This window comes from Salvelinus namaycush, chromosome 8, assembly GCF_016432855.1.
Source record: "Salvelinus namaycush isolate Seneca chromosome 8, SaNama_1.0, whole genome shotgun sequence".
Classification (NCBI taxonomy): Eukaryota; Metazoa; Chordata; class Actinopteri; order Salmoniformes; family Salmonidae; genus Salvelinus; species Salvelinus namaycush.
The window spans coordinates 7,362,914-7,500,429 of NC_052314.1; the positions used below are offsets into that span (position 1 = coordinate 7,362,914).

General features: G+C 43.9%; 2 protein-coding genes across 2 annotated transcripts; both read left to right on the forward strand.

The window, feature by feature from the left end:
- The first annotated feature begins 5,293 nt into the window (after positions 1-5,293).
- Positions 5,294-8,816, forward strand: LOC120051746 (calcitonin-1-like). The gene is made up of 4 exons (XM_038998631.1): positions 5,294-5,378; positions 6,306-6,397; positions 7,338-7,472; positions 8,208-8,816. Exons 2-4 carry the CDS (start codon positions 6,312-6,314, stop codon positions 8,395-8,397), a joined length of 411 nt encoding a protein of 136 aa, XP_038854559.1. The 5' UTR covers positions 5,294-5,378; positions 6,306-6,311; the 3' UTR covers positions 8,398-8,816.
- Positions 8,817-79,465: 70,649 nt separating this feature from the next.
- Positions 79,466-120,294, forward strand: LOC120051747 (protein inscuteable homolog). Its single transcript, XM_038998632.1, has 11 exons — positions 79,466-79,810; positions 81,411-81,463; positions 81,579-81,702; positions 83,617-83,730; positions 105,064-105,189; positions 111,404-111,575; positions 111,801-111,979; positions 112,294-112,360; positions 114,347-114,502; positions 115,337-115,413; positions 119,486-120,294. The coding sequence occupies exons 1-11, from the start codon at positions 79,466-79,468 to the stop codon at positions 119,612-119,614; spliced, it is 1,542 nt and encodes a 513-aa protein (XP_038854560.1). The 3' UTR covers positions 119,615-120,294.
- Positions 120,295-137,516: the final 17,222 nt, after the last annotated feature.

Here is a 137,516-nt window from a genome sequence, read left to right on the forward strand (position 1 = left end):
CTGACGTTTAAGGATTAGGGAGCCGGTACTCATGGTACTGTACTGTATACTCACCGAGATCCGGTACTCCAGTACTCAGATCTGGTAACCCAGCACCGGTCCACATCAACCATTGGTCTAGACATTGATTGCTGAAGGGGCTCTTTTTCTCTCTGGCCTCTTTTACTTGAATGAGAGTGGAGGAAGCAGCCTACTACAGTAGCAGAGCGGTGCACGCAGACAGCACTGGATGATGTCAGGGCTAGCCAAAGCTTCACCCCACCAGGGGCGGACTTAGAGAATTGGAGGCCCCAGACAGAGGCCAAAGTGTTAGCTAAATTGAGTTGAGTGCTCATCATCTGTATTCTAATTTGCTCATTATATTAAGGATTTTTTGTATGTTATGTAGCTTAACAAGTGTATTTTGCTCTTCACTCGTGTAGTACACTCTTAGAAAAAGGGTTCCAAAAGGGTTATTTGTGGAGGGATAGGGTTCTACCAAGAACTGTTATGATCAGAATAACCTTTTTTGGAAGACAAGGGTTCTTTGTAAGTGAAAGGGTTCTACCTACAACCTTTAACATCCTAAGAACCATTTTTGGAAGAAAGGGTTCTTTGATGATTATTTGAAAGGCAAGAAGTATTCTTTGGAAGGCAAGAAGGATTCTACATATAATCATATATAATATTTCCTAGCAACCTTTCATAGACCGTTCTAGGAAGACTGTTTAGATGATGCAACTTTGAAGCTTCCCGCAGATTTTGCTGCTGGACCAACCTGCTGAAGCAAGACAGAACGAGAGCAGTGAACTGAGCAGCCCGCAACAGCGGATCGTGCGGAGGATGGGGGGGGGGGAGGAGGTTGGGGGGGGGGCTCGAGAGGAGAATTTTTATTTTTTATTTGTATTACTATTATTATTTTAATTTTTTATTATGCCCAGTTCACGGGGCCTCTGATGATGTGAGGCCTGAGGCAATTGTCTCTTCTGCCTAATGATAAGTCCGACACTGCCTCCCACGCGCTATATGGCGTGACCAACTAATTGATGCCCTAACGTTTCAACGATTAAATGTAATTTCTCTAATGCTCCCAGGATGAACAACAGAAACTCCAGCAAGTGCTCGGCTGCTCTTACAAGTCAAGTGGCACTTCCCATTTGCCTTTAAGTAATGACCTGTCCCCAAATCTGAATGTGGCATTTGTTTGCGCCCCCATCCCACTCGCATAATGAATGAATTGATGTATGTTGGGTGTGTGTGTGTTTGTGTGTGTGTGGGTGTGCGTGTGTGTGCCTGCCTGCACTCTAGGGCCTTGTGGGTAATCCCAGTGTGATGGAAGTCGGCAGGTGTTCAAATCTTCCCTTACCGCCCCAGTGGGAGAGCCCCCAAAGACAAGAGCTTGGTCACACACTTGAACTTGAATTTAATCAAGGGAGAGCATCCTTTGTGGTGATGGTGTGCAGCACTGATTAGATTTGGAGATTGAGAGCCATTAAAGAAGGTTGGAGTCTGCTAATGACTTAAGTGCTGTTGCTTTTTCCTTGAGGAAGTGATTTATATGGACAGGGCACTGCCCCCGAACCTCGGAGCACCCAACAGTGAATGGAGACACTGATAGATCCATAGATCAATGATTCACTGATAGATCCATAGATCAATGATTCATATCACTCCACTTTGGCCCCATCACGATGTATATCTCTGATATAAGGATTTACGGTCTCTGTACGTTGGGGGTGCTTTGTAACGTTCAAAGGTGTCTATATCCTCATCAATCTTTGTTCGTGATTAAAAGGTTAAATGTTTTGGTGGCGACATTGTTATTAGTGCATGTTGCATGTTAGATTACTGGATGATGTAATACTTACTTTTCTTAATCCCATGGCATAGAAAGACAATACAAAGTTTGAAGTAAATAACTAGAAAATGTCAATTTCCTGATGAAAATATGTGTCCTTGCTTCAGCAGTCTAAAAGAACGGTCGTGTCCGGATACCTGTATTTGCATCTTCTATAGCAGGCAGTTTGGTTATTTGAAAATATGTTTTATACTGATATTTATATTTGTTGCTTCCTGCATACATTTTTTTATAAACATTATGTTCTAAAAAAGTATGTAGTACGATTAATACACACAGTAATACTGTAAAAAAATGTAACTTAAATATCCAAGTTGTCTGGACTTCAAATTGGGAAATTGTTGAGCTGACATGAATTACTACTCCACTAAAACCCAATGATATTTACTCAATGTGAGTTGAAAAAGAATTAACTGAAATATTGTCATTTGCAACACAAATAGCTGAGTTGATCACACGAGAGTTATGTTTGCTGACACTTACAACATAAAATACTGTTCTGGCTTAAACACGTGTTTAACATATTACCCAGTATACCTTTCTGCAAGTTGTATTATACATATTATTTATTTAACCTTTATTTAACTAGGCAAGCCAGTTAAGAACAAATTACTATTTACAATGATGATTGTGCGCTGCCCTATGGGACTCCCAATCACGGCCGGATGTGATGGAGGCTTGATTCAAACCAGGGACTGCAGTGACGCCTCTTGCACGAAGATACAGTGCCTTAGACCGCTGCGCCAGTCGGTCAGGGATCAGTTACAACTGAAACATGTATTGCAGAGGCTGATGCATTTAACCAGATATAGTAAGTTGATTTGTTCTAACCCTTATGTGATCTGTGGTTACTCAGATTTGATAGACCTACCTGTCTGGTCCATTATATGGATCATGACTGAAACTGGTTAGGAGTCAAAGGAGACACTAGTCTGTCACAAACATACTTGGCTCAATCAAAATCAAAATATAACAGCCATCCGTCAATAATACAATCATTTCCATAGTTGAGCAGACATCTCCAGTATATTATAGCTCATCCAACTTCAGCTCTCTTGGCGTCATGGACCAACGTATAAGGTGTTGGGTTGACACTTGACAGTCAGTGAACCCGGGTTTGAGTCCCTGCCTGGGGCTATCCCCCAACTTCGCTACGTTGGTCCATGAAGCTTAAATAGTTCAGCTGATGATATCCTTACATCGTTAAGTTGAAAGGAATTGAAATCGAAAGTTAAGTCAATTTAAAAAATCAAGGCAACCAGATTTCTAGTTAACTCAACTTCGGCAAATGTGATGAGACAACTCAGGAATGTATGTTAACAGAACTTTTCTGTCCCAAAGTTAAAAACCGTAAAGCAATAAGTCTGATTACTCCATTTGGATGGATGTATGAAAAATAGCCCCAGACCATTATTCCTCCTCCACCAAACTTTAAAGTTGGCACTATGCATTTGGGCAGGTAGCGTTCTCCTGGCATCCACCAAACATAGATTAGTCTGCCGTACTGCAAGATGGTGAAGCGTGATTCATCACTCCAGAGAACGCGTTTCCACTGCTCCAGAGTCCAATGGTGGCGAGCCTTACACCACTCCAGTCGATGCTTGGCATTGCGCATGGTGATCTTGCGGCTGCTCGGCCATGGAAACCCATTTCATGAAGCTCCCGATGAACAGTTCTTGTACTGACGTTGCTTCCAGAGGCAGTTTGGAACTCTGTAGTGAGTGTTGCAACCGAGGACGGTTGATTGTTACACGCTACGTGCTTCAGCACTCGGCGGTCCTGTTCTATGAGCTTGTGTGGCCTACCACTTCGCGGCTGAGCCGTTGTTTCTCCTAAACGTTTCCACTTCACAATAACAGCACCTACAGTTGTCCGGGGCAGCTCTAGTGTTACAGTACAACTTTAAACCGTCCCCTCGCCCCGACACGGGCGCGAACCAGGGACCTTCTGCACACATCAACAACGGTCGCCCACGAAGCATCGTTACCCATCGCTCCACAAAGGCCACGGCCCTTGCAGAGCAAGGAGCAACACTACTTCTAGGTTTCAGAGCAAGTGACGTAACTGATTGAAACGCTACTAGCGCGTACCCGCTAACTAGCTAGCCATTTCACATCCGTTACACTAGCAGGGCAGAAATTTTACAAACTGACTAGTTGGAAAGGTGGCATCCTATGACGGTGCCACGTTGAAAGTCACTGAGCTCTTCAGTATGGGCCATTCTACTGCCAATGTTTGTCTATGGAGATTGCATGGAGGTGTGCTCAACTCTATAAACCTGTCAGCAACGGGTGTGGCTGAAATAGACAAATCACTAATTTGAAGGGGTGTCCACATACTTCTGGCCATGTAGTGTGGGGCTGGGACCTCTGCGCAGTCCATTTTACTGTGATTTAGCGCCTGGGACTTCGGCGCCGCTCACTGTTCAATAACACTAAAAGGCTCATCCTGTCTAATGTGGTACCTCTGTGACGCATGCAGGGAAAGGCCCCCCCTACTCTCCTTCTCTTACACACACACACACACACACACACACACACACACACACACACACACACACACACACACACACACACACACACACACACACACACACACACACACACACACACACACACACACACACACACACACACACACACACTTTATGATGCTTTGCCCGCTATTGAAAAGGAAGGGAAATTAGATGATGCCACCTGACAAACAGTTCTGTAATTGCTTTTGAAAACAACTGTCTTTGTCATCAGGGATTCTGCAATGATTCCCTGTTGAAGTCCACTTAATGTATCCATTGAAGAAGGACATGGACTGGGGCAGGGATAATCATTATAACGCATTAGCCATGTTTTCATAATTCATACCAATGTTGTCTTTTGGTATGTGGACTAGGTAACTTGTAGATGAATAACGTAATGGTGAACCCTTTATAAACCCTGTGTTACTGTGGATCATTGAGACACAGTCATACTCATTAACTCAGATTACATTAGAGGAGTTCAAAACCATGATCAAATTCCACATTTTTAAAATCTTAATTGTATAAAATAAGGACATGTAAAATCATATTCTTAAAAAAAAATAAAAAAAAAAATAGCATGCGTGTAACATTTTTGGAAGCCTATAAAATATTTATTGCGAGGGATGGTTGCCGTGGCCATTCATTAGATTTGCTCCTCGTTAATTAATGACCTCAATGGAAATTTGGATATCAAATTGTCCAAATGACTGGTGGATTTTGTGAATGGAGCACTTAGTGACTAAAGAATGACGTCATTGCAAAGCCATATCCCTTCTTAGTGTGCCAAAAGTAAGGGGTGTCATCCGATTGGCTCGCAGGAGCATCTCAGCGACGGGATTGGCCGATGGGAGATAATTAAACACCTACACAGTCAATACACAAATGCAAGCAGTGGATATATAGGCTTGTGCATTGGCACTGCATGCTACAGATCCAAGAGTTGGTCTTCAAAGTGAGAGAAGTCAACTTAGGCGTTTCCTACAAAGCTATATATTTTTGGGGGCCCGGTGATTAACACAAAAGGTAAGTGGAGAACTTTAACCAGATCCACATGGTGGAGACTGTGTATTTGGATGGTAGGTTGACTTAATGGCTTGTGTCTGAGGACTCTGTAACTCGGTTGGATATGGAGAGTGTGGACCTGCATTTTGGCGCAGTGTGATGTGATGGTGACGGTAATGGGATTGGGATTGAAGTGTGGCCGTAGGGGTCACAACTCTCCTTCAGCTCTGTGGTGGAGGCAGAACAGAAAAGATGGAAAGAAAGATGAGAGAGAGAGAGAAAAAGTGAGCAATGGTGAGTGAGAGACCAAAGAGTAAGTAAGAGACGGAGAGAAATAAACAGTGAGTAGAATGGAGAGAGAGATGGAGTGCTTGTGTGTGAGAAAGTGGTGGCAGCTCATTACACTAATGTACTGGTCCTCCTCTGGGAGTTGGCACACTGGCTGGAACCACTATCCCCTCCTCACAGCGGCTAGCTAACGCTACGTCCCCTCAGTTAGCACCAACCGACAGGCTTGGACCCCCGTCATTCCTGGACACGACAAGGGCTCCTCCTCAGAGAACTACCTCTCCTGTGCTGTGCTGTACCCAATATTGTGAGACTGGAGGAATAGTTTGCTCTGTGGAGAAGAGTAGAGACTGTTTGGATGGAAGGTGTCATGGGGAGACAGAAGGATGGATATGCAGCTTGAGAGATCAGTGCTACTGAACTGAACTAGTGCGGTAAAGCTGAGTCTGCCGTCAATACATCATCTAGCAGCTCATTTCACACTTAACGAAGGAATCCTTTAACCAACAGTTTTATTGTGTTACATTTAGCCGTACAATGCTTAATCTCATTCTGGTAAAAGTATGCTGAATGTTTTTGTGTTGGCGACCTGCTTCTCTCATTGTCACATGTAAATGTTAATGTAATTGCTTCACTGATGGGACTGTCTCTTTGCTGTAGGGGACCATGGTTATGTTGAAGATCTCTGCTTTCCTTGTTGCCTATGCCCTGGTCATTTGCCAGATGTACAGCTCACAAGCAGCCCCTGTCAGGTGAGCCCGACGGACATACAGAATGTAAAAAATGACACTCATACACATACATACATCACACGAGCTCACACACACTTGTGTAATCTTTCATGAAAAGATGGATAAGACGTGCTGCCATATATAACTGTATTATTTTAGAATGAAAATTATGAGTTACATTTTTTGGGGGAAATAATTTTTATGTGATAAAAGTTACATAGTACACATGTTTTGGTCTGTAAATTGTTGCTTTAGAAACTGTAACAAATACATAAAAGTTCATATGTTCCTTAATCCAATATCCCAGAAGTGCACTGCAGTTAAAGGGACAGCAATCCATGCTTAGGTTTAGTGTCCCTGGCACTGTTTCCACATGCTAACATTGTTGAGCTTCACAATCAATTTGAAATAGTTTTTGATGATTTAGTCATGATAGACGAAAAATGCTAATATCGGTACCATGACTTGAATGGGATTTGTGCCACAAATGCTAAAATGTTAGCATGTGGAAACCGTGCCAGGGAAACTAAACTAAAGCATGGATTGCTGTCATACCTTGTCGATAGACTGCTTAAAGGGTAAGGAAACCAATGTGTAATTTTGTAATTTGGGTGAACTATCCCTTAAGGTGTAAAGGGGACTGTAATGACATTTGCAGAAAGAAAAAACACCACAAAACAAGAGTAATTTAATTTAGGAGAGATAAATGAGACATAGAAAAACATCCAAGCCACTCCCCGTTATAAATCTGAACTAGGTCACACGTCGGCCCTTTTAGACGGAGTACTCTTAGCAGATGACTATTTTCCATGTTGGCTGGGGTCCATTCCAGTCCCACGTCATATCTTTAGACTCAGTGATGCTCTGAGGATCTTTTTATTTTATTTTCCCAGGTGATAACTCCATTTGAGTTTTTACGTTGATCCCTGTGCATCACCCACCCCCTTTCTTCCTCCTCTAGAACGGGCATAGAGTCCATGACAGACCAAGTCACGCTCACGGACTACGAGGCACGGAGGTTACTCAACGCCATAGTCAAGGAGTTTGTGCAGATGACAACTGAAGAGCTGCAGCAGCAAGTGAATGAAGGCAATAGGTACAGACAACTGCTTTTTCTTCCTGCATTTCGAACAGCCTGAGTTTGCCTCTTAGCTACCAATTAATGGACTGATGATGAATTAAACGTGATGATCAGTATTGATGGTCAGAGCTACTATTATATTACCTGTGTGGAGAGACGTCTTCTAGCCACCTGCCGTTTGATTTAATCCATTTGGAGGTATGTGCTCAGAGGAATGGTTACTAACTCCATCTCAAGGAGAGAGATCCAGATCCTAATCCCTCCCAACTGATTCTCTGTCGTAACCCTCCCACATGGATAAGTTTGACATTCAGTTATTTGAATGGATGAATGTTAACAGTGTGTTTGCCTGCTGCAGATATTATATTAGCGGGGAATGCCCAACTGGATGGATAAGTGCATGGTCTCAATTAGTGGAGGCGGAAAGAGTTGCATGACAACAGGAAGCTACCCGTTCTGTTCTGTTTGGGGTGATATGAGGGTGGGTGTGAAGATACAATGAAGTTGGAGCATGGGGGTTGATGTAACGTTTTTGGAAGGGAAGCATGATATTTTGGAAATGTTAATTTATTGCCTATGACAGCACGTCTGACAATGCATTGTGTATGAGACATGCATGAATTAAAGGGGGATGACACAGTACTAACGTGAGAGAGATAAAGTGTGTGTGTGTGTGTTGGAGAGAGAACCCTGCATGGGTCCAGCTACTATGAGCCTGTTTTCTGCATGTTTGTCTCTCCCCTCTGACAGCATTGAAAGACCCCTAACCAAGCGCTGCTCCAACCTCAGCACCTGCATGCTGGGCAAACTGTCCCAGGACCTGCACAAATTACAAACGTTCCCCCGCACAGACGTGGGCGCGGGCACACCTGGCAAGAAACGCAGCGCGCCCGAGAGCGAACGCTATGCAAGCTACGGAGAGACACTTGAAAGCATCTAACCCTTCGCCCTCCTCCTGTTCCCACTCTTTTTCACTTTTAATTTGAATGTCCTCCTGGTTTTAAATCTCTGTGCATGTAGATTTTGCCTGCTTGATTGACGTTAGAGCGGATCTCCCATCGCAACGCCCCCGTGATTCTTTTCCTTCTTCTTTTGATAATTCCTTTCCCCTTTCGGCAGAGAATGACGTTGTATCTGTTTAGACAATCGAAATGAGAACTTATCTAAATTACAATTATTCAAAAGAATGACTCGAAATGTATAGATGTTTTTTTTCTGAGTGTATATTCATATAATTTGACTGCGTTACAAATTCCTCAAATCTCCAAATTCATGAGAGATAACCTACGTATTATTCGACCATAATAAATGGTTTCTTTATGCGGTACCATGTTTCTTTTTCAATAAACCTATTTTTATACCAGGAAGACTTTTACTTTTTATTCTTAAGAAATGTAATGTTAGTACTTATTTATTTTATGGAACTTTGACTCTTCCAACAACTGCATTCAATATTGTTTGAATTGCAGCATAGAATAAATCATAGTTATAATAGCAGTTCCAATATCCTTGAACTGTCTCTAAAACCCTCACCAAGTCTCAAGGTAAGAATTATGACCAACTGAACCATTCTAATGATCGATCATTTCCAGAGACTATATTAATCCTCTGTCTACTTTTATGTGTGTGTGTGTGTGCGTGTGTGTAATAGTGCACTTGTGTAGGCCATCTGTGTGTGTGCTTGAATATGTGTATGTTTGTGAGTGTCTGGCATGAGTGTGAACACAAATGTGTATTGTATGTGTACGAGGTGCGGAGCAGGGCTCACCATTAACCCTGTCTCCATTCCTGAAGCAGCATTACAGCACAGAAGCGAGCCTGCAACACGGCCACCTGCGTGACTCACCGCCTAGCAGATTTTCTGAGCCGGTCGGGGGGCATGGGCAACAGTAACTTTGTCCCCACTAACGTAGGCTCTAAGGCTTTTGGCCGGCGGAGGAGAAACACACAGATGTGAACAGTCCAACAACCTTCAGGGTGAATATTCCTCCTCCTCGCTGTCCTTTCCGTCTATGTTCTTTTGGTTAGGCCTTATTTCTATTCTCTAGCTTTTAGTTAAATGCCTGACATGACGACTGTATATATGAATGAACAAAACCATCGATCACGTGTGAAGACTCAATAGATATTTGAAGACAAGAAAGCCGGTTAAGATGGCGTCTCATGGAGACATAACATGTGCAGTTTGAGCTACTCCAGGAAGTGACGTTGCAGGCTAGTTCAGTGTTGCCCCCTCTCATTGAGTATCTCAAGTTCAAGGCCGACCGGGGTACTGCAGGCTGCCATTAGCTACTATAGTACATTATCCTTATAGCTTCTTCTGTATGTCCAAGGACATACATCTGGTGTAATAGAAGCAATTATTGGTTCCATGATTGTCTTCAAAATGTGTATTTATTGACACAAAGATTGACTACAAAGATTGCCATTTTCCCCTTCACTAGAATGGGGGACCCTGTTTTCTGGAAACAATGCCTGCAATACCGTGGTCGGCCTTGAACTTCGTGGCTTCAATGAGAGGGAGCATTAGAAAATATATCTATATATTTTTTAATTAAGATTTTACATATAGATAATTGATTTCCTGTGTTGATAACAAATAATTGCTTGGTCTTCTTGTTTGCTCAGAGGACTTAAGTTTTGTGACTGACAGAAGGCGCTGGGCACTGAAGTTGTTGACTTGTCTGTTCTCTCCCTTCCTCTCTCTCTTCCCTTTCAGATGTTGACCCTCCTTAACGCGATGACATCAGAACATATCTGGGAGAAAACAACAAAACAAACAGAAAAAAACACTGGCTTTATTATCCACTCTCTCACAGTCTACACAAAGAAACCCCTTCAGATTGTAGGACTCCTCTCATTCCCATAATGTTATGAACCTTTAATTTTGCTTTTTGCAAACCAGAGGGGGGAAAAATGAAAAAATTAGAGCAACCTCCGTTATGTACATTGACAGCTGAATCCGATTCCTTTTTTTATACATTAAATTCATTTGAAATGAATGGAGAAAGCATCAGTGCTTATTTATTATTTACTATCTATTGTCTTAGAGCACATTTGTACCATGTGACCCATTTGCCCTGTCACTCATACCCCCTGTCCCCATGGCAACTGTGACCCGCAGGGATAGACATTAAAGATCAGCTTTCCCTTGGCTCTCTCACAACTGCTGTCTTGTGCCTTGATGTAAAACACTTTACATGACATGATTGTACAGTATGTTTCAAGATTATAAGAAGATTATGAAGAAGAGAATGAAGATGAAAAATATTCAAGAGATTAATATTGTAACAATTGTGAATTTCAGCAAGATTAAAATGTATTTTAGATACATTTGGGTTTGGGGTACTTGTGTTGTTCTTCAAAAGTTTCATGAAATGTTTAGGTGAAGAGAGAACCGTTGTGTTGATAGTATATTACCTTTACATGGGACGAGTGGCTTCAGTTACAGACCATGCAGATTTCTCCGTAACTCTGGAACACTTTGGTCTAACACTGAAACACGTTGGGAATTCTGCAGCAAAGAAATCTGTTCTAACTTCACTGTAAAATCCCAATGTGCTGTCATTACTCAAAACTTTTGAAGAAATCCGGGTACTGTTACTAAAAGTGATTTTGTAGTCATTACTCAAACCGGTAGAGTCACTGTGACCCTGTAGGGGTCCACATTTGTGTTGCATGAGCTTGACTTTTTTTAAATAATGCCCTCACTAAGCCACGCCTCCAATATAATTTCCCAGTGTACCTTGCTTGCCTTTGAGTGAATTGTGTGACTGAGATCTGGTTGTTGAATTCATTTGTCCTGTGGCCTAATTATAGTCTTTATGACAATGCCTATCTCATAAGGCCTTATTTTGAAGCCTACCTTTACCAAGATAAAGCAACCAGAAACACATGGTTTGCAGACCACATCAGGCCTGCAAGTAGGGTTACAAAATTCCCAGATTTCCTAACATTCCTGGTTGGAGGAATTCCTGGAACCGTCCATCCAGGCTATCTGGAAAACCAACCAGAATTATGCAACCCTACTTGCAAGTCACATTATGCAGACTTGTGAAGTGCTGTGCAATTCCTATTGGAATCCAACCAATGTTAGGATATCCAATGGCTGGAATTTTTATTTACCATCAACCTGCATAGATAATGAGTTAATGAACATTGGCTTAGGAAGAGTGTGAGGAGACTACCTAAACCATTTCAGTAACTGGTGCAATTTTTTTTAAACTAAATGATTGGATTAGTTTAGAAAAATGTATGTTATTCATATTTTTGTAGCATAAGATTAATCAGTCACCTTATATACATGCAAAAACACAGATATTAAAAGCAATTCCCCCAAAAATCTACCTGCAGTAGAGCATGCTTGGTAAAAAGTTAATTTGTTATTATGACTTTAAAAAATTGAGTTGATGTGACTTCCCGTTTAGTTTTGAGTCAGTACCACATAAATATTTGAAGTAATATTGACTTTGAGTTGACTTTGAGTTGAACTTACTAAAAGCATTTGAGTAAAAAAATGCCACACTGTTCTAAACACACACAATTTATTAATCTGGTTCGGTGACACAAAAATGTCAGATTGTGACATCCAATTCAATTCCATACAAAAGACAAACCTTTCATAGTAAATCACAAAAATGGAAACAGATATTGTCCTATTGTCCTCAAACTAGCCTATTCCAGCTCAACATGAATTCTCTTAGGAGGAGAGAATTCAGGCGTACTTTGTCCCAGTCACTGGCCTACCAAAATAAAGGAAACGCCAAGATAAAGTGTCTCAATAGGGCATTGGGCCACTATGAGCCAGAACAGCTTCAATGCACCTTGGGATAGATTATACTGTCAAGAACTCTATTGGAGGAATGAAATGCCATTCTTCCATGAGACAATACATCATTTGGTGTTTTGTTGATGGCATCGCTCCAGAATCTCCCATAAGTGTTTAATCGAGTTGAACTCTGTTGACTACCACAGCGTATAGTTTAAGCTCTTCAAACCATTTAGTGACCACACTTGCCTTGTGGATGGGGGCATTTCCATCCTATGGGGGCATAGCTATTGTAGCCAAAATAACGGACTGCCCAGGATTTTTGTACATGACCCTAAGCATGATGGGACGTTAATTGCTTAATTAACTCAGTAACCACACTTGTGTGAAAGCACCTGCTTTCAATATACTTTGTATCCCTCATTTACTCAAGTGGTTCCATTATTTTGGCCAGTTACCTGTATGTTAATAACTAGGTTGAAGAAAACAAACACATTAATATGAGTTTGAATAGGGCTTCCCGGGTGGCGCAGTGGTCTAAGGCACTGCATCGCAGTGTAGCTGTGCCACCAGAGATTCTGGGTTTGAGCCCAGGCTCTGTCGCAGCCGGCCGCGACCGGGAGGCCCATGGGGCGGCGCACAATTGGCCCAGCGTCGTTAGGGAAGGTTTGGCCGGCAGGGATATCCTTGTCTCATTGCGCACTAGCGACTCCTGTGGCGGGCCGGGCGCAGTGCACGCTGACCAGGTCGCCAGGTGTACGGTTTCCTCTGACACATTGGTGTGGCTGGCTTCCGGGTTGGATGTGCATTGTGTCAAGAAGCAGTGCGGCTTGGTTGGGTTGTGTTTTGGAGGATGCATGGCTCTCGACCTTCGCCTCTCCTGAGTCCGTACGGGAGTTGCAGCGATGAGACAAGACTGTAACTACTACCAATTGGGGAGAAAAAAGGGGTAATAATAAATAAAAAAATGAGTTTGAATAACATTAAACAATGAAATAGAAATAGACAATATGAATACATTTCTCAATATAACAGCAAAACCTAGCAAGTGTTCACTTGTTCTTGCTCAGGCTTTGAAAGCTTTGTCATTCATCATCTCAATCAGACAATTTAAGTGTAAATATTATGATAAGATTGTTTTAGCTTGAGAGGCACAAGCCTTCTCCAACCAACAAATGTGTGACCAGTTGTTTCTCCAAGCCAATGAAGGCTTGTTGGGATTTGTATTTTATTTCCATATTATGGTATCTATTTTTGCATACACCCACCTCATTATTGTGGAAAACTCAATTATTATTTTCCTATAAAAAATACAATTACGACAGTCGTGATGGAAACAGGTAGTTTTGATACAATTTTATAAATGCTGACAGATAATTTGACATGGTCGGGTCTTTTTGTGTCGCTAAACTTAATCATGCGAGAAATGGTGGTGGAAACGCCTTTATGGGAAAATATTGAGAGAATAAGCATCATATTTATGTAAACTTGGATTCACTCGATGATATGGTGTGTGGTCCTCCCACTACGACTCGGGAAACCATGCAGTTTATTAGGCTACAGATGAAATACGTTATAATGAACTTCACAGGGTGGGGAAAGTGCACGGTGATGAACTTCACAGGGTGGGGAAAGTGCACGGTGATGAATTTCACAGGGTGGGGAAAGTGCACGGTGATGAACTTCACAGGGTGGGGAAAGTACACGGTGATGAACTTCACAGGGTGGGGAAAGTGCACGGTGATGAACTTCACAGGGTGGGGAAAGTGCACGGTGATGAACTTCACAGGGTGGGGAAAGTGCACGGTGATGAATTTCACAGGGTGGGGAAAGTGCACGGTGATGAACTTCACAGGGTGGGGAAAGTGCACGGTGATGAACTTCACAGGGTGGGGAAAGTGCACGGTGATGAACTTCACAGGGTGGGGAAAGTGCACGGTGATCTTGATGCTCCTTTCCAATAAATATTGAGGGTCTTATTTCGGAAAGTATTCAGACCCCTTGACTTTTTCCACATTTTGTTACGTTACAGCATTATTCTAAAATTGATTCAATTGTTTTTTCCCCTAATCAATCTACACACTATATCCCATAATGACAAAGCAAAAACAGATTTTTAGACAGTTTTGCTAATTTATTAAAAATAAAAAAACTGTAATATCACATTTACTTAAGTATTCAGACCCTTTACTCAGAACTTTGTTGAAGCACCTTTGGCAGCGATGACAGCCTCGAGTCTGCTTGGGTACGATGCTACAATCTTAGAACACCTGTATTTGTGGATTTTCTACCATTCTTCTCCGCAGATCATCTCAAGTTCTGTCGGGTTGGATGGGGAGGATCATTGCAGAGCTATTTTCAGGTCTCTCCAGAGATGTTAGATTGGGTTTAAGTTCGGGCTCTAGCTGGGCCACTCAAGGACATTCAGAGACTTATCCCGAAGCCACTCCTGCGTTGTCTTGGCTGTGTGCTTAGGGTAGTTGTCCTGTTGGAAGGTGAACCTTCGCCCCAGTCTGAGGTCCTTAGCACTGTGGAGCAGGTTTTCATCAAGGATCTCTCTGTACTGTGCTCCGTTCATCTTTCCCTCGATCCTGACTAGTCTCCCAGGCTCTGAAAAACATCCCCACTGCATGATGCTGCCACCACCATGCTTTGCCATATGGATGGAGCCAGGCTTCCTCCAGACGTGATGCTTGGCATTCAGGTCAAAGAGTTCAATCTTGGTTTCATCAGACCAGAGAATCTTGTTTCTCATGGTCTGAGAGTCCTTTAGGTGCTTTTTGGCAAACTCTAAGCGGGCTGTCATGTGCCTTTTCCTGAAGAGTGGCTTCCGTCTGGCCACTCTACCATAAAGGCCTGATTGGTGGAGTGCTGCAGAGATGGTTGTCCTTCTGGAAGGTTCTCCCATCTCCACAGAGGAACTCTGGAGCTTTGCCAGAGTGACCATCGGGTTCTTGGTCACCTCCTGACCAAGTCCCTTCTACTCAGATTGCTCAGTTTGGCCATGCGTCCAGCTCTATGAAGAGTCTTGGTGGTTCCAAACATCTTAAATTTAAAAATGGTGGAGACCACTGTGTTCTTGGGGACCTTCAATGCTGCAGAAATTGTTTGGTACCCTTCCCCAGATCTGCGCCTTAACACAATCCTGTCTCGGAGCACTTCGGACAATTCCTTCGACCTCATTGCCTGTTTTTTTTCCCTCGGACATGCACTGTCATTTGTGGGACCTTATATAGACAGGTGTATGCCTTTTCAAATCATGTACAATCAATTGAATTTACCATAAGTGGACTCCAATCAAGTTGTAGAAACAACAAAAAAATTATCAATGGAAACAGGATGAACCTGAGCTCAATTGAGTCTCATAGCAAAGGGTCTGAACACTTATGTGGAAAAGGGAAAGGGGTCTAAGTACTTTCCAAATGCACTGTAGAAGGGAGAGTTTGAGGGAAGCTGAAGGATGGGACTAAAAACAAACACAAAAAAAACAAGATAACTAATGTAAAATATACTTTGTCCGTAAAATGTATATAGTATGTATAAGCTGGAAGTAGAAACTTAAGTGTTGTTGTCCATTAGTTTACTCCAACTAGGAGAGGGGTGGTAGGGTTAGGGGGAAATAATGAAGGAAAATATATATTTTTAAAGTATATATACAATACCGTTCAAAAGTTTGGAATCACTGAGAAATGTCCTTGTTTTTGAAAGAAAAGCATATTTTTGGTCCATTCAAATAATATCAAATTGATCAGAAATACAGTGTAGGCATTGTTAATGTTGTAAATGACTATTGTAGCTGGAAACGGCAGATTTTTTATGGAATATCTACATAGGCGTACAGAGGCCCATTATCAGCAACCGTCACTCCTGTGTTCCAATGGCACGTTGTGTTAGCTAATCCAAGTTTATAATTTTAAAAGGCTAATTGATCATTAGAAAACCCTTTTGCAATTATGTTAGCACAGCTTAAAACTGTTGTCCTTATTAAAGAAGCAATACAACTGGCCTTCTTTAGACTAGTTGAGTATCTGGAGCATCAGCATTTGTGGTTTCAATTTACTGGCTCAAAATGGCCAGAAACAAAGACCTTTCTTCTGAAACTCATCAGTCTGTTCTTGTTCTGAGAAATGAAGGCTATTCCATGCGAGAAATTGCCAAGAAACTGAAGATCTCGTACAACGCTGTGTGCTACTCCCTTCACAGAACAGACTAGCTCTAACCAGAATAGAAAGAGGAGTGGGAGGCCCCGGTGTACAACTGAGCAAGAGGACAAGTACATTAGAGTGTTTAGTTTGAGAAACAGACGCCTCACAAGTCCTCAACTGGCAGCTTCATTAAATAGTACCGCAAAACACCAGTCTCAATGTCAACAGTGAAGAGGTGACTCCGGGATGCTGGCCTTCTAGGCAGAGTTGCAAAGAAAAAGCCACATCTCTGTCCATTGTCTGTGTTCTTTTGCCCATCTTAATCGTTTCTTTTTATTGGCCAGTCTTAGATTTGCCTTTTTCTTTGCAACTCTTATTCCCCAAATCCAGATATCCAAAGCTGATACAGACATACCCAAGACCACTCAAAGCTGTAATCGATGCCAAAGGTGTTTCTACAAATCAAATCAAATAACATTTTATTGGTCACATACACATGGTTAGCAGATGTTATTGGGAGTGTAGCGAAATGCTTGTGCTTCTAGTTCCGACAGTGCAGTAATATCTAACATGTAATCTAACAATTCCACAACTACCTAATACACACAAATCTAAGTAAAGGAATGGAATAAGAATATATACATATAAATATATGGATGAGCAATGACAGAGCGGCATAGGCAAGATGCAATAGATGGTATAAAATGCAGTATATACATGAGGTGAGTAATGCAAGATATGTAAACATTATTAAAGTGGCATTATTAAAGTGACTAGTGATCCATTTATTAAAGTGGCCAATGATTTCAAGTCTGTATGTAGGCAGCAGCCTCTCTGTGTTAGTGATGTCTGTTTAACAGTCTGATGGCCTTGAGATAGAAGCTGTTTTTCAGTCTCTCAGTCCCAGCTTTGATACAACTGTACTGACCTTGCCTTCTGGATAGTAGTGGGGTGAACAGGCAGTGGCTCGGGTGGTTGTTGTCCTTAATGATCTTTTTGGCCTTTCTGTGACATCGAGTGCTGTAGGTGTCCTGGAGGGCAGGTAGTTTGCCCCCGGTGATGCATTGTGCAGACCGCACCACCCTCTGGAGAGCCTTGCGGTTGTGGGCGGAGCAGTTTCCATACTAGGTGGTGATACAGCCCGACAGGATGCTCTCAATTGTGCATCTGTAAAAGTTTGTGAGGGTTTTAGGTGCCAAGCCGAATTTCTTCAGCCTCCTGAGGTTGAAGAGACACTGTTGTGCCTTCTTCACCACACTATCTGTGTGGTTGGACCATTTCAGATCGCTGGTGATGTGTACGCTGAGGAACTTGAAGCTTTTCACCTTCTCCACTGTGGTCCTGTCGATGTAGATAGGGGCGTGCTCTCTCTGCTGTTTACTGAAGTCACCTCCTTCGTTAAAAAGTATTGACTCAGGGGTGTGAATACTTATGTAAATTAGATATTTCTGCATTTCATTTTCAATTAATTTGCTAACTAGAAATCTAAATACAATGACAAAGGGAAAAGTGTTTAGAAGGTGTTTAGAAATAACACCTTCTAAACACTTTTCCCTTTGTCATTGTATTTAGATGGGTGAGAATTGTTTTCAATTTAATCCATTTTGAATTCAGGCTGTAATAACAAAATGTGGAATAAGTCAACGGGTATGAATACTTTCTGAAGGCACTTAGGTTCCAGGCAAAGGTGCTTTGGCAGTGAAAACTACATATGTTTTAGAAGTCTAATGTTACTGAAACGTGTGCGATCGATGCTACAAACAATATGTGCCCTTGGGCCCGTATTCATAATGCATCTACAGAGTAGGAGTACTGATCTAGGATCAGGTCCACCCCAGTCCATTCATTATAATCTAAAAGGCTAAACTGATCCTAGATCAGAACTCCAACTCTGAGAGGCTTTATAATGAATATGTGCCTTTGTGTTTTTAAGTTCCTCTATGCTTTTTATCAGCACAGAGACTAGACAGAACTGTGGATCTGTACTCCATTCCCCTCCGGCAGTATAGAGGCCTCATCTGTCATTTGGTTCTTTTTACAGCCTTTCCGCTGTCCTCGTGCTTTCTCAGTCTCTCTGTCTGGGCTGGAAGCAGCTCCGGAGTCGTCGGGACGTGCTGGAATCAGCATGGAAATGACAAAAATATTCCATATTTTGATAACTGAAGTTGAGGGCTGGATTGGGGAGAGTTGTGCATCTTTCTCGATAATCGATCCTCTTCGCCAATGAGAAAGAACAGACCTAATAGTGAACATCTGTATTTCGTTGGGTCATTTCAGTTGGAAATTAGATGGTTCATAAGACCTAGCAGCAAACTCCAATTTCCAGATAGAAGGATTTACCCTCGCTCCAGTTCCCAAAAATTTACACCACAGCCCAACTCTTGTTTAAAAAACGATGACATCAGTCAGTTAAACAGGCAGTATAAGTGAGGATTATCTTCACACCTTGCAATGTTAGTCTCTCTGCCACATACAGCGACTACAAACACTTTCCTGTTTGTAGTCGCTGTAATAAGCGACTACAAACGCTGTAATAAGGTCAAATTTAAGAGGAAATTAGCATGTTTGCCGTCAGATTATCTGAAACTCAATACTTATTAATCCTACTCTCATGCATGCCATAAAATAGATACCTTGTGTGTGTTTGTATGTATGTTTGTATGCGTGCGCTCGTGCATACCTTTCAAATATTAAAGACCAATCATTCACTCAAACATATAATAACCATGGCTAGAAGTTTTTTCTGGACCTCGTGACCAGAGCAGGAAAAACTCTGGTCCTTGCAATAACATTAGAGGCAATGCAGACTGACCAAAGCCTCCATCTGTTCCCTCGTAACACGAACCACCAGAACTCCCGTTTATATTTCGATTCCCCCCTTCTTTTTTAAAGCTCCCACTTTTTCTAGCAGGTAGTCATTTCCAAGCTGACATGCAACCAGACACACTGAACGGCTCATGGTAAAAGTCCAGAAACAACACACTCACAGCCTCCTCTTACTTTCCCAAAACCCCTTTTTCTCCTGTGACTTCTCAGAGGAAGGTAAACACCATTTTGCCGTGGCAGAAATGTGATTTCATTCTGCTGCGATAGCAAGTTCTGCCGTCTAGCTCTTTTCTTCTCCCGCTCCTTCTTTTCCAACATCTGGATCCTAGTTCCTCATTTATTTATGTAGTATGCCTTTTTTTGTGGGACTTTAAAAGTCCTTTACCTTTTTCCCTTGGCAGTTTCGCCACCAATATGACAATTAGATTTTCGCCATAACTGGTGAACTCGGCAATTACATGCTCGACCACAGAGTCTCTCCAAAATAGAGCGGTGCGGCTCATATGGCACACAGAAATAGAATAGTTTTCATGTCTGTTTGGATGGCCGCCCAGCTAAAACTATGCTCAGCCGCTTGACTGACAGAGGGATGTGGGCTTTTTTCTCCCCAAGAAAAATCTTAGGGTCACGAATCCTGACCAAAGACTGAGGCAGTTGAGCTCCCAGTTCCTCGGTTGGGCTGCGAGGAGAGAGGAGGTTGCAGGGCAGGGACAGAGGCTTGTGCCTCGACAATGAAAACTCCAGGGGACACTTAACATTTAAGATGCTGACCTGAGGCTGGGGTAAGTCTGGCAAACACTCTCTCCTATTTGCTGACTGGGAGATCACATAAGACGGAATGGGGGTCTTGTGAGGTTGTCTGTACTTCTTTAAGAGACTAACTTCAATATAACTTAGTGATGGGATAAACTTGAGAGTTGTCTATTACTGCCTGGTATCTGACTAAGTCTTAGAATCATTCGCCTCATACACACACCACTAAGCTCATCAGTAGAAAGCGGAGCTCATGGCATCTTTGAGTCTGTTTCTCACTGTTACTGCTGTTACTGTGTCGGTTGATACAGAACCTCTGCACTCTAAAACATTGTGGATTAAAAACAACCCAGTGTTGGGTAAATAGTGGACAGAACACATGTTGAGTTATTTTGACCTACTTAGTTGGGTTGTTTTCTTTGAAGACAGGAGGTGTGGCTTATAGTGGGGGTGTGGCTTTCAGGTAGTTATTTTTGGCCACGTGTAAATTGCATTCCTGATCATCATGTTAAGTTCATACACTGCATATTTCACTTTCCTTAAATATTTTTGCACAATACATGATCTAACATAAAATTAATAAAACATTATTTAAGTATTATAACAAAGTGGTAACTTTCCCAACATTGGGACATGCATAGGTACTTGATGAACTCATACTCTTGGGTACGGCTCACAAACGTTTCAGTGCTCAACTTAAAGATAACAATACAACAAAACATAAGAACTGGAATGACATTTACTCTCACGGGTGGCCAAAAAGATCTATCTTAAAGCCACTCCCTTACTAAGCCATGCCTCCAGTCTTTTGATCTGATCCAGTGGCTCATAGCTCAATAACCCAGCATCAATAACCCAACAACCCAACTGAGTGACCCAACTGGCTTGGTCAAAATAGCCCAATTTATGTTCAATATTTACCCAAATTGGGATGTTTATAACCCCACTTTTTTGTGTGTGTGTGAGACACATTACAATGGCATCTCCCATGGCAATGCTATCATCATCTGCAGGTCCGGATATTTAAGCCCTAGTTTAAACAGCGCTCTATCGCTGCACTGAACTAAAAAATATGTCACTTTCTATTTGGAAGAGCAGAGACAGAGTGCCAGCCAAAACAATAGAGTGCGCCTCGGAATTTGATGAAAGTTTGGCAGCGTCTTCCGCTCTTTCGGTGAGGTACGGGTGAAGCACACCTCTGTTTCATACCGTGCGCCAGAGCAGTTCTTCCACTGTCGGGAGAAATGGTAATGATTGTTAATATATTTTAATTGCATGCAAATAAAGGTTTCTTCTCTACCACAACGGAATCATGGCATCAGATTCTGTAAGAGGTCGCTGTCATGCCTGTATTCGACCGAAAACCAACGAGGAAGTCTGCTGCAGTTTTGAGAGCGGTTGAATGAAAACAATCAGTATCTCGATCAAAGCTCTTAACCATGCCAGTCCGTTCTTATTTCTATTCAGTTAGACTCGCCAGAAATTCGGCGTCTGAACAGTGCGTAACTGGAGGACTTTGTGTCTGTCTGGGGCACTGTGGAAGCGCTGATACCGATATCACCACGTCCTCTTTCTCGTACGTTTTAATGGAGTGGTGAACTTTTTGATAATTCCAATGAGTCTATTGACCAAATCACCGACTGGTATCACAGTTGTAAATACGATGTAATAACATTGTAACATAGTGTACCTACATTGTAATTACTCTGCGTTTCTCAGCTGTTCATATTAAGCACATGCTCCGCTACCCAGGCATGGGAAAGCAGCCTCCATTCAATATTCGGGTGCATACAGATGGTCTTTTTCCCCCATTTAGAATGGGCCATTCTAAATCGAAACTGATTTTACATATTAGTAAAGACAAGAATTGAGAATAGTCTGATGGGTGAAAATATGATCATTTGAGAACAGCGGGTGCAGCCTTGAGACAAGGAAAAGAGTGAACTGTTTTTTACTTTCTCAAATCATCAATAACTATAAGTCCCATCATGCAGCCCATATTAGTTTTGATTTCTAAGATATTCTAAGGTTTGTATCAACCACAACTAAAGTTGGCAAATAACTCTAAATCTAGCATATAGGACCTGTTTCAAATAACTCTAAATCTAGCATATAGGACCTGTTTCAAATAACTCTAAATCTAGCATATAGGACCTGTTTCAAATAACTCTAAATCTAGCATATAGGACCTGTTTCAAATAACTTTTATGCTCAACATAGCCACTTCATATGCACACTCACTCAGTAATGGGAAAAATATCCTTTCTATTTTAGTTCAATTATATTCTTCTCACTATAAAATCATATGATATATACTGAACAAAAATATTAACGCAACATATAAAGTGTTGGTCCCATGTTTCATGCGCTGAAATAAAAGATCCCAGAAATGTTCCTAAGTTTATTCCTCTAAAATTGGTTTGCGTCCTATTAGTGAGTATTTCTCCTTTACCAAGATAATACATCCACCTGACAGGTGTGGCATATCAAGAAGCTGATTAAACAGCATGATCATCACACACCTTGTGCTGGTGACAATAAAATGTGCAGTTTTGTCACACAACACAGCTGATGAAACTGATGAGTATTTCTGTCTGTAATAAAGCCCTTTGTGGGGAAAAACTCATTTTGATTGGTTGGGCCTGGCTCCCCAGTGGGAGGGCCTCTGCCCTCCCAGGCCCACCCATGGCTGCGCCCTTGCCCAGGGCCTCATTAATTTATTTAAATTGACTGATTTCCTTATATGAACTGTAACTCAGTAAAATACTTGAAATTGTTTCATGTTGCGTTTATATATTTGCTTAGTATAAAATAATGACACGGGACTGATAAGCATAGCTTGTCTGCTAAATGAAATAGCCAGATAACATACAGTAGGCCTCATATTCTGTTCTTCTGAAATACATTTTCTTCATATCTTGTTTCTTTAGACCTGCCTATAATGGATGTATTGTGATGGTACATATTAAATGGATTTATTAGACTTTTAAAAATGTAGATGTTCCAAAGGCGCGGATCAGTGGCTTGTAGGCGCCTTGTAAGCTTGGAGGCCTGAAGATGCTAGACATGTTTATGTTAATTAACGGTAAATTACTGTGAGACCGGGCCGGATTAATTCATGTGCTTAATTTTAAGAAGTTATTTGGCCACTTTAGTTGTAATATACCTTATCAAAACATGTAGGCATATGGGCTAGGCAACATAAGGTGTGCAGCTGTTTCTTACCTTACTGCATACAAGCTTGGCATCATTCACAAGTGATAATATATCATTCACAAGTGATAGGCTAATGTTGTCACCCATCAGACTATTCTTGATTTAATCTTGTCTTTACATATAGTATACTAAATACTAATCGTGTGAAATTTGTTTTGATTTTGAATAGACCATTATCATGCACCTGTCTTGAAACAGGGGCATAGGAAAAAAATACATGTCATCTAGGCACATAAATAACGAATGGAGGACGGTTTTCCAGTGGTTAATATTCATACCAGCCAGGTAGTCTATACTCCTGTTGTAAAGCGAAGCAATGTGCTTAATATTAGGAAAGCTAAGAAATAAATATAGTAGGCCTAGCCTATTGAAAGCTGATGGGATCCTCCTCTTTTTAATAGAGGCCATAAGAACTCTGTTTTCTCACACAATTGCATAGCCTATAGAAATGTTGAGCAACATGAGCTCATGGGATCTCAATAAGTTTGATTAGATTTTCGATTACATTTGCATTGTTGTCAGAGTGATTAGAGGCACAGTAGAGTGCTGAGTACCAGGAAGTGAGCAAGTTTGGTAGGCTACTAATAACCATCAGCAGCATCCAAGCTTGGAGAAGCCTAGTTACCATGACTAAACAGTCACATGGAATTTGACTGCGGTCATGACTCGTGACCGCCGGTGTGGCGGTAAAACAGTCACCGAAACAGCCCTAAGACCGGCAGTCGTTTGCATGACAATAACCGTCTGACGAAATTTCATGACTGCCACAGCCCTAGTGACACCACTCATAACTGTACAGGGAATCATGTGCTCTAACAGAGAAACTGCTAACTCATTGCCCCCCACATCACCCATCTTGCCAATTGCTGCCCTCAAGGCTTCATCAAGGCCTACCATGTCTCTCATAGACCAATATGTGCCAGGCCAAACCACTCAGTGGATCATAGACCAATATGTGCCAGACCAGACCATTCAGTGGATTATTGACCAATATGTGCCAGGCCAGACCATTCAGTGGATCCGATTCCCTCTTTGTGTCCCACTGAAAATATGCATTGTGCGGGGTTTTATTCAGAGTTAGGCCTGGGCTGCAAACCACTGAGGCCATTGCTGGTTGGAGTCTGTAAATCTGTGTGTTGGGTGTGGGTGGGTGCTGTGTAAGATGACAATGATTATAGTTGATTATTGGCCGGGGTAGGCCGTCATAGTAAATAAGAATTTGTTCTTAACTGACTTGCCTAGTTAAATAAAGGTTAAATACAATTTTAAAAAGTAGGCAACAATGATTGATTGGTCTCTGTGTGTGTCTGTGTGTCTGTCTCTGTGTATGTGTGTGTGTGTGTGTGCGCTTGTGCATGCACATGTTCATGGTCGTATGTTATGTGTGTATGACTGGCTGCTTGCCTGAGGCCACATTAGCAGAGGTCCTCACTCTCATTCTTCTCTGGCCTGTTGAACAGCTGGGAAGGGGAGTGGCCCGCCTGACTGACTAACATGAACCACACATGTAGATGTGGCCCCTAGCTCTGGCCCAGTGGCAGCTGCTGAGGGGAGGACAGCTCATAATAATGGCTGGAACAGAGCGAACGGAATGGCTCAAACCATGGAAACCACATGTTTGATGTTGTTGATACCTTTCCACATATTCCGCTCCAGCCATTACCATGTGCCCGTCCTCCCCAATTAAGGTGTCACCAAACTCCTGTGCTCTGGCCCCTGACTGTACTCCCATACTGTTTAATTAGCTTCTCTCTACAAGAGTGGTAATTGGTGGATTCCACTTTAAAAACCTCCTCTCTCCTTCACAACCCTCCACCCATAGTCACCACCCATCATCATAAGAGGGCCATGATGGGGTAATGTGTTGTCGTGACCACTGTCTGATCATGGGTATAGATAGCATGGTGGGTGTGGCTCAGTCCATTGACCACTGCTATACCGTGCATTTGAAAAGTATTCAGACCCCTTGACGTTTTCCATGTTATGTTACAGCCTTATTCTAAAATGTATTAAATACATTTTCCTCTCATAAATCTACACACAATACACCATAATGACAAAGCAAATCGATTTAGATTTTTTGTGTGCAAATAAAAAATAAAAAAATGAAATATCACATTTACATAAGTATACATGTGGGACCTTATATATATATATATATATATATAAAAAAAACTATTTAATCAATTTTAGAATAAAGCTGTAATTTAACAAAATGTGTAAAAAGTCTAGGGGTCTGACAAGGGCTCTGAATGCTCTGTAGTAGGAACCCGTTATGCTTCAGCTGATGCATACAGTATATGCGTTTGATTGTAATTGTCTAGCTTGGCTGGAAGCACTGTGCTTGATGTAGCTAAACTAGCAGAGGTTCCTCCAGGAAATAAATGGAGAATGGACCTGTACAGAGACATAACATACACACATATCCTTGTAAATAGAATATAACTAAATATACTGAACCATTTAAGGCTGGCTTCCCAAGACACATATTCTCACATATTTGGCTTAATCCCAAGACACTAAGCTTAATCGGTGTCTGGGAAAGCGGCCCATAGAGTTAACCTGTTATGATTAACGACTGTTGTTTTCTTAACCCATCACCATGAATTTGAATGATAACATATTGGCCTACAGTTAGCATTTTGCCATGCGTTGTTCCACCAGTGGCTTACTCCGTTGTTATTGTTTGTCTCTCCTCTTCTGTCTGCATCTGTGTGGCCAAAGCGTGTGACCTCAAGGCGAGGTCAGTTCGTGTTTCGTTCCCTACCCTCTGGAGTCCCTTGGTTTAATCCATCACTCACACGGTGTCGGCCTGCTCTCCTCCTCACATTTACAACCCAAGGTTATACTGTGTTATTCTCAATGGAAGTCCAGGGCCTGTATTCACAAAGCGTCCGAGTAACAGTGCAGGATGTAGTATCAGTCTTGCCTTTTAGATCATAATAAACAAGACAGGGAGGGACCTGGGAGACCTGATCCTAGATCAGCACTCCTACTTTGAGATGCTTTGTGAATACGTTGTCAGGTTGATGAAGCTAGCACCGCTATGGCTTTTATAGACTATAAATGAGGTCTCACAGATTTCTCCCTCAACCCGAGCCCAAAGGCAGAATACACTATGAAACTTCAAGGCAAGATCGCTTTTATTTTCTCAAGTTGTTTTTAAGGAAATGTCCACTGCCAAAAGAGTAAATTCGTGGATTCCCTGATGAATTACAAATGTTTCAGAAGTCAGCTAAAACTGAAGTGGTTGGTATGTTTAAAGACACAGTCATGCTGTCTTTAGTAACTTTAGTCAGGACAATACTTTGCCAGGTTAGCAGGACGTTCCTACGTGAAACTCCAGGCACAAAAACAAAATGTTGTTTTCTGTTCACTTTCATCAACCTTCTCCGTGGGGCAGAGATGATGGCCAGGCCCATTCCATGACAATTTTAGAAATATTCCATGCAGACATTAGCTTGACACCAAACACCATCAGTAGCTGATGCTGGGCCGACCCCCAGAGAGGACGTTTTTTTTTTATGAAGGTCAACAAGAGAGCTTTGAATTTGGTTAAAACAAAAAATGTAATGGCTTATTTGATCAAATATAAGTTTTGTAATGCTTAGGCTGTTATGAGTGTACTGATATAAGTTGGACACGTGGCATCCCAGCAACTTTGACAAAAAAAACTATATATGGGAGTTGTGCCTGTTGTTCACACATTCATCTGCCCTCTCATTGCCTAGAATGGTCCTGATCTTACCTCCTCCCACTTTCTTCCATTTTTGAAGACATTTATTTTGAATTGTTACAGCAGTCACTTGATCAATCAGTAGTATCAGATCAATATAATGGATAATCAGTGCCGACTTCCAGCTGTTGACCTTTTAACCTGGGGAGTTTAATGTACTGCCCTCAATAATGTCTGTTTCTGTCACTAATAATAAACAAGTGGGTTAGCATGACATGAGATAGCCTTACCCTTCTGTCTCTACCTCATTTGCTTCCCTCTTTCACGGTCTACCTCCACTGCCTCTCTCTATACCCCCTTCTCTCTCCCTAAGTTCTAATTGGAAAGCTGGAAGAGGTCTACGGGCTGGAAGGTCTTTAATGTTAAACTACTGGGAGATGGAGTATGGGAGTTGTGTTAGGGGGTGAAGATAGAAATCCATTGTGTGTGCAGTACAAATGAGGGTAATATCTATCTCCTCCTCCTTACAGTCAGTGTTGATGCAGTGGAGGGTTCCTCAGGAAACCTTGTGAGAGAACTCTTAACTGCACCACAAATTGCACCCTATATCAAGGATCATCAACTAGATTCATCCGCGGGGACCATTTTTTCATGAGCAGTTGGTCAGGGGGCCAGAACATAAAACCTTTCAAGCATACATTTGTATATGATCACATATACAGGTAACTGCCAAAATAATGGAACCACTTGTGTAAATGAGAGATACATAGTATAATGAAAGCAGGTGCTTCCACACAGGTGGAATTAATTAAGCAATTAACATCCCATCATGCTTAGGGTGATGTATAAAAATGCTATGCAGGCCATTATTTTGGTTACAATAGCTATGCGCCCATAGGATGACAGGGCATGAGTGGTCACTGAATGGTTTGATGAGCATGAAAATAATGTAAACCATATACCATGGCTTCTCAGTCACCAGATCTCAACCCAATTGAACACTTATGGGAGATTCTGGAATGGCACCTGAGACAATGTTTTCCACCATCAACAAAACACAAAATGGTGTTAAATCTCTCCGATACAGTTCTAGACACTTGTAGAATCTGTTCCAAGGTGCATTGAAGCTGTTCTGGCTTGTGGTGCCCCGATGCCCTATTACGATCCTATTTTCATGTTTATTTTATTTTGGCACTTACCTGTCTCTCTATTATGCTATTATCTCTATTATAATTTGGAACAGACTTCCAAAAATAAAATCACTTGGAGCTGATATGCTGGTGTTTTTACAGTCTTTTATGTCCCCTCCCACATAACGTACTACTTTAGACCAGGCCCCTGCCCCCATATAGCGTACTACTTTAGACCAGGCCCCCGCCCCCATATAGCGTACTACTTTAGACCAGGCCCCCGCCCCCATATAGTGTACTACTTTAGACCAGGCCCCCCATATAGTGTACTACTTTAGACCAGGCCCCTGCCCCCATATAGCGTACTACTTTAGACCAGGCCCCCGCCCCCATATAGCGTACTACTTTAGACCAGGCCCCCGCCCCCATATAGCGTACTACTTTAGACCAGGCCCCCGCCCCCATATAGTGTACTACTTTAGACCAGGCCCCTGCCCCCATATAGTGTACTACTTTAGACCAGGCCCCTGCCCCCATATAGCGTACTACTTTAGACCAGGCCCCTGCCCCCATATAGCGTACTACTTTAGACCAGGCCCCTGCCCCCATATAGTGTACTACTTTAGACCAGCCCCCCCATAGTGTACTACTTTAGACCAGGCCCCTGCCCCCATAGAGCGTACTACTTTAGACTAGGCCCCTGCCCCCATATAGCGTACTACTTTAGACCAGGCCCCTGCCCCCATATAGTGTACTACTTTAGACCAGGCCCCTGCCCCCATATAGTGTACTACTTTAGACCAGGCCCCTGCCCCCATATAGTGTACTACTTTAGACCAGCCCCCCCATATATTGTACTACTTTAGACCAGGGCCCCCCCATATAGTGTACTACTTTAGACCAGCCCTCCCATATAGCGTACTACTTTAGACCAGGCCCCTGCCCCCATATAGCGTACTACTTTAGACCAGGCCCCCGCCCCCATATAGTGTACTACTTTAGACCAGCCCCCCCATATAGTGTACTACTTTAGACCAGCCCTCCCATATAGCGTACTACTTTAGACCAGGCCCCTGCCCCCATATAGTGTACTACTTTAGACCAGCCCCCCCAGACAGTGTACTACTTTAGACCAGGCCCCCGCCCCCATATAGGGTACTACTTTAGACCAGCCCCCCCGTGTAGTGTACTACTTTAGACCAGCCCCCCCATATAGCGTACTACTTTAGACCAGCCCCCCCATATAGTGTACTACTTTAGACCAGCCCCCCCATATAGTGTACTACTTTAGACCAGCCCCCCCAGACAATGTACTACTTTAGACCAGGGCTCCCCCCATATAATGTACTACTTTAGACCAGGGCCCCCCCAGACAGTGTACTACTTTAGACCAGGGCTCCCCCCATATAGTGTACTACTTTAGACCAGGGCCCCCCCAGACAGTGTACTACTTTAGACCAGGGCTCCCCCCATATAGTGTATGGGCTAGTATTTAACGTTAGTATTAGGTTTAAAATCATATTTTAAGAAGATAAATTGTAGAAATAGGCTGGGTTCATGACTTTGTGGCTGTGGTAACTAATGACGAACTGGAAGAACTCAGATATAAAGTGTTTCTTCTCAAAGTTGCCGGGATGTCACGTGTCCTAATTATATCAGTACACTCGTAACAACCTAATCATTACAAAACTTCCATTCTATCAAATAAGCCCCACGTAGCAAATAAGCCATTCAATGTTTTGTTAACTAAATTCGACACTCTCATTGACCTCCATACCAACACTCGCTTGGTTAGCGAAAAAGAAAAAAAACGCCACCTGCTGGACAAGACAGATTTTGGGCTCAGTTACCTCTCTCGCTTTGCCTGTTCTTCTCTGACCAAAATGGTGTTGTCGGCGATGGCTGAGAATTTACTTCAAAGGACCTTTTGGTCTGATAGTTGTTTCTTGCCAAAGGAGCGGAACACATCAATCTCATAAAACCTTTCCAGCAATAGTAAGCTGTGGTGTATTAGTGACAGATGTTTTTAAGGTCAACTGCCCCTTAGAAAACAATTTCTCTGATTTAAACAGCCTACGTCGGTTAGAAACATTAATTCTAGTCTCAAAAGTGACTAAAAAATAGGATAATTTTGGTCATAAAGTCTGTCTCGTCCAAAACAGAGTTTTGTAAGTGAGTTCGTCACAACTTACTGGAGGGTTGGGTATGGATTACAATCATGCACACTTGCCCACTAACATGAGAGAAGCAGATGTACGGATTGCTCTCTATCCAATCATATAGCAGCCAGAACCTCCAGACAGTGAGACAGACCTGCCCGTTGCGCACAAAAAAATGCTAGGTAAATAGTGGACAGAACACAGGTTGGGTTATTTTTTTCATCACATTCCCAGTGGGTCAGAAGTTTACATACACTAAATTAGTATTTGGTAGCATTGCCTTTCAATTGTTTAACTTGGGTCAAACATTTCGGGTAGCCTTCCACAAGCTTCCCACAATAAGTTGGGTGAATTTTGGGCCATTCCTCCTGACAGAGCTGGTGTAACTGAGTCAGGTTTTTACGCCTCCTTGCTCGCACACGCTTTTTCAGTTCTGCCCACAAATTTTCTATAGGATTGAGGTCAGGACTTTGTGATGGCCACTCCAATACCTTGACTTTGTTGTCCTTAAGCCATTTTTCCACAACTTTGTGAGTATGCTTGGGGTCATTGTCCATTTGGAAGACCCATTTGAAACCAAGCTTTAACTTCCTGACTGATGTCTTGAGATGTTGCTTCAATATATCCACATAATTTTCCATCCTCATGATGCCATCTATTTTGTGAAGTGCACCAGTCCCTCCTGCAGCAAAGCACCCCCACAACATGATGCTGCCACCCCAGTGCTTCACCGTTGGGATGGTGTTCTTCTGCTTGCAAGCCTCCCCCTTTTTCCTCCAAACATAATGATCGTCATTATGGCCAAACAGTTCTATTTTTGTTTCATCAGACCAGAGGACATTTCTCCAAAAAGTACGATCTTTGTCCCCATGTGCAGTTGCAAACCGTAGTCTGGCTTTTTTATGGCGGTTTTTGAGCAGTTGCTTCTTCCATGCTGAGCGGCCATTCAGGTTATGTCGATATAGGACTCGTTTTACTGTGGATATAAAATCTTTTGTACCGGTTTCCTCCAGCATCTTCACAAGGTCCTTTGCTGTTGTTCTGAGATTGATTTGCACTTTTCGCACCAAAGTACATTAATCTCTAGGAGACAGAACGCGTCTCCTTCCTGAGCGGTATGATGGCTGCGTGGTTCCATGGTGTTTATACTTGCGTACTAATGTTTGTACAGATGAACGTGGTACCTTCAGGCGTTTGGAAATTGCTCCCAAGGATGAACCAGACTTGTGGAGGTCTACAATTTTTTTTCTGAGGTCTTGGTTGATTTTTTTTGATTTTCCCATGATGTCAAGCAAAGAGGCACTGAGTTTGAAGGTAGGCCTTGAAATACATCCACAGGTGCACCTACAAAATTGACTCAAATGATGTCAATTAGCCTATCAGAAGCTTCTAAAGCCATGACATCATTTTCTGGAATTTTCCAAGCTGTTTAAAGGCACAGTCAACTTAGTGTATGTAAACTTCTGACCCACTGGAATTGTGATACAGTGAATTATAAGTGAAATAATCTGTTTGTAAACAATTGTTGGAAAAATTACTGCAAAAATCTCTGAAGCTGGAGACTCTTACCTCCCTCACTAGCTTCAAGCACCAGCTGTCAGAGCAGCTCACAGATCACTGCACCTGTACATAGCTCATCTGTAAATAGCCCATCCAATCTACCTCATCCCCATACTGTATTTATTTATTTTGCTCTTTTGCACCCCAGTATCTCAACTTGCACATTCATCTTCTGCACATCCTACCATTCCAGTGTTTAATTGCTATATTGTAATTACTTTGCCACCGTGGCCTATTTATTGTATACCTCTCTTATCCTACCTCATTTGCACATGCTGTATATAGATTTTCCTACTGTATTATTGATTGTATGTTTGTTAATCCCATGTGTAACTGTGTTGTTGTATGCGTCGAACTGCTTTGCTTTATCTTGGCCAGGTCACAGTTGCAAATGAGAACTTGTTCTCAACTAGCCTACCTGGTTAAATAAAGGTGGGGGAAAAAAAAAAAAAATTGTGTCATGCACAAAGTAGACTTGCCAAAGCTATAGCTTGTTAACAAGAAATTTGTGGACTGGTTGAAAAACAAGTTTTAATGACTCCATCCTAAGTGTATGTAAACTTCCGACTTCAACTGTACATAGGCACGAAAGTAACACACTCTTGCCTTTTTAAAGCCTTTTTAAAGTGTCATATTAACATGTGTTGACCATACAACAGGACAAATTAAGCTGAATGACATTTACTCTCACAAGTGGCCAAAAATAATTATATGAAAGCCATGCCCGTACTTAGACAAACCTCCAGTCTTCTGATCTGACCCGGTGGATCATAGGTCAACTTAAAGAAAACAATGGTTTGTTTGTGACCAAAATGGCTGGGTCAAAATAACCCAACATGTGTTCAGTCCAATATTTACACAAATTTGGTTGTTTTTAATCCAGCATACTCGACAGTCAATCTCTTTTGTGTTCACACAGCAAAGACCTTGAAGTCGTCAGCCACTCAGCCTTGTTCAAACACTCCTAACCAGAAGGTTGCAGTACCGTTGTTTGGCAATATATGTCTATCTGTGTTCCTTAGTTTATGGTCTAGATTACAATGTTAGTGAACTAGCTAGCTGCACTAATGTTGCTATTTTGTAGAAAGCCCTTGTTGATACTAGCCGGATGGCCACAGCTAGATAACTACCTAGCAAGATGAAGAAACTATTTAATTCACTCTCCATAATCCTATAATGCCAGTCCTGAGCCAAATGTTTAGCGTGCCAAACATTAGCATGTTCGCTAGCTAGCACAACATAACTAGACCTACAGAATGGCACCGGAGTGGACTGCTGCTGTTTTACATGCTCCTAACCAACTGTGCTATTTTGTTTGTTTTTTCACGTTGATTGTAACTTATTTTTGTACTTATTTTGTACATAATGTTGCTGCTACCGTCACTTATGACCGAAAATAACATCTGGACATCCGAACAGCGATTACTCACCTCGAACTGGACAAAGAAGATTTTTTCTTTAATGAGTCCGACGCGAATGGATATACTGCCTTCTTGGGAACGGGCCCAAATCGCCGTCATTTGGGTGAAGAAAAGATGTCGGGCTGCCTTCGGAGCTTTCGTAGGCGAGTGAGTAAACCCTCTCTACCATCAGTCCTATTAGCCAACGTGCAATCATTGGATAACAAAATGGATGAGCTCCGATCAAGGATATGTTATTTTTTTTAACCTTTATTTAACTAGGCAACTCAGTTAAGAACAAATTCTTATTTACAATGACGGCCTATCCCGGCCAAACCCGGACGACATTGGGCCAATTGTGCACCGCCCTATGGGACTCCCAATCACAGCCGGATGTGATACAGCTTGGAACCGAACCAGGGACTGTAGTGCCACCTTTTGCACTGAGATGCAGTGCCTCAGACCACTGCGCCACTCGAGAGCCCTGTCCTACCAACGGGACATTAAAACTTCTTAGAGATAGCCGTCTCGTTAACGGGACAGTTGTAAATCATGCAGCTCCTTGTGTCACGATCGCAGATTTTAGAGGAACAACAGATGTCGGTACATATAAGTGTCTTATATCGGTTAAAAGCTTAAAGTCTTGTTAATATAACTGCACTGTCCAATTTACAGTAGCTATTACTGCGAAAAATGACATGCTATTGTTTGAGGAGAGCTCCTAAAAAAACACTTTTTTCATAGGTTTGATCATTTCACCTGTGTACATACATTATGAAATCTTGCTCTGATTTATCATCCAAAGGGTCCCAGAGATAACATGAAGTGTCGTTATGTTAGATAAAATCATATCCTAAAAAGGTCCATATAGCATGCACGATCGATTTTGTATTTCCACTTGTTCGATTTGCAAAGAAAGGAATCTGTGAAAATCTAACCCTAAACGTTGGTTCAACCACTCAAATCACGTTCGTATGTATTCCTCAGAGATCCTAGAACGTAACCAGACTTCACAATATCATTAGGGGTGTAGTATAACTTCTTGACGCTAGGGGTCAGTTTTTTATTTTTATTTTTTTAAATAACGTTCCCAAGGTAAACGGACTATTTCTCAGGTCCAGATCGTAGAATATGCATGTAATTTACAGATTAGGATAGAAAACACTCCAAAGTTTCCAAAACTGTCAAGATATTGTCTGTGTGAGAAAACTGATTTTGCAGGCGAAAACCTGAGGAAATCTAACCCGGAAGTGATTTCTTTTTCTTTTTAAATCTGTGTTTCATTGCCCGTCTTTCTTCCATTTAAAGGGGTATCAACCAGATTCCTTTTCCAATGGCTTCCTCAGGCTGTGACCAGTCTTTAGACATAGTTTCAGGCTTTTATTTTGAAAAATGAGCGAGATTCTTCAAAACTAGTCAGGTGTCCTTTGATTAGTTCCTGCGCGCGAGAGGCGTAGCTCTCCATTTTCTTTCTCTCTTTTATTGAATAGGTTACGGTCCGGTTGAAATATTATCGATTATGTATGTTAAAAACAACCTGAGGATTGATTATAAAAAACATTTGACATGTTTCTACGAACATTACGGATACTTTTTGGAATTTTCGTCGAACGGAACGAGGCTGTGGTTTTCTGAACATAACGCGCAGCCCAAATGTAGTTTTTTTGTTATAAAAGTAATATTTATCTTACAAAAACAACATTTATTGTGTAACTGGGAGTCTCGTGAGTGCAAACATCCGAAGATTATCAAAGGTAAGCGATTCATTTTATTGCTTTTCTGACTTTCGTGACCATGCTAATTTGGGGCTAGCTGTTCTAGCATTGATTGATACACTCACAAAAGCTTGGATTGCTTTCGCTGTAAAGCATATTTTCAAAATCTGACACGATAGGTGGATTAACAACAAGCTAAGCTGTGTTTTGGTATATTTCACTTGTGATTGCATGATTATAAATATTTTTAGTAATATTTGGCGCCCTGCAATTCAGCGGTTGTTTAGGAAAATGATCCCGCTAAAGGGATCCGTAGCACCAAGAAGATATCCTATAGGACACCAAATTTGATCAGAGAGCGACGCCTTCATGGCACGTCGATGACGTGGCCGGTCTTCATTTGATCGACTTTATCTTTGTCAAATAAGCACCAATCGGGGTCAAACAAAGCTAGCTAGATAGCCAATGAGTTGGGCTTTACGGCAGTGTCGGGACCCTGTATCTGTCGCAAAATGTAGCTGCTAATCTTGTGCGACAGCAAGCCTTTTCCTTTTGGACAAAAATTATAAGAATATGGAGAGTTATGAAGTTATGAAAACTGGGTGTTTTGCAAATGTTGAACTTATAATATGGCTACTAATACTGGAAAAACTAAATCAAATTCCAAGTATACAGATTTGACAATATTCTTGCAGAAAAATGTAATGTGAATGTGAATGTCTCCTTCACGATTTTCCCAAATGTACCTGGGTGACTTCACACTAAAAGTCATGTAGTTTGCTAATACTTCAAGTTATCCATCTGCACATACTCTGCTGCCATCTTGTAGACACCATCGGAATTAAAACCAAAGTGATGGCTAGATTTGGGGCCTTTGTTGCATTTCAAAGATGGTGGTAGGAAAAAAAGTAGTTTTTTTCTTTGTATTTTCTTCTACCAGATCTATTGTGTTATATTCTCCTACATTCAATTCACATTTCCACAAACATCAAAGTGTTTCCTTTCAAATGGTACCAAGAATATGCATATCCTTGCTTCAGGCCCTGAGCTACAGTCAGTTAGATTTGGCCAGGTATTTTCAGTACAAAAGGTATTGTTACCTGGCCACATTTCATCTTATCTCCCCATTCGTCAGGTGATGTCTTCATGACCATAGGCCTTAATACCAGAATGTTCCAAGTTGACAATAGTGCCCCACTACCTGACCATGTGTTAACTTGCCTCCAATAAGGACAGTATGACAATAAGGGCTATAGCCATGTGTTGTGTGGTCTCTGCCCCTTTCATTATTAATAAGAAGTTCTTGCTAGCCTCTGTTGTTTGGGTGTCGGGTATAGCAGCGATCTCCATTTGTTGAAAGAGACTCAGGATCCAGTTGCAGCCTAAGAGTGTGTCCAAAATGCCACTATTGCTGAGATAGAGCTCTGGTAAAAAGAAAAGTGCACTATGGGCCCTGGTCAAAAGTAGTGCGCTATATGCAGAATAGGGTGCCATTTGGGAGGCAGACAGACTTTCTTAGTGTACCTGCGACTGGCGCTTAGAACCATCCGGGGCCTCTTTTAGCTGTTTAGCTGTGTGTCTCAACCGAGGCTTCTCTCACTCGTCATATTTATGTATTTAGCCCACTATTGTTGATGGACAAGGATCTTAGAATGCATTTGGATATTTCTCTTGGCTTGCCGGTCATCTTTCAGGAGGTATGGCAATTCTGTCATTCACTATTTATAAAGTCAAGGGAAAAAAGTTATTGCTATTTTTTATTACAGTATTAACATGACAGTGTGTTCGTTTTAGCAGGCTTGTGGTAAAGCTATTGGGATATTATGGAGCCGGTTTGATTTGGAAAAAAGGGGGAATAGTTGGCTCTTGGTGTCTAAGCAGTTGAGCTGGTTGGGAAACACTTTGAGATTATGCTCACTTTGAAGCAGAGTTTCAATCATTCTAAGCTTATCTGTCCACACTTGTTACCATGACATTTAACAGAGCAGCTGACCTCAGAGCACACTTGTGTTTATGTGCCTTATTTTACTAGGCAAGTCAGTTTAGAACAAAATCTTATTTTCAATGACAGCCTAGGAACAGCGGGTTAACTGCCTTGTTCAGGATGACAGATTTGTACCTTGTCAGCTCAGGGATTTGAACTTGCAACCTTTCGGTTACTAGTCCAACGCTCTAACCGCTAGGCTACCCTGCCACCCCTGTGTGTTGAGGGTGTGTGTGTGTGTGTACAAGCGTGTGCGTGTATGAATGTTTGTATGTGTATGTACAGTACCAGTCAAAAGTTTGGACACACCTACTCATTCAAGGCTTTTTCTTTATTTTTACTATCATCTACATTGTAGAATAATAGTGAAGACATCAAAACTATGAAATAACACATATGGAATCACGTAGTAACCAAAAAAAGTGTTAAACAAAATCAAAATATACTTTATATTCTTCGAAAGTAGCCATCCTTTGCCTTGATGACAGCATTGCACACTCTTGGCATTGTCTCAACTAGTTTCATGAGGAATACTTTTCCAACAGTCTTGAAGGAGTTCCCACATACACTGAGCACTTGTTGGCTGCTTTTCCTTCACTCTGCGGTCCAAATCATCCCAAATCATCTCAATTGGGTTGAGGTCGGGTGATTGTGGAGGCCAGGTCATCTGATGCAGCCCTCCATCACTATCCTTCGTCAAATAGCCCTTAAACAACCTGGAGGTGTGTTTTGGGTCATTGTCCTGTTGAAAAACAAATGCTTCTCGGTGGGAACCACACATGCAAAGATCATCCGTTCACCTACTCTGTGTCTCACAAAGACACGGCAGTTGGAACCAAAACTCTCACATTTGAACTCATCAGACCATAGGACAGATTTCCGCCGGTCTAATGTCCATTGCTGATGTTTCTTGGCCCAAGCAAGTCTCTTCTTCTTGGTGTCCTTTAGTATTGTTTTCTTCGCAGCAATTCGACCATAAAGGCCTGATTCATGCAGTCTTCTCTGAAAAGTTGATGTTGAGATGTGTCTGTTACTTGAAATCTGTGAAGCATTTATTTGGGCTGCAATCTGAGGTGCAGTTAACTCTAATGAACTTATCCTCTGCAGCAGAGGTAACTCTGAGTCTTCCCTTCCTGTGGCAGTCGTCATGAGAGCAGTTTCATCATAGCCCTTGATGGTTTTTGCGACTGCACTTGAAGAAACATTCAAAGTTCTTGACATTTTCTGGATTGACTGACCTTCATGTCTTAAGTAATGATGGACTGTCGTTTCTCTTCGCTTATTTGAGCTGTTCTTGTCATAAATGGACTTGGTCTTTTACCAAATAGGGTTGTCTTCTGTATACCACCCCTACCTTGTCACAACACAACTGATTGGCTCAAACGCATTAGGAAGGAATGAAATTCCACAAACTAATTTTTAACAAGACACACCTGTTAATTGAAATGCATTCCAGGTGACTACCTCATGACGCTGGTTGAGAGAATGCCAAGAGTGTGCAAAGCTGTCATCAAGGCAAAGGGTGGCTACTTTGAAGTATCTAAAATCTATTTTGATTTGTTTAACACTTTTTTAGTTACAACATGATTCCATATGTGTTAATTCATAATTTTGATGTCTTCACTATTATTATACAATGCAGAAAATAGTAAAAATTAAGAAAAACCATGGAATGAGTAGGTGTGTAATTTTGACTAGTACTGTGTGTGTGTGTGTGTGTGTGTGTGTGTGTGTGTGTGTGTGTGTGTGTGTGTGTGTGTGTGTGTGTGTGTGTGTGTGTGTGTGTGTGTGTGTGTGTGTGTGTGTGTGTGTGTGTGTGTGTCTATGTAACCTGACCCAGCCTGATCTAATTTTCCGGGGGTTAATATGAGACCACTGGTCCTCTGAGGGAGAGAACAGAGCCCTGTAGGCAGCAGACCACTAGTCCTCTGAGGGAGAGAACAGAGCCCTCTAGACAGCAGACCGCTGGTCCTCTGATATGACGCCTTAGGAAAGAATGCTCCCAGGCCCAAATGCTTGACATGGTTTTTGGTAGACTACCGTCGGCCTGACTTGGCCTTACAAGGAAGCCCTCTTATTTAGTCAAATCAATCTCTGACTGGAGAGTCAAGTCATCATCTCCCAAACTGGTGACTGACAAGGCTCCAGAGGGCAATTAGGGATTATTGTGGCATACAAGAGAAAACCAAACTGAGGGTCTCTCTCCAAAGCCGTATTACTGTGTTTTTACATGGTCTCTCTCCAAAGCTGCATTACTGTGTGCTTTTACATGGTCTCTCTCCAAAGCCACATTACTGTGTGTTTTTACATGGTCTCTCTCCAAAGCCTCATTACTGTGTGTTTTTACATGGTCTCTCTCCAAAGCCACATTACTGTGTGTTTTTACATGGTCTCTCTCCAAAGCCACATTACTGTGTGTTTTTACATGGTCTCTCTCCAAAGCTGCATTACTGTGTGTTTTTTCATGGTCTCTCTCCAAAGCCACATTACTGTGTGTTTTTTCATGGTCTCTCTCCAAAGCCGCATTACTGTGTGTTTTTACATTAGGGGCCTCTCAGACCCTGTGTGTGCGTGTTAGGATTGGGTGATGTTTGGGGAGACCTCTTCTATGACATTCTACTCCAAATATCGCCATATCCGATATAATTATTCTGCGGTGTTAATGACAAAATCATTACAGACCGTAGAATAGTTTGTGCTTATTAAGAACATTATAGTACATTCTCATGAAATAATCTTTGTGTCGAAAAAAATAAGGCTTAGTTAATTAATTTAGACTTAATTTTCAACATATTGATATAGCCAGCTGATAAACTGCACAGTTTTTATTTGTAAAGTTCAAATAGAGTACAGTCTTGCACATCACAATGTATCGTCTTGTATTTCACCATATTTCGTCAATGTCAAATATCACAATATTTGATTTAATCATATATCGGCCCAACCCTAGTACGTGCGTTTCACGTTTTATTAGTCGTATGTACAGAGTACACATGGTATACACTGCCCAAACGAAATGCTTAGTTGCAGGTTCCTTCTGGACAATGCAACAACAATAAGAAATAATAAAAGATAAGACTAGGAACATAAAGTAAGTGGCTCAGTAGAATAGAATAAACATTTTAGCATAAGTATAATACAGGAAGACACAATCTATAGTCCAATATTTACACGTGTATCAGGGAAGGGGGGATTAGGGGGCAAGTCAATTGTTTAATATTAGCAATAGTAAATAAGAGTCTGGTAGCAGCAGTTGTGATGTGTGTGTAGCATGAATGTATATGTGTGTATGTCTGTGTGTGTGTGTGTGGTATGACTTTGCCACACTCGAACAGCTAGGAAGAAAAAGTTTTCCCATATTTCAAAAGAGAAAGCCATTCAGGGCAGTGGAGTCCCAGAAAATTGCAGAGAAAGCAATGTTAAATAGATTTCAGAACTGAAGGAGAGTGGTCTGGCTGGTCTAGCAGTAATGCTGCTCTCGGTACACATGTCTACAGTGTCGGCATACTAGCCTTTGATGCAACCTCTGTCTATCTTTCCCCACTGTCACCCTCTCTCTCACTCTGTCCAATAAAATCTGAAAATGCCTTAAAAATATACAGTGCCTTCAGAAAGTATTCAACCCCCTTGACTTTTTCCACATTTTGTTGTAGTTACAGCCTGATTTTAAAATGGATTAAATTGAGATTGTGTCACTAATCTAAACATAATACCCATAATGTCAAAGCAGAATTTAGTTTTTAGAAAAGTGTACAAATTAATTTAAAATTAAAAGCTTAAATGGATTGAGTCAATAAGTATTCAAGCCCTTTGTTATAGAAAGCCTAAATAAGTTCAGTAGTAACAATTAACAAATCACAGATGGGTAAAAAAAAGCAGACATTGAATATCCCTTTGAGCATGGTGAAGTTATTAATTTGGCTTTGGGTGGTGTATCGCCCAGTCACTTCAAAAGATACAGGCGTCCTTCCTAAATCAGTTGCCGGAGATGAAGGAAACCGCTCAGGGATTTCATCATGAGGCCAATGGTAATTTTAAAACAGTTACAGTTTAATGGCTGTGATATGAGAAAACTGAGGATGGATCACTGTAGCTACTCCACAATACTAACCTAAATGATAGTGAGTAAAGAAGGAAGCCTGTCCAGAATATGAATCCTGGTTGCAACAAGGCACTAAAGTAATACGGCAAAGAATGTGGCAAAGAAATTTACTTTTTGTCCTGAAGGCAAAGCATTGTGTTTTGGGCCAAAACACAGTACCACTCTTGTTATGGGTATGCTTGTCATCGGCATGGACTGGGGAATTTATCAGGATTTTTTTTAAACGAATGGAGTTAAGCACAGAAAAAATCTTAGAGGTTAATTTCACTTTACACCAGACACTGGGAGATGAATTCACCTTTCAGCAGGACAATTACCTAAAACAAGGTTTCCCAAACTTGGTTAACTTTCACTATGTGTATTGTGTGTAGATGGGTGATGGAAAATAATTGATTTAATTCCATTTTGAATTCAGGCTGTAACACAACACAATGTGAAATATGTCAAGGGGTGTGAATACTTTCTGAAGGCACTGTAGTGTACTACTTTTTACCAGGGCCCCTAGGGAAGAGGGTGCCATTTGGTACACGGGCCATGTGTTTTTAGACCCACTTGCAGATGAAAGGCTGAGGTTATTTCTTAGCAGGAGCAGTATTATAAGTAGCATCGGTGTACACAACATTATTGTGCCCTTGTGCAGCCTGTTTGTTTGTGTATGCATGTGTTTGTGTATGCATGTTTTAGGATGAAAAGAAATGGAATAGAGATATGCACAGGTAAAATCCCAGAGGAAAACCTGGTTCAGTCTGCTTTCCAACAGACACTGGAAGACAAATTCATGTTTCAGCAGGACAATGATCTAAAACACTAGGTCAAATCTACACTGGAGTTGCTAACCAATATGACATTGAATGTTCCTGAGTGGCTTAGTTACAGTTTTTACTTTATTGTCTTGAAAATCTATGACAAGACTTGAAAATGGCTGTCTAGCAATCATCAACAACTAACTTGAAGAATTAAAAAAATTATGATTGGCAAATATTATATAATCCAAGGGCCTCATTTATCAATATGTAGAAACTATTCTAAAATACTACTTACGAACAGAATTTAGAATGGTTGTAAGGATAAAAAAAAGTGTGATTTATCAAACAATCCTACATATCTCATACACCGGTATGAGATAACCATTGATAAATACCGATCGTTCTCAGCCTGAGTGCTCGTGCCGACCTTGGCTGTTGGCATTTCGAAACGCCCCTAATGAACTATATTTGGTCCAAATCATCCCTTTAAAGCCCGTGGGGAATATATACAACAGTGCTAGAGGTGCTAGTGTCAGAGATTGAGTACAACCAAAAGGTTTTTATTTGGCTCACTCTGTTGTGGCTTGACCAGTGAAATAGCTACAAAGAGAGGACCATTGGGACAATTCAAGTTGCTTCAGCAATGGCAAATGTACTTCAAATGTGTAGGCAACACTCACCAATAAGCCATCCATTTGGGCTGCAATCTGAGGTGCAGTTAACTCTAATGAATTTATCCTCTGCAGTAGAGATCACTCTTTCCTGTGGCGGTCCTCATGAGAGCCAGTTTCATCATAGCGCTTGATGGTTTTTGCGACTGCACTTGAAGAAATTTTTTACGTTTTTGAAATTTCATGTCTTAAAGCAGTGGTCACCAACCTTTTCTGAGTCAAGATCACGTTCGGAGTCAAAATGCATCCCGAGATCTACCGCTCAGATTTTTTATTAACATGACTTAAAAAACGTAAGCCTATGCAACATTCACCAATTAAAAACAGCACTGTAGCAATGAGGTTTGTGCAGTAAGCTATAGGCCCAATACATTATTACCGCATACTGGCTTTGCTTGAATTTACCTGCCAATGCATTGTTGTTCGGATTTTTTTTTAAATTATATTTAAAAATTTGAGGTAGGCTATATGATCACACCGGTAATAGATCCATTGTTGTATTACTTGTGAGGCACAGATGAGTGAGCATACATTTAAATAATTAGCTTTTTATTTTACTGGGCTGATGGTGCCTGCATCTGATGGTCAGTTCCGGGGGAGGGAGAGAGCAGCAGACTGAAGGTCTGTCTCTCAACATCCCTCGGCTCTCCCTTTCCTCCACTGACACTGACCAAAAAGGGACACCGTCTGCCAGCTGATGGCGAAACTCGAGTCGCACCGCATTACTTCTACCTCATGCACAAATTCATGTTGTTACTCCTATGAACAGAGAAAGTGAAATATTCCTTGATATTAAAAAAGACCCAAGCCAGTAATAATAACAACAACACAAGACTATAGATACACTTTCCTACTCATTCATTACTGCTGCACTGCTTGTTGTAGCGCTGAATGGAAATAGGAAGAACGCGCATTTTATGGCTTATAAAAGTGTTGAATACAAAGTGTAGACAGTGCTGAGTAAGAACTTAAACATGAACTCACTCATAAAAACAGCAGCTCTTTGCTGTATTCGTTGACAGTCTCTCTAGTCATGGTTTAGAAATCTCACAGTATCAATTTTGCCGTAGCTTTCTTTTATGCCTGCTACGTTACTGCAGACTCGGTCATCTGAGCAATCTGATTGGCCAGCGGTGGGCATAGTGCAGTTGATTACCTCTCCCGGCCCACAGGGAAGGCAGAGGTTGTACCTTCAAAAACATGAAATGGCAACAGTTTGCCTACCTTGCCCGCATGGCAGCTGAATTGGCTGCACCTACCACCAACAGCCCGAGACTAATATTTTTTTTGGGGAAACAAGGCTTTATCGTTGGGTTTTTTACATAAATGTTTGGCGATCGACTAGAAATGCATTGGAGATCGACAGGTGGATCGCGATCTTAAAGTAATGACGGACTGTCGTTTTCCTTTGCTTATTTGAGCTGTTCATGCCATAATATGGACTTGGTTTTAGGGATATCTTCTATATACCACCCCTACCTTGTCGCAACATAACTGACTGTCTCAAACGCATTAAGGAGGAAATAAATGAACGTTCATATTGATACATCTCCCGTTTGCATGGAAATGATTGCAATAAATGGTTAATGCACAGATTTGAGACTATGCATGATTGATAAATGAGGCCCCAGGTGTGCAAAGATTTAGAGACTTACCCAAAAAGACTCAGCTGTAATTGCTGCCAAAGGTGTTTCTAACATGTATTGACTGAATACATATCTAATCAATATATATTAGTGTTTTATTTTTCATACATTTAGAATAAAATAAAAAGTTTATTCCCCTTTGACATTGGAGTATTTTGTGTAGATCATTGACCCCCCAAAAAAGACAATTCAGTACATTTTAATCCCACTTTGTAACGCAACAAAACGTGGAAAAAGTCAAGGGGGTTGAATACTTTCCAAAGGCACTGTATATTTACAATTTGCAAATGCAGCCGTTTTTATCTCAATTTCAAATACTTTCTGGCTAACAATTATGTACCTGTAATTGTTTTCAATTAAAATGGTCAAAAATAAACAAAAATAGCTTTTTCCCAAGCAATACTTTTGTGAGGACTGTGTGAGTAGTCTGAGTGGGGAGGGGAAAACTGAAAATGAGCTGTTATTGGCAGAGAGATTTGGATTTCTTTCTTATTGGTCAATTAACTAATTTACTGCTTGGTGATGTCACCAGGCAGGCCAAAACTCAATCCCACCAAAACAGGCTGAGACTGGGCCTTTAAACAAATGACATGGAGAAACAGGATTATGCAGGTAAAGAGAGACTGCTTCAGAGTGAGACGAATATGAGATATCAGATGCAGCCATGTAAGGTCATGAGACCAAGTTGATGAGACAATGGAGATTCACACAATATGAAGAGATGAGGAAAGAGGGAAATGAAAGGAGCGACAGGAGGAAAGTTCATGCTGTCAGCTACAGATAGACAGGCACACTTAACGTGTCAGACATCCATATTTTTCTTTGTCTGATGGCAGGCTCAGACTCTTCCTCTGTTTCATTCCATAATGGACCACTTAAGTGAGGCAGAGAGGGGCTCATATACCTTACCTCATCGATGTCCCAATACGCTCCCCCTATAAGCTCTAGTTTTCTTATGATGTCACCAATGAAACTTGGTTCACTATATACTACCTAAACTTTTCCATTCTGCGTCGTCCTGACATTCACTCTCTTCCTTTTCATACGCTCTCCCTCTCTACAGTCTTTCTTTCTCAGTACCCCTCCTGATTTTCCCTCTGCTGTGTCCTCCCTTTCTCTTCTGCTCTGTGTATTTCCATCCTTCCACCATCTCTTCTCCCCTCTCTCTCTCTTTCCCTCATCCCAAATTCTGTAAGTCTCCCTCGGAGAGAGAGAGCGCACTAAGAGTTGGCCTCTACCTGGCTCTGGGTGACCCCCTCCCCTCCGTGCTGCGGAGATGGAGCTCTCATAGTAGGGGGCCCTAATTAGCCCTGACACTGTATACAGTGACTCACTTGGCACGGGTCCTTCCTCCCTCCCCTCCTCCCTCGTCTGTCCCCATAGCTCCACAGGAATCAGCGACTTTTGATAACAGCAACTTCACCCCCCAAAAACAGGCCACCCCTCCCCCCTCCAATGCATTCTCCCACCCACTCATTTCCAGCATTGCTCCGCAAGTGCCTCTGCCTGTCACATCAGCATCCCGTTTGACACCTTTTTGTGTCATTAGCTGCCCAGTGCGACTTTCTGTGGTTAGTGCTGTAGGACCTGAACTATAATAGCTATTGTATCAAGTTATTGTTTGATAGTGGATAATGGAATTTTAAAGGGTGCACTTCCAGGACTATAAGGTACTTCGTGAAAATACAGTGAACATGAGATTATATCAGGCTGTAACCCTTACCCTTTACATTCACTTCAAATACTTTTCAATTCGACCATATTTGAATACCATCAAAGATTTCATAAACCTCTTAGGCGTCAGGTAAAATTATGAATTGAATGGTGTGCATCTCCTACAGAAATGTTTGTGTTTTACCCAAAAGGCTCAGACTTTTCTTTTTCCATCTACGCGGGCTGGCATCGGTGTCTCACATGGGTCCGGAGGACCTGCTCTCACCTGGGGCCAAAGCCAGGCCACTGGTACTTTTCAGCTGTCATTTACATAGAAATGACAAACTGTGGACTTTAACACCTTCTCACAAAGAAAATGTTTTGATTATGCAGAGGTTGTTGATTCTGCTCTTCACAAGTCCTCACTGTCATCAATTATAGCTATGGAAAAACTATTTCTCTAGTGTAACACTGGTGTAAGAGTAAAAAAGTAGCTTTTCACCTGAAAAGCTGATTACGTGAAGCTAGGCTGACTGGGAGCTGTCGCTGCTTCCCGTGGTCCCTTACTCTGTTTGACTGCTCTGTCTGAAATGATTGAGCTGAATTTTGAAGGCTATATTATTTTGACAGACCAATTTAAAGGCCTCATGTGGGAGGTGTGAGAATTAATAAAACATGGCAGTGTTGCTATTTCAAGCCCCATTTAGACACACTAATACAAAATAGGGAGACACGTTGAATGTCCACAACTGATTCTCATTGCACACCTTTTTAATAACAAGTGTTGGAGAACTTTTCTCGAAATTCAACTTTATTTACTTTACTGTACTTTATTAGGCTTAGTTGACAGGGACAATGCACATTTACGTAAATGTGCCAGAGTTACTCAGCCGTCTAATTTTCAACAGTAGTCCCAGGGCTGGAAGATAAAAAGTATTTCCTGTATTTGGAAAGAGTGCTGCTTAAATATTATACCCAATCTTTTCTGCTGGTGCGAATGTGGTGCAATCCTAAATACCAGAGTTGAGCTCCAAAAACATCATAGCTTTCCACTTCTAAATGCGAAGCTTCTTAGTTCACCCTTACATTATGAATCGGGAGGTATTTCAACTAAACAAGGGAAGCTTAAGTGGACAGGCTAGCTCCGTTCCCATGTGTCCATCTCATACAACAACACAGTTTAAGCACAAACAGAATATAGAGATTGTCCTTAGCTGAAATATTGTGGTACTTTCTCTTTAACGTTTCATTCACATACTTGTTCTCACTCTCTTACTCCTATGGTGATATGTAAACTAGCTAGCTATGCTAGTTATCCCTATGGCTCCTCCTGGACACAAAAGCTGTGGAAAGTTCGACTGCTATGTAATATCTGTAATATCATCATGTGACACGGTAGGAATCTTAGTTTTGGTCAGTGTTTCCCCTAGGACCCTTATTAAGGCGGATTTTCAAAAAGTATAAAATCACCCCTTAGACCTGTGTAGAGGAGAACTCTTATACCTGACGTTTGTGTTTGTGTGTGTGTGTGTGTGTCTGTGGTGTTGCTGCAGTGTTTGAAAACCATGCTGTTTTAAAGTACTGTTTGAGGTGTGGTCAATTGTACTAAGGTATGTGTTTACTTTGATTATCAGTGTCTGATTATTCAAATGTGACAGACTATTTCTATAATTGGGCCCAAAACCTTTAGTTGGCGATGGGGAAATTAAGAGTCCTGAAGCACTGAGGCTTTCCAGCCAATTGTGTCAAAAATAAGTTAATTACACAAGGCTTTGACCAACACAGTGTACAGCAGTGGCACCTTGTGGTCAAAAGAATTTAGAGCAGCCAAATTATTATAGATGACGTCCCACACGCTGCAGCGTGTGCGCAGAGTAGCCTTTTTGTCTTATACCGAAATCAATACCAAACCAATCAGGTGGTTGTTCGATGAATCAAAGCTTCGGATATCATTGATCACATGCTTCTGATAAAGTGATACAGGCATCGGCACATCGCTTCGAATTAAACTGCTTAGCAATTTTGGTGCATGCCTTCCGGAGCTCCGGTATCAAACGTAAAATCACTACCTGTAGTTTGAAGATACAGTTATGTTACAGATAGCATAATATTTATGCTACGTGATTTCATACACATCATTTGCTCAAAACTAGCCAGCAGTTAACGAAGTCCATGGGCCTAATAGAAGCAATTTCCCCCCTCTGTTAGCATTGGCAAGCCATAAGATAACTCAAACCTAAAATACCACTGCTACTGTTATCTGGGTAATGCACCACTTTTAGACTTACTTGATATCTGCTGGAGGGGATTTGTATATCCTGGAAAGAACCTGTAGATCTTTGCAACATTCTTAAACCTAGGGCAGGTTCTTTAGCCAACTAGCTAGCCCACTGATTATTTGGTTGTTTACTATTTGGTGTTAATCTGCTTAGCCACCTCTAGCATAGCTATTTTTTTGATATGCTGTCTTGGTTCTTTTCACGCAGTTTCCACCGGTGGAGTTATTGCAAGGTTCTGTCAGTATAATGTCATTGTAGACTCAGAATTATGACGGTTGCCACGGGTCGCACCGCAGATATTGAGATGAGTGCGATGCAATACTTTGCTCTCACACAGTATCTGTACATGGTCGAGCTTCATGCTTTAACAACGTGGTAGCTACGGGACCAGAACAGCAACATTTAGTCTCTGGCTTCTAGGCTCGTAGCTGTTGTTGAAATCGGTCCAAAATTCTGTTGACTTAGTGCATCGCTGAGTCTACCTTTAATTATGTTAGCATTTGCCTAATCTTTCGTAGACAGACTACGTAAACATAAATAGTACCATAGAGCTGTCATGACACAACAGGGGATGCGTGAGATCAGCAGAATTAATTCCGGTGCTTTGGTTTTTCGTCACTGGTTATTTGGACCAATCACGATTTTGCAGGTGTTAGCATCTTTCAAACTTGGAAGGGGAAGGAACATTTGGCCCATAAACTTGCCCGTGAATTGCAAAGAGAAAAGGTGGAGTTCTTCGTTCCAGCTTAATTCCTTGTTCTCTTAAAACGTATGGACCCAGAACTTATTAGAACATCTGACCTATTACACAAGACTTTAGTTCTGGGTTAACCGAGATTAGCATTGACCAAATACAGTACCTTTGTCATTATGGCTAAATTCACCTTTAGCATTGAGACACAAACACCACCATGGTGGGCAGTGGCTATCACTAAACCTCCCATAGCACTTCAGTAGTCTGTTCCAGCATTGCTAGCTTTTGTTGATAGCATGCCTCTAGCATGCCTAGTTTTTGATAGCTGCCTCTGGCACTGTGACCAGGCTCTGTTAGCGCTGCCTGTGGGTCTCAGAGGACAGAGCCCACATTGAGACAGCCCACTGTGTCTAGACTAGAGCAGAGCAAGGTTCCGTCATGTTCCCACCACCCACCCAGCAATCCTTCCCAGGCCTTCCCCTCCCCATGACAGGCCTGTGGCTGAGGTTGTGACTACGGTCTCCTCCTGTGAACCTCCTCTCACAGCTGAGAGGACTGGCAAGACAGTATGCTGACCGGTAAACCCATACTGTGCATATCAGGTCTATTTAAAGTCCAGGGAGGGCAGATAGCTGCTTTAGTTAGATACTGGGAACCCACTCTCCCAAGGGAAAACAGGACTGTGAGGGACCGGTTTGAGAACTTTGTCTTGCACCACTCTGAACTTCGACAGTCACAACAAAAACGTTTAATCAGGGTTATTTTATTAGATGGTAAGTAGGTTTGTTTATTTCTTCTTAAACTGCAATTTTTAAGGCATTGCGATTTTATTTCCTTCGGCAACCTAATAAGGAGGCTATAAGGCTGTATTTTGCTTTGTGTTTTTGGCTTGTTTTTTACGACCCGATTGCTGAATCCAGTCAGTGGTTTCATGCAGAGACTGAAAAGGGCTGAATGTTCCCCCACAATGCCTTAAAAAGTCCTGAACATGTATTTTTAACTGACTCTGCAACTACTAATACCACAGACAATGTTTACACTATCTTTCACAAAAGAAAGGAAAATAGCAATGACTGTGTGTGTGTCAATTGTAAGGTAGCTCAGTTTTTAAATGGCCGACATTCAGAATTTCTTTAGTAATCAGAATAAACTTACAGTTAGGTTGTAACCTTTTGTGCAGTGTATGTCACATGGTTTGCAACCCCATACTGTTAAGGTACTTGAATATGTTGTGAATTAGCTAGATGGATCTCGTGTACGAGGGATGGATACTACATAAGACATCACACATGCATACACACAAAGTGCCGCAATATATTAAAGTGCACACCAGAGTGATTTCCCTCTGCAGTCCTTAGACACAAAATCCACTTGCCGGTTATTTTACCCCACGTGACATGGCGAAAACAGAAGTGTCTTTTGTTTCTGCACCTAAGACAACCACCTTCTCCATTGCAGAAAGACATTGGGGCGTTCAGATTTCCTTCTAGACTTGAAAATAACTGACCATCCCAGGGAGCAAGATTTGTCACTTTCATTTGCAATCAGTAAAATGCCTATATGTCAGAACAATGACATGTTCTAATAGTAGCATGTTGTGCAAGTATCAACCTGGCGCCGGTGGTAACACGTTAAAGGTATACTACCATCTTCAGGGTCATCGCTCAATACGTCTTTATGTTTATACAATCACTTATGTTGTTTACAAGTATATTAACTGAAAGTCATTTTTGAAGTTGGATTTCATTAAAATAAAGAGTCACGCTTAGAAGGATTATTCAACAAGAACTTGAATTTAGGTACTTTTGAATGTTACTGTGTTATAACATAGTTATTACATAGTTACTAATAGTTACATAGTTACTAAGTCCTTTTAAGGAGTGCAAAAAATGTATAATACAAGGCCATGAAATTAAAATCAAATCACATTTTATTGGTCATATACACATATTTAGCAGATGTTATTGCGGGTGTAGTGAAATGCTTGTGGTGTAATGAAATGCTTGTGGTGTAATGAAATGCTTGTGGTGTAGTGAAATGCTTGTAGTGTAATGAAATGCTTGTAGTGTAGTGAAATGCTTGTAGTGTAATGAAATGCTTGTGGTGTAATGAAATGCTTGTAGTGTAGTGAAATGCTTGTGGTGTAGTGAAATGCTTGTGGTGTAGTGAAATGCTTGTGGTGTAGTGAAATGCTTGTAGTGTAATGAAATGCTTGTGGTGTAGTGAAATGCTTGTAGTGTAGTGAAATGCTTGTGGTGTAGTGAAATGCTTGTGGTGTAGTGAAATGCTTGTGGTGTAGTGAAATGCTTGTGGTGTAGTGAAATGCTTGTGGTGTAGTGAAATGCTTGTGGTGTAATGAAATGCTTGTGGTGTAGTGAAATGCTTGTAGTGTAGTGAAATGCTTGTGGTGTAGTGAAATGCTTGTGGTGTAGTGAAATGCTTGTGGTGTAGTGAAATGCTTGTGGTGTAGTGAAATGCTTGTGGTGTAGTGAAATGCTTGTGGTGTAGTGAAATGCTTGTGGTGTAGTGAAATGCTTGTGGTGTAATGAAATGCTTGTGGTGTAATGAAATGCTTGTAGTGTAGTGAAATGCTTGTGGTGTAGTGAAATGCTTGTGGTGTAATGAAATGCTTGTGGTGTAGTGAAATGCTTGTGGTGTAGTGAAATGCTTGTGGTGTAGTGAAATGCTTGTGGTGTAGTGAAATGCTTGTGGTGTAGTGAAATGCTTGTGGTGTAGTGAAATGCTTGTAGTGTAGTGAAATGCTTGTGGTGTAGTGAAATGCTTGTGGTGTAGTGAAATGCTTGTAGTGTAGTGAAATGCTTGTGGTGTAGTGAAATGCTTGTAGTGTAGTGAAATGCTTGTGGTGTAGTGAAATGCTTGTGGTGTAGTGAAATGCTTGTAGTGTAATGAAATGCTTGTGGTGTAGTGAAATGCTTGTGGTGTAGTGAAATGCTTGTGGTGTAGTGAAATGCTTGTTGTGTAGTGAAATGCTTGTGGTGTAGTGAAATGCTTGTGGTGTAATGAAATGCTTGTGGTGTAGTGAAATGCTTGTAGTGTAATGAAATGCTTGTAGTGTAATGAAATGCTTGTGGTGTAGTGAAATGCTTGTGGTGTAATGAAATGCTTGTGGTGTGGTGAAATGCTTGTGGTGTAATGAAATGCTTGTGGTGTAGTGAAATGCTTGTGGTGTAATGAAATGCTTGTGGTGTAGTGAAATGCTTGTGGTGTAGTGAAATGCTTGTAGTGTAATGAAATGCTTGTGGTGTAATGAAATGCTTGTGGTGTAATGAAATGCTTGTGGTGTAGTGAAATGCTTGTGGTGTAGTGAAATGCTTGTGGTGTAGTGAAATGCTTGTGGTGTAGTGAAATGCTTGTGGTGTAGTGAAATGCTTGTGGTGTAATGAAATGCTTGTGGTGTATTGAAATGCTTGTGGTGTAATGAAATGCTTGTGGTGTAATGAAATGCTTGTGGTGTAGTGAAATGCTTGTGGTGTAGTGAAATGCTTGTAGTGTAGTGAAATGCTTGTAGTGTAATGAAATGCTTGTGGTGTAATGAAATGCTTGTGGTGTAGTGAAATGCTTGTAGTGTAGTGAAATGCTTGTAGTGTAATGAAATGCTTGTGGTGTAATGAAATGCTTGTAGTGTAGTGAAATGCTTGTAGTGTAGTGAAATGCTTGTAGTGTAGTGAAATGCTTGTGGTGTAGTGAAATGCTTGTGGTGTAGTGAAATTCTTGTAGTGTAGTGAAATGCTTGTGGTGTAGTGAAATGCTTGTGGTGTAGTGAAATGCTTGTAGTGTAGTGAAATGCTTGTAGTGTAGTGAAATGCTTGTGGTGTAGTGAAATGCTTGTGGGAAATTGACTACAGGCTCAGCCATAAACGTTCGACACTTCCTCACGCATCATTGGAGATCATGGACACCAAAGAGATCACTTTCAGTATGCCAGCGCTTGACTTGTCACTTACATATGCACCATGGGAGCTGTGACTGGATTGATTAAATCGGACACATTAGACACCTCTCCTCAATTTGTATGATAATTCAGATTAGTGTTTTTAAGGAGGCGACTTGTCTATTTAAATGGAATGTCTTTCTTTTTTGATTTTCATGGCCACCTGTAGCAATAGTACAATGGTTCCGGTCCTTTTTCGATTGGATAACAGATGTTGCTTAAATATTGCCAAAGGGAAATTGTCTATATGTAATATCAACATTGTGTGAGTTTAATTTATTTAATATGTCCAATATATTGTGAATTCCATTGTATTATTTTCTGTTACTATGTAAAATGACTTGTGCAATATTCATATTAGCGATTAAACAACTAGAGCAAGATCTTTGTCTTGTCATCATGGGGTTGTGGTATTGACTGCATATTCATTTGGCACCGTGACACTATCAGATTTGCTCTCTCTAAGGTGCTTAGACTGCAACGAAACAGCTCTCACTTTTTCCACCCTCTTACTCATCCATCCCCCCCATGCCTCTTACCTCCACATAGTCCCCCCTTTCTCATCCATCCCCCATGCCTCTTACCTCCACATAGTCCCCCCTTTCTCATCCATCCCCCCCATGCCTCTTTCCTCCACATAGTCCCCCCTTTCTCATCCATCCCCCCATGCCTCTTACCTCCACATAGTCCCCCCTTACTCATCCATCCCCCCCATGCCTCTTTCCTCCACATAGTCCCCCGCTTACTCATCCATCCCCCCCATGCCTCTTACCTCCACATAGTCCCCCCTTTCTCATCCATCCCCCCATGCCTCTTACCTCCACATAGTCTCCCGCTTTCTCATCCATCCCCCCATGCCTCTTACCTCCACATAGTCCCCCCTTTCTCATCCATCCCCCCATGCCTCTTACCTCCACATAGTCCCCCCTTACTCATCCATCCCCCCCATGCCTCTTTCCTCCACATAGTCCCCCGCTTACTCATCCATCCCCCCATGTCTCTTTCCTCCACATAGTCCCCCCTTTCTCATCCCCTCCCCATGCCTCTTACCTCCACATAGTCCCCCCCTTTCTCATCCATCCCCCCCATGCCTCTTACCTCCACATAGTCCCCCGCTTTCTCATCCATCCCCCCCATGCCTCTTACCTCCACATAGTCCCCCCTTACTCATCCATCCCCCATGCCTCTTACCTCCACATAGTCCCCCGCTTTCTCATCCATCCCCCCATGCCTCTTACCTCCACATAGTCCCCCGCTTTCTCATCCATCCCCCCATGCCTCTTACCTCCACATAGTCCCCCCCTTTCTCATCCATCCCCCCCATGCCTCTTACCTCCACATAGTCCCCCGCTTTCTCATCCATCCCCCCCATGCCTCTTACCTCCACATAGTCCCCCCTTTCTCATCCATCCCCCCCATGCCTCTTTCCTCCACATAGTCCCCCCTTTGTCATCCATCCCCCATGCCTCTTACCTCCACATAGTCCCCCCTTTCTCATCCATCCCCCCATGCCTCTTACCTCCACATAGTCCCCCCTTACTCATCCATCCCCCATGCCTCTTACCTCCACATAGTCCCCCGCTTTCTCATCCATCCCCCCCATGCCTCTTTCCTCCACATAGTCCCCCCTTTGTCATCCATCCCCCATGCCTCTTACCTCCACATAGTCCCCCCTTTCTCATCCATCCCCCCATGCCTCTTACCTCCACATAGTCCCCCCTTACTCATCCATCCCCCCCATGCCTCTTACCTCCACATAGTCCCCCCTTTCTCATCCATCCCCCATGCCTCTTTCCTCCACATAGTCCCCCCTTTCTCATCCATCACCCCCATGCCTCTTTCCTCCACATAGTCCCCCCTTTGTCATCCATCCCCCATGCCTCTTACCTCCTCATAGTCCCCCGCTTTCTCATCCATCCCCCCATGCCTCTTACCTCCACATAGTCCCCCGCTTTCTCATCCATCCCCCCCATGCCTCTTACCTCCACATAGTCCCCCGCTTTCTCATCCATCCCCCCCATGCCTCTTTCCTCCACATAGTCCCCCCTTTCTCATCCATCACCCCCATGCCTCTTTCCTCCACATAGTCCCCCCTTTGTCATCCATCCCCCATGCCTCTTACCTCCACATAGTCCCCCGCTTTCTCATCCATCCCCCCCATGCCTCTTTCCTCCACATAGTCCCCCCTTTCTCATCCATCCCCCCCATGCCTTTTTCCTCCACATAGTCCCCCCTTTGTCATCCATCCCCCATGCCTCTTACCTCCACATAGTCCCCCCTTTCTCATCCATCCCCCCCATGCCTCTTACCTCCACATAGTCCCCCCTTACTCATCCATCCCCCATGCCTCTTACCTCCACATAGTCCCCCGCTTTCTCATCCATCCCCCCCATGTCTCTTACCTCCACATAGTCCCCCCTTTCTCATCCATCCCCCCATGCCTCTTACCTCCACATAGTCCCCCGCTTTCTCATCCATCCCCCCCATGCCTCTTACCTCCACATAGTCCCCCCCTTTCTCATCCCCTCCCCATGCCTCTTACCTCCACATAGTCCCCCCTTTCTCATCCATCCCCCCATGCCTCTTTCCTCCACATAGTCCCCCGCTTTCTCATCCATCCCCCCATGTCTCTTACCTCCACATAGTCCCCCCTTTCTCATCCATCCCCGGATGCCTCTTTCCTCCACATAGTCACCCTTCTTTTAGTAAATGTCCCTAATTCTCTTGTGAATAACACAATTTGTCATAATTTTCTCGACACCAATATCAGCACAATGGCAACAATAACATTGTTCAATAGCCACCCCCCCCCCAATTCAATCTGGACACACTAATTTGCCTATTTGCCATTTCACACATGCTAAAGGAATACCAGGTGAGCTGTGTGTTTTGTACAGTGTATGCTCATGTGATGGGACCAGATGGGATTATTATTTTTTTTTTAAAGGGGTGGATCAGCTTAATATTGCGGAAAGAATGTTGCTTCCAATGTAATTGTCTGCATCATTTCCAATCCCCCATATTTTTGGGGGTAAATATATATATCCATACACGCATGCATACATATACACATATATACATACACATACCTATATAGACATACTTTTTTAAAGAATATACCTTTATTATTATTCCCCGCAACCCTACCACCGATCCCCCAATTGGAGTAAACTGATGAACACTTCTGCTTTTACCTTCAATTTATACATCTTATACCCATTTTATACCCATTTTACAGATAGACAATAGTTCTCTCTTGTTTGTTCTTAGTCCTTCCTCTATTTCTGTTGTCCATCCAGTTTTATTTCCACTTGTAACTGCTATTTCACAAAAGTTCTGCACCTATACACATTTCACAGATCCCGTATGCCCTACATTGTTTATCTTGTTATTAGTCCCACCCTTCAGTTCCACTCAACCCTTCCCATCTATCTTCCAACATCATCCATTTCGGATTTTTATTTGCCATATATTTTTCAACTGTGCTGTGATGCTTCACAAAAGATTTGAACCTTCCTATTCTCATAGCTTCTACAGATTGTAAATTAAAAATAAACATTTTTGCTAAAATAATTATTATATTATTGATTGATTGACTATGGCTTTTCAAATCCCCCAGTATTGCTATCTGTAGCGTTAGTTCTAGGCAAATGTTGCAATTCTTCAGCCATTCCTGGACCTGTGACCAAAAATGAGCTACATATAAATATACCAAAATAAATGATCTAATGATTCTGCCTCCTCACAGCAGAATCTGCAGAGCTGGGAAGATTGTATCCCCCATATATATAACATTCTATTAGTTGCAAGAATTTTGTACAGTAATTTAAATTGAAAAATGTGAAGTTTTGAATCCGGCATTGTTTTACGTATCATTTCATAAACCATGTGCCATGGAATGGGTACATCGGAAATCTCTTCCCAACTATTTTGCAATTTATATGGCACAGCTGTCAGTTTTTTGGTCCTTAAATGAAATTGGTATATGTTTTTATTTATCACACTTTTCTTTAACCATTTATGTTCTTTAATATAGGGCCGACATACAAGTTCCTTACTTTTTTCCCCTTCTACTTGCCTCTTCCATTTTTGTGGTAAAGCTGCAATTAATTGGTTGTAATTTTGGGTCGAGCAGACATTTCCATATGCCTGTGTTAGCTGCATGTGTGACATAACTCCACCAGTCCTATTTATGATATCATTCACAAAAATTATACCTTTTTTAAACATTTCTTCGATAAATACAGTTTTTTTAATCAATTACTATATTTGAATTTAACCACAATATTTGTTGTACTATTTGTTCCGTCCTTTCTGGTGGATTAAACTGACATTGCAACCAACTTTCTAAGGCTTGTTTAAAAAATAAGGATATTTTGGAGATTATTTCCTTTTCAAACAACCGAAAGTGAGCAGGTGTAATCTGAATAAAGGGAAAAAGGTCCTTCTTGAACATAGGATGAGACATTCGTACCAATTTACTCGAGAACCAGTTTGGATTTAAGTATAACTTTTGTATGACTGATGCCTTTAGTGAGAGGTCTAATGCTTTAATATTTAATAATTTCTGCCCTCCAAATTCATATTCGTTATATAAATAGGCCCTTTTAATTTTATCTGGCTTGCCGTTCCAAATAAAATGGAATATTTTTTGTTCATATAATTTAAAAAGCAGGTCACTAGGTATAGGCAAAACCATAAGCAAATAGGTAAACTGTGATATGACTAAAGAGTTAATCAGGGTGATTTTTCCACAAATAGACAGGTATTTTCCTTTCCATGGTAGCAAGATCTTATCTATTTTTGCTAACTTTCTATAAAAATTTATTGGAGTGAGATCATTTCTTTCTTTTGGGATTTTTATACCGAGTATGTCCACATCTCCGTCAGACCATTTAATTGGTAAACTACATGGCAATATAAAATGTGTATTTTTTAGTGATCCAATACGTAATATGGTACATTTATCATAATTTGGTTTTAATCCAGAGAGGATAGCAAAGGTATCTAGATCCTCTAAGAGGCCGTGGAGAGACTCTAGTTGTGGTTTTAAAAGAAAACATGAATCATCAGCGTACAATGACACCTTAGTTTTTAAGCCACGGATTTCTAATCCCTTAATATTAATGTTTGATCTAATTTTAACAGCTAACATTTCGATGGCAATAATAAATAGATATGCCGATAGTGGACAACCTTGTTTTACTCCTCTAGATAGTTTAAAACTTTCTGAGATGTAGCCATTATTTACTATTTTACACCTAGGGTTACTATACATAATTTTAACCCATTTTATAAGAGATTCCCCAAAATTGAAATATTCTAGGCATTTATATATAAACTCCAGTCGTACTTTATCAAAAGCCTTTTCAAAATCAGCTATGAAAACCAGGCCTGATGTCCCCGATATTTCATAGTGTTCTATTGTTTCCAGTACTTGCCTTATATTATCTCCAATGTATCGTCCATGTAAAAAACCTGTCTGATTAGGATGAATAATATCTGACAATTTTTTTTTATTCTATGCGCCAAGCATTTTGCTAGGATTTTTGCATCACAACACTGAAGTGTAAGAGGTCTCCAATTTTTTTAATGGACTGGATCTTTATATATACCACTTGGGTCCTGTTTCAGTAATAATGATATCAGACCTTCTTGTTGCGTGTCTGATAATCTACCATTTATATAGGAGTGGTTAAAACAAGCTAATAATGGTCCTTTGAGTATATCAAAAAAAGTTTTCTATACTTCCACTGGTATGCCATCCAGCCCTGGAGTTTTCCCATCCTTAAAGGCCCCAATTGCATCAAGCAGTTCCTCCTCTGTAATTTGGCCTTCACATGAGTCTTTCTGTACAGATGTTAATTTTACATTATTAATAGGAAAAAAATCCATACAATTAGTTTCAGTTAGTGGAGATGGAGGAGCCTGAAACGAAAACATATTCTTAAAGTACTTTACTTCCTCTTTCAAAATATCATTTGGTGAATCATGCGTGACTCCATCATTTGTAACAAGTTTTAATACATTTTTTTTGGTAGCATTTCTATATTGAAGATTGAAAAAGAATTTGGTGCATTTTTCCCCATATTCCATCCAGTTCGCTTTATTTTTATAATATATTACACTGGATCTTTCTTGAATAAGTTCCTCCATTTCTTTTTGTTTTTCCTCTAACTTATTCTGTGCCTCTATGGTACCGTTTTTATTGCTATCTAACTGTACTGTTAGTCCTTCAATTTCCTTTGTTAATATGGACTCTTTTGATCTAAATTGCTTTTGTTTTATAGATGAGTACTGAATTGCATGGCCTCTAAAGGCACACTTAAAAGTGTCCCATACAATAAGGGGATCTGCTGTACCTATATTATGTCTGAAAAAGTCAGTTATAAAATCTTCTGTCCTAGTTCTAAACAATTTATCATCTAGTAGACTTTGATTCAATTTCCAATATCCTCGCCCACGTGGAAATTCTGTAAGAGTAATATATATGCCAATTATGTGATGATCCGACCGCATTCTGTCCCCTATCAACACTTTTTAAACTTTTGGTGCCAGAGAGAATGGTATAAGAAAGTACTCAAGACGACTAGCTTGATTAAGCCTCCGCCATGTATATCTCACTAGGTCAGGGTATTTAAGTCTCCAGAAAACCACTAATTCCAATATATCCATGACATTCATGATTTCCTTAAGTGCCTGAGGGTGATAGTTTGTAGTGTGATTTCCTTTCCGGTCCATAGAGGTATTTAATACCGTATTAAAATCTCCCACTATAATAATAGAGTCTAGTGTTGCTTGTAGAGTTGATAAATTCTTATATATATTTTCAAAGAAGCTTGGATCATCATTATTCGGACCGTATAGGTTAATAAGCCATATCTGTTTATTGTCCAATAACATATTTAAAATAATCCATCTACCTTGAGGATCTGTTTGGACAATTTGCACATTTGGATCAAAATTATTGTTAATTAAAACCATCACCCCTTTTGAATTTCTTTGCCCATGGGAGAAATATATTTTGCCCCCCCAGTTCTTTTTCCACAAAACTTCATCTAAAACTGTTGAATGGGTTTCCTGTAAACAATAGATATTATAATCCTTCTCTTTTAGCCAGGTAAATACTGATCGTCTTTTCTTATTATCTGCTAAGCCATTACAATTGTAACTGGCTATACTTATTTCACCACTTACCATAATGAGACACAACTTTCAATTCTTTTTATCAAAATATATTTTTGTAAACGTACTATTAAAAAGTAACATAATGATTGAGTGTCTATATAGTTGTACCATGATATTTGCATTTCTACTAAGTAAACCTCCAATTGGTCCCTACTATTCCACCCGCTAAAAGCCCTCATCTCGAGTTGGGTTGTCATCCCAATGCCCGGCAGACCACCCTCGACCCCCTGTATCCCATAACCCTGAACCGACTGGGATCCATTCTTTGAAAAGAGCACACAGTGCCATTTACCGAATTGAAGTAGATCAATTGCCATATGCATTTCCATCGCTCTCACCTCGATTTTTATTATATATAGCTGTGGATCATCCTCTATTGTCCCTAACATCTTTTACTTCTTCCTTCGCAACAGTTGTGGGATACACACATACACCCACACACACTCAGCCCTTACCCCCACACAACCATAAGCTCACTTTCTCAACAATTGCACCATCCCAGAGCCCAACTCAAGATAGGTCATGATTTACAGATGGGATGACCAGATGGGAATTAAATAAAGGGTTTACAGCCATGCTCTTTTATACTTTATGTTAGTAACATCTATTCATTCAACAACACTCTCTCACCATTTAATAAGGCAAACCACTGCAGCTAAGCCTGTTCCATGTCACTGGGCCAGAGAAGTTGTGGCTACGGGTATCATATGTAGCTACTATATGTGCTAATCATAGTCTCACAGTAAACATGACATCTGTCATCATTCCACAGCAGGATGTCATTAACTAAATGGATTACAATATGAGACCTGCCCCCCCCCCCCCCCCCCCACCTCATGCCTTGACAGGGTTTAAAAATGGACTAATCTAAATGGGATACATCAATAAAAAGGGAGAATAAAGTTGCAGGCACTTAAGCGCTCCCTTGCTTTGGCTCAAAGTGGAGAGTCACTGGCTGGCAGCCAGCCAATAAATTAGAAGATAAGAAATATTACTCCACTGGCACAATGGGGCCTGTAGCAATTCAAAACCGGGGCTTTATTGATAATTGAATTACTCTGAGAGAAAAAAGACAAGACAAGAATAGAAGGCTTTGGGTGTAGATCAATAAGGAGCGATTGTAGTGGATGCGGTGCCATGGCAAGCTACACAGCCAGAGAGGCAGTGTGTGTGCGTCAGCTCGTGCGCATCTGTCTGTGTATGATCATGTTAAGTGTTCAGGTCTTTCCATTAAAAAGTTTGATTTAGGGTTCTAATAAAGTATAAAATTGTCAAGCGGATAAATGTTGCGATAAATTGGGTTTTACTCACTCTACATTACTATATGGTGGAATAGAGAGAAAACAATGTGTGCTTATGGTTTGTATAATAATGATCATATCTAATGTTTTTTATTGCAGGTGCTGTGCTGAAGTGGTATGGACACAGATAGAATGGCTAGTCGGCAGAACTCCAGAATGGCTTGTTCTCAGAGCTCCAAGATGGCTAGTCCTCAGAGCTCCAGGATGGCCAGTCCTCAGAGCTCCAGGATGGCCAGTCCTCAGAGCTCCAGGATGGCTAGTCCTCAGAGCTCCAGGATGGCTAGTCCCCAGAGCTCCAGGATGGCTAGACCTCAGAGCTCCAGGATGGCTAGTCCTCAGAGCTCCAGGATGGCTAGTCCTCAGAGCTCCAGGATGGCTAGTCCTCAGAGCTCCAGGATGGCTAGTCCCCAGAGCTCCAGGATGGCTAGTCCTCAGAGCTCCAGGATGGCTAGTCCTCAGAGCTCCAGGATGGCTAGTCCTCAGAGCTCCAGGATGGCTAGTCCTCAGAGCTCCAGACACAGTAGCTCTGTTTCATCATCTCCAATGAGGTAAGTGCACCCAACTTGCACTATGCCGATATGACATAAAAATATTATTCTGTAGCTATGGGAGTGTCATCCTCCCATCACGGTCCCATGAGACAGACACACATATTCAAGCACACACGGATCTACACATGCATACACAAACACATGCATACACAAACAAACAGGCTGCACAAGGGCACAATAATGTTGTGTACACCGATGCTACTAATAATACTGCTCCTGCTAAGAAATAACCTCAGCCTTTCATCTGCAAGTGGGTCTAAAAACACATGGCCCGTGTACCAAATGGCACCCTCTTCCATATGGGCCCTGGTAAAAAGTAGTACACTACAGTGCCTTTAGGAAGTACTCACGCCCCTTGACATATTCCACATTTTGTTGTGTTACAGCCTGAATTCAAAATGGATTAAATAAATGTTTTCCCATCACCCATCTACACACAATACCCCATAGTGAAAGGGAACCAAGTTTGGGATACCCTGTTTTAGGTAATTGTCCTGCTGAAGCTGAATTCATCTCCCAGTGTAACGGCAGCCTTCCCTCTCTTCACGAGAAGAGAGGGTGTAACAGGGATCGGACCAAGACGCAGCGTAGTTGGTGCTCAACATATTTAATAATGATAAACAGTGAACACTTAACAATTACAAAATAACAAAATGTGGCAAACCGATACAGTCCTAGCTGGTGCAGAGAAAACACAGAGACAGGAAACAACCACCCACAAACCCCAACACAAAACAAGCCACCTATATATGATTCCCAATCAGAGACAACACAAAACACCTGCCTCTGATTGAGAACCATTAGGCCAAACATAGAAACAGACAAACTAGACACACAACATAGAATGCCCACCCAGCTCACGTCCTGACCAACACTAAAACAAGCAAAACACACAAGAACTATGGTCAGAACGTGACACCCAGTGTCTGGTGTTAAGCAGACTGAACCTCTAAGATTTTTCCTGTGCTTAACTCCATTCGGTTTCTTTTTTATTCTGATAAACTCCCCAGTCCTTAATGATTACAAGCATACCTATAACATGATGCAGCCACCACTATGCTTGAAAATATGGAGAGTCGTACTCAGTAATGGGTTGTATTGGATTTGCCCCAAACATAACACTTTATATTCAGGACAAAATTGCTATGCCACATTGTACAAAATTCGAAAAACATAATTCCACTTTGACATTATGGGGTATTGTGTGTACACCAGTGACAATTGTTTTTAAATACAGGCTGCAACACAACAAAATGCGTAAAAAGTCAAGGGGTGTGAATACTTTCTGAAAGCACTGTATGTAGGGAATAAGTTGCCATTTGGAACACAGCCATTGTATTTTTCCTTTTCTCCTGTTGATAATGTGCTTTAATGGTGACAATATAGAGATTTTGATGTGAGGGCACTTCTCTTCGAGTGAGGAAAAAGGTACACAGTGGTAGTAGTGGCATTCGTGGACTACAGGAAAAGGCGGGCCGAACAGGCCCTCATTAACGGGGCTGTAGTGGAGCGAGAGTTTCAAGTTCCTTGGTGTCCACGTCACCAACGATTTATCATGGTCCAAACACACCAAGACAGTCGTGAAGAGAGCACGACAAAACCTTTTCCCCCTCAGGGGACTGAAAAGATTTGGCATGGGTTCCCAGATCGTCAAAAAGTTCTACAGCTGCACCATCGAAAGCATCCTAACCGGTTGCATCACCAGCTGGTATGGTAACTGCTCGGCATCTGACCGTAAGGCGCTACAGAGGGTAGGGCGTACGGCCCAGTACATCACTGGGGCCAAGCTTCCTGCCATCCAGGACCTATATAATAGGCGGTGTCAGAGGAAAGCCCATAAAATTGTCAGAGTGACAATTGTGTGACCCAGTGACCCAAGTCATAGACTGTTTTCTCTGCTATCGCACGGCAAGCAGTACCGGAGCGCCAAGTCTAGGACCGAAAGGCTCCTTAACAGCCCCCCCCCCCAAGCCATGAGACTGCTGAACAATTAATCAAATGGCCACCGGACTATTACATTGACCCCCCCCCCCCCCCCTGCTGTTTATTATCTATGCATAGTCACTTCACCCCTACCTACATGTACAAATGACCTCTAACCTGTACCCCCGCACACTTACTCGGTACCGGTACCCCCTGTACATAGCCTCGTTATTGTTATGTTCTTGTGCTACTATTTTTTTTACTTTAGTTTATTTGGTGTTTGTAAGTAAGCATTTCACGGTAAGGTCTACACTTGTTGTGTTCGGTGCATGTGACAAATACAGTTTGATTTGATATGGTGTCATTTTGCAGTCTCTGCCTGGGTTTGAGAGGTAATGCACCACGGCCCTGCCACTGTTAGTAATGTGGCTCTGGCTGCAATCAGGGTGGGATGTGTTTCAGTTGCCCAGACACACACAGTGTAGAAACAGACTCAATCCGCCCATGCACACAAACGCACTGCGAGGGCTGTTTGTGTACTGAAGATTCCAACATATGGCACTTGTGTACGACTAGGCAGGAACGAGACATGCTCTCACACAATCCCTTTTCATACAAAGAACAAGCACATGGCACATCATGAAAAAATAACATACACATAGGCGGATATCACAAACATCTGCATCTAGACATTAGAGCTGGACTCCTTAATGGTGAAACTGCCACGTCTGTTTGGGATATTACAACAAAGTTACTGCAAACAACAAACCCATTTTTTCCCCCACTGGCATCATTGCACGCGTGATAGAACAGAAGAATATGTACCGCAAAAAAAATATATATAATAATTACCACGCTGCTCGACACACCTCCGTTTATTCCACAAAACAAAAACAGTAACAAAAGGTTCTGTGGCGGACAGTGGTGCCATTTCCCATAATCCAGATTCCATCTTTAACCTATAAATTAACACAGGATATTATTCCTGCATGCAAACAATTTGGTTGGTCACCCTCTGCCTCAGGTTCCAGCCAGATGTGTGGGTGTACTTGTGTGTGTGTGTGTGTATGCGCTTTAGAGATTTAATTTGATTTAACTAGGCAAGTCAGTTAAGAACAAATTCTTATTTACAATGACAGCCTACCAAAAGGCAAAAGGCCTCTTGTGGGGATGGGGGTTGGGATTAAAAATAAAAATGTAGGACATAACACACATCCCGACAAGAGAGACGCCACAACACTACATAAAGAGATAGCTAAGACAACAACACAGCATGGCAGCAACACATGACAACACAGCATGGCAGCAACACATGACAACACAGCATGGCAGAGTAAGAGTGTCAATGATTGAGTCTTTGAATGAAGAGATGGAGATTAAATTGTTCAGTTTGAGTGTTTCTTCAAGCTCATTCCAGTCGCTAGCTGCAGCAAACTGAAAAGAGGAGCAACCCAGAGATGTGTGTGCATTGGGGACCAGAATGTTACTGGCAGAACGGGTGTTATATGTGGAGGATGAGGGCTGCAGTAGGTATCTAGGGGGTCTTGGCCTAAGAGGGTTTTAGGGGGAGTGAGGCCTAAGAGGGTTTTATAAATAAGCATCAACCAGTGGGTCTTGCGTTGGGTATACGGAGATGACCAGTTTACAGAGGGGTATAGAGTGCAGTGATGTGTTCTGTAAGGAGCATTGGTTGCAAATCTGATGGCCGAATGGTAAAGAACATCTAGCCGATTGAGAGCACCCTTACCTGCCGATCTATAAATTACGTCTCCGTAATCTAGCTTGGGTAGGATGGTCATCTGAATCAGGATTCGTTTGGCAACTGGGGTGAGAGAGGAACGATTACAATAGAGGAAATCAAGTCTAGATTTAACCTGAGCCTGCAACTTTGATATGTGCTGAGAGAAGGACAGTGTACCGTCTAGCCATACTCCCAAGTACTTGTATGAGGTGACTACCTCAAGCTCTAAACCCTCAGAGGAAGTAATCACACCTGTGGGGAGAGGGGCGTTCTACTTACCAAACCACATGACCTTTGTTCTGGAGGTGTTCAGAACAAGGTTAAGGGTGGAGAAAGCTTGTTGGACACAAAGAAAGCTTTATTGTAGAGCGTTTAACACAAAATCCGGAGAGGGGCAAACTGAGTATAAGACTGTATCATCTGCATATAAATGGATGAGAGAGCTTCCTACTGCCTGAGCTATGTTGTTGATGTAAATTGAGAAGAGCCTGGGGCCTAGGATCGAGTCTTGGGCTATTCCCTTGGTGACAGGCAGCAAAGACCCCTTAGAGACACCAATACTTCTTAGCCGGCCCACAAGAATGGAATGGCCAACCAAATCAAACGCTTTGGCAAAGTCAATAAAAATAGCAGTACAACATTGCTTAGAATCAAGAGGAATGGTGACATCATTTAGCACCTTTAAGGTTGCAGTGACACATCCATAAGCAGATTGCATACCAGAGAAAATACTATAGACATCAAGAAAGCCAGTATATTATTGACAAGTCTTTTGAACACTTTTGATAAACAGGGCAAAATAGAAATGTACCTATAACAGTTAGGATCAGCTTGATCTCCCACTTTAAATAAAGGACGCACCGTGGCTGCCTTCCAAGCAATGGGAACCTCCCCAGAGAGGACAGACAGATCAGAGATAGACTTGGTGATGATAAGGGCAGCAACCTTAAAGAAGAAAGGATCTAAACCATCTGACCAAGATGTTTTTTTGGGGTCAAGTTTAAGGGGCTCCTTTAGCACCTCAGACTCAGTAACCGGCTACAGGGAGAAACTTTGTAGCGGGACAGGGGAAAAAGACCGAGGAGCATTGGGGCTGGTCACATTCGAAGTGCTGAGAGTTGACGTTATGTGTGCTAGCGTGCATAGGATTACTGTGTGCGAAGTGAGTATATAGAGCCCATTACAGCTGTCAGTCTGCTCTGTGCTAAAGGAAACATCTGGAAGTCTGATGTCTGCCCTGAGGCAGGGCATTTTTACCTCCCCATGTGCTCCTTCAGGAGGAGAGCATGCAGCAAATCTCACTTATTAAAGCACAGCAGGCTGTAAGTCACATTCAAAAGTACTTGACGTACTTCAGGATTCCTTTTGAAGCTCCTAGTGGAGAAAACAGCCTCACTTAGAAGTCTGGAATGGTCAAGATTTGGGACTCGTCACTGTGCACTTAAAGGCTTTAAAAACACACTCCATTGAAAACCTTCTGTATCCCCAAAAATGTAATTTAAAGGAGTTAAACTTCATACATATGCTTCATCTTATTTATATAAGTGATATAAAAAAATAAAACAGATTGGCAGTCAGATGTTCAGACGTTTACCCTTCAACACATTCGTCTTCAGTGAGGATTTATGGAGGTTAGCATTCAATGTTGTATTACCGCCACAAACTGGACTGGTGTATAAATACATAATATTTTGTGACACATAATATAAAAACTTACCCTACCATCTAAGAGCCAGATCGCAATTTACTGGGGGGAGATGTGGTCCAAAATAGCGGAGGGTTGTCAAACTTATTTTCTTGCTTTGGAGAGGGTTGTGTGGTTTTTTATTGGGCAAAGGGGAGGGTAGTGCGTTTTTTTCCCTGGTTGACATTCATTCTTTAGTTGGTTTTACTATGTAATTTCGAACCATCGTGGCCACATTTCCTCCTCAGCTTGCATGCTCCTCACCTATATCAAGGTGATTTGGTACATCCCTTATGCCCTATGGTTTTCCATGTGCTAACTTTTACTATACCACAGGTATACAATCCAGGTCAGTATAGTCTACCGGTCTAACAGCCTATCCTGGCCTATATCCACCATTCATAGTGAAAATAATGGCTGGTGGACCGTTTGTCCAGATCTGCAATAGGCTAACTAGCAATCATAACACATATATAAGCATTCAAAGCTGCATACATTTTCAGTATGAATCGATAAGATCAAATAGGAATAGCAGATAGGCAGAGGACAGGCCAGGTGGATCATTGGTCGTGAAAGAACAGTGAAGACATTTAACACACAGCTCAAAAATCCCCCCTATTGATCTTGTTAATGGGACAATACAAGTATCCTCCCTAGACTATAGTAGCCTATGTGAGTGCAACATTCTACTATAGGGCTGCAGTGAACATGTCATTTGAATAACAGCATAAAAGCCCTGTGATTTGAATGTTTCATTCGTTTTGGATCTGTTGTCGGTCTACTCGATAGTTTATAAGGTCTGGAAAGGCACAGTAGGACAGTCTGGCTGTATTCTTACTTCTGATACTGAATGCGCTGTCTGTTTCAGATCATCATTCTTCCAAGTCGTCCTAAAATAATGTGGTCACATATGCTCTGTCCCAGCAGGCTCAGTTATTCAGTAAAGCTCTGATTACTCTCCAATCTGAGCGGATGTTCCTTGCACACCTAGAACGCTTCAATATAGCCTAAATATTTAGAATTTTACTTTTAAATGTATTACTTTTTACATGTGGCATAAACACAACCAGTTACAATGTTTTAATCTGATTAGGCTACTTCAAAAGTCTCCTGTAGGCATGCGCACGTTCATCCAAAATTCCAGCATCGTCAAAATGGCTTGACATTAGCCAGGTTTCCATCAAACCTTTTTATGCAGTAATGTAGCCTACATGTCAGATAGAAGATGGCATGACATCATGGGAAAGCATGCAGTTTATTAGGCTACAGATTAAATAAATGATTAACTTCACAGAGTGTTGGACGTGCACAGTGATGAGGTCGATGCTCCTTTCAATAAATATGGAGGGTCTTATTCTGGTGACATGATGATCGATGCTTAGCTGCCAGTGTCTCGAACGTCCTCTCCGCCTCCGCCGTCCAATGAAGCCGCTGACGACATCCTCTCAGTAGGGAGGTAAGAGGCCCGAACACCGTGCTGAAGCCCCGGATGGCCCTCCGAAAATAGTTGCGAACCCCAGGAATCACTGGACTGCTTTCACGGAGTTGGAGGTGGGCCATGTTCTGACTGCGCTGATGCGTTGCTCCTCCATCTCCACTCCCTCTGTGGATATGAGGTATCCCAAAAAGGACAAGGACCGCTGGAAAAACAAACATTTCTCTTGTTTAACATATAGATCATGCTCCAACAGTCTTCCCAGCACAGATCTGACTAATGAGACATGCTGGATGCAGTCAGCAGAATAGACCAAAATGTTGTCTATATAAACCACTATGCCCCGTCCCAGCATGTCCCGAAACACTTCGATAATAAAGGCCTGGAAGACTGAAGAAGCATTAGACAGGCCAAAGGGCATTACGAGATACTCGTAGTGGCCTGTGGTCGTGGAAAAGGCATTTTTCCATTCGTAACCTGCACGAATGCGCACCAGATTGTAGGCGCTCCTCAAGTCCAGCTTCGTGAAGTACTGCATTTGTTCGATGATGGTTGGGATGAGGGGTAAAGGATAGCTGAACGGAGCCTCGGTGGTCTGGACTTTCCACCATTGTGGTGTTGAGAGACACCGCGAGACACCTCCTCTGACACTCCTGCGACCAACCCAGCAGTCTCCTCTCGGACCAGGAAATAACAGGGTTATGCCAACTCAACCAGGGGAGACCTAAAACAACAGGGTTATGCCAACTCAACCAGGGGAGACCTAAAACAACAGGGTTATGCCAACTCAACCAGGGGAGACCTAAAACAACAGGGTTATGCCAACTCAACCAGGGGAGACCTAAAACAACAGGGTTATGCCAACTCAACCAGGGGAGACCTAAAACAACAGGGTTATGCCAACTCAACCAGGGGAGACCTAAAACAACAGGGTTATGCCAACTCAACCAGGGGAGACCTAAAACAACAGGGTGCGTGGGTGTGTCAATAATCAAAAAGGTGATCTGTTCTAAATTAGTGTAATTTCTGAGGTAGGGTAGGCACTTGCCTTTGTTGGTCTATTGCTGTAATATAGCCTGTTCAGAACTTTTGTCAAGTTTTAAACCATATTTCATTCCGTTGTCCAAATTTAGTTCCAACTGAACTATAATAGCCTGCTCCTGTAACAGATGTATATGTACTCTCCATGTTGTGTTTTCTCAAAATAAATCACTTCGGCCAGTGGTCCCAGTTGAGCATAATTTATTTCTGTTGTTAAATGGGAAACAGCACGTTAGTTGTGCAGAGCTTAACGGTATTGATGGCTGTCGATGGCAAAATCCCTTGCATCACATTTTCCTACTGGGCGAACAAAATACAAAAATGCAATACAAAATATAACATGTGTAAATACCTGTTGTTAAATGGGAAACAGCACGTTAGTTGTGCAGGGCTTAACGGTATTGATGGCTGTCGATGGCAAAATCTGTAGCATGAAGACAACTGTGTTAGCAGTGGCTTATGTGACCATGACATCGGTGTATGCTAGCTAACACACTTATTTACAGCAATCATATGCCAAAGCACATCCCAGAAAGCCCCTCAATCCCTAACAGGTACCATATACCCACACATGTATAAATCAGTAACGTACAGCAAACTTGTACACATTGTAAAATAGAAAACAGCATTCAGAACGTCACCTACCCCTTGCATCACATTTTCCTACTGGGAAGACCTGGCGTTCGCGATCTCCCCCTATCTGCAAGCGGGGCCAATCACAACACACCTTATTGTCATCAGAGTTGAACTAACCAATAAGAATGCTTGAACATTAAATACAGATTTCTTTAGAGGCAAGTGGAAACATAACCAACCCTGTTACACTCCTATAAACAATGGCCTCTCAATCCCATTTTATTAGGGTCAGATTGAAATTTGCTTGGTGGGGAGGAGTGGTCCACCTTTTTTTAACTAGGCAAGTCAGTTAACAACAAATTCTTATTTTCAATGACAGCCTAGGAACAGTGGGTTACCTGCCTTGTTCAGGGGAAGAACGACAGATTTTTACCTTTTCAGCTCGGGGATTCGATGTTTCAACCTTTCAGTTACTAGTCCAACACTCTAACCACTAGGCTACCTGCCACCCCTGCTTTGGGGAAGGTAGTGCATTTTCCCCCTGTTTTACAATTGCTCTTCTGTTCTTATTTTCCCTATAAACAACGGCTTGACTTACTTTTGCTATTACCCAAATAAGGTTTGGAACCCTTTGTGAAGTTTTGTTATGGTGTGGCTATTATTAAGATGTAACTACTACAAGCCTGTGATATGAAGGCAGTGTGCACCAGCGCTCCGACTGACAGTTGAATTTGAGGCGAGGAAGAATGTTTCGTGTCTACCAGAGTTACTCCTATAATCTAACAATATAACGCGTATCTTTATACAAAATATTATGAATGAAAATGAACAAACTAACCTCCTTCTCCGAGTCTAGATCTGTATAGCAGACGCAGTAGCCATCTAACACAATGAAATGCATGTCGCTGGCATATCTCGATCTCTCTCTTGGGATAGGCCTAAGCGTCTCTTCCTTTACTGTATATAAACAGGACACTTTGGGAAAAGGGCAGGCAGACATTTTTTTATTATTCATCTGGAGCCTCCCAGCTTAACTGCTGCTGTTGTGGCAAAGGCTGTTTTCCCACATGGTGTAATGTTTTTCATGTGTATTTAATGTTCTGAACCCAATAGCAATACATCCTTTTCCTCTGCTGCTCCAAAGCCACAAGGACCTTCAAAATCTCAGCTCATTGAGCCCACATTTTCCCTCCGACTCTGTCCTTTTTTAATGTGGTTCTTCTGTGGTATCTCAATATTTATACTGAACAAAAATTTAAATGGAACATGCAACAATTGAAAGTATTTTACTGTGTTACAGTTCATGTCAGGAAATCAGTCAATTGAAATAAATACATTTCATTCCATTTTCTAGCAACAGCTGTGGTGGACAGTCCTGCAGTCATCATGCCAATTGCACGCTCCCTTTAAAACTTGTGGCATCCGTGGCATTGTTGTGTAACAAAACTACACATTTTAGAATGGCCTTTTATTGTCCCCAGCACAAGGTGTACTTGTGTAATGATCATGCTGTTTAATCAGCTTCTTGTTATGCCACACCTGTCAGTTGGATGGATTATCTTGACAAAAGATAAATACTCACTAACAAACATGGATGTAAACAAATTTGTGGACAACATTTGAGAGAAATAAGCTTTTTGTGCGTATGGAACATTTCTGGGATCTTTTATTTCAGCTCATGAGACATGAGGAACATGGGACCAACACTTTACATGTTGAGTTTATAATTTTGTTCAGTATATATGTGGTGCCAGACGTTACATGGTGACATTCATGCAAACCAGACATTGACACACATGGTACAATAGAGGTTCCTATTAGCAAAAGTGTGGACTAGTCACATTACTTTTAAAAATCTGATTCTACTGCTTGCATCAGTTACCTGATGTGGAATAGAGTTCCATGTAGTAATGGCTCTATATAGTACTGTGCACCTCCCATAGTCTGTTCTGGACTTGTGGATTGTGTAGAGACCTCTGGTGGCATGTCTTGTGGGGTATGCACAGATGTCTGAGCTGTGTGCTAGTCATTTAAACAGACAGCTTGGTTCTTTCAACATGTCAATACCTCTCACAAATACAAGTAGTGATGAAGTCAATCTCTCCTCCACTTTGAGCAAGGAGAGACTGACATGCATATTATTATTGTTTGCTGTTGGACTAGTAACCAAAAGGTTGCAAGATTGAATCCCCTAGCTGACAAGGTAAAAATCTGTCATTCTGCCCCTGAACAAGATGAAATATCTTCACACCTAGAACAGCCTCCAGGCTTCCATCATAACGGTCAATTTTGAAAGAGAGAAAAAAATTATTACACGGGGGCAGTTTGGTAAATCTAATCCAGTCTGAATCGTCCTCTGGAAAAACAGACATGCTGTGGTAATAATTACATAACCAACGTTTCAATTGTAATACAGTTGTATAGTAATCCTGTGCGAATAGGGTTTAGTGATTTTTATATAGAATCATAGTGAGGATGAACCTTCATGAATCCTGCCCCTTTTCAAGTTCTGGAAGCTGGCTGACAACGGGGCCCTAACTCTCCAGCTCTGTATTTCTCTGTATTTTTGTCACTGCGTCTTCGAGTGTGTCTACTCTCCAACCACTGTGTAAATGACTCTCCCTGGTCCCCCCAGATGACTTTCCCTGGTTCCTCCAGCCTCCGGAGGAGAGCGACACCTCATCTTCACAGCTCTCTGTCTATAACACAGCTGCTGGCACGGCCGATCTCGTCCTTGGCCCCGAATGTAAATATTTGTTATCTCCCGCAAACTTGAGTGGACTATTTCATCCCTGTTTGGAAACAAACCTATTATAATGATGATTTGCTTAAGCGTGTTACTGGAGGTTTTATGTGTGTACATTTTTGTCCTTCTGGAAACTTTATGTCATGTTTTGTCTTTGATCTTCATGTCTTGTCCCTGTGCTTCCCTCTGCTGGTCTTATTAGGTTCTTTCCCTCTTTCTCTCTCTATCGTTCCGTTCCTGCTCCCAGCTGTTTCTCATTCTCCTAACGACCTCATTTACTCTTTCACACCTGTCCCCTATTTTGCCCTCTGATTAGAGTCCCTATTTCTCCCTCTGTTTTCCGCTTCTGCCTGGTCGGATTCTTGTTTGATGTTTGCTGTTCCTGTGTCCTTGTTCCGCCCTGTCGTGTTCTTTGCCTTCTTCAGATGCTGCGTGTGAGCAGGTGTCTATGTCAGCTACGGCCAGTGCCTTCCTGAAGCGACCTGCAGTCTGTGGTCGCGTCTCCAGTCGTTCCTCTCTATTGACGAGAGGATTTGACCATTGATAATATCCAGGAGAATCATTATTTGTTTATTACTGGAATAAAGACTCTGTTACTATTACGTCGCTTTTGGGTCCTCATTCATCAGCATAACACTTTATTCTGAAATGATCTGGACTTATATTGTGTCTTTGTGCCATCGTGGGTTTTTAAGCAAATACACTGTTCATCGATCACATTTCCTGACTGAACCTTAGAATAACTTCAGACCACATGATGATAATCACAAATTGTAGCAGGAATTATATATAGTCATTTCTTTGAGCAAACTTTAGGACGATCATTGACAGCATTAGATATAAACATGGCATGAGTATTGAACTACACATCCAAACGTGGAGTTTTTCCTGTTTTATTTTTTGTTTTGTTTTTATACAAAAATGAGTCATGTTCACCTGGTGAAATGTTTCTAGGGTATCTGCAAGGCTTGTGATACAAATGGTGGGCAATTAAATCCCCTGACCCTTCCAATCTCCCCTCACCTGTGACACATGACTAATTGGTGCCCACCGTTGAGAGGGGGGTCCAGGTGGGGGGCTGCTCACCTGATTGCTGGGGTGACCTGATGGGTTGCATTTTTCAGCAGTGTCGTGTCTGCGTCATGAAGACAGGTGCACAATCAAACCATTAGCAGGTGGGCACACAAATACACACAGCTCTAAGGGGCTAATTAGCTAGGTCACTATTGGCACCCACAGCTCTATCTGGACCATCAAAGGAAACCTTTTATGTTTTTACTTTTGCATGCCCGAGAGACAAGGTGCAGCAGAAATGGGGCGGCAGGGTAGCCTAGTGGTTAGAGCGTTGGACTAGTAACCGAAAGGTTGCAAGTTCAAATCCCCGAGCTGACAAGGTACAAATCTGTCGTTCTGCCCCTGAACAGGCAGTTAACCCACTGTTCCTAGGCCGTCATTGAAAATAAGAATTTGTTCTTAACTGACTTGCCTAGTTAAAAAAAAAAAAAGGTAAATTTGTAAGTCGCTCTGGATAAGAGCGTCTGCTAAATGACTTAAATGTAAATGTAAATGAAAAGTTCACATGAGGAAAAAAGGCCCAGCTTTGAGTTCAGCGAGTGAGAGCCGCTTGATTTCCCTCAAGAGCGGCTCCTATTTTCCTCATGTCTCTCCCAATGGAGGAAATCAATCACATGATACTTATTGAGAGTGTGACCTTTGACCTTGAGAGTACCACCCCTGTTCATTAGGAAACAATTCAGAGCATCTCTCCTCTCCAAATTGAGTGGGTTTGGGGGATAGGTATTTGAACTGGTGATCCTCCTTATTATGGATGACGTCTGAAATCTCTGCTTACAGCTTACTTACCATAACGCATCCCCACGTCATCCCACCTCTGCACTGAGGAGAAGAGTGGCAGGGTGGTGGAGATGTCGATTCTCGAAGTGCGGGAATAGAGTTCTGATTTTATTTTGTTGACATGGCTTGGTTTATATATATGTGTGTGTGTGTGTGTGTGTGTGTGTGTGTGTGTGTGTGTGTGTGTGTGTGTGTGTGAGAGAGAGAGAGAAAGGGAGAGAGAAAGAGAGAGAACAGGAGATAGAACAGGAGAGAGAAAGAGAGAGAAAATGGGAGAGAGAGGGAGAGAGAAAGGGATAATGCCTATAGTTGTGTATAGTTGTTTTAACCATTAACTATATCAAACAGTACATATTCTAATAGCCATATTCCAAAGGGGATATATTCAGTTATGTCTCTTTGGATGATTTTCATTTCAGTGCTCCTAAAACAATAGTCTGGGGAAATCAGATATCACCCCACTTGTGACCTCATAAAACCAATTGATTATTTTCTTTAGTAAACAGACCTTCAATACTGGCTGATGTTGAAAACACGCTTGATTGAAATTGTGCCTTCTTAATGGCACAATGATGTTTACATAGGTCTGTGTTAAAAGCTGAAACTCGATACGTGTTCCCAAAGGTCAATAAAAATCATGGCCAAAGAATAGAGCATCATTACCCTGGTCCTTCAACTCTGAATTAGGCTTTGACGATAGAAATCGGATTTTTGTTTGTTTATAGGTCACACATAATGAAGCTTCCTTTTATGACCAAATGAGAACGGGGTATTATTAGAGATCTCTGTCAACACAAGAGGCAGATATTCCATCTGATGCAATATCCAGTTTTACCCGTTGACTCTGCATTTTCCATGGATGTCAGATAGCCTGAGTTTAGTGTAGAATATAGATTGGTGAACCTCCACCCCCTTGTTAACTCAAAGCAGAGGAGGGCGTTGTAGCGATCAACCTCTCAGCCTCCTTAACACTGGGTTGATTTCACTCATCCAGGGAAACTCCCAGGAAGCCTTCAGTAAGCCCATATTCATTAGGTTCAATAAACCTGAAGAGAAAGAAGTGTTTGGTCTGTTCGACCCAGTGGATAATGCAGTCTCTCCAACATGGTGAAACGATAGGTTTTGACTAACGATTCCTAACACCACCAGTTATTGGTGGGTAGTTGACCTCACTCCCACACTATTGATTTTGAGATGCCTGGGTAATTCATTTGAAAACTGGGCTGCTGTTGGGGAAAGCAACTAAAGGATAGTGCAACAACGATGAGATCTCATTTCATGGGCAGTGAACTAGACGTTGTGTATGGATATCTAAGAGTCAACTTGGTCTCATAATAGAACCATAAAGAAATTCAGATTCGCAACAGCCTAGTTTACAGTAAATGCAAGCACGTGTTAGGATAAGGTTAGGTTTAGGCATGCTAGCAAGTGTTAGAATAAGGTTAGGTTTAGGCATGCTAGCGAGTGTTAGGATAAGGTTAGGTTTAGGCATGCTAGCGAGTGTTAGGATAAGGTTAGGTTTAGGCATGCTAGCGAGTGTTAGGATAAGGTTAGGTTTAGGCATGCTAGCGAGTGTTAGGATAAGGTTAGGTTTAGGCATGCTAGCGAGTGTTAGGATAAGGTTAGGTTTAGGCATGCTAGCAAATTGTTAATGCAATGGTTAAGCTAAAAGTTAGAAAGCAAAAACACCTGGATTCAAACAGCATCGGCCCACATGGGGATATTCCAGTATGCTTGTTTCATTAGAGTAACGATATTGGGACAAGTTACAAATATGTCTCAGTGTGTCACGTTCCTGACCTGTTTTCTGTTGTTTTGTATGTGTTTAGTTGGTCAGGGCGTGAGTTGGGGTGGGTAGTCTATGTTATGTGGTTTCTATGTTGGGTTAATGTGTTGCCTGGTATGGTTCTCAATTAGAGGCAGGTGTTTGACGTTTCCTCTGATTGAGAACCATATTAAGGTAGGTTGTTCTCACTGTTTGTTTGTGGGTGATTGTTCCTGTGTCTGTGTTTACCACATGGGACTGTTTCGTTTGTTCGTTCGTTTTAGGTAGTCTGTTCCTGTTCGTGCGTTCTTCGTCTATATGTAAGTTCGTTTGTTTCAGGTCTGTTGACTTCGTTTATTGTTTTGTAGTTTGTTCTAGTGTTTGTCAGTGTTTCGTCTTTCATTTAATAAATTAGTATGTATTCATCACCCGCTGCGCCTTGGTCCGTTCATTCACCACAAGACGAACGTTACAGAATCACCCACCAACAAAGGATCAAGCAGCGGTGTAACGGGAGAGAGCAACAGCGCACGAAGGAGGAATGGACATGGGAGGATGTTTTGGACGGCAAGGGTTGCTACACATGGGAGGAGATCCTGGCTGGAAAGGATCGCCTCCCATGGGAACAACTCGAGGCAGCTCGGAGAGCAGAGGCAACCGGAGAGAGGAACCGGCGTTATGAGGGGACGCGACTAGCACGGAAGCCTGTGAGTCAAGCCCAAACATTTCTTGGGGGGGGGCTAAAGGGGAGTGTGGCGAAGTCAGGTAGGAGACCTGCGCCAACTTCCCGGGCTTACCGTGGAGAGCGAGAGTACGGGCAGACACCGTGTTACGCAGTAGAGCGCATGGTGTCTCCTGTACGTGTTCATAGCCCGGTGCGGGTTATTCCACCTCCCCGCACTAGCCGGGCTAGATTGAGCATTGAGCCAAGTGCCATGAAGCCGGCTCTACATATCTGGCCTCCAGTACATCTCCTCGGGCCGGTGTACATGGCACCAGCCTTACGCATGGTGTCCCCGGTTCGCCAACACAGCCCAGTGCGGGTTATTCCACCTCCCCGCACTGGACGGGCTACAGGGAGCATTCAACCAGGTAAGGTTGGGCAGGCTCAGTGCTCAAGGGAGCCAGTACGCCTGCACGGTCCGGTATATCCGGCGCCACCTTCCCGCCCCAGCCCAGTACCACCAGTCCCTACACCACGCACCAGGCTTCTAGTGCGTCTCCAGAGCCCTGTTCCTCCTCCACGCACTCTTCCTATGGTGCGTGTCTCCAGCCCGGTACCACCAGTTCCGGCACCACGCATCAAGCCTCCTGTGCGTCTCCAGAGCCCTGTACGCACTGTTCCTTCTCCCCGCACTCGCCCTAAGGTGCGTGCCCTCAGCCCGGTACCACCAGTGCCGGTACCACGCACCAGGCCTATAGTGCGCATCGAGAGTCCAGTGTGCCCTGTTCCTGCTCCCCGCACTAGCCTTGAGGTGCGTGTCTCCAGTCCGGTACCACCTGTTCCGGCACCACGCACCAGGCCTACTGTGCGCCTCAGCAGGTCAGAGTCGGCCGTCTGTCCAACGCCGCCTGCACTGCTCGTCTGCCCAGCATCGTCTGAGCCATCTGTCTGCCAAGCGCCGTCTGAGCCATCCGTCTGCCCAGCACCGTCTGAGCCATCTGTCTGCCCAGCGCCGTCTGAGTCATCCGTCTGTCCAGCGCCGTCTGAGCCATCCGTCTGGCCAGAGCCGCCAGCCAGTCAGGAGCTGCCAGAGCCGCCAGCCAGTCAGGAGCTGCCAGAGCCGCCAGCCAGTCAGGAGCTGCCAGAGCCGCCAGCCAGTCAGGAGCTGCCAGAGCCGCCAGCCAGTCAGGAGCTGCCAGAGCCGCCATCCAGTCAGGAGCTGCCCTTCAGTCATGAGCTGCCCTCCAGTCATGAGCTGCCCTCCAGTCATGAGCTGCCCTCCAGTCATGAGCTGCCCTACAGTCATGAGCTGCCCTACAGTCATGAGCTGCCCTACAGTCCGGAGCTGCCCTACAGTCCGGAGCTGCCACTCAGTCCGGAGCTGCCACTCAGTCCGGAGCTGCCACTCAGTCCGGAGCTGCCACTCAGTCCGGAGCTGCCAGTAGTCCAGAGTTGTCCCTCTGTCCTAAGCTACCTCTCTGTCCGGAGCGATCTCTCTGTCCTGAGCTACCTCTCTGTCCTGAGCTACCTCTGTGTCCTGAGCTACCTCTGTGTCCTGAGCTACCTCTCTGTCCTGAGTTGTCTCCTCTATTTAGGAGGGGCGTTGGTGAAGGTTCCTGGACCATGGTCGGGGGCGAGGGTCGCCACTCAAGGGACGCTAAGGAGGGGGACAAAGACAGTGCTGGAGTGGTGTCCTCGTCCACCGCCGGAGCCGCCACCGCGGACAGATGCCCACCCAGACCCTCCCCTTGAGTTTTAGGGGTGCGCCCGGAGTTCGCACCTTGAGGGGGGGGTTCTGTCACGTTCCTGACCTGTTTTCTGTTGTTTTGTATGTGTTTAGTTGGTCAGGGCGTGAGTTGGGGTGGGTAGTCTATGTTATGTGGTTTCTATGTTGGGTTAATGTGTTGCCTGGTATGGTTCTCAATTAGAGGCAGGTGTTTGACGTTTCCTCTGATTGAGAACCATATTAAGGTAGGTTGTTCTCACTGTTTGTTTGTGGGTGATTGTTCCTGTGTCTGTGTTTACCACATGGGATTGTTTCGTTTGTTCGTTCGTTTTAGGTAGTCTGTTCCTGTTCGTGCGTTCTTCGTCTATATGTAAGTTCGTTTGTTTCAGGTCTGTTGACTTCGTTTATTGTTTTGTAGTTTGTTCTAGTGTTTGTCAGTGTTTCGTCTTTCATTTAATAAATTAGTATGTATTCATCACCCGCTGCGCCTTGGTCCGTTCATTCACCACAAGACGAACGTTACACAGTGCTGCCATCTCTGTCATGGCCACCCAAAGTATATGCTCTAAACTAATCTTGCCTGTTTGTGTGCTGTATCGTGTGTATGTATAAATGTGTATCTGTACACACGTGTGTGTGTGTGTGTGTGTGTGTGTGTGTGTGTGTGTGTGTGTGTGTGTGTGTGTGTGTGTGTGTGTGTGTGTGTGTGTGTGTGTGTGTGTGTGTATGAGCAGCAGGATGCACTCACTCCAGGTGGACTCGGTGCAGCGCTGGATGGAGGACCTGCGTCACATGACGGAGGTGGAGTGCATGTGTGTTCTGCAGGCCAAGGCCATTGGCGTGGAGGAGGATGCCCAGGGTGAGCTCATCGTGGCCACGCGGGACCATGTGGCCCGCGACAACCTGCAGACGCTGCTGCGGCGGGGGCTGGTGGTCAGCACGGAGCTGGGCAAGATGTTCCAGCGGCTGGAGAAGGGCCTCTGGCAGCGGGTCCACAGCACGGCCGTCCGGGCCAACTGCCACGTGCGCTCACTGGTGCACGAGTATAGCGCCGCCCGTAACACCCCCTCAGAGATGCAGAAGGTGAGGATGGAGGGAGAAGTGGACTGGTCTGGGTAGGAGGGAGGGAGGAGGATGGAGGGAGAAGTGGACTGGTCTGGGTAGGAGGGAGCAGGGTGGACTGAAAATATACCACGTTTCAATACCGAGAATAATTCAGATATTATCCAGAGAGTCCCGGGAAATACTGCAAAATCGGAAGTCCATTTAAAGCGGTTCAAAACCAAGATATGGTCACTATGCCAGGGTTCTCCCCAAATAAGAGGGGCTCTGCGACCCTTGTCAGCTTGGCTGTGCCACTATGTAAAGATTTCAGAGCAAATTAAACTGATATTTAGTAATAATAGGGTAATTATCTTTGATCAATAATTACATTGTTGTGAATTGTGAAACAGGCCGTTCATAAATTCAGAGCATTATCATGTTCCTCAATTAATTCAGCACATTTCAGCAGTAGGCTATCTCAATACAGAGTGCGCTCAGGACGCACCCCAAGTAGGCTGTAGGTATTGTCAATTCATAGAAACTTTTTAACTCCCGAGTGGCGCAGCGGTCTAAGGCACTGCATCTCAGTGCTAGACGTGTCACCACAGAACTTGGTTCGATCCCGGGCTGTATCACAACTGGCCGTGATCGGGAGTCACATAGGGCGCCGCACAATTGGCCCAGCGTCGTCCGGGTTCGGGGAGGGTTTGGGTTCTTAACTGACTTGCCTAGTTAAATAATTTAAAAAACAGCAGTCAAACAAAAGTCAAATGACCAAAGTTGCTAAGCTTGCTAGATAACCTCCTCCAACTAATGACAGAATATCTCCTGTATTTGGCTAGATGGAGTTGATGATTATACAGATAGCAGTGCAGCTCATGAATAACGGGGAGGTGAAGAGAGGATATGGTTTAAATATCAATGTATCTTAACGGGGACCAACTCTAATATCTGCCCTCATACAGTTTGTTGATCACACATTCTCTACCGAAGCTCTCATATGGGCAGCAATGCGAGACAGCGCAGAGTAGCGAGGGAAATGTTTTAGCTGTATTTTGACATGCATAGGCAAAAGACGTGGTTTGATAATGTAACCTATGGATTACAGAATAAAGTTAGGAATTTCTATGCGCGATAGGAGTCAGGATTTGGGTTGTTTCGCTTCTTCTCTGCTGTACATTTGAACATTGGCTGCATGTAAATGTTCACTATTACAGATCACATAAGCTATTCATGCCAAGAGCAAAATTCGGACTAAAATAATATGAAAAGGAGTCTCTGAGAGCCCCCTGTCTGGTTCCATCTTGGATGGGCTGTTGAAGACATTAGCTGCCTCTGATGAGCCTCTCTCTCCAGTAGTTGATGCAGGTTTCCCGTCAAGTGGAATCACAGTTGTGCCGTATGATACGGAGTACTCACTTTATCCATTTTAAAATGATGCTGTGAAAGTCTTGCTTCTGTTACATGTAGCTACTCATCCCACAGGACATTTTGTGCGGTTCTCTGTGTGCATAAAGGGATGACCACTAATTGGAGAATGACATTGTTTTCTGCTTTGTGTGGGTGTTCTACTTTCTGTGTGTGTCTAGTGTTTGTCTCATTGTAACCTGAAATGTGTGTTCCTCCTCTTTGAGTGTAGTATGAGAAGTCTTTGCTTGAGAAGTGCATGGAGCTGACCACCATAACAGAGAAGTAAAACATTCATACAAAAACTTTTACTGACCTCTGAAAATTGTCGTACACATTTGAATACAGTAGCTCACTAAGTGTTTATGTTCAAGGTTTATCCAAACCATCTCTTCTACAGATGCCTTCATACTGAGGACGAATTCTTCCTGAAGTCCATGAGGGAGGCCATTAACGAGATTCTCACCGATGTCAGCGATTCATTCAGCCACATGATTGACATGGCCCTGGCCAATGAGATCCAGGTATGAGGCTTTGACCACACCCATAACTCTCTTTTTTAGTCATAATTAGGCCTTCAACACAAATCAAATCAAATCCAAATTTTATTGGTCACATACACATGGTTAGCAGATGTTAATGCGAGTGTAGCGAAATGCTTGTGCTTCTAGTTCCGAACGTGCAGTAATATCTAACAAGTAATCTAACAATTTCACAACAACTACCTTATAAACACAAATCTAAAGGGATGGAATAAGAATATGTACATATAAATATATGGATGAGCGATGGCCGAACGGCATAGGCAAGATGCAGTAGATGGTATAGAGTACAGTATATACATATGAAATGAGTAATGTAGGGTATGTAAACATTATATAAAGTGGCATTGTTTAAATTGACTAGTGATACATTTATTACATCCAATTTTTTATTATTAAAGTGGCTAGAGATTTGAGTTAGTATGTTGGCAGCAGCTATTCAATGTTAGTGATGGCTGTTTAATAGTCTGATGGCCTTGAGATAGAAGCTGTTTTTCAGTCTCTCTTAATTATAATAAATTATCACAACAGTATCAACTGCAGTGGTGTAAAGTACTTAAGAGTGGGTTCGTAAATTCAATCTGGAGTGCGCTCAGAGTGCCCTCTGGGCGTTTGTAAATTCAGAGCGTTGTCTAGCAACAACGGCAGTCAAGTACCCAAGCTAACGTTGGCTAGCTTGCTAGTTATTTCCAGACACAAATGAGAGAACACCTCCCTCCGACCATTTTACTCGCCTTAGCAGAGCTGGCCAGGCTGATTTCATGTTATCAAGGGTGTTGGTGACTGTAACTGTGCTGCTGGAAACAATTTAATTACGTTTTTTTTGTCGACGTTTAATGACACCGGCACTATTCAACGGGTGTTGAGCGTTCGTAAATTCGTCAGTTATTCTGCACTCTGGTACACTCAGACGAGAGTGCTCTGAAATCGGAGTAGATAGCCAGAGTGAATTTCCGAACGCACCCTAAGTAAAAATACTTTAAAGTACTTTACTTTACTTTACTATTTATATTTTGGACAACTTTAACTAACTCCAATGCATTCTTAATGAAAATAATATACTTTTTACTCCGTACGTTTTCCCTGACACCCAAAAGTGCATTTTGAATGCTTAGCAGGACAGGAAAATTGTCAAATCTACGCACTTATCAAGAGAACATCCTTGGTCTTCCCTACCGCCTCTGATCTGGCGGAATCACTAAACACAAATGCTTAGTTTGTAAATTATATCTGCGTGTTGGAGTGTTCCCCTGGCTATCCGTACATTTTAAAAACAAGAAAATAGTGCCGTCTGGTTTGCTTAATATAAGGAATTTGTAATTATATATACTTTTACTTTTGATACTTAAGTATATTTTAGCAATTAAATGTACTTTTAATACTTAACTATATTTAAAACCAAATGCTTTTAGACTTTTACTTAAGTAGTACTTTACTGGGTGACTTTCACTTTTACTTGAGTAATTTTCTATTAAGGTATCTTTACTTTTACTCATGTATAATAATTGGATATTTTTTCCACCACTGATGAACTGGTATTAACGAATTGCATATTGAGTTCAATAGAAAATGTAACCCTTATTCAAATAATGAATTTACGCTCAGTTTAAATATCCATAATATAATCATAAATTAGTTCTAGTATTGATCTTCTATATCGTATAAATTCAGAACTTCCTCCTTTCACTGAAATTTAGCTTTGCTGTTTCCCTTTCGGAAAAGAGATGTCTCAATGGTATGTCAGGGGTTTTGTCATGGCACTCGTGTGTGTGTGTGTGTGTGTGTGTGTGTGTGTGTGTGTGTGTGTGTGTGTGTGTGTGTGTGTGTGTGTGTGTGTGTGTGTGTGTGTGTGTGTGTGTGTGTGTGTGTGTGTGTGTGTGCGCCGGTCCTCTCCAGATCCTGATCAGGCAGATTGAGTTGTCAGACAGTATGTACACCATAGGCAGTGCCATCAGCAACCTGCTCTCCCTCACCCAGGACGGCCCGCAGCTCTGCAGAATCATCGCTAAGGTGAGACACACCCCCTCAGACAGACACACCCCCTCAGACAGACACACCTCCCCAGACAGACACACCCCCTCAGACAGACACACCCCCTCAGACAGACACACCCCCTCAGACAGACACACCCCCTCAGACAGACACACCCCTCTGTCTGCATATACGTAGGATGACGGTCATCTGAGGGGATGATGTTCTGGGCCGTGTTCATTAGGGAACACAACTGATTATTTTTTTACATATCATGCAACGGTGGTGCCTAATGAACATGACCCTGCTACAATCCCCATGTTCACACAGTTCCACCTCTCTTGGCCATCCACTTCCCCATCCCTCCACATGAACCATTGGCCCAATCCCAAACAGATCCATGGGCCCCTGTAAATCCCTGTTCACTCTTCCTTGCAGACCGTAAAGGAGCTAAGGATCGGTTTGGGATTGGGCAATCAGTCCTGCCCACCTACCACCCACCTACCATACTATACATATACAGTATATCTCTACAGCTACATAGTCATATGCTCCAAGAGATAAGAGGGGACAGGCCAGACACTACATCCCTGTAGTCATTAGAGGGGACAGGCCAGACACTACATCCCTGTGGTCTTTAGAGGGGACAGACCAGACACTACATCCCTGTGGTCATTATAGGGGACAGGCCAAACACTACATACCTGTGATCATTAGAGGGGACAGGCCAGACACTACATCCCTGTGGTCTATAGAGGGGACAGGCCAGACACTACATCCCTGTGGTCTTTAGAGGGGACAGGCCAGACACTACGTCCCTGTGGTCATTAGAGGGGACAGGCCAGACACTACATTCCTGTGGTCTTTAGAGGGGACAGGCCAGACACTACATCCCTGTGGTCATTAGAGGGGACAGGCCAGACACTACATCCCTGTGGTCATTAGAGGGGACAGGCCAGACACTACATCCCTGTGGTCATTAGAGGGGACAGGCCAGACACTACGTCCCTGTGGTCTTTAGAGGGGACAGGCCAGACACTATATCCCTGTGGTCTTTAGAGGGGACAGGCCAGACACTACATCCCCGTGGTCTTTAGAGGGGACAGGCCAGACACTACATCCCTGTGGTCATTAGAAGGGACAGGCCAGACACTACATCCCTGTGGTCTTTAGAGGGGACAGGCCAGACACTACATCCCTGTGGTCATTAGAGGGGACAGGCCAGACACTACATCCCTGTGGTCATTAGAAGGGACAGGCCAGACACTACATCCCTGTGGTCTTTAGAGGGGACAGGCCAGACACTACATCCCTGTGGTCATTAGAAGGGACAGGCCAGACACAACATCTTTAGAGGGGACAGGCCAGACACTACATCCCTGTGGTCATTAGAAGGGACAGGCCAGACACTACATCCCCGTGGTCTTTAGAGGGGACAGGCCAGACACTACATCCCTGTGGTCTTTAGAGGGGACAGGCCAGACACTACGTCCCTGTGGTCTTTAGAGGGGACAGACCAGACACTACATCCCTGTGGTCTTTAGAGGGGACAGACCAGACACTACATCCCTGTGGTCTTTAGAGGGGACAGGCCAGACACTACATCCCTGTGGTCATTAGAGGGGACAGGCCAGACACTACATCCCTGTGATCATTAGAGGGGACAGGCCAGACACTACATTCCTGTGGTCATTAGAGGGGACAGGCCAGACACTACATCCCTGTGATCATTAGAGGGGACAGGCCAGACACTACATCCCTGTGGTCATTAGAGGGGACAGGCCAGACACTACATCCCTGTGGTCTTTAGAGGGGACAGGCCAGACACTACATCCCTGTGGTCTTTAGAGGGGACAAGCCAGACACTACGTCCCTGTGGTCATTAGAGGGGACATGCCAGACACTACGTCCCTGTGGTCTTTAGAGGGGACAGACCAGACACTACATCCCTGTGGTCATTAGAGGGGACAGGCCAGACACTACATCCCTGTGGTCATTAGAGAGGACAGGCCAGACACTACATCCCTGTGGTCATTAGAGAGGACAGGCCAGACACTACGTCCCTGTGGTCATTAGAGAGGACAGGCCAGACACTACATCCCTGTGGTCATTAGAGAGGACAGGCCAGACACTACGTCCCTGTGGTCATTAGAGAGGACAGGCCAGACACTACATCCCTGTGGTCTTTAGAGGGGACAGGGCAGACACTACATCCCTGTGGTCATTAGAGAGGACAGGCCAGACACTACGTCCCTGTGGTCATTAGAGGGGACAGGCCAGACACTACATCCTTGTGGTCTTTAGAGGGGACAGGCCAGACACTACGTCCCTGTGGTCTTTAGAGGGGACAGACCAGACACTACATCCCTGTGGTCTTTAGAGGGGACAGGCCAGACACTACATCCCTGTAGTCATTAGAGGGGACAGGCCAGACACTACATTCCTGTGGTCATTAGAGGGGACAGGCCAGACACTACATCCCTGTGATCATTAGAGGGGACAGGCCAGACACTACATCCCTGTGGTCATTAGAGAGGACAGGCCAGACACTCCGTCCCTGTGGTCTTTAGAGGGGACAGACCAGACACTACATCCCTGTGGTCTTTAGAGGCGACAGGCCAGACACTACATCCCTGTGGTCATTAGAGAGGACAGGCCAGACACTACGTCCCTGTGGTCATTAGAGGGGACAGGCCAGACACTACGTCCCTGTGGTCATTAGAGGGGACAGGCCAGACACTACATCCCTGTGGTCATTAGAGGGGACAGGCCAGACACTACATCCCTGTGGTCATTAGAGAGGACAGGCCAGACACTACATCCCTGTGGTCTTTAGAGGGGACAGGCCAGACACTACATCCCTGTGGTCATTAGAGGGGACAGGCCAGACACTACATCCCTGTGGTCATTAGAAGGGACAGGCCAGACACTACATCCCTGTGGTCTTTAGAGGGGACAGGCCAGACACTACATCCCTGTGGTCATTAGAAGGGACAGGCCAGACACAACATCTTTAGAGGGGACAGGCCAGACACTACATCCCTGTGGTCATTAGAAGGGACAGGCCAGACACTACATCCCCGTGGTCTTTAGAGGGGACAGGCCAGACACTACATCCCTGTGGTCTTTAGAGGGGACAGGCCAGACACTACGTCCCTGTGGTCTTTAGAGGGGACAGACCAGACACTACATCCCTGTGGTCTTTAGAGGGGACAGACCAGAAACTACATCCCTGTGGTCTTTAGAGGGGACAGGCCAGACACTACATCCCTGTGGTCATTAGAGGGGACAGGCCAGACACTACATCCCTGTGATCATTAGAGGGGACAGGCCAGACACTACATCCCTGTGGTCATTAGAGGGGACAGGCCAGACACTACATCCCTGTGGTCTTTAGAGGGGACAGGCCAGACACTACATCCCTGTGGTCTTTAGAGGGGACAAGCCAGACACTACGTCCCTGTGGTCATTAGAGGGGACATGCCAGACACTACGTCCCTGTGGTCTTTAGAGGGGACAGACCAGACACTACATGCCTGTGGTCTTTAGAGGGGACAGGCCAGACACTACATCCCTGTGGTCATTAGAGGGGACAGGCCAGACACTACATCCCTGTGGTCATTAGAGAGGACAGGCCAGACACTACATCCCTGTGGTCATTAGAGAGGACAGGCCAGACACTACGTCCCTGTGGTCATTAGAGAGGACAGGCCAGACACTACATCCCTGTGGTCTTTAGAGGGGACAGGCCAGACACTACATCCCTGTGGTCATTAGAGAGGACAGGCCAGACACTACGTCCCTGTGGTCATTAGAGGGGACAGGCCAGACACTACATCCTTGTGGTCTTTAGAGGGGACAGGCCAGACACTACGTCCTTGTGGTCTTTAGAGGGGACAGGCCAGACACTACGTCCCTGTGGTCTTTAGAGGGGACAGACCAGACACTACGTCCCTGTGGTCTTTAGAGGGGACAGGCCAGACACTACATCCCTGTAGTCATTAGAGGGGACAGGCCAGACACTACATCCCTGTGGTCATTAGAGAGGACAGGCCAGACACTACGTCCCTGTGGTCTTTAGAGGGGACAGGCCAGACACTACATCCCTGTGGTCATTAGAGGGGACAGGCCAGACACTACATCCCTGTGGTCATTAGAGAGGACAGGCCAGACACTACATCCCTGTGGTCATTAGAGAGGACAGGCCGGACACTACATCCCTGTGGTCATTAGAGAGGACAGGCCAGACACTACGTCCCTGTGGTCATTAGAGAGGACAGGCCAGACACTACATCCCTGTGGTCATTAGAGAGGACAGGCCAGACACTACGTCCCTGTGGTCATTAGAGAGGACAGGCCAGACACTACATCCCTGTGGTCTTTAGAGGGGACAGGCCAGACACTACATCCCTGTGGTCATTAGAGAGGACAGGCCAGACACTACATCCCTGTGGTCATTAGAGAGGACAGGCCAGACACTACGTCCCTGTGGTCATTAGAGAGGACAGGCCAGACACTACATCCCTGTTGTCTTTAGAGGGGACGGGCCAGACACTACATCCCTGTGGTCATTAGAGAGGACAGGCCAGACACTACGTCCCTGTGGTCATTAGAGGGGACAGGCCAGACACTACATCCCTGTGGTCTTTAGAGGGGACAGGCCAGACACTACATCCCTGTGGTCTTTAGAGAGGACAGGCCAGACACTACATCCCTGTGGTCATTAGAGAGGACAGGCCAGACACTACGTCCCTGTGGTCTTTAGAGGGGACAGACCAGACACTACATCCCTGTGGTCTTTAGAGGTGACAGGCCAGACACTACATCCCTGTAGTCATTAGAGGGGACAGGCCAGACACTACATCCCTGTGGTCATTAGAGGGGACAGGCCAGACACTACATCCCTGTGGTCATTAGAGAGGACAGGCCAGACACTACATCCCTGTGGTCATTAGAGAGGACAGGCCAGACACTACATCCCTGTGGTCATTAGAGAGGACAGGCCAGACACTACATCCCTGTGGTCATTAGAGAGGACAGGCCAGACACTACATCCCTGTGGTCATTAGAGAGGACAGGCCAGACACTACGTCCCTGTGGTCATTAGAGAGGACAGGCCAGACACTACATCCCTGTGGTCTTTAGAGAGGACAGGCCAGACACTACGTCCCTGTGGTCATTAGAGGGGACAGGCCAGACACTACATCCCTGTGGTCTTTAGAGGGGACAGGCCAGACACTACATCCCTGTGGTCTTTAGAGGGGACAGGCCAGACACTACATCCCTGTGGTCATTAGAGAGGACAGGCCAGACACTACGTCCCTGTGGTCTTTAGAGAGGACAGGCCAGACACTACATCCCTGTGGTCATTAGAGGGGACAGGCCAGACACTACATCCCTGTGGTCATTAGAGAGGACAGGCCAGACACTACATCCCTGTGGTCATTAGAGGGGACAGGCCAGACACTACGTCCCTGTGTTCATTAGAGGGGACAGGCCAGACACTAAATCCCTGTGGTCATTAGAGAGGACAGGCCAGACACTACGTCCCTGTGGTCATTAGAGAGGACAGGCCAGACACTACATCCCTGTGGTCATTAGAGAGGACAGGCCAGACACTACGTCCCTGTGGTCATTAGAGGGGACAGGCCAGACACTACGTCCCTGTGGTCATTAGAGGGGACAGGCCAGACACTACATCCCTGTGGTCATTAGAGGGGACAGGCCAGACACTACATCCCTGTGGTCATTAGAGAGGACAGGCCAGACACTACATCCCTGTGGTCATTAGAGGGGACAGGCCAGACACTACGTCCCTGTGGTCATTAGAGGGGACAGGCCAGACACTACATCCCTGTGGTCATTAGAGAGGACAGGCCAGACACTACATCCCTGTGGTCATTAGAGGGGACAGGCCAGACACTACGTCCCTGTGGTCATTAGAGGGGACAGGCCAGACACTTCGTCCCTGTGGTCATTAGAGAGGACAGGCCAGACACTACGTCCCTGTGGTCATTAGAGAGGACAGGCCAGACACTACATCCCTGTGGTCATTAGAGAGGACAGGCCAGACACTACATCCCTGTGGTCTTTAGAGGGGACAGGCCAGACACTACATCCCTGTGGTCATTAGAGAGGACAGGCCAGACACTACATCCCTGTGGTCATTAGAAGGGACAGGCCAGACACTACATCCCTGTGGTCATTAGAAGGGACAGGCCAGACACTACATCCCTGTGGTCTTTAGAGAGGACAGGCCAGACACTACATCCCTGTGGTCATTAGAGGGGACAGGCCAGACACTACATCCCTGTGGTCATTAGAGAGGACAGGCCAGACACTACGTCCCTGTGGTCATTAGAGGGGACAGGCCAGACACTACATCCCTGTGGTCATTAGAGAGGACAGGCCAGACACTACATCCCTGTGGTCATTAGAGAGGACAGGCCAGACACTACATCCCTGTGGTCATTAGAAGGGACAGGCCAGACACTACATCCCTGTGGTCATTAGAGAGGACAGGCCAGACACTACATCCCTGTGGTCATTAGAAGGGACAGGCCAGACACTACATCCCTGTGGTCATTAGAAGGGACAGGCCAGACACTACGTCCCTGTGGTCATTAGAGAGGACAGGCCAGACACTACATACCTGTGGTCATTAGAGAGGACAGACCAGACACTACGTCCCTGTGGTCATTAGAGAGGACAGGCCAGACACTACATCCCTGTGGTCATTAGAAGGGACAGGCCAGACACTACGTCCCTGTGGTCATTAGAGGGGACAGGCCAGACACTACATACCTGTGGTCATTAGAGAGGACAGACCAGACACTACGTCCCTGTGGTCATTAGAGAGGACAGGCCAGACACTACATCCCTGTGGTCATTAGAGGGGACAGGCCAGACACTACATCCCTGTGGTCATTAGAGAGGACAGGCCAGACACTACATCCCTGTGGTCATTAGAGGGGACAGGCCAGACACTACGTCCCTGTGGTCATTAGAGGGGACAGGCCAGACACTACATCCCTGTGGTCATTAGAGAGGACAGGCCAGACACTACATCCCTGTGGTCATTAGAGGGGACAGGCCAGACACTACGTCCCTGTGGTCATTAGAGGGGACAGGCCAGACACTACGTCCCTGTGGTCATTAGAGAGGACAGGCCAGACACTACGTCCCTGTGGTCATTAGAGAGGACAGGCCAGACACTACATCCCTGTGGTCATTAGAGAGGACAGGCCAGACACTACATCCCTGTGGTCTTTATAGGGGACAGGCCAGACACTACATCCCTGTGGTCATTAGAGAGGACAGGCCAGACACTACATCCCTGTGGTCATTAGAAGGGACAGGCCAGACACTACATCCCTGTGGTCATTAGAAGGGACAGGCCAGACACTACATCCCTGTGGTCTTTAGAGAGGACAGGCCAGACACTACATCCCTGTGGTCATTAGAGGGGACAGGCCAGACACTACATCCCTGTGGTCATTAGAGAGGACAGGCCAGACACTACGTCCCTGTGGTCATTAGAGGGGACAGGCCAGACACTACATCCCTGTGGTCATTAGAAGGGACAGGCCAGACACTACATCCCTGTGGTCATTAGAGAGGACAGGCCAGACACTACATCCCTGTGGTCATTAGAGAGGACAGGCCAGACACTACATCCCTGTGGTCATTAGAAGGGACAGGCCAGACACTACATCCCTGTGGTCATTAGAGAGGACAGGCCAGACACTACATCCCTGTGGTCATTAGAAGGGACAGGCCAGACACTACATCCCTGTGGTCATTAGAAGGGACAGGCCAGACACTACGTCCCTGTGGTCATTAGAGAGGACAGGCCAGACACTACATACCTGTGGTCATTAGAGAGGACAGACCAGACACTACATCCCTGTGGTCATTAGAGGGGACAGGCCAGACACTACGTCCCTGTGGTCATTAGAGAGGACAGGCCAGACACTACATCCCTGTGGTCATTAGAAGGGACAGGCCAGACACTACGTCCCTGTGGTCATTAGAGGGGACAGGCCAGACACTACATACCTGTGGTCATTAGAGAGGACAGACCAGACACTACGTCCCTGTGGTCATTAGAGAGGACAGGCCAGACACTACATCCCTGTGGTCATTAGAGAGGACAGGCCAGATACTACGTCCCTGTGGTCATTAGAGAGGACAGACCAGACACTACGTCCCTGTGGTCATTAGAGAGGACAGGCCAGACACTACATCCCTGTGGTCATTAGAGAGGACAGGCCAGACACTACATCCCTGTGGTCATTAGAGAGGACAGGCCAGACACTACATCCCTGTGGTCATTAGAGAGGACAGGCCAGACACTACATCCCTGTGGTCATTAGAGAGGACAGGCCAGACACTACGTCCCTGTGGTCATTAGAGAGGACAGGCCAGACACTACATCCCTGTGGTCATTAGAAGGGACAGGCCAGACACTACGTCCCTGTGGTCATTAGAGGGGACAGGCCAGACACTACATACCTGTGGTCATTAGAGAGGACAGACCAGACACTACGTCCCTGTGGTCATTAGAGAGGACAGGCCAGACACTACATCCCTGTGGTCATTAGAGGGGACAGGCCAGACACTACATCCCTGTGGTCATTAGAGAGGACAGGCCAGACACTACATCCCTGTGGTCATTAGAGGGGACAGGCCAGACACTACGTCCCTGTGGTCATTAGAGGGGACAGGCCAGACACTACATCCCTGTGGTCATTAGAGAGGACAGGCCAGACACTACATCCCTGTGGTCATTAGAGGGGACAGGCCAGACACTACGTCCCTGTGGTCATTAGAGGGGACAGGCCAGACACTACGTCCCTGTGGTCATTAGAGAGGACAGGCCAGACACTACGTCCCTGTGGTCATTAGAGAGGACAGGCCAGACACTACATCCCTGTGGTCTTTAGAGGGGACAGGCCAGACACTACATCCCTGTGGTCATTAGAGAGGACAGGCCAGACACTACATCCCTGTGGTCATTAGAAGGGACAGGCCAGACACTACATCCCTGTGGTCATTAGAAGGGACAGGCCAGACACTACATCCCTGTGGTCTTTAGAGAGGACAGGCCAGACACTACATCCCTGTGGTCATTAGAGGGGACAGGCCAGACACTACATCCCTGTGGTCATTAGAGAGGACAGGCCAGACACTACGTCCCTGTGGTCATTAGAGGGGACAGGCCAGACACTACATCCCTGTGGTCATTAGAAGGGGAAGGCCAGACACTACATCCCTGTGGTCATTAGAGAGGACAGGCCAGACACTACATCCCTGTGGTCATTAGAGAGGACAGGCCAGACACTACATCCCTGTGGTCATTAGAAGGGACAGGCCAGACACTACATCCCTGTGGTCATTAGAGAGGACAGGCCAGACACTACATCCCTGTGGTCATTAGAAGGGACAGGCCAGACACTACATCCCTGTGGTCATTAGAAGGGACAGGCCAGACACTACGTCCCTGTGGTCATTAGAGAGGACAGGCCAGACACTACATACCTGTGGTCATTAGAGAGGACAGACCAGACACTACATCCCTGTGGTCATTAGAGGGGACAGGCCAGACACTACGTCCCTGTGGTCATTAGAGAGGACAGGCCAGACACTACATCCCTGTGGTCATTAGAAGGGACAGGCCAGACACTACGTCCCTGTGGTCATTAGAGGGGACAGGCCAGACACTACATACCTGTGGTCATTAGAGAGGACAGACCAGACACTACGTCCCTGTGGTCATTAGAGAGGACAGGCCAGACACTACATCCCTGTGGTCATTAGAGAGGACAGGCCAGATACTACGTCCCTGTGGTCATTAGAGAGGACAGACCAGACACTACGTCCCTGTGGTCATTAGAGAGGACAGGCCAGACACTACATCCCTGTGGTCATTAGAGAGGACAGGCCAGACACTACATCCCTGTGGTCATTAGAGAGGACAGGCCAGACACTACATCCCTGTGGTCATTAGAGAGGACAGGCCAGACACTACATCCCTGTGGTCATTAGAGAGGACAGGCCAGACACTACGTCCCTGTGGTCATTAGAGGGGACAGGCCAGACACTACATCCCTGTGGTCTTTAGAGGGGACAGGCCAGACACTACATCCCTGTGGTCATTAGAGAGGACAGGCCAGACACTACGTCCCTGTGGTCATTAGAGAGGACAGGCCAGACACTACGTCCCTGTGGTCATTAGAGAGGACAGGCCAGACACTACGTCCTTGTGGTCATTAGAGGGGACAGGCCAGACACTACATCCCTGTGGTCATTAGAGGGGACAGGCCAGACACTACATCCTTGTGGTCATTAGAGAGGACAGGCCAGACACTACATCCCTGTGGTCATTAGAGAGGACAGGCCAGACACTACGTCCTTGTGGTCATTAGAGAGGACAGGCCAGACACTACGTCCCTGTGGTCATTAGAGAGGACAGGCCAGACACTACATCCCTGTGGTCATTAGAGGGGACAGGCCAGACACTACATCCCTGTAGTCATTAGACAACCAGATGCTTCCAGGATGCTCTTGATAAGACTCTTCCGGGTGGGAGACTCAGCCCATCAACTTAACACACACACACACACACACACACACACACACACACACACACACACACACACACACACACACACACACACACACACACACACACACACACACACACACACACACACACACACACACACACACATGCATGCATCCATAAATGCATACATATTACACACAAAAGCATAGCTTCCTTGTTGCCAGATGAGATCAGTAGTGTCAGTTCCTATTAGGAATGGGAATTGATCACACAGACTGCCTGCCTCTGTTAAATCTATCGCTCCCCTCTACCTTCCCTCATACAGCATCTCTGGTTGGTTAAGAAATCATTCCTGGGCCTCCCGAGTGGCGCAGCGGTCTAACGCACCGCATCGCAATGCTTGAGGCATCACTACAGATCCGGGTTCGATCCCAGGCTTTATCACAACCGGGCATGACTGGGAGTCCCACAGGGCGGCACACAATTGGCCCAGCTTTAGGGGATGGTTTGGCCGGGGTGGTTATACTTGGCTCATCGCGCTCTAGCAACTCCTTGTGGCGGGCCGGGCGCCTGCAGGCTAACTTCGGTCGTCAGTTGGACGGTGTTTCCTCTGACACATGGTTGCGTCTGGCTTCCGGGTTACGTGGGCGGGTGTTAAGAAGCACGATTTGGCGGGACACGTTTCGGAAGACGCATGACTCGACCTTCGCCTCTCCCGAGCCTGCTGGGGAGTTGCAGCGATGAGACAAGACCGTAATTCGATTGCAATTGGATTCGCATACCGCCCCAACAGATTCACAGATGACGCAATCTCAATCGCACTCCACACTGCCATTTCCCACCTGGACAAAAGGAACACCTAAGTGACTATGCTGTTCATTGACTAAAGTTCAGCGTTCAACACCATAGTGCCCACAAAGCTCATCACTAAGCTATTGACTCTGGGACTAAACATCTCCCACCGCAACTGGATCCTGGACTTCCGGACGGGCCGCCCCCAGGTGGTAAGTGTGGGCATCAACACATATGCGACGTTGATTCTCAACACGGGAGCCCCTCAGGGGTGCGTGCTTAGTCCCCTCCTTTACCCTGATGAGGACCAGGGGGTGCTATTTTCACTTTTGGGGAAAATCGTTCAAAATTTAAAACGGCCTCCTACTCAATTCTTGCTCGTACAATATGCATATTATTATTAATATTGGATAGAAAACACTCTCTAGTTTCTAAAACAGTTCTAATTATTTCTCTAAGTGAAACAGAACTTTTTTTACAGCCCATTTCCTATCCGGAAGTGAGATTTCCAAATTCGAGGTCTCTCTTCAAAAGCTTGTCTATAAAAGGTCATGTCACTTATGACTGTAGAAACATGCCATACGCCTTCCCCTGGGTGTCATGCGGAAGTGAGAGAAGAAAGGAGGTGATTATCTCGTTCAGGGAATGAACACAACCTCTTTGATTGAGAGGACACCCATTTATTTTTTGTTGGGAGGCGCGAATTTGGACCTGGTATCGCCTCCTGGAAAACGTTCGTTATTGATGAATATGATCTCTGGCTTCGATTTTATTCGATACATGTCACAATAGCATCTTAAAGTATGTTTTTTCAATATATTTTAATTATATTATTGAAATTTATTCGGGACTTTAGACGTGATGCGACGCAAGAATTTTGTCAAGATGGAGAGGTTAGCGTCGCACTGCCAGTGTGCTTGCTAATTCAAGAGGGAAATCGTTCGTTCTGGATCGAAATAAAGACGTTTCTGAACAAAGGACCCCTTGGAGAACATTCTGATGGAAGATCAACAAAGATAAGGACCCAATTTGGGATGCTTTTTCATATATCTGTCGAACTGTGCTATGCTACCGTTCGACTAGAATCAATGCTGCTGTGTGCTAGCTAATGTAGTAAGCTAATATAACGATATATTGTGTTTTCGCTGTAAAACACTTAGAAAATCGGAAATATTAGCTATATTCACAAGATCTTTGTCTTTCATTTGCTATCCACCATATATTGTTCTGAAATGTTTTATGATGTGTAATTAGGTAGTTGACGTTGGTGTCTATTTACTCTGGCTGCTCCCGTGCTATTTCTGACTGTAGCTATGATGGCAGCTATGATGGTAGCAGTAATGTAAAACTGATTTATAGCTCAAATATGCAAATTTTTTGAACAAAACATAGATTTATTGTGTAACATGTTATAGGACTGTCATCTGAGGGAGTTGTTTCTAGGTTAGTTAGGTTGGTTCTAGGTTAGTTAGGTTGGCTTTGTGCATGCTACCTGCATGCTACCGGTGCTGTGAAAAATGTCTGTCTGTCTTTTGTATTTGGTGGTGAGCTAACATAAATATACGTGGTGTTTTTGCTGTAATACATTTAAAAAATCGGACATGTTGGCTGGATTCACAAGATGTTTATCTTTCAAATGCTGTATTGGACTTGTTAATGTGTGAAAGTTAAATATTTCCCAAATTTTTTTTTTTGAATTTCCCGCTCTGCCTTTTCAGTGGAATGTGGGAGGAGTGCCGCTAGCGGCACCCCTGTCCTAGACAGGTTACTCTCTGTTCACCCACGATTGCGTGGCCAAGCACGACTCCAACACTATCATTAAGTTTGCTGACGACACAACGGTGGTAGGCCTGATCACCGACAACGATGAGACAGGCTATAGGGAGGAGGTCAGTGACCTGGCAGTGTGGTGCGCCTTGAGGTCGGATGCCAAGCAGTTGTCTTAACAAGTGGTGATGCAGCCAGTCCAGATGCTCTCAATGGGGCCGAGCTCCCTGCCATCCAGAATCTCTATACCAGGCGGTGTCAGAGGAAGGCCCTAAAAATTGTCAAAGTTTCCAGCCACCCAAGTCATAGACTGTTCTCTCTGCTACTGCATGGAAAGCAGTACCGATGCACCAAGTCTGGAACCAACAGGACCCTGAACAGCTTCTACCCACAAGCCATAAATTGCTAAATAGTTCATTAAATAGTTAACCAAATAGCTACCAGGACTATTTGCATTGACCCTTTTTGCACAAACTTTTTTAACTCATCACATACCTTGCTGTTACTGTTTACTATCTAATTATTTTACTTACCTTTATTTCAACAGGGAAATCATATTGAGACTAAAGTGTCTTTTACAAATGAGCCCTGTACAATACAAAAAAGAAGCATGTTGTCACGCCATGACCTTAGTTATCTATGTTTTCCTGTATTATTTTGGTCAGGTCAGGGTGTGACGCGGGTGGGTTCGTGTCTATGTGTAGTTGCCTGTCAGCACTCATATTGTATAGCTTCACGTTCGTTTTGTTATTTTGTTTAGTTTTTTCAGTGTTCAATCGTTTTAATAAATACAGTGTTCGTATACCACGCTGCGCCTTAGTCTCCTCATTACAACGAACGTGACAGAAGAACCCACCATAAAAGGACCAAGCAGCGTGAAAAGGAGGAGCAGCGTTTAATTGGGAAATGGACCTGGGAGAAGATACTGGATGGAGCAGGACCCTGGACACAGCCGGGGGAGTATCGCCTTTCTAAAGAGGAGATAGAGGCAGCGAAGGTGGAACGGCGATACTACGAAGAGAAGTACCGAGGGGACAGGACTCTGTCATGGAGGCAGGTAGAAACAGCACAGGAGGAACGGCAACGATATGAGGGGACACGGCTAGCACGGAAGCCCGAGAGGCAGCCCCAATAAAGAAAAATTGGGGGGGGGGCACACGAGGAGATTGGCTGAGTCAGGTTGGAGACCTGAGCCAACTCCTCGTGCTTACCGTGGAGAGCGTGTAACTGGTCAGGCACCGTGCTATGCAGAGATGCGCAAGGTGTCTCCAGTTCGCATTCTTAGCCCGGTGCGCTCTATTTCAGCTCCTCGCATTTTCCGGGCTAGAATGGGCATCCAGCCAGGACGTATTGAGCCAGCTCTACGTTCCGGATCTCAAATGCGTCTCCACGGCCCAGTCCAGAGTCCAGAGTCCAGTACGTCCTGTTCCTCCTCCACACACTCGCCCTGAGGTGCGTGTCCTCAGCTCGGTACCACCAATACCGGCACCACGCACCAGGCCTCCAGTGCGCCTCCAGAGTCCAGTACGTCCTGTTCCTCCCCCCCGCATTCGCCCTGAGGTGCGTGTCCTCAGCCCGGTACCACCAGTTCCGGCACCACGTATCAGGCTTCCAGTGCACTTCCATAGTCCAGAGCTTTCGGCGACAGTACCCAGTCCAGAGCTTCCGACAACAGTACCCAGTCCAGAGCTTCCGGCGACAGTACCCAATCCAGAGCTTCCGGCGACAGTACCCAGTCCAGAGCTTCCGGCGACAGTGTAGTTGTGTAGTTGCCTGTCAGCACTCGTATTATATTACATTTACATTTAAGTCATTTAGCAGACGCTCTTATCCAGAGCGACTTACAAATTGGTGCATACACCTTATGATATCCAGTGGAACAACCACTTTACAATAGTGCATCTAAATCTTTTACGGGGGGGGTTAGAAGGATTACTTTATCCTATCCTAGGTATTCCTTAAAGAGGTGGGGTTTCAGCTGTCTCCGGAAGGTGGTGATTGACTCCGCTGACCTGGCGTCGTGAGGGAGTTTGTTCCACCATTGGGGTGCCAGAGCAGCGAACAGTTTTGACTGGGCTGAGCGGGAACTGTACTTCCTCAGAGGTAGGGAGGCGAGCAGGCCAGAGGTGGATGAACGCAGTGCCCTTGTTTGGGTGTAGGGCCTGATCAGAGCCTGAAGGTACGGAGGTGCCGTTCCCCTCACAGCTCCGTAGGCAAGCACCATGGTCTTGTAGCGGATGCGAGCTTCAACTGGAAGCCAGTGGAGAGAGCGGAGGAGCGGGGTGACGTGAGAGAACTTGGGAAGGTTGAACACCAGACGGGCTGCGGCGTTCTGGATGAGTTGTAGGGGTTTAATGGCACAGGCAGGGAGCCCAGCCAACAGCGAGTTGCAGTAATCCAGACGGGAGATGACAAGTGCCTGGATTAGGTCCTGCGCCGCTTCCTGTGTGAGGCAGGGTCGTACTCTGCGAATGTTGTGGAGCATGAACCTACAGGAACGGGCCACCGCCTTGATGTTAGTTGAGAACGACAGGGTGTTGTCCAGGATCACGCCAAGGTTCTTAGCGCTCTGGGAGGAGGACACAATGGAGTTGTCAACCGTGATGGCGAGATCATGGAACGGGCAGTCCTTCCCCGGGAGGAAGAGCAGCTCCGTCTTGCCGAGGTTCAGCTTGAGGTGGTGATCCGTCATCCACACTGATATGTCTGCCAGACATGCAGAGATGCGATTCGCCACCTGGTTATCAGAAGGGGGAAAGGAGAAGATTAATTGTGTGTCGTCTGCATAGCAATGATAGGAGAGACCATGTGAGGATATGACAGAGCCAAGTGACTTGGTGTATAGCGAGAATAGGAGAGGGCCTAGAACAGAGCCCTGGGGGACACCAGTGGTGAGAGCACGTGGTGCGGAGACAGATTCTCGCCACGCCACCTGGTAGGAGCGACCTGTCAGGTAGGACGCAATCCAAGCGTGGGCCGCGCCGGAGATGCCCAACTCGGAGAGGGTGGAGAGGAGGATCTGATGGTTCACAGTATCAAAGGCAGCCGATAGGTCTAGAAGGATGAGAGCAGAGGAGAGAGAGTTAGCTTTAGCAGTGCGGAGCGCCTCCGTGACACAGAGAAGAGCAGTCTCAGTTGAATGACTAGTCTTGAAACCTGACTGATTTGGATCAAGAAGGTCATTCTGAGAGAGATAGCAGGAGAGCTGGCCAAGGACGGCACGTTCAAGAGTTTTGGAGAGAAAAGAAAGAAGGGATACTGGTCTGTAGTTGTTGACATCGGAGGGATCGAGTGTAGGTTTTTTCAGAAGGGGTGCAACTCTCGCTCTCTTGAAGACGGAAGGGACGTAGCCAGCGGTCAAGGATGAGTTGATGAGCGAGGTGAGGTAAGGGAGAAGGTCTCCGGAAATGGTCTGGAGAAGAGAGGAGGGGATAGGGTCAAGCGGGCAGGTTGTTGGGCGGCCGGCCGTCACAAGACGCGAGATTTCATCTGGGGAGAGAGGGAAGAAAGAGGTCAAAGCACAGGGTAGGGCAGTGTGAGCAGAACCAGCGGTGTCGTTTGACTTAGCAAACGAGGATCGGATGTCGTCGACCTTCTTTTCAAAATGGTTGACGAAGTCATCAGCAGAGAGGGAGGAGGGGGGGGAGGGGGAGGAGGATTCAGGAGGGAGGAGAAGGTGGCAAAGAGCTTCCTAGGGTTAGAGGCAGATGCTTGGAATTTAGAGTGGTAGAAAGTGGCTTTAGCAGCAGAGACAGAAGAGGAAAATGTAGAGAGGAGGGAGTGAAAGGATGCCAGGTCCGCAGGGAGGCGAGTTCTCCTCCATTTCCGCTCGGCTGCCCGGAGCCCTGTTCTGTGAGCTCGCAATGAGTCGTCGAGCCACGGAGCAGGAGGGGAGGACCGAGCCGGCCTGGAGGATAGGGGACATAGAGAGTCAAAGGATGCAGAAAGGGAGGAGATGAGGGTTGAGGAGGCAGAATCAGGAGATAGGTTGGAGAAGGTTTGAGCAGAGGGAAGAGATGATAGGATGGAAGAGGAGAGAGTAGCGGGGGAGAGAGAGCGAAGGTTGGGACGGTGCGATACCATCCGAGTAGGGGCAGAGTGGGAAGTGTTGGATGAGAGCGAGAGGGAAAAGGATACAAGGTAGTGGTCGGAGACTTGGAGGGGAGTTGCAATGAGATTAGTGGAAGAACAGCATCTAGTAAAGATGAGGTCAAGCGTATTGCCTGCCTTGTGAGTAGGGGGGGAAGGTGAGAGGGTGAGGTCAAAAGAGGAGAGGAGTGGAAAGAAGGAGGCAGAGAGGAATGAGTCAAAGGTAGACGTGGGGAGGTTAAAGTCACCCAGAACTGTGAGAGGTGAGCCATCCTCAGGAAAGGAACTTATCAAGGCATCAAGCTCATTGATGAACTCTCCAAGGGAACCTGGAGGGCGATAAATGATAAGGATGTTAAGCTTGAAAGGGCTGGTAACTGTGACAGCATGGAATTCAAAGGAGGCGATAGACAGATGGGTCAGGGGAGAAAGAGAGAATGTCCACTTGGGAGAGATGAGGATCCCAGTGCCACCACCCCGCTGACCAGAAGCTCTCGGGGTGTGCGAGAACACGTGGGCAGACGAGGAGAGAGCAGTAGGAGTAGCAGTGTTATCTGTGGTAATCCATGTTTCCGTCAGTGCCAAGAAGTCGAGGGATAGCTTCACGTTCGTTTTGTTATTTTGTTTAGTTTGTTCATTGTTCATTAGTTTTAATAAATAGAATGTACGCATACCACCCTGCGCCTTGGTCTCCTCATTACAATGAACGTGACACATGTACAACAGGCATGTATAGATACACATAAACAAAGACAATATACACATTAAATACACATATAGATACACATAAATAAAGATCATTTACACATTAAATACACATATAGATACACATAAATAAAGACAATATACACATTAAATACACATATATAGATACAAAACACAGTCAATTAAAACAAACACATACTCCGTTATTATAAAACGCATCTGTCAGTTGTCTGAATTTACCGAGGGACTCTAAAGCATCCAATGTAATCGTCTTTTGGAGATGATTCCCAACATAGGGTGCAAGGAAATGAATGGCCGATTTAGAGAAATATGTGTGCATATAACATAGTTATATGTACATATGTGCCTCAATAACCTTGTACTCCGGCACATTGACTCAGTACTGGTACCCCTTGTATATAGCCAAGTTATTACTTTGTACCCCTGCACATTGACTCAGTACTGGTACTCCTTGTATATAGCCAAGTTATTACTTTGTACCCCTGCGCATTCACTCAGTACTGGTACTCCTTGTATATAGCCAAGTTATTACTTTGTACCCCTGCGCATTCACTCAGTACTGGTACTCCTTGTATATAGCCAAGTTATTACCTTGTACCCCTGCACATTCACTCAGTACTGGTACTCCGTGTATAAAGCCAAGTTATTGTTACATATTGTGTATCTATTATTACTTTAAATATTACATGTTTTACTTTTGTCATATTTTTCTATTTTCTTTCTGTCTGCATCGTTCGGGAGGGACCGTATGTAAACATTTCACTGTTAGTCCACACCTGTTGTTTACGAAGCGTGTGACGAATAACATTTGATTTGATATAAAGCATAGGTAAACCTCCTTCCTACCTTTGTCATCACTATTTTACTGTAACAGTACCAGTTACCAGTCTCCTCAAAACATATATTATTTATTTCAAGGGACTTCCTGGTCAAATAAAGGTTCAATTAAATTAAATAAAAATAGCTAACCTGAGAAGGCTAACAACACCTGCGTCACCGAAAAAGAATGAAAGCATTACAGGACTCCAGATTGAAAATAATAACTTGTTTTGGGGCTCTGACGCTCTTTAGAATGGTTGGAAAATGTCATGAAGAATACTGCTCAGGGATTGGCTAAAATGGATGGTGCTTTTGGTCTTCTAGGGACTGTATTGCGTGGGCAGATCAGGGAAGAGTGGTTAGGGTGTAGGGGGCAAGACGATTAGCCACTCCAGGCTTGGCTATGGCCCTATCTGTGCATGAGACGTACCAGCACCTCCTATAATGGGTCTTATTAGAATAATGGCGGTAGTTATAGGACCTTTTCTTGCAGGTCATTCTATCAATCTCCATGTTGAATAGAATTCTGTCAGCAAGTGGTTTTGCGAGAGGAAATGACTGCTTGTGGATACTACGGATTGCTTATGTTTGTTTGGGGCAATTCCACGTTAACATATTGATGCTGAGACTAAGATTTCTCACTTTAAAATGTATGCCAGACATAAATCTATGATTGTTAAGTTAATCAAAACATACAACTCTATGCACAATGACAACTTTTTTTTATTTATTTTATTTTATTTTAAATTTTATCCCCTTTTCTCCCCAATTTTCGTGGTATCCAATCGCTAGTAATTACTATCTTGTCTCATCGCTACAACTCTCGTACGGCCTCGGGAGAGACGAAGGTCGAAAGCCATGCGTCCTCCGAAGCACAACCCAACCAAGCCGCACTGCTTCTTAACACAGCGCGCCTCCAACCCGGAAGCCAGCCGCACCAATGTGTCGGAGACAATGACTACTTTTAACAATTTCCACAGGACATTTTACAAAAACACATTTACTTGAAGAACAGTGCAGATGCAAAGTTTTGTAACAGAATGACGTTTTTTGCTGTATGTGTGGTGGAATTGCCCTTATCTGCATTTAAAAAGAGATAAACAACCATTATAGGCAGCATATCAAACAAGAGAATAATGATTAACAAGTTTATTAATCAGACACTATTAAAGGTGCACTATGCAGAAATTGCACATTTTCCTGGTTGCTAAAATTTTAATAGTTAGCCTAATGTCAGTTTATGTGACACAACAAACAGTCATTTGTGTAGAGAATCATTGTCTCGTCTAAACCGCTGTGAAATATATTTTCCACAAACAAAAATATTGTATTTTCAGCTGTTTGAAGCTGGTGTACAAAACTGAAAATAAAAGATGCAAAAACTAAACTTAAGCGCACACAGAACAGATCTACCGCTTCTTATACTTGGTTTCAATGAGAATGACAGATTTAGTACTTACATTTCTACGTCAATTTGGTCGGGTCTCCCAAAAGTTACATATTGTAGCTTTAAAGGTCGTTTTTTATCTCAATATCAAATCATTTCTGGGTAACAATTAATTACCTTGCTGTGATTGTTTTCAAATAAAATGGTCAAAAATAAACAAAAATAGCTTCTTAGCAAAGATACATTACTCAAGCAAGAATTTTGCTACAACTAATTTACCGCCTGGTGATATCACCAGGAAGGCTAAAACTCAACCCTGCCAAAACAGGCTGAAATTTCAGACAGTCTTTTTCAAACAGCTCTTCCACTGGAGCACTGGTGGTTCCACTGGTGGGGTACTATTAAGCTGTACGGAATTGTTTTAAGAAGGTCATACGAAGGTTAATTTTTGTCTATTTGAATTCGAATTTTTAGACCCCTTGAAGTATAAAAAAAAATTATGAAAAAATTATTTGAAATAAATGTTGGGGCCTTACTGCTTTTATCCCAAACAAACACATTAAAAAACAGATTCACTACATGGAACAACAGATAGTCCCCCCCAAAAAGGAGGTTTGTTCTGAAGTGTCTGTCCTATATCTGAGAGATATACAGGACGTTGGTGGTACCTTAATTGGGAAGGACGGGCTCGTGGTAATGGTCATAATAGTTTGTAGGCCAAACCGTTTGGACGCTACAGACTTTTTTGTGAGAAGAGGGATTTTCTGGATGTCTCATGTTCTGACAAACACTGCTCAAGCTCTGTCACTTTTCACCGCAGACGCGGAAGTGTTACATAGGCAGATGCGTTGGATTGAGACGCATCCAATGCAAAAAAAAACTCTGATATATCTAGCTTAAACTGACAGATTTTTGGGGGGATGTTTTTAATATGAGGGCGCGGACATTGACCTTAGGGTTAACGTGAGTCATTGGCTAGCCTGTCAGGTTGGTAAGCCTACTGAGCACTAATGGCTTGACTATTCGGCCTGGTTGGATAGTCAATTGTTGGCAAGTCTATTGGGCACTTTTGGCTATTGGAAGGTTTGAGCTAGCACAGTCTGTTTGGCTTGAGGGACTATCAATTTTACATAAGCTCAGGCTAGCTTGTTAAGCACTGAGCATTGTCTGCGATGCTAATGTGAATGATGATGCTAATGGTGTTGTTGTTTTTGTTTGTCCACAGGAGGGCGCTGTGGTGGCCTTGTTTAAGATCTGCCGGCAGGACTGCTTCAGCGACCTCTACGCACACGCCCTGAGGGCGGTGGCCTCCATATGTTGCGTGGAGGAGGGCATCAATCAGCTGGAGAAGGTAGTGTAGTGCGGCATTTATACGCATAGACACTAGCACACACACACATTCAGAGGTTGGTTCTCACCGATGACGGCAGTGGCATATGTCCAGCATGCTCTCCAGAAATCTGCCAGGTGCTGGGTGGAGGTGTGGTTAGTCAACACTACTGGTGTCTGATACACAAACAAAAAGATTTGCACAGAAACATATGGATGCAGGTGCAAACTGACACACACATAGAACCATACAACCATAAAACCATACAAACGTACACAAAAATGTATTTACTAATAAGCAGCAGAACACAGACAGACCAACAGACAGATAGACAGACAGACATCTTTCCATTGGTCTGCTGGAGTGAGAGCTTCGGTGGGAGATGTTTAGTTTTCCAGTGGGCATGTATAAATGCTCAACTACTACATGCCTCACTATTAGGCCTCACACGCACAGCATATTTTTTACAGGGGCGCAAGTTTATTTTCACAGGTGAAAACATGCTAACAATGAGAGTAGCGGAATGCTTTTAATTTTTTTAAATGTATTTTTTAAATATTTTCTTTAGGGGGTAGATCAGCTTTAACATTGCAGATAGACTGTAGCTTCCGTCAATGTAATTGTCTGCATCATTTCCAATCCCACATATATTTTTGGGGTAAATATATGTATTTATATACATCAAATCAAATGTATTTATAAAGCCCTTCTTACATCAGCTGATATCTCAAAGTGCTGTACAGAAACCCAGCCTTAAACCCCAAACTGCAAGCAATGCAGGTGTAGAAGCACTGTGGCTAGGAAAAACTCCCTAGAAAGGCCAAAACCTAGGAAGAAACCTAGAGAGGAACCAGGCTATGAGGGGTGGCCAGTCCTCTTCTGGCTGTGCCGGGTGGAGATTATAACAGAACATGGCCAAGATGTTCAAATGTTCATAAATGACCAGCATGGTCAAATAATAATAACCACAGTAGTTGTCGAGGGTGCAACAGGTACACCTCAGGAGTAAATGTCAGTTGGCTTTTCATAGCCGATCATTGAGAGTATCTCTACCGCTCCTGCTGTCTCTAGAGAGTTGAAAACAGCAGGTCTGGGACAGGTAGCACGTCCGGTGAACAGGTCAGGGTTCCATAGCCGCAGACAGAACAGTTGAAACATACATACATACATATACACTACCGTTCAAAAGTTTGGGGTCACTTCGAAATGTCCTTGTTTTTGAAAGAAAAGCAACTTTTTTTCTCATTAAAATAACATCAAATTGATCAGAAATACAGTGTAGACATTCTTAATGTCGACACGACTCCGGGATGCTTATTTTATTTTTTATTTTATTTTCCTTGTTGGACATAAAAGACTTTAAAAACACCAGCAAATCAGCTTCAAGTTATTTTAATTTTGGAAATCTGTTCCCAAGTATTACCACATATAATAGAGAGACACGTGATCGTATACAAATGTAAGCAAGAATTTAAATTATTTTGTTTTAATAAAACGTTATATCTGTTTGGGCTTCTTGTAGTCATTATGCAGTCTACAAATTATTTGTAATTCTAAACTGGGTGGTTCGAGCCCTGAATGCTGATCGGCTGACAGCCATGGTATATCATTCCATATACCATGGTTATGACAAAACATTTATTTCTACTGCTCTAATTACGTTGATAACCAGTTTATAATAGCAATAAGGCACCTTGGGGGTTTGTGGCTTATGGCCAATATACCACGGGTAAGGGCTGTATCCAGGCACTTCGTATTGCGTGGTGCTTAAGAACAGCCCTTAGCCATGGTATATTGGCCATATACCACACCTCCTCAGGCCTTATTGCTTAATTATGTTCCTGCCCCGACCATCACTCAAGAAAAAAATCAGTCTGAATCAAGTTGATGATCCCTGCTATATACATTTTACAGGCAAAGTATATTTTACATTTGTTATGTTGTTGTTATTAGTCCAACCCTTCAGCTCCATTCAACCCCTCCCATCTATCTCTTAACTAAAGGATTGGCCCCCCTTTTTTTTCACCTAAAATGACATACCCAAATCTAACTGCCTGTAGCTCAGGCCCTGAAGCAAGGATATGCATATTCTTGGTACCATTCACTTTGAAGTTTGTGGAAATGTTAAAGGAATGTAGGATAATATAACACATTAGATCTGGTAAAAGATAATACAAAGAAAAAAACTACCTTTTTTTCTATTTGTTTTGTACCATCAGCTTTGAATTGCAAGAGAAAAGCCATAATGTATTATGCCAGCCCAGGTGCAATTTAGATTTTGGCCACTAGATGGCAGCAGTGTATGTGCAAAGTTTTAGACTGCAAGGAACCATTGCATTGTGTTCAAAATGTTGTATCAAGACTGGCAAAATGTGACTAATTTGTTTATTAATAACTTTTCATGTTCAAAACTGTGCACTTTTCTCAAACAATAGCATGGTATTCTTTCACTGTAATAGCTACTCTAAATAGTACAGTGCAGTTAGATTAACAATCATTTAAGCTTTCTGCCAATTTCAGATATATCTATATCCTGGGAAATGTTCTTGTTATTTACAACCTCATGCTAATCGCATCAACTGTCCCGCAGAAGAAGTTAACACCATCCAGATTAGATTTCTATTTGCCATATGTTTTTGAACTGTGCTGTGATGTTTCACAAAAGTTCTGAACCTTTCTATTCTCATAGTTTCTACGGATTGTAAATTAAAGATAAAATGTTTTGCTAAATGTCTTATTATATTATTGATCAATTGACTATGCCTTTTCAAGTCACCCAGTATTGCTATCTGCAGTGTTAGCTCCAAGTAAATGTTGCAATTCTTCAGCCATTCCTGGACATGTGACCAAAAATGAGCTACATATGGTCAGTACCAAAATAAATGATTTAATGACTTCGCAACAAAATCTGCAGAGCTGGGAAGGTTGTATCCGCATATATATAACATTTTGTTGGTTGCAAGAATTTTGTATAGTCATTTACATAGAAAAATTCAAAGTTTTGAATCTGGTGTTGTTTTGCGTGTCAATTTGTAAACCATGTGCCATGGAATCGGTACATCGAAGATCTCTACCCAATTATTTTGCAATCTATATGGCACAGCTGTCCATTTTTTGTCCTTCAATGAAACTGGTATATATTTTAATTTATCACAATTTTCTTTAAAAACCTCTACGGGATCAGTGTCCCTAAACCGGGATGGTTGTTGCTAACGTGCGCTAATGTGACTAGAATGACACCGTAAGTATAAGCCAAATTTCCAGGACATAGACATTTCTGGGCAGAAAGCTTAATTACTTGTTAATCTAACTGCACTGTCCAATTTACACTAGCTATTACAGTGCAAAAATACCATGCTATTGTTTGAGGATAGTGCACAACAACAAAACGCTTTTATCACGGCAACTGGTTTGATACATTCACCTTTGAAGGTAAATCATGTACTTACATTCAGTAATCTTGCTCTGATTTGTCATCCTGAGAGTCCCAGAGATAAAAGGTTGCATCATTTTGTTTGATAAAATCCATTTTTACATTCAAATGTTGGAACTGGGATCTACAGTTTTTTTATTTATTTATTTATTTAACCTTTATTTAACTAGGCAAGTCAGTTGAAAGATATGAATGAGAAGTTCATCTCAGTGCAGCTTATTTCGGGGAGAGGGGCGGGAGAGGTGGGCGGAAGATGGGATTGTTCCGCGTCGCTGGGCCGTGCCGGCACGCTGGTGAAGTATTAGCAGACAGGAATACGGAGTTGTCCTATCATCAAGCTCATAGTGATGTTCTACAGGAAATGTCTCTGACAAGTGTGTCTAGGATGGATACTTTGTATGAGCGAAACAATTCTACTCACGCTGAAAGTTTTTTGTAGACATTTTCACAGAGAGACAAAAAAGCTAAAAGTGACAATTATTGCAATGTTTTCTGTTTGGGTGCTCTGTATTTTAACACTGGTCGCTTCCATTATAGACTTGACCGTCAAATCCTTCAAAAGGTAGAGTTATACAGGTTATCTGTTTTGAGGTAAAATCTTTTGCTAATATTAATAAAAGGTTTAGTTTTATTCCACAGTATATTTGCCGGGTCACCGGCACTACTGCTCAAAGATGCAAGGTCTCTAAGGTACTGTTTATTATAGTAGTGGGAAGGGCACCAGAATTTTGTCTGCGCAACATTGCCACCATGTGGATAAATATTTTATTTCCATACCTGGATGAAAAAGTTCACTGTATAGACACGTATCACTCTACTCAACTTCCTTGGGTTTTCTCTGTGTCTCTCTCTCTGTCTCTCTCTCTCTCTGTGTCTCTCTGTGTCTCTCTCTGTCTGTCACGTCCTGACCTTAGTTCCTTTTTTATGTCTCTATTTTAGTTTGGTCAGGGCGTGAGTTGGGGTGGGCATTCTATGTTTTGTTCTGTGTGTTTATATTCTATGTTGTAGGTCTAGGTTTTCTGTTTCTATGTGTTTGGCCTGGTATGGTTCTCAATCAGAGGCAGCTGTCTATCGTTGTCTCTGATTGAGAGCCATACTTAGGTTGCCTGTTTTCCCACTATGATTTGTGGGTAGTTGTTTTCTGTCTTTGTATTAGTTACCAGACGGAACTGTTTTGGTTGTTCTTTGTTTGTTTATTTTGTATTTTAGTGTTCAGTGCATTTTAATAAAATGACGAACACTTACCACGCTGCACATTGGTCCGATCCTTCCTACTCCTCCTCAGACGAAGAGGAGATCCGTTACAGTCTGTCTCTGTCTCTGTCTCTGTCTCTGTCTTTGTCTCTGTCTCTGTCTCTGTCTCTGTCTCTGCCTCTGTCTCTGCCTCTGTCTCTGCCTCTGCCTCTGCCTCTGCCTCTGCCTCTGCCTCTGTCTCTGTCTCTGCCTCTATCTCTGTCTCTGTCTCTGCCTCTGCCTCTGCCTCTGTCTCTGTCTCTGTCTCTGTCTGTCTCTCTCTCGCTCTCTCTCTCGCTCTCTCTCTCTCGCTCTCTCTCTCTCTCTCTCTCTCTCTCTCTCTCTCTCTCTCTCTCTCTCTCTCTCTCTCTCTCTCTCTCTCTCTCTCTCTCTCTCACACACATCTGCATATACACAGAACCATGCTATGTGTGTATTTTACTTTGCCTACCCCTAAACACCCCCCCCCCCCCCAACACATGTACATCAACCCACACCTCTCGACCATCTCAAACAATGTTCAATTAGAATTCAGATAAAAGCAGGAGGGGGGTGAACATCCACACTTTTTTCCCCATCGTGACTAATTATATAATCGCCAAGCCCAGCACTTTTTCTACCGTTATAAAATCAGATTTTATTGGAATACTCCTGTTTCACTTAACTATATTAGGAGACAAAGACATTGGGTCTGCACCAACGAGGTGACAATTTTGAGAGACACGTGAATCACATTCCCCCAAACCTGATGTGCACGTGTTGGGGGAAATGGTAGGCGAGATCTGTGAGCCCTCAGCCCCAGAGGGAGATGGCCATAACATTGTAGTGGTGTTGTTTAATCGTGATGGCTTTATGGGCAGAGCTGCTAAGTCTCAACCGGGTTGGCACCGGACACTGAACCAGGGTGGACCCCGGACACTTAACCAGGGATAAGCTGGACACTTTATCAGGGTTGACCCAGGACACTTAACTATCTGTCTGGACCGCCTAAAAATAGAGCCTACTATAGAGGGATTCTTAGATGAATCAAAGGCAGCTATCAATCCAATGAGATGCTCGGGGCTTGTTACATCATATGTGGTTATACTGTACTTGGCCAGGTTCTTCTTCTTTTTTATGTTGGACTTCTTCGATGAATTCCAAATGGACTTGTGTGTGTTGTACTGTACTGTACTGTACTGTACTGTACTGTACTGTGTGTGTGTGTGTGTGTGTGTGTGTGTGTGTGTGTGTGTGTGTGTGTGTGTGTGTGTGTGTGTGTGTGTGTGTGTGTGTGTGTGTGTGTGTGTGTGTGTGTGTAGCCTGGTGGAGAGGAAAAGGAAAAGGGGGATACCTAGTCAGTTGTACAACTGAATGCATTCAACTGAAATGTGTCTTACGCATTTAACCCAACCCCTCTGAATCAGAGAGGTGCGGGGGGCTGCCTTAATCGACATCCACATCTTCAGCGCCCGGGGAACAGTGGGTTAACTGCCTTGCGTATTATCCTTATGTTTAGTATTAGATGATTGGACATAACAGAATGTGCTTGTCATTGTGTGCTATGCATATGCGTCACCCTTCATATAGGTGGATGGGATCCTGTGCTTGGCGGACATCCTGACCGATGAGAACAGAGCTGAGTCGGCGAGGGCAGAGGCAGCGGCAGTGGTGGCCCAGATCACCTCGCCACGCCACACCTCCACCCAGCACCTGGGCAGCTTCCTGGAGAGCATGGAGGACATTGTCACCGCTCTCATCAGTGAGTGCATGGCTGCTCTACTGCAGGGCTTTGATATGGCTAGATCAGTGTGTTCATTCTGAAACACTTTAAAGGAAAAACAAGAGAACGGGCAGCTCCTTCACTTAGTTTTGGGATGGGGATGCAGAAATGTAACCACTCAAATTCAAAGGTAGAATGCTATGAATGTAAGGTCCATGAGGTCAAGGTGATATTTGAAGATGAATGTTTGTGTGTTTCCTCCAGAGTTGTGCGGGAGTGCCTCCTGTGGCGAGGTCTTCCTCCTGGCGTCTGCTGCCCTTGCCAACATCACATTCTTCGACAGCATGGCCTGTGAGATCCTCCTCCAGCTCAACGCCATCCACATCCTCCTCCAGGCATGCAAAGACCGCCAGAGAGTTGATACTCCCTACTCTAAAGACCAGGTAGAGGACATGCTGATCTATATGTAGATCATTGCTCAACCAAGACCATGGTTTTAGTAGTGATTGGTTAAAATGCTGCGCTCGGGAAAGGGATGGGACCTACCCTGTTACATATGTATGTAAACACCTTCATGTAAATTATCTTCCTAATTTCCTAAGAGGGCATTCCATAAAAACAGATTTACCATCATTCAAAGTACTGTAGAATTTGAGTAATTCATGCCCAGCACTGCCATATTTTACAAGGAGGCATGCTAAAATGTGTTGAGTGTTGTCAAATCTCTGGTATGCCCTGTTGACTGTGGTCCGTTTAGGTGGTTACCATCTTGGCAAACCTCTCTGTTTTGGAGCAGTCTGCACCTGAAGTCCTGCAAGAGAAAGGTACGCAAAAACCTGTTTTTACCAGTATTGGATGTATGTGAAGGAGACTAACATCATGTTAAACATCTCCACACATGTATTCACTGGTCATGACAGAGACATTGATTAATATCAAAGGAGGGAGATGACAGAGAGATGACAATCAGAGATACATTTTTTTTATTGCAATTCTCTTATAATCCTCAAGATGACAACGTAAACCCACATTTCTGCCATGTTGGCTGCTTCCTCATCCCTCTTAGTCTCTGTCCACTGACTCTTTCTTGTTGATGTTGTGTATTAAAGCCCCTGACTCCATGTTTGATTAGTCTTTTTCACCTGTTTCTCTCGTCCTATGTCTGTCTGTGTGTTGTTGTCTACTTCCTCTGTCTGTCTGTGTGTTGTTGTCTACTTCCTCTGTCTGTCTGTGTGTTGTTGTCTACTTCCTCTGTTTGTCTGTGTTGTGTGTCTACATCCTCTGTCTGTCTGTGTGATGTGTCTACATCCTCTGTCTGTCTGTGTGATGTGTCTACATCCTCTGTCTGTCTGTGTGATGTGTCTACATCCTCTGTCTGTCTGTGTGATGTGTCTACATCCTCTGTCTGTCTGTGTGATGTGTCTACTTCCTCTGTTTGTCTGTGTGATGTGTCTACTTCCTCTGTCTGTCTGTGTGATGTGTCTACTTCCTCTGTTTGTCTGTGTTGTGTGTCTACATCCTCTGTCTGTCTGTGTGTGATGTGTCTACATCCTCTGTCTGTCTGTGTGTGATGTGTCTACTTTCTCTGTTTGTCTGTGTTGTGTGTCTACTTCCTCTGTCTGTGTGATGTGTCTACATCCTCTGTCTGTCTGTGTGTTGTTGTCTACTTCCTCTGTCTGTGTGATGTGTCTACATCCTCTGTTTGTCTGTGTGTTGTTGTCTACTTCCTCTGTTTGTCTGTGTGTGATGTGTCTACATCCTCTGTTTGTCTGTGTGTTGTGTGTCTACTTCCTCTGTCTGTCTGTGTGATGTGTCTACTTCCTCTGTCTGTCTGTGTGTTGTTGTCTACTTCCTCTGTTTGTCTGTGTTGTGTGTCTACATCCTCTGTCTGTCTGTGTGATGTGTCTACTTCCTCTGTTTGTCTGTGTTGTGTGTCTACATCCTCTGTCTGTCTGTGTGTGATGTGTCTACATCCTCTGTCTGTCTGTGTGATGTGTCTACTTCCTCTGTCTGTCTGTGTGATGTGTCTACTTCCTCTGTTTGTCTGTGTTGTGTGTCTACATCCTCTGTCTGTCTGTGTGTGATGTGTCTACTTCCTCTGTCTGTCTGTGTGATGTGTCTACTTCCTCTGTCTGTCTGTGTGTTGTTGTCTACTTCCTCTGTTTGTCTGTGTTGTGTGTCTACATCCTCTGTCTGTCTGTGTGATGTGTCTACTTCCTCTGTTTGTCTGTGTTGTGTGTCTACATCCTCTGTCTGTCTGTGTGTGATGTGTCTACATCCTCTGTCTGTCTGTGTGTGATGTGTCTACTTCCTCTGTTTGTCTGTGTTGTGTGTCTACATCCTCTGTCTGTCTGTGTGTGATGTGTCTACTTCCTCTGTCTGTCTGTGTGATGTGTCTACATCCTCTGTCTGTCTGTGTTGTGTGTCTACATCCTCTGTCTGTCTGTGTGTGATGTGTCTACTTCCTCTGTTTGTCTGTGATGTGTGTCTACATCCTCTGTCTGTCTGTGTGTGATGTGTCTACTTCCTCTGTTTGTCTGTGTTGTGTGTCTACATCCTCTGTCTGTCTGTGTGTGATGTGTCTACTTCCTCTGTTTGTCTGTGTTGTGTGTCTACATCCTCTGTCTGTCTGTGTGTGATGTGTCTACTTCCTCTGTTTGTCTGTGTTGTGTGTCTACATCCTCTGTCTGTCTGTGTGTGATGTGTCTACTTCCTCTGTTTGTCTGTGTTGTGTGTCTACTTCCTCTGTCTGTCTGTGTGTTGTGTGTCTACGTCCCCTGTCTGTCTGTGTTGTGTGTTGTGTCTGCTAGGTGTTGAGAGACTGCTCCAGCTGCTGGGTGAGAAGCCGTCCTCCTCTAGTCCATCGGAGGGCGCCGCGTGCGAGAGGGTCCAGCAGAAAGCCGCTGTCACACTGGCCCGTCTGAGCAGAGACCCGGATATAGCCCAAACAGCCATCCAGCTGCAAGGTAGAGGCCCTCGCTCTGAAGTCAAGTTTCCCCTAGGTACAGATCTAGGATCAGCCTCCCCAAATTCAAATCTTAACCATTAGTGGGGGAAATGCTAAACTGCCCCAAGATCAGTGTCTAGGGGCAACTTCCCCCTACTCCATATGCTTCTATGCTACCTAAGCAGATAGTATTTAGACCACTTCAAATCAAATCAAATTGTATTTGTCACATGTGCCAAATAACAGGTGTAGACCTTACAGTGAAATGCTTACTTACAAGCCCTAACCAACAATGCCATTTTTAAAAAAGACCTTCAAGAAAATACAAATAAGAAATAAAAGTAACAAATAATATCAAATAATATCCTATCTCTTCTTATTTGCATTCAATAACTCGACTAGGATGACCTTTCTTTTAAGTATTTTAACGCTGTAAATCTTTATCTCAAACAGCATTTTGGTGTGATGAACGCATGTGTGTACCACTCTCAATAGAAGTTCACTCTGGGGTGGAAATGTGTTCCTAGGGAAGAGTTTCCTCAGGTCAAATCAGTCCCCATACTTTTCAACCCTTTTTTACTCTCTTAATCACAGTAGTCATAGGAACTACAGGAGGTTGGTGGCACATTAATTGGGGAGGCAGGCTCATAGTAATGGCTTTAATGGATTTAATGGAATGGTAAACGAACTCAACCAAATACATGGTTTCCATGTGGTTGATACCATTCCATTGACTCCATTCCAGACATTGTTATGAGCCGTCCTCCTCTCAGCAGCCTCCTATGGTAGGAACTTTGTGTAGGTCAATGGACAACACAGTTTCTAAACTGACCATGGTCTTCCATTTCTCCAGCTGTCCCTCGACTAATCCAACTGTGTCGTTCACCAGCGGAGCGGAACAACAGTGACTCTGTACTAGTTGCATGTCTGGTAGGTGTATTTAAATAAGTGTTTGTATGGTTGTCTGTCTACAATAGTTGTTTTTCTGAGAATGTGTTTGAATGTGAACCAAAAATGTAAATAATATATTTCCCATACACATGGGCTACACTCTGTGAAGTACATTTTTTCCAGTGCATAAGTGTGTCTAATAACTTAATGAGAGGTTAATATCCACGGGGCAAAAAGACAGCAGTCCTTGATCTGAACCAGTCTTCTCACCATAAGGAGATCCCACTATATAAGGAAGCAGGTTGTGTTTAAACATATCATACCTATTCCTGTTCATCCTTTATCATTCAGTCAGCCTGATCATAATTGATAAGGCCAGATCACAGGCTAGATAAAGAGCTCTTTAGACCTGTGTAAAAGAGTCAGAGGCTTAATTAATATTGCTGGACGGTTCTTGCACATAAGGGCTCTCTCCTTCACTGTTTTACACTGCTTGTTATACTCAAGTACATTTAATAGGATTATTTGTTATCACTATTGCCAGGGGTTATAATGGAGATTTTGTCAGTGTTGAAGCAGCCTTCAAAGACGGTTGGCTTCCAGAGAACATTTTGTTAACTAATATGTAGTAGATATTTGACATTCCCCTGTTGGAGTAGAACTGTAGTCTTATTTCATACTGCCATGCTCCCTCTCAGTTGTACTGTAACACAGAATACTGAAGCAGTCCTGCACTGCACAGTGGCAGTCAAACCTCAGCCCATCAATAAATAGCTGAAGGACTTATATCTGATAATCAGCAATATTGTCACGATCGTCTTGCTGTGAGAGATTGGACCAAGGCGCAGCGTGTGCAAAATACATCTTCTTTATTTTAAGAAGAGAGAAAAAACAAACAAGAAACGAACAACTAATCACGAACTAACAAAATAACAAAACTGACGACCGTGAAGCTATAAAGACAGATAGTGCTGACACAAACACTACACATAGACAATTACCCACAAACAGCTAAAGCCTATGACTGCCTTAAATATGGCTCCCAATCAGAGACAACAATAACCAGCTGTCTGATTGAGAACCAATTCAGGCAACCATAGACTTTCCTAGACACCTACACTGAACACTAACCCATCTACTCTATTTAACCCCCTAAACCATACAACACCCTAGACAATACAAAAACACACAAACTTCCCCATGTCACACCCTGACCTAACTAAAATAATAATGAAAACAAAGATAACTAAGGCCAGGGTGTGACATAACCCCCCCCTTAAGGTGCGAACTCCGGGCGCACCAGCATAAAGTCTAGGGGAGGGTCTGGGTGGGCGTCTGTCCACGGTGGCGGCTCTGGCACTGGTCGTGGTCCCCACCCCACCATAGTCACTACCCGCTTTCGTAGCTTCCTCCAAATGGCCACCCTCCACATTAACCCCACTGGATTAAGGGGCAGCACCGGACTAAGGGGCAGCACCGGACTAAGGGGCAGCACCGGACTAAGGGGCAGCACCGGACTAAGGGGCAGCACCGGACTAAGGGGCAGCACCGGACTAAGGGGCAGCACCGGGATAAGGGGCAGCACCGGGATAAGAGGCAGCACCAGGATAAGGGGCAGCACCAGGATAAGGGGCAGCACCAGGATAAGGGGCAGCTCCGGACTGAGGGACGGCAGCTCCGGACTGAGGGACGGATCCTGGCTGGATGGCGGATCCTGGCTGGCTGGCTCTGGCGGATCCTGGCTGGCTGGCGGATCCTGGCTGGCTGGCTCTGGCGGATCCTGGCTGGATGACGGCTCTGGCGGATCCTGGCTGGATGACGGCTCTGGCGGATCCTGGCTGGATGACGGCTCTGGCGGATCCTGGCTGGATGACGGCTCTGGCGGATCCTGGCTGGACGGCTCTGGCGGATCCTGGCTGGACGGCTCATGGCTGGCTGACGGATCTGGCTGCTCATGGCTGGCTGACGGATCTGGCTGCTCATGGCTGGCTGACGGATCTGGCTGCTCATGGCTGGCTGACGGATCTGGCTGCTCATGGCTGGCTGACGGATCTGGCTGCTCATGGCTGGCTGACGGATCTGGCTGCTCATGGCTGGCTGAAGGCTCTGGCTGATCCTGTCTGGCGGAAGGCTCTGGCTGATCCTGTCTGGCGGAAGGCTCTGGCTGATCCTGTCTGGCGGAAGGCTCTGGCTGCTCCTGTCTGTCGGAAGGCTTTGGCTGCTCCTGTCTGGCGGAAGGCTCTGGCGGCTCCTGTCTGGCGGAAGGCTCTGGCGGCTCCTGTCTGGCGGACGGCTCTGAAGGCTCATGGCAGACGGGCGGCTTTGCAGGCTCAGTACAGACGGGCTGCTTTGAATACTCAGTACAGACGGGCAGTTCATGCGGCGCTTGGCAGACGGACAGTTCAGACGGCGTTGGGCAGACGGGCAGTTCAGGCGCCGTTGGGCAGACGGCAGACTCTGGCCGGCTGAGACGCACTGTAGGCCTGGTGCGTGGTGCCGGAACTGGAGGTACCGGGCTGAGGACACGCATCTCAGGGCTAGTGCGGGGAGAAGGAACAGGGCATGCTGGACCCTGGGGACGCACATTAGGCCTAGTGCGTGGTGCCGGAACTGGTGGTACCGGGCTGAGGACACGCATCTCAGGGCTAGTGCGGGGAGCAGCAACAGGACGCACAGGACTCTGGGGACACACAGGAGGCTTGGTGCGTGGTGTAGGCACTGGTGGTAAAGGGCTGGAGACACGCACCATAGAGCTAGTGCGTGGAGGAGGCACAGGGCTCTGAAGACGCACAGGAAGCCTGGTGCGTGGTGTAGGCACTGGTGGTACTGGGCTGGAGCGGGGAGGTGGCGCCGGAAATACCGGACCGTGCAGGCGTACTGGCTCCCTTGAGCACTGAGCCTGTCCAACCTTACCTGGTTGTATGCTCCCCCTCGCCCGACCAGTGCGGGGAGGTGGAATAACCCGCACCGGGCTATGTAGGCGAACCGGGGACACCATGCGTAAGGCTGGTGCCATGTAAGCCGGCCCGAGGAGATGCACTGGTGGCCAGATGCGTTGGGCCGGCTTCATGACATCCGGCTCAACGCTCAATCTAGCCCGGCCGATACGTGGAGCTGGAATGTACCGAACCGGGCTATGCACGCGTACAGGAGACACCATGCGCTCTACTGCGTAACACGGTGTCTGCCCGTACTCTCGCTCTCCACGGTAAGTACAGGGAGTAGGCGCAGGTCTCCTACCTGACTTCGCCACACTCCCTTTAAGGCCCCCCCCAAGAAATTTTTGGGTTGTACTCACGGGCTTCCAGCCTTGCTTCCGTGCTGCCTCCTCATATCGCCTCCTCTCGGCTTTAGCTGCCTCCAGCTCTTCACGAGGGAGGCGATATTCTCCCGGTTGTGCCCAAGGTCCCTTACCATCCAGTATCTCCTCCCATGTCCATGAATCCTGTGTAGGTGGGTCCTGTTGCCACTTGACACGCCGCTTGGTCCTAGATTGGTGGGTAATTCTGTCACGATCGTCTTGCTGTGAGAGATTGGACCAAGGCGCAGCGTGTGCAAAATACATCTTCTTTATTTTAAGAAGAGAGAAAAAACAAACAAGAAACGAACAACTAATCACGAACTAACAAAATAACAAAACTGACGACCGTGAAGCTATAAAGACAGATAGTGCTGACACAAACACTACACATAGACAATTACCCACAAACAGCTAAAGCCTATGGCTGCCTTAAATATGGCTCCCAATCAGAGACAACAATAACCAGCTGTCTGATTGAGAACCAATTCAGGCAACCATAGACTTTCCTAGACACCTACACTGAACACTAACCCATCTACTCTATTTAACCCCCTAAACCATACAACACCCTAGACAATACAAAAACACACAAACTTCCCCATGTCACACCCTGACCTAACTAAAATAATAATGAAAACAAAGATAACTAAGGCCAGGGTGTGACAAATATCTCGATCTGTAGTCTATATTGAACTATATCTATAGTGATCAATATTGATTTATTCTGTGCTACGTCATACGCTACAGTGCAGTCGATTAAATAGATGTTGAATGTCTTCAGTGATCCACCCCTCTCCCTGTGCTCTGCAGGCTGCCCTGAGGAGGCTGGCGGCGGGGTGTCCAGACAGCATCGAGGCCACCGACCACCAGCAGCTGATCAAGCCCAGACTGGTGGACTCTTTCCTGCTGTGCTCCAACATGGAAGAGAGCTTTGTATGAGAAGAGAGCTTTATAGGACGATCCAGAGCGGAGGGGTTGGGTGCACAGGCATTGGAGGAGTCTCAGTGACCACTCACTCCAGCCTGAGACTTAAAAGCACACAAGACAAAGGAGGGGTTGCTGAAATCAGTCCCTATATCCCAAAGCACACATTAAATGTATACCCAAAGATCTGAGCATAAACGGAATTGCTGTTAATAATTACAGAACTGACATTCTCGGAGTATAAAACACCGAAACTCGGGGACATGTACATGTTGGCAGCATTCATGAAATGGTACTCATTGGTTATAACTCATCTCATAGCAACATTCATAGTGTACATGGGACCACCATGCATGAAATAAAAAGAATCAGTATTTTGTGTCAGCTGCCAATTTAATGGGTTGTTAAAATATTAGAAACTACTATTGTGTTCTGTTACTTATAGATAAGAATGTGTTTAATGAGTTGTTGGTGGAACATACAGTATCTTCAAGGTATTTGATTACATTATCTCATTTCCCTCTCTTGTTCAGGTGAGGTAGTAATATAGGTTACTGATTTTAGTGTGCTGTTGTGAGCAGAAGGTGACTCCTAAAGGAGGTTTACTTGGAAACAAAGTGCTTTGAAATCTATAATATTGTATCTGTATTTCTTGCCTTGGATCTAAAACATTGTATTTGCTACAAAGAAACATACATGTGTTGTAAACCACAATCTCTATTAAAATTACTATTATAATGTATGGCATGCATATACTGTAATAAAGGGAAGAATATCTTATAATGGAATGTTGTATTTTTTGTCACTGTCAAGACAGGTATCCATTCAGAAAGGGACCCCATTGGAACTCCACTGCTGTGCTAAATGTGACCAGAGAAAACTAAGCGAAAACAAGAGTATCATGCCACACCAAAGGTAGAACTTGGCTCATCACAGCGAGACCACGTCAGAGGAGATTACTGTTAAATAATCAATGATGCCTTGTGTCCCTTCATAAGGCCTAATGAGGGTCCAAAGTCTGTAGCCATGCTTCTCTCACGAGAGCTGCTACAATGCCTGACGTACAGCACATCTCCAAGGAACAATGCTCCAGTTTCTTCTTTTATCACCAACAAAGATGGTGGGGGATGAACAAAGCCTTTGTCCGTGACTCAGAGAGAGAGAGCGGAGAGAGAGATGGAGTGGGTCCAAAGGTCCACTAGTGGCTTTGAACTATCAGGTCATGGATGTTTCAGAACCATGGGGACATGCACCATTCCTCCACTAGTACAGTATGATAGTAGTGGGGAGAGCAGCACGCTTTGTATTGTCATGTGTTTGATGAAAGTTCTCTCAACCTTTTCCTGTCCTTGGAGAGACAATTGAGGCCTTTCTCTCTGTGTCTGTTGCCTCATTTCACCTTAGGGCACAGGCTCAGCTCCGACTCTTTACTGTGGTCCAGCGTTGAAACAGTCAAGGCTGTGTGTGGTGTCTGCGAGGAGGCATAGGGCTGTGTTCAGAGAGCTTTGTGATGGACTCGGCTCCTGCTCTCTTTGTTGGAACCAAATTAAATATGTAGAGAGTGTGAGAGAACGATACACAGAGGAGAACAGGACACAGAGGAGAACAGGACACAGAGGAGAACAATACACAGAGTAGAACAGGACACAGAGGCGAACAATACACAGAGGAGAACAGGACATAGAGGAACAGGACACAGAGTAGAAAAGGACACAGAGGAGAACAGGACACAGAGGAGAACAATACACAGAGGAGAACAGGACACAGAGGAGAACAATACACAGAGTAGAACAGGACACAGAGGAGAACAATACAGAGAGTAGAACAGGACACAGAGGAACAGGACACAGAGTAGAACAGGACACAGAGGCGAACAATACACAGAGGAGAACCGTACACAGAGTAGAACAGGACACAGAGGAAAACAGGACACAGAGGAGCTGAAAAAACTGGTTCTGTGATTGGAGCTATTTTGACCAGGACCACAGCCAAGTATTGCAGCCTACAGATCTATGAGACTGACATTCAGGGCTCGGTTCAATCCATATTGCGTTACAGCATGATTGAAATGTAAAAAATGAGCAGTGCTGGCTCAATAGGGAATTTCCTTTAAATTTCAAGCGCACTATCTGTAGTGCGCTTCAGTGATACAGATTGAATAGAGAATTTTCAGTCGAGGTTGAATAGATGCAGTGAGACACTTTCCCACCAGTCTGCAGCAACTGTCAGGAGGAAGATTAAACGGGGATGATAAAATAGGCGTGGCTTATTGGGTGCATGGCTTTCAGCTAGGTCTTTTTGGCCACCTGTGAGAGTAAATGTCATTCCTGTTCATCATGTTATGTTTGTACACAGTAAATACAAAAGTTGGTAACTTAACCAAGGTGGTAACTACACCAACTAAGTGATGCACAGCATCACTTGTGAAAGCCTCTTTAAGCTACAAAAGTGTCCGTGCTTTTTAACACAGCATTTTGTAGAGCAGAGCTGGGCAACTGACGGCCCACACCCCTTTTGAAGGCATTCGGATTAATTAAATACTCGGGGGTCTCAATTTACTTTTGTGAGTTAGAATAGTAGAATACACAAGGTGCATTTTCAGAATTTGGTTGAGCATCAGCAGTTTTCCTCTTGTTAAGTCAGTCAGTGATAGTGAATTAGCCCATGTCAGCTAACATTCTGCTTAGTTAGTTTAGCGGCCAGCTATCTAAACTCATTATAATGGTCGAATTACCAGCCGGGGGGTCCCCTCTGATTTGTTAGTCAGTCTCACTTTTTTCCGTCTCGGACAGAGATGGATATACCTTTACTCCTGCTACGTTAGGTTAGATACACACAGACCGCATAGACCGCATGAGAAAGGAATGTACACAACACAACAACAAGAGACAGTTTGTGAAAGTATGCATTAGTAAAATGATTTTGTCAGTCAGCTCTGCAGCTAGCCTACCTAAATAATATGACTAAAGACATAAAAGTATGGGGAGTACACCGACTGTTTGGCTGCTATTGCCTGAGCAGAGAGGATCTGATGACTTTAAAGAATGAACAATTATATAGTTATATACACAACTGAAACATTTAATTATCTCATAGTAATTTCCTATTTTTCTATTGATGTCTACCCAATGCGGACCTGACAGAGACAATGGAATATTTCAATGTTTTTTGGCCCCAGTGATGTACTGGACCGTACACACTGCCCTCTGTAGGGCCTTACTGTCAGATTCCGAGCAGTTGCCATACCAGGCAGTGATGCAACCGGTCAGGATGCTCTCGATGATGCAGCTGTAGAACCTTTTGAGGATCTGGGGACTAATGCCAAATCTTTTCAGTCTCCTGAGAGGGAAAATGTGCTGTCGTACCCTCTTCACAACTGCCATAGTGTGTTTAGACCATAATAGTTAGTTGGTGATGTGGACACCAAGTAACTTGAAACTCGACCCGCTCTACTTCAGCCCCGTTGATGTTAATGGGGGCCTGTTCAGCCCTCCCTTTCTTATAGTCCACGATCAGCCCCTTTGTCTTGCTCACATTGAGGGAGAGGTTGTTGACTTGGCACCACACTGCCAGGTCTCTGACCTCCTCCCTATAGGCTGTCTCATCATTGTCGGTGATCAGGCCTACCACTGTTGTGTCGTCAGCAAACTTAATGATGGTGTTGGAGTCGTGCTTGGCAACGCAGTCGTGGGTAAACAGGGAGTATAAGAGGGGACTAAAAACAGACCCCTGAGGGGCCCCCGTGTTGAGAATCAGTGTGGCAGATGTGTTGTTGCCTACCCTTACCACTTGAGGGTGGCCCGTCAGGAAGTCCAGGATCCAGTTGCAGAGGGAGGTGTTTTGTCCCAGGGTCCTTAGCTTATGGTCAGATTTGCCAAATGGAGGGCGAGGGAGAACTTTGTATTTATTTGAATAGGAAAGTCAGTTAAGAACAAATTCTTATTTACAATGACGGCCTACACCGGCCAAACCCGGACGACGCTGGGCCAATTGTGCACCGCCCTATGGGACTCCCAATCACAGCAGGTTGGGATACAGCCTGGAATCAAACCAGGGTGTCTGTAGTGAGGCCTCTAGCACTAAGATGCAGTGCCTTAGACAGCTGCGTCGCTGCGTCACTCGGGAGCCCAGAAATGTGTCTCTCTGTGTGTAGTAAAGGTAGTCTAGAGTTATTTCTAAGTTTGCCTGCATTAAAGTCCCCGGCCACTAGGAGAGCCACTTCTGGATGAGCATTTTCTTGTTTGCTTATGGCCTTATACAGCTCGTTAAGTGCGGTCTTAGTGCCAGCATCGGTTTGTGGTGGTAAATAGACAGCTACGAATAATATAGATGAGAACTCTCTTGGTAGATAGTGTGGTCAACAGCTTATCATGAGATATTCTACCTCAGGTGAACAATACCTTGAGACTTCTATAATATTATACATCGCGCACCAGCAGTTATTGACAAAAAGACACACACCCTTGTCTACCAGACGTAGCTTCTTTGTCCTGCCAATGCACAGAGAAGACAGCCAGCACTATATTATCCGTGTCGTTGTTCAGCCACGTCTTGGTAAAACATAAGATATTACAGTTTTTAATGTCCCATTGGTAGGATAGTTTTAATCATAGATTGTCCAGTTCGTTTTCCAATGATTGCACATTGGCCAATAATTGTTTTATTTATTTAACCTTTATTTAGTAGGTCCTATGATTGAGTGTAGTCTGGCCCAGGTGTGTGAAGGTGAACGGAAAGGCACTGGAGCAACGAATCACCCTTGCTGTCTCTGTCTGGCCGGTTCCCCTCTCTCCACTGGGATTCTGCTTACTGGTGATCTTCCATGCCGCCCCTAGGAGGGGTGTCACTTGAGTGGGTTGAGTCACTGACGTAATCTTTCTGTCTGGGTTGGCGCCCCCCCCCCATCGGGTTCGTGCCGTGGGTGAGATCTTCGTGGGCTGTACTCTGCCTTGTCTCAGGATAGTAAGTTGGTGGTTGAAGATATCCCTCTATTGGTGTGGGGGCTGTGCTTTGGCAAAGTGGGTGGGGTTATACCCTGCCTGTTTGGCCCTGTCCGGGGGTATCGTCGGACGGGGCCACAGTGTCTGCAGACCCTTCCTGACTCAGCCTCCAATATTTAGGCTGCAATAGTTTATGTGTCGGGGGGCTAGGGTCAGTCTGTTATATCTGGAGTATTTCTCCTGTCTTATCCGGTGTCCTGTGTGAATTTAAGTATGCTCCCTTTAATTCTCTCTCTCCTTTTCTCTCTCTTTCTCTCTCTCTCTCTTTCTCTCTGAGGACCTGAGCCCTAGGACCAGGCTTCAGGACTACCTGGCCTGATGACTCCCTGCTGTCCCCTGTCCACCTGGTTGTGCTGCTGCTCCAGTTTCAACTGATCTGCCTGCGGCTATGGAACCCTGACCTGTTCACCGGACGTGCTACCTTGTTCCAGACCTGCTGTTTTCAACTCTCTAGAGACAGCAGATGCGGTAGAGATACTCTGAATGATCGGCTATGAAAAGCCAACTGACATTTACTCCTGAGGTGCTGACCTGTTGCACCCTCTACAACCACTGTGATTATTATTATCTGACCCTGCTGGTCATCTATGAACATTTGAACATCTTGGCCATGTTCTGTTATAATCTCCACCTGGCACAGCCAGAAGAGGACTGGCCACCCCTCGTAGCCTGGTTCCTTCCTAGGTTCTGGCCCTTCTAGGGAGTTGTTCCTAGCCACCGTGCTCCTACACCTGCATTGCTTGCTGTTTGGGATTTTAGGCTGGGTTTCTGTACAGCACTTTGTGACATCAGCTGTACAGATCGGATGTAATAAGGGCTTTATAAATACATTTGATTGAATTTTTTATCAGCCATGAGAGAAAAGTACTTTTCAGAATGACTGTTCAGGACCTTCAACACTGAAAAGTGTGGACCCATATAAATACTGGACCAGTGTTAAATGTGGACCCATATAGACCCATATATACTGTATTTAACACTGAATCATTTGCTGTGTCACTACTTTCCCCCAGTGTAAAAACCTGGATATTTCCATCCATGTAAAAGCTCTGAATCCCAAGTAATTACTCCACGTGCTTGACATACCTCACTTTGTTTGGAGCCGACTTGGCCATCACTTTGCCCCAACATCAGCCAGCACCAAGGTAAATCACTTATCTGCTATGACACCATCTCTAGGCTCCAATAATTCCACAAGTCATGACAGCCTTGTGATGTATCAACCAGTAATCAATCCTGTGTAGAGCTTAGACATAAATGGCTTCTACCTCTTTTATCTGTTCAGCTGCAGCATCCAGGGCACCTGTTGTTGAAAGAGACTTGATTAGATTCCCTTGATTTAGATACTATTTCAATTCTGTTTGGACATTGTTCATAATGTCTACTTCAGGGGCAGTGGTAATAACAATAGGTGACCTTATTAAAGCCTAAGCTGAGTTTACTTGAGTTAGGCTAACTCTCCACTCTGGTCGAGCTCGTGTATATATGCATATATAGGGGATGCTGGCCCATGTTGACTCCAATTCTTCCCACATTTGTGCCAAGTTGGCTGGATGTCCTTTGGGTGGTGGACCATTCTTGATACACACGGGAAACTGTTGAGTGTGAAAAACCCAGCAGCGTTGCAGTTCTTGACACACTCAAACCGGTGCACCTAGCTCCTACTGCCATACCCCGTTCAAAGGCACTTAAATACTTTGTCTTGCCCATTCACCCTCTGATTGGCACACAATCCATGTGTATGTGTGTCTAATGGCTTATTATCCCACCAGGGGGAAATCTATGTGTATGTGTGTCTAATGGCTTATTATCCCACCAGGGGGAAATCCATGTGTATGTGTGTCTAATGGCTTATTATCCCACCAGGGGGAAATCTATGTGTATGTGTGTCTAATGGCTTATTATCCCACCAGGGGGAAATCCATGTGTATGTGTGTCTAATGGCTTATTATCCCACCAGGGGGAAATCCATGTGTATGTGTGTCTAATGGCTTATTATCCCACCAGGGGGAAATCCATGTGTATGTGTGTCTAATGGCTTATTATCCCACCAGGGGGAAATCTATGTGTATGTGTGTCTAATGGCTTATTATCCCACCGGGGGGAAATCCATGTGTATGTGTGTCTAATGGCTTATTATCCCACCAGGGGGAAATCCATGTGTATCTGTGTCTAATGGCTTATTATCCCACCAGGGGGAAATCCATGTGTATGTGTGTCTAATGGCTTATTATCCCACCAGGGGGAAATCCATTTGGTGCTTAAAAAGAACGTACATAAAACATGAAAACGCAGAAAAATAAACACAGAAAAATATCCAACTATTTTCATAATGTTTGAATGTTATTAATTGCAGCATCTTTAACATAGCTGATGTGTATTGAAATTGAATAACATTAACATTATAATGCTGAATATGTCAAAAACAGGTTCTGAGAGTTCAGGCCACCACACAGACGAGGTTATTCAGGTTTCAAGGGTTTTTATTGAAACAATAATCTTGGGTTCACACCATTCACACCAACAATACATTCAGTCCCAGAGATAGCCAATGTGGCTGGAGGGTAGTTAAGATGGCTACCGCCACCACCCGTCAGTTGCTCATCTGCCGTTGGTACATTTGTCGGTAGTCAGTAGCCTTATAATCAAATGTATTTATAAAGCCCTTTTTACATCATCGACTTCCCTCCCTGTCCCTGTCCACATACCGGGCTCAAGCCAGTGATCCTCTGCTCACAAACACATGTGACCTCCTTCCTTGTCAACGTACCAACCATTTGAGCTATCGAAAAAATATCATTGAGGCAGGTCTTCTCCCCAGTTATTCCAATGAACCCGAGACAGGACAACTCCGATCTTCAGTCAATTGCAGTCAAATGCACCTAGTCGCAGCAGTGTAGTCGGTTTGGTTGAAATGTAAGCTAAATACAAATGTATCCCAGAGTATCTTAAATGTAAGGCCTTCAACCCTTCTCACAGAATGAACCCATCTTTTCCGCTCTTCCATGTTGCTCGGAAAAGCATGGAAACTTAGGTACGGCTGCTTTTGTTATTAGTATAGAGAGGTATGCTACACTTGGTTACCAAGGAAGGGACTGGAACTTGGCCCAACAAACGATACACATTCAGAAATCCGGAAGTATGATAATCATCTATTTCACTATGATAGCAAGGCGTGCCTGTTGGCATATTTTCCATCATTATCCAGTCTTTTCTGCAGCACCCTGCACAATACACTTACCTCTTCACTCCGGAATGATGGAGTCTTGACCACCCACACGCTGTCTTCCACTAAACAATCATTGTGGAGAGGAGTGAATGGACTTGATATCGGATAAAGACAATCATATCAAGTCCATTCACTCCTCTCCACAAATCAATCCACATAAAGAAGCTTTGGATGTTATTGATCACGTAGCGCCAGTGTTTTGACATCCGCCTCGCAATGATGTTTCGAAACATTAGTGTCCAATGGTCGATACAGTGTCAAGTGCGAGTGTTGAAAGTATTCTTCTGTCATTAGCCCAAATATTGGGGAGCATTTATGTCCAGTCTCAAACTTGAGACCAATTACGGCATGTTTCACCATTGGTTTGACGGCTAATTAAAATATTAACATTTTGTTTATTTAGTTTTACTTGGGTCCTTGGTGGTATTGTCGCCATATGAGGACCCAGAGGAATTTTAATTGCTTTAATACACTTAACATTGCATTAATCAGAAAATGTCTGTGGTCACAGTGTTTGGTCAGGGTCAGTAGAGGGTAAAACCTTGCACGTAAATGCACAGCATATTCTGTAATTGTTGTTTTGCTGTTTTTATCTCTGTAAAAGTTTCAGATTTGCAGGGTGACTGAAGAAAAAATTGCAAGTCCCTTTTGGAAAATACATTACATAGCAATAGCAGTATATGTTTGTTCTTGAAATATTACCGGTGCTATGCACGAGCATCGCAGCCTGCCCTACTCCTCTAAATGAAAAGAGTGGACTTCCGGCGGAATGCACACACAATATGCCGGCTGTGTCCTTGTCGTTATACTACACTGCTTGGGTTTCTTAAAACGTTCCTAAACGGAAGCAACATTTCAGTCTGCTTTTGGTTCACTAAATTCCTCATGGACTGCCTTGAATATTTGTGATTGTTGCCTGAGTGCTTTTTGAGTGCAAGAGTAGACTAGCATGGGGTCTGGCTGTAAGGTTTGGAATTGATTCTGAAATAACTCTGCATTGTTTTCTCTGATTAACTTTAAATGTGTGCATGTCTGTGTGTCACAAAAAGTGTTAATTTCTTAACATTTTCGTCTTGTACTGGAAGGAAAACAAAGAGGATGATGGCCACTACTCAGTAAATGAAAAATGGTGAAAAAAATGTAGTGGGACTTACTTTTACTGTCAAGACAAAAGGGAGGAATTTGATTTAAAAAAGCATTTATTATATTGCCATTTCTATAGAAATATTAAAAACAGCAGGACAAACCAAAGCCAATGAGTTTCAGACTGCCTTTGACAGGGCATAAAGGTTTGAATGAACTTATGGGGGCTCTATAAATCACCTTTAACCTTTGACCAATCAGATTGTGTGGCCGGAACCACCCGTTTCACACCAAGTGTTTTAAATGTTGTTATTGGAAGGAGTCCACTGCTATGGGACTACTGTAAGTTTCAGCCGAACACATCTCGTCTGAAATATCTAAATAAAATCACTCCCCGCACAAGACCGCTAGGTCTCAAGTAAATAACAAAACACCTCTAATCAAATGAGTAACAAAGAACAATCTGGAAGAAGTGTTCAATGACCATCTAGCCAGGCCCATTTTATTCCTTCACTTCCCACATTCATCTGTTCTTCCCCAGACCACACCCAAACCCTCTAAACTTCGTGCAGACTCTCCTTCCCTTGGCAGTCTGTCCCTGGGCCCCTTAAAAGACCACCAGAGCATGTCTCCTCCACTTAGTTGTGTCCCCCCAGAACCAACCCCTGAACAAAGGTTTTCACCCCCCAATACAAGGCCCTTGCTTCCCTCTCTTTCGTTCACTCTAACGTCCCGGAGGATTTGTGTTTCCCTGGCTCGCTTGCCTGCATCAATGCTTACACAGTGACTGAATTGTAATTTAGCTTCTGGATTGTTGTTCTAACTGCTTACAGTTACTGACTGTAGGGTATTCTTTTGAATACCAGATACGGTAATAATGCCTTTAAACAAGTAACTTCTGTTTGGCCTCCATTTTGATTAGTGACAAACCAACATGTTTTAGTTTGAAGTACAGTACACACTGTAGCAGGAAATAGGAAGCCATTTTGATAAATGCATTAACACCGTTAACATTTGACAAGTTTGGATTTTGGAGAAAGGTTTTACAGTAGCCTGTTTATTCCACAATTATTACGCCCTGAAAAGCAACATATCTCTGTCTGATACGCATTTTACAACCCTCATGTCCCAACTTCCCAACAAAAACATGACTATGTTTGGTTTGTTAGATGGCCCATGCCGTGTGTTAAATGGAATGGTTGAGTTTCTGAGAATGGGACCTGAATCCTGCTAAACCACTGTCACAACCAGTAACTTACAGTCAATGGACATAGTCTGAGGACTTCATTTGACATTTAAAGACATACAACAGCAACTCACTTGACTTTGGTACAAAACAGTATATTATATCACAGGTAGTTAAAACAGCAAAGTTTATTATAAAAAAACAGAACTATGTTTGTAGTGTGGTAACCAGTTCTTTGACCACACTGTGCTACTTTGGTGAGTAAAAACTCATGCTTCATATCCTTTCATTTTATGGAATGCACTGGATTGAAGTGTTGGGGAAGCTACTCTGAAAATATAGTTTACCAAGCTACCAATTACTTCGCACTGGTAAAAGTTAAGCTGCACAAAATCGACCCTTAAGAAGCATATAGTGTACTTAACTAAAGTTACTTTGAAAAATGAGTTGACAAACTACATAGTGAAAGATGATCATGTGTAAATCTGAAATATTATAGACTACAAATCGCAAGAACAGATCACTTTGGGCTCATATGTTAATAACAGAATGTGGAATTTAGCCTATTAAACACAAAAACGATGTTTCAAGTGAGAATTCAGCAGGTCTGATGCCAAAAAAACAAAAACATTATTGCACAGCAAATTCTCCAGTGTTAAATCAACACTGAGAGTGAATCATTTAACACTGGGCCAGTGTTTATACGGGTTCACACTTTCCATTGTTAAATTAACACTGTGCTTAGTGCTGACTCTGTTACCCTTTGTCAGTGTTAGGGAATTAACATTTTTAGTGTTTTGCAATAACACCTCATATGGTATTTTTAACACTAGGGAGGGTATATAGTTTGCACCGGTGTATTTCTAACCAAAGAGGTCCATATCTCTTGACAAGGTCACTCGTTTTGGATTAAGGACATTACAACATATTTTACTTCTATATGCTCTTATGTAAGCATTTACAAAGACTTCAGGACTGGCAGCAGACATGCACTAACTAATTACAGCTTTTGCCAATTGCTTACACTGAAAGTGAATGCTTAGACAAAAGCATCAAAACCTGAACTTTTGCAACCATGCCTTAAGCAAAGGCACCAAAAGTACAAACTACTTTTCTGCTTTGCACTTTGTTTGCAATTCTTCAAGACACTTGCAAAACACTACACACTGTTTCTTACATTAGACACTTCTATTCAAAATGCAAAACATACCTGAAATTGGCAACACACACACACACACACATGAAAACATTTATACAGTAATTGAACACCAATTAGTCTGAGCCTTAGCACTACAAATAGACCTCAGGTAAGCTCACCTCTTTTGTGAGAACTTTGCAAACATGGAGGCAGTGAGAGCGAGAGGAAGAGGAAGAGTGAGAGGAGGAGGAGGAGGACGAGAACAAGAACAAGAACAAGAACAAAGAAGGGGACCAGGCAATAGACGGAGACATATTTCCGACGACGTTAGGGCCACTTTAGTGGACCATGTCATAAATCATGGCCTGAAGATGAGGGAGGCTGGGAAGAGAGTCCAGCCCGATCTGAGTTGCTACACGGTAGCATTCATAATACGGACATATAGACTGGAGAACAGGTATGTCTTTAACTTTCTACACTAGACTATGCAATTGTTGCACATCATTCTGCATCACAGTACAATACAATGTAGTCCTACAATATTAGGTCTATGCTCCTCATTGAACAAAATAAATAGGTATAGTACTGTGAAGTACATGTAATACAGTTTTGATGTTTCTGTGTACAGTATGTAAAAAAGAACCTAACCAATGACATCACATTCTTGCATTTTCTACAGAACTGCCAGACGACCTCCTGAGGGTGGAAAGCAACGTCTGTTCACCCATCAACAGGAACTGGCCATTGTCAGTCTAGTGTTGACAAACAACACCATCCGCCTACATCAACTACGAGAGAATCATCGCAGATCACACAACATTCCATAATATCAACCGTGTCAGTATGTTGACACTCTGACGCATCTTGCGTCAACACCAACTTACGATCAAGCGGCTGTACTGGGTTCCATTTGAGAGGAACAGCGTTAGAGTCAAAGACCTATGACTATGTTCAAGTAAGTGTCACTGTATGATACTGTAATACAGTAATGGCAGTAGATTGTGCCCTATTGGCACTGCATAGATACATTCAGACAAAGCAGCATGTGACCTAGGCAGGTGCCCCCATTCTGGGGGTGGGGGTGTCTGCGGAGGCACCTGCCTTGCCTGTAGCTTGCAGCTTTGACTGAATGTGTCTTACCCAACCCACCCCCATCCTTGTGTGAAAATGTAGACATTGTAGTCCTGTGTTTTTGCGTTACACCATATTCACGGTACAGTGCGTTCATTTTCTGTTACAGAGTCCTGGACTTTGATGCAGCTGCACAGCCTCATGAGTTCTTTTTCATTGATGAAGCTGGATTCAATCTGGTTAAATCCAGGTGTCGGGGCCGAAATGTCATAGGACAAAAAGGCCGTTGTAAATGTCCCTGTGCAGCGCGGGGGAAATATCACCTTGTGTGCCACCATTAGTCTGCAAGGAGTTCTCCATCACCACGCCAACCTAGGTCCCTACAATACTGCAACACATAATCATATTTCTGGATGCACGACATAATGCAGTTGTACAGGACGGTCCAGAGCAGCCCGGTTTGTTGTCATCTGGGATAATGTTAGTTTCCACCGGGCTGCTCTGGTCAGGGACTGGTTCACCAACAACAATAACTTCACAGTTGTATACTTGCCCCCTTACTCCCCATTTCTCAATCCGATTGAGGAATTATTTTCGAATTGGCGTTGGAAAGTGTATGACCGCCAATCACATGCCCGCCTGCCTCTTCTGCAAGCAATGGAAGAGGCATGCAGAGACAATGTTTTGGGGTCAGTCCATGGCAATATTTTCCCCATTGCCTAGCCAGGGATGACATTGCTTGTGATGTGGACGAGGTGAGGGTAAACAGAAGGCGGGATCCATAAACCATCCACCCCATCCCTTACAATCCCTTACAATACTATTTTTTGTTTACCATTGCAATGTAATTTTACTGTAATTATTTTTGTTTCTGTGACTTTACAGTAACATATTGTATTGATTACTCTACTGTAATTCTACTTTTCTTATTTGTTTTTCTAGTAAAAACCTGCAATGGCAAAAAATAAGCTGTGTATTTTTTTTTCTGAATCCTTTCTATTTTTGTGTTCATTGAAATATGAGTAGATGTACTGTAGTGGAACAATCTTTCACATTGAAATATGAGTAGATGTACTGTAGTGGAACAATCTTTCACATTGAAATATGAGTAGATGTACTGTAGCGGAACAATCTTGCACAGAAGCCTGTATGAGAAAATGAAAAAGGTATACAAAGTACTAAAGACAGCAGTGTTTTGTATAAAGTACATCAGTGTGTTGCTGCTTTGACAGAGCAATTCAAATGGTGCATAAGTGTATCATTTTGAAAAAGGATTGTTAGGTTTTGATTGCAGAGTTTAATTTTGACACACCGTAGAAGTGAGATGTTTCTCTCTAAGTGTTGTCTTATTTGTCTAGTGTGTGGAGTTTTGACACAATATGCCAAATTCTGCAATAAGTGTGTAAGCAATCGCAAAAAACTAACATACCCAAGCCACATCAGGTCTAGAAGCCACATTATGCTGGCTTGCAAAGCGAGGTGTAATTACTATTGGAATCCAGAGTTAGGACAGCCAACAATTGGAATTTTATTCACCCGCAACCTGCATTCAGAATAATTGACAGGGTTAGGAGCTTTGGGAGGAGATAACTTAAACCATTTAAACTGGAACAACCATTTCAGTAACGGGTGCAATAAATCTAACTGATTCGTTTAGAAAAATGTATTGTCTGTTTAGCATAAGATTCATTCATTAATCAATGCAGAAACACAGTTATTAAAAATGTCTACCTGCAGTAGAGCATGATGGGAAATCTGATAATGATAGGCATGGGAATGTTTTACTCTCCACAGAAAAAACGGACACAATCCCACTCAACTGGTTATTAACACCAACACTGGGGTTATTTTACACCACTGAGTGTTAATTTAATTACATTCACTCCAGTGATGCTGCTCCATATCCTGGTCTTCGAGTGAGCATCAATAACACCAACTCCGTCGTCCCTCAGCTGTTTCCGCTTTGCTGCACCGCGATGGAACATGGCACTTACATTACCGTCTGCATGTAAATCCCTCTCCCACACAAAGACAACTAGCGAGTACGAAATGATGGGGACCATTCATTGCTCCCCCTGACAGCAGAAATTACACTGAACATAATTATAAATGAAACATGCAATAATTTCAAAGATTTCATGAGTTACAGTTCATATAAGGAAATCAGTAAATTTAAATACATTCATGAGGCCCTTATCTATGGCTTTTACATAACAGGGAATACAGATATGTATCTGTTGGTCACAGATACCTTAAAAAATAAATGTAGGGGCGTGGATCAGAAAACCAGTGAGTATCTGGTGTGACCACCATTTGCCTCATGCAACATCTTCGCATAGAGTTGATCAGGCTGTTGATTGTGGCCTGTGGAATGTTATCCCATTCCTCTTCAATGGCTGTGCGAAGTTGCTGGATATTGGCGGGAACTGGAACACGCTGTCATACACGTTGATCCAGAGCATCCCAAACATGCTCAATGGGTGATATGTCTGGTGAGTATGCAGACCATGGAAGAACTGGGACATTTTAAGATTCCAGGAATTGTGTACAGATCCTTGTGACATGGGGCCATGCATTATCATGCTTAAATATGAGGTGATGGCGGAGGATGAATGACACGACAATGGGCCTCAGGATCTCGTCACGGTATCTCTGTGCATTCAAATTGCCATCTATAAAATGCAAATGCGTTCATTGTCCGTAGCTTATGCCTGCCCATGCCATAACCCCACCTCCACCATGGGGCACTCTGTTCACAACGTTGACATCAGCAAACCGCTCACCCACACATTGCCATACAGTATCTGCCATCTGCCCAGTACAGTTGAAACCAGGATTCATTTGTGAAGAGCACACTTCTCCAGCGTGCCAGTGGCCATCGAAGGTGAGCATTTGCCCACTGAAGTCAGTTACGATGGCGAACTGCAGTCAGGTCAAGACCCTGGTGAGGATGAAATTTAATAATTTTTTGGTTGTGCAAACCCACATGGTTACACCTGGTCTGCGGTTGTGAGGCCGGATGGACATACTGCCAAATTCACTAAAACAAGGTTGGAGGCAGCTTATGAACATTCAATGCTCTAAGCAACAGCTCTGGTGGACGTTTCTGCAGTCAGCATGCCAATTGCACGCTCCCTCAAAACTTGAGACATCTGTGGCATTGTGTTGTGTGAGAAAATAGCACGTTTTAGAGTGGCCTTTTATTGTCCCCAGCACAAAGTGCACCAGTGTAATGATCATGCTGTTTAATCAGCTTCTTGATATGCCACACCTGTTAGGTGGATGGATTATCTTGGCAAAGGAGAAATTCTCAATAACATGGATGTAAACAAATTTGTGCACAAAATGTGTGAGAAATAAGCTTTTTGTGCATATGGAACATTTCTGGGATCTTTTATTTCAACTCATAAAACATGAGACCAACACTTTACATGTTGCATGTATATGTTTGTTCATTCAACACGGCTGGTCTGGATGACCTGCTCTACTAGGGATGTATAGTAAGACATTTGTAGAAAGTGTTTGTGTGTGTGTGTGTGTGTGTGTGTGTGTGTGTGTGTGTGTGTGTGTGTGTGTGTGTGTGTGTGTGTGTGTGTGTGTGTGTGTGTGTGTGTGTGTGTGTGTGTGTGTGTGTGTGTGTGTGTTTGTGTTTGTGTGTGTGTGTGTCCTGCTGCTCTAACATAACATACATGGGTGAGAGTTTTAGCACTTATAAATATATTATAAACTAAAGAGTCTAATTACACATTGAGCAGTTCGGAGGTAAACCACTTTGAATTGCTGTCTGTGAGTCCTGCTCTTTGTCAGGAATAGGGCTCTGTAACTGAATAAGCATACGGGAAATGTTTTCCTGAATAGCTTTATTTTCTGCACTATTGCCCACAATTTGTCCTGACTGAATATGAACAGTAAATATAACAACAACAAAAAACTGTTATTACACTTGATACTGTTTCTAACATGTATGATTTTAACAAACGAGAGGGGGCCATTAAGGCTGGACTGTGATTTTCTCAGAGATGAAAGTGAATATGTAATTAACACTCCCTATAATTGCTATCAGACATTCTTTTCATATGAAAACGAAATGATTAACATTCTCTTTCAAACCAAGGTCAGATGCCTAGTCATACATATTAAATAAAACAGGATCAACACACGTTTGGCTGCTAAGCGAAATGTCATGGTATCGTATGCTCTGTCGGTCATCTCTAAATTCACTGAATACACAAAATACTCATCACAGGAAATGGCTTATCAAAAGTACACTCAGCATGCAGGCTTGATTATGGTGTAGGAGTTGTTGCTTATCCACACAGTCGTGGGTGAACAGGGAGTACAGCAGTAGGAGTTGTTGCTTATCCACACAGTCGTGGGTGAACAGGGAGTACAGCAGTAGGAGTTGTTGCTTATCCACACAGTCGTGGGTGAACAGGGAGTACAGCAGTAGGAGTTGTTGCTTATCCACACAGTCGTGGGTGAACAGGGAGTACAGCATTAGGAGTTGTTGCTTATCCACACAGTCGTGGGTGAACAGGGAGTACAACAGTAGGAGTTGTTGCTTATCCACACAGTCGTGGGTGAACAGGGAGTACAGCAGGGGAGTTGTTGCTTATCCACACAGTCGTGGGTGAACAGGGAGTACAACAGTAGGAGTTGTTTCTTATCCACACAGTCGTGGGTGAACAGGGAGTACAACAGTAGGAGTTGTTGCTTATCCACACAGTCGTGTGTGAACAGGGAGTACAGCAGTAGGAGTTGTTGCTTATCCACACAGTCGTGGGTGAACAGGGAGTACAACAGTAGGAGTTGTTGCTTATCCACACAGTCGTGGGTGAACAGGGAGTACAACAGTAGGAGTTGTTGCTTATCCACACAGTCGTGGGTGAACAGGGAGTACAGCATTAGGAGTTGTTGCTTATCCACACAGTCGTGTGTGAACAGGGAGTACAGCAGTAGGAGTTGTTGCTTATCCACACAGTCGTGGGTGAACAGGGAGTACAGCATTAGGAGTTGTTGCTTATCCACACAGTCGTGGGTGAACAGGGAGTACAGCAGGGGAGTAGGAGTTGTTGCTTATCCTGTATGTGTGCATATTAATATGCATTTATGGGCCTGTCTTAGTGCATTAGGAGGCACCATGCTAAACGGTCTATTTCAGTGCACCGTGTAGTGCTAATTTCCCCTACTTAGAACTAAAAACAGTAGCC

Coding starts and splice junctions, on each gene's coding strand:
- LOC120051746 (XM_038998631.1), top strand. CDS start 6,312: ATGGTTATGTTGAAGATCTCTGCTTTCCTTGTTGCCTATGCCCTGGTC. Junction 6,398..7,337: donor TCACAAGCAGCCCCTGTCAG/GTGAGCCCGACG, acceptor TTCCTCCTCTAG/AACGGGCATAGAGTCCATGA. Junction 7,473..8,207: donor CAAGTGAATGAAGGCAATAG/GTACAGACAACT, acceptor CCCCTCTGACAG/CATTGAAAGACCCCTAACCA.
- LOC120051747 (XM_038998632.1), top strand. CDS start 79,466: ATGCACTCACTCCAGGTGGACTCGGTGCAGCGCTGGATGGAGGACCTG. Junction 81,464..81,578: donor CTGACCACCATAACAGAGAA/GTAAAACATTCA, acceptor TCTCTTCTACAG/ATGCCTTCATACTGAGGACG. Junction 114,503..115,336: donor AACAGCCATCCAGCTGCAAG/GTAGAGGCCCTC, acceptor CCATTTCTCCAG/CTGTCCCTCGACTAATCCAA.